At 37.2% G+C, this 139,695-nt stretch overlaps 18 protein-coding genes, 1 long non-coding RNA gene and 1 pseudogene across 23 annotated transcripts; 13 read left to right on the plus strand and 7 right to left on the minus strand.

The window, feature by feature from the left end:
* Positions 1–5,095: 5,095 nt before the first annotated feature.
* Positions 5,096–5,692, plus strand: LOC141842713 (basic leucine zipper 4-like). The gene has a single exon (XM_074730740.1). The coding sequence runs from the start codon at positions 5,096–5,098 to the stop codon at positions 5,615–5,617; it is 522 nt and encodes a 173-aa protein (XP_074586841.1). The 3' UTR covers positions 5,618–5,692.
* A 6,502-nt stretch (positions 5,693–12,194) lies between these two features.
* Positions 12,195–13,719, plus strand: LOC141843517 (peroxidase 11). Its single transcript, XM_074731569.1, has 3 exons — positions 12,195–12,439; positions 12,665–12,856; positions 12,936–13,719. The coding sequence occupies exons 1-3, from the start codon at positions 12,224–12,226 to the stop codon at positions 13,515–13,517; spliced, it is 990 nt and encodes a 329-aa protein (XP_074587670.1). The 5' UTR covers positions 12,195–12,223; the 3' UTR covers positions 13,518–13,719.
* A 1,264-nt stretch (positions 13,720–14,983) lies between these two features.
* On the plus strand, positions 14,984–23,113 carry LOC141843113 (DEAD-box ATP-dependent RNA helicase 29). The gene is made up of 11 exons (XM_074731144.1): positions 14,984–15,431; positions 16,110–17,271; positions 17,399–17,456; positions 17,775–17,876; positions 18,881–18,926; positions 19,642–19,718; positions 19,813–19,865; positions 20,797–20,878; positions 20,969–21,025; positions 22,295–22,421; positions 22,673–23,113. Exons 1-11 carry the CDS (start codon positions 14,984–14,986, stop codon positions 22,927–22,929), a joined length of 2,469 nt encoding a protein of 822 aa, XP_074587245.1. The 3' UTR covers positions 22,930–23,113.
* A 4,965-nt stretch (positions 23,114–28,078) lies between these two features.
* On the plus strand, positions 28,079–30,379 carry LOC141843159 (U-box domain-containing protein 19-like). The gene has a single exon (XM_074731192.1). The coding sequence runs from the start codon at positions 28,124–28,126 to the stop codon at positions 30,173–30,175; it is 2,052 nt and encodes a 683-aa protein (XP_074587293.1). The 5' UTR covers positions 28,079–28,123; the 3' UTR covers positions 30,176–30,379.
* A 968-nt stretch (positions 30,380–31,347) lies between these two features.
* Positions 31,348–39,254, minus strand: LOC141843040 (uncharacterized). 2 transcript variants are annotated; one of them, XM_074731052.1, is made up of 4 exons: positions 38,793–39,254; positions 36,249–36,607; positions 31,728–36,142; positions 31,348–31,614 (listed from the first exon to the last, which is right to left on the minus strand). In XM_074731052.1, the coding sequence occupies exon 3, from the start codon at positions 36,092–36,094 to the stop codon at positions 31,763–31,765; it is 4,332 nt and encodes a 1,443-aa protein (XP_074587153.1). In that variant the 5' UTR covers positions 36,095–36,142; positions 36,249–36,607; positions 38,793–39,254; the 3' UTR covers positions 31,348–31,614; positions 31,728–31,762. The 2 variants fall into 2 exon arrangements, with proteins under 2 accessions (XP_074587153.1, XP_074587152.1); XM_074731051.1 differs by having other exon boundaries at positions 31,723–36,142.
* A 2,399-nt stretch (positions 39,255–41,653) lies between these two features.
* On the plus strand, positions 41,654–73,043 carry LOC141842756 (nuclear-pore anchor-like). Of its 2 annotated transcripts, XM_074730773.1 has the most exons (50): positions 41,654–42,038; positions 42,151–42,297; positions 42,933–43,031; positions 44,251–44,379; positions 44,459–44,551; positions 44,641–44,706; positions 45,418–45,507; positions 45,604–45,681; positions 46,049–46,170; positions 47,135–47,246; positions 47,337–47,429; positions 49,153–49,201; positions 50,125–50,228; positions 50,300–50,368; positions 50,522–50,656; positions 50,782–50,886; positions 51,013–51,126; positions 51,244–51,322; positions 52,375–52,418; positions 52,510–52,583; positions 53,105–53,207; positions 54,341–54,475; positions 54,545–54,643; positions 55,835–55,876; positions 55,962–56,015; positions 57,501–57,680; positions 57,758–57,805; positions 63,980–64,030; positions 64,443–64,526; positions 64,601–64,675; positions 64,782–64,966; positions 65,055–65,157; positions 65,376–65,492; positions 66,647–66,739; positions 66,872–67,024; positions 67,098–67,151; positions 68,083–68,196; positions 68,312–68,389; positions 68,580–68,729; positions 68,804–68,875; positions 69,844–69,999; positions 70,079–70,132; positions 70,277–70,364; positions 70,436–70,500; positions 70,563–70,670; positions 70,761–70,820; positions 71,004–71,187; positions 71,268–71,489; positions 71,577–72,634; positions 72,723–73,043. In XM_074730773.1, the coding sequence occupies exons 1-50, from the start codon at positions 41,733–41,735 to the stop codon at positions 72,798–72,800; spliced, it is 6,171 nt and encodes a 2,056-aa protein (XP_074586874.1). In that variant the 5' UTR covers positions 41,654–41,732; the 3' UTR covers positions 72,801–73,043. The 2 variants fall into 2 exon arrangements, with proteins under 2 accessions (XP_074586874.1, XP_074586873.1); XM_074730772.1 differs by having other exon boundaries at positions 71,268–72,634.
* A 2,308-nt stretch (positions 73,044–75,351) lies between these two features.
* Positions 75,352–81,884, minus strand: LOC141843223 (chaperone protein dnaJ 16-like). Its single transcript, XM_074731269.1, has 11 exons — positions 81,406–81,884; positions 79,136–79,259; positions 78,858–78,940; positions 78,636–78,747; positions 78,453–78,557; positions 77,862–77,912; positions 76,506–76,592; positions 76,309–76,417; positions 76,070–76,218; positions 75,935–75,988; positions 75,352–75,846 (listed from the first exon to the last, which is right to left on the minus strand). The coding sequence occupies exons 1-11, from the start codon at positions 81,564–81,566 to the stop codon at positions 75,532–75,534; spliced, it is 1,350 nt and encodes a 449-aa protein (XP_074587370.1). The 5' UTR covers positions 81,567–81,884; the 3' UTR covers positions 75,352–75,531.
* A 2,374-nt stretch (positions 81,885–84,258) lies between these two features.
* Positions 84,259–89,678, minus strand: LOC141843368 (uncharacterized). Of its 2 annotated transcripts, XR_012603027.1 has the most exons (5): positions 89,543–89,678; positions 85,935–86,012; positions 85,149–85,843; positions 84,897–85,071; positions 84,259–84,640 (listed from the first exon to the last, which is right to left on the minus strand). It is a non-coding gene; the product is annotated as an uncharacterized LOC141843368 (long non-coding RNA). The 2 variants fall into 2 exon arrangements; XR_012603026.1 differs by having other exon boundaries at positions 84,897–85,843.
* On the plus strand, positions 85,588–89,267 carry LOC141843367 (ABC transporter G family member 22-like). Its single transcript, XM_074731446.1, has 10 exons — positions 85,588–85,964; positions 86,337–86,433; positions 86,511–86,758; positions 86,893–87,048; positions 87,244–87,427; positions 87,494–87,802; positions 87,888–88,175; positions 88,258–88,542; positions 88,781–88,888; positions 88,963–89,267. The coding sequence occupies exons 1-10, from the start codon at positions 85,588–85,590 to the stop codon at positions 89,212–89,214; spliced, it is 2,304 nt and encodes a 767-aa protein (XP_074587547.1). The 3' UTR covers positions 89,215–89,267.
* A 1,205-nt stretch (positions 89,679–90,883) lies between the features above and the next one.
* On the plus strand, positions 90,884–94,076 carry LOC141843118 (porphobilinogen deaminase, chloroplastic-like). Of its 2 annotated transcripts, none has more exons than XM_074731149.1 (5): positions 90,884–91,122; positions 92,218–92,623; positions 93,127–93,330; positions 93,490–93,667; positions 93,754–94,076. In XM_074731149.1, the coding sequence occupies exons 1-5, from the start codon at positions 90,941–90,943 to the stop codon at positions 93,864–93,866; spliced, it is 1,083 nt and encodes a 360-aa protein (XP_074587250.1). In that variant the 5' UTR covers positions 90,884–90,940; the 3' UTR covers positions 93,867–94,076. The 2 variants fall into 2 exon arrangements, with proteins under 2 accessions (XP_074587250.1, XP_074587251.1); XM_074731150.1 differs by having other exon boundaries at positions 91,061–91,122; positions 92,213–92,623.
* Positions 94,077–95,637: 1,561 nt separating this feature from the next.
* On the plus strand, positions 95,638–96,585 carry LOC141842832 (uncharacterized). The gene has a single exon (XM_074730824.1). It carries the CDS (start codon positions 95,638–95,640, stop codon positions 96,583–96,585), a length of 948 nt encoding a protein of 315 aa, XP_074586925.1.
* A 209-nt stretch (positions 96,586–96,794) lies between these two features.
* LOC141843216 (large ribosomal subunit protein uL18c) lies at positions 96,795–99,428 on the minus strand. Its single transcript, XM_074731260.1, has 3 exons — positions 99,181–99,428; positions 97,443–97,604; positions 96,795–97,232 (listed from the first exon to the last, which is right to left on the minus strand). Exons 1-3 carry the CDS (start codon positions 99,397–99,399, stop codon positions 97,083–97,085), a joined length of 531 nt encoding a protein of 176 aa, XP_074587361.1. The 5' UTR covers positions 99,400–99,428; the 3' UTR covers positions 96,795–97,082.
* A 2,365-nt stretch (positions 99,429–101,793) lies between these two features.
* Positions 101,794–104,488, plus strand: LOC141843215 (uncharacterized). The gene is made up of 4 exons (XM_074731258.1): positions 101,794–102,696; positions 103,379–103,516; positions 103,913–104,152; positions 104,262–104,488. The coding sequence occupies exons 1-4, from the start codon at positions 101,809–101,811 to the stop codon at positions 104,367–104,369; spliced, it is 1,374 nt and encodes a 457-aa protein (XP_074587359.1). The 5' UTR covers positions 101,794–101,808; the 3' UTR covers positions 104,370–104,488.
* A 1,202-nt stretch (positions 104,489–105,690) lies between these two features.
* LOC141843229 (cysteine protease XCP1-like) lies at positions 105,691–106,978 on the minus strand (annotated as a pseudogene).
* Positions 106,979–110,745: 3,767 nt separating this feature from the next.
* Positions 110,746–113,445, minus strand: LOC141843225 (fatty acid desaturase DES2-like). The gene is made up of 2 exons (XM_074731272.1): positions 113,279–113,445; positions 110,746–112,152 (listed from the first exon to the last, which is right to left on the minus strand). Exon 2 carries the CDS (start codon positions 112,129–112,131, stop codon positions 110,938–110,940), a length of 1,194 nt encoding a protein of 397 aa, XP_074587373.1. The 5' UTR covers positions 112,132–112,152; positions 113,279–113,445; the 3' UTR covers positions 110,746–110,937.
* Positions 113,446–117,987: 4,542 nt separating this feature from the next.
* Positions 117,988–120,890, plus strand: LOC141843191 (uncharacterized). Its single transcript, XM_074731232.1, has 3 exons — positions 117,988–118,360; positions 120,151–120,380; positions 120,462–120,890. The coding sequence occupies exons 1-3, from the start codon at positions 118,036–118,038 to the stop codon at positions 120,738–120,740; spliced, it is 834 nt and encodes a 277-aa protein (XP_074587333.1). The 5' UTR covers positions 117,988–118,035; the 3' UTR covers positions 120,741–120,890.
* Positions 120,891–122,108: 1,218 nt separating this feature from the next.
* On the plus strand, positions 122,109–126,327 carry LOC141843187 (outer envelope pore protein 16-3, chloroplastic/mitochondrial). The gene is made up of 3 exons (XM_074731228.1): positions 122,109–122,188; positions 122,498–122,859; positions 125,907–126,327. The coding sequence occupies exons 2-3, from the start codon at positions 122,529–122,531 to the stop codon at positions 126,050–126,052; spliced, it is 477 nt and encodes a 158-aa protein (XP_074587329.1). The 5' UTR covers positions 122,109–122,188; positions 122,498–122,528; the 3' UTR covers positions 126,053–126,327.
* Positions 126,328–127,260: 933 nt separating this feature from the next.
* On the plus strand, positions 127,261–129,821 carry LOC141842681 (heat shock protein 81-1-like). Its single transcript, XM_074730718.1, has 3 exons — positions 127,261–127,401; positions 127,500–127,922; positions 128,179–129,821. The coding sequence occupies exons 1-3, from the start codon at positions 127,276–127,278 to the stop codon at positions 129,730–129,732; spliced, it is 2,103 nt and encodes a 700-aa protein (XP_074586819.1). The 5' UTR covers positions 127,261–127,275; the 3' UTR covers positions 129,733–129,821.
* Positions 129,822–130,732: 911 nt separating this feature from the next.
* Positions 130,733–134,633, minus strand: LOC141842683 (putative CRM domain-containing protein At3g25440, chloroplastic). Its single transcript, XM_074730721.1, has 4 exons — positions 134,431–134,633; positions 132,588–132,981; positions 132,109–132,510; positions 130,733–130,923 (listed from the first exon to the last, which is right to left on the minus strand). Exons 1-4 carry the CDS (start codon positions 134,535–134,537, stop codon positions 130,756–130,758), a joined length of 1,071 nt encoding a protein of 356 aa, XP_074586822.1. The 5' UTR covers positions 134,538–134,633; the 3' UTR covers positions 130,733–130,755.
* Positions 134,634–135,969: 1,336 nt separating this feature from the next.
* LOC141842682 (WPP domain-interacting protein 2-like) lies at positions 135,970–139,537 on the plus strand. The gene is made up of 2 exons (XM_074730719.1): positions 135,970–137,462; positions 138,722–139,537. Exons 1-2 carry the CDS (start codon positions 136,316–136,318, stop codon positions 139,399–139,401), a joined length of 1,827 nt encoding a protein of 608 aa, XP_074586820.1. The 5' UTR covers positions 135,970–136,315; the 3' UTR covers positions 139,402–139,537.
* The last annotated feature ends 158 nt before the right edge of the window (positions 139,538–139,695 follow it).

The following is a 139,695-nucleotide window of genomic DNA, read 5'->3' on the forward strand; positions in this document are numbered from 1 at the left end:
TCTAACTTCTACTTCGAGTGAAATAATATGCTTGATTCGAATGTAAATCATTTTGCACACATCAAGGGTTTTAGCACGGTTCACACAACAACAAGGAGACTAACTAGGAGCAAACAAGAAGAATTTAAAAACTATAAAAGTCTAGAGATAATGTTAGACTAGTGATAAACGTGATGGTTAGTGATATGTATGTCTATTTTCTCTAAAAAAAAATATTTACATATTATAAATCATTTTCAAGCTATAATAACTATTCAGTCTCCTTTTATGTTATAATTTTTTCAATTCATATAATCGATCCCACGTAGTAGGATAAAAACTCAATTGTTATTCAAAATTTAACCTTTTATGATTTAGTGGGCCTTGTCACTTGATCATGGCCAACAACTTCATGGTATATACCTCTTGATCTGGTAAAGTGAATTTTAATAGTAATTTAAAAGAGTAAAATAAACATCTTAATATTTTAGATAAGAGGCATTTTGAAAGGGAGATGGAGATTTTAAAGAACATTTTAGCATTAATAAATTGTGAAAGAGAATTTAAAAAATTATTAAACATCGAGGCTACTTCAAAATCATCTTAAAATATAAACATAGAGATCCAAACCCCTAGGGTACAACGTAAATGGCAAGGTATGAGCGACACAAACGAATTGATTCCTAGCAAAGGAATTTGCCCCGTGATTACATGATTACTGCAAGTGTCAGACCACTTTCATTTTCCAAATTTACTCTAATAGTCAGTAGAAAACTTTTGTAGGATCGGACTGATCACCTCTAAAATTTATCGATTCAAAGAATTAGATAATTGAATTATAAAAAAAAGAATATCTTATTAACTTATTGCATCCCAAAAATGACATTTTTTTAAAGTGCAAACAAACTCCACACTATCAACTTATCAAGCATTATGTGTATTTCTACAATAACAATTAAGTCTTTATCTCACTATTTGAGATCAACTATACAAATTTTCCTATGCCATTGAGTTTGATTCCCAACTATATAATCATCTATATTTAAATAAATTTTATTTTATCTTTACTAATAAATCTTTTTTATCTCCCTCCCTCTTCCTCTATCCATTCTACACCAACAAATTGATTATATCACCTTTTGGCAATTACCAATTGTTTAGGGCAAAAGAGAATCCAAAATGGGCATTTCAAGTAGAGATGAAATAGAAGCATGTATCTCTTGTTTTCGATTCATGGAGAATAAAATAGAAATAGAATACAAATATGTATCATACTTTAATTCATAAGATAGGATGAACACTCAATTCTCCATTCATTCCATTCTCATTTTCATGTTTAATTAGTAAAAATTGTACAAATAATAATAAACAAAAAATAACAATCATTATCCCCACAATACTTAGTCTTATAAGATATATTTCTCGAGATCATTTTAGTCCTTCCGACCAATCCAACACCCTTGACTAATTTATCTCTTAAATTATTTTTCTTTCTTGACATGATCTCAAACCTTTCCAACCCACTCATCTAATCTCCTACACTTATTCACTCGACTCGCTTGATAAACACAACTTATCTAACCCAACTCAATATATATACGTATTTCATAAAGATACAAATAGATAGAGTAGGAATATACATCCCTTAGAATGTTGAAAGGAATAGATAAGGGCCACAAGGGAAAAATAATATCGATGAGAATTATCCAGTGGATTTCCATGGTTTCATTAATAGAAATTGTTTGATATAGTGAGTAATAGACTTTGGTTGTTCACCATTCAAGAATTCTTATTTAGGCAGTTCATATCATCCATACATAGTGTTTTGATCTAAGATTTCAATTCTTCTATGTTTCAACCGTAGCATATTGTTCCATAGAGCTAAGGTCCCATATATATATCGAATGAGCTTTCGAGATCGTTGTGACCCCTGTTACAGCACCTCAAATGGGCAACATGAACTGTGGCAGCACCAACTCACCCTCTCATTGGAATAGCATATGGAAAGAATGCATCAAAACCACAGTTCATCTGGGTGCAAATTGATCATGATGTCCAAAATCAATATATATATAGATATATATATTAAGAAACAGTGATAATATCCCTGTGACATCCCTTAAGTTGCTAGAACAAGAGCATAACTCACATCATTGCCTTCCACAATATACATACATATATATATTGGTCTCCCAAGAATCGAATGGGTAGGTCAGTGCCTTTAAAAAGAAGAAATGGAGTCAAAATGTGACATAAAGGTGCCCAAAGTTGGTTGTTCTGGTGTTCCAAAGAGAGCACCAAAGAATTGAAAGTTGTGGATATGTGTCAACCACAGCAGAGAGAAACGTTACCTTCCCCTCACCATGATCCTTTCAGCAGGCGCCCCGTGGGCAAGAACATGTTATGGAAAAACAAAGAACAAGAAACATTGGCAATGATCGCGAGCCAAAGGAATCACAAAGATATGTTTGCCCTCCATCCAAGCATGAAGCATTCGTTGGATAGAGACTTTTGAAATTTTGAAATTACACAATCATTTGTCCTCAAGGCCAGGAATTGGATGAGTGGCATAAATCTCTACAAATCAGACATGGATGGAGATAGTTTGACATCAGGAGAAAAGTAGATATCTGTGGTTGTGGACAAAGATATATGATTTTAGAGGATTTTTTTGTTTTCCTCAACTCTCATCCAGAAACTAATAAAAATCAAGGAATTTATGAGGACCACCAGACGAAGCATACGAGACAAAATGATGCATAGAGAGAAAGTGTAAGATACCATCAGCTGAATGCCTAATAATGCAAATGGTGACGAATACACAGTGGAGTTTCTGTTCATCTACTCGTTCAACCTCATTTGACCTCACCTTTCCAAAAAGAGGAGCATCATTAAATGGAGTCAGAAAATTACTATCAGGCTCTTGCTCAGTTTTTGCAAAGAAGTTGATACAGATACTAGTGTTTCTTCTCTTCTCTTCTAGTGGTATTTTAGGTTACTAGTCAGCTGCAAAACATTCTACATGCAAAGTCTGTAATGAGAAAAAAAAAACAAAACAAAAATCACACAAACCGTCCGAGCTTTGTGAAAGCCCAGAGAAAGTTGCAGATGGAATTTATTCTATACAAAGACCTCTATTGCAAGAATTATTGGCTGACCCTCAAAGCAATTTGACAATTATAAAATCAATGGCATTTCAAAGGCTTGCATTTTAATGGAGATCATTGTCAGATGCTAAAGCAAAAGAAGACTGGCAAAGTCACTAGGTATGTATTTTACCCACCAACACAGCAACATACGAAAACTTATAATCTATTTTCTTCTTACCATTCCATGCACTTACTTGCCAAACCTGCAGATATTTGTCAATGAAGAAAGAGCTTGCTCTTTTTGTAGCACCATTTCCAGAAGGGAGAACATTTGATCCTGCATCTAATGCGATTAATAATATACGATCTCCAATTTAATGCGCAAACCAGTTTGAATAACATGTAATTCAATTGCAAGAAAAATACAACCATGAATCCAAACTTATCCAAAGTGAATATGATGGCAAACAAAAGTCCTATTATAAATCAGGCAGTCAACAGATTCAAGAGTATGAGGATAAGAGTTGCAGTTTTTTTTTTTTTTTTTTTTGCAGGGTAATGACACTTAACATTCTCGGAAACAATCTACTTATATCAGCAAGTCATCAGATTCAGGGTGTGAGGATAAGTCGAGGAAAATTTTTAATTTACACCTGAAACAATCTACTGTAATATGTAAACCTTGGCAGTGATCCCAAGGATAAAAAATATTATGGTGGTGTCATGCATTGTCCCACATGATTAACAAATGATAGTCCTAACATAAGTTGGGTGGATTCCACCAGATCAGATTTTCGAACAATCAGTCACCAGGAATTTTAGAACTGATGCCACTAGAAATTATTTTAAAAATTTTTTTAGTGTATAGGTAATTACACAATGATTACCTGCACAAATAAATTGAACAGATGGATAAGAATGATGATATGAACATGGTATGGAAAACTTGTGAAATTAGAAGAAAGTAGGTAAACTAGATTCATGATCCATGTATCTCAAAAAAATATATACAAATAAAAAAGTCAATAATGAAAGGATTTGTGCTTTACAAGTATGCAGATGCAAATATAAAAACCATTGGGTTGCACTTTGAAGTTTGAATATTAGATGTTAAAAAATATCGATAACCTTGTCAAGCATATAAAATTAAAAAGAAAAAAGAAAAGAAGAAAATTGCATCCCCATTAGGAGAAACTCCTTTATGAAGTTTTAAATGGCTCGACATTTATTAAAGAGACTTGGCAGCACTTGTTGCATAATTGTTCGTTCTCTTCAAATTGATAGTGTCTATAATGGTGCATTTGTCATTATTTATTGTTCCTTCACTTTATAGAAAGAGACTCCCGTTGCATCATCATGCAAATAAAATCATTCTCACTAGCAAGTCTTTAAAATTTCGATCTACCTCCTCTTCAATTGTGTACTCTCTAATGCATAACCTTCTTCTTCTAGTGTTGGCATGTCTGTAAGAGAAATTCTATTTCCTAATACTAATCAATATTCTCAGATGTGATCCTTATCTCTCTCTATGGCCAGGACACAAGTTGCATGTATTAGAACTGCCATGATCCATCATTCATAATTCATAAATAAACTAAAAATGCCATGACCCCAATATCCTGGTACTCCCACTTTGTAGCCAAATGCCTGTCACTGTTAGCCAATAAGAAATTACCTTAATGGTAACAGCACCATGAAGTTGTGATGTTATGATGGTCCTGAATTTGACATCACTGTTTGATGACCATCAGACAGTTTATAATGGTGACCCCATACAGAAAAGAAAACGTAAATGCATTAGTTGAACATCTATCTGGTTGGAGAGTAATCACACCAATGCACGTACGTTTCTTCACTCATTAGTAAGGTGTGAAAGTGTTCCAGATAGAACTTCCCTTCTCTACCCATTTGCATTATAAATAAAGCCACCAACCATCAAACTTCTGTCCCCTTCCTTAAACATCCCAACATCTTCATCTTCCTTACCCTCCCTCATTTCTGCCTGTTCTATGCAAAATACCATAATCATGCATTCAGGAGAAGTTGCCAGCATTAGCTACCTTTCACCTTCAAATTCACCTTTCAGAGCCCACTACAATATGCATCAAGACAATATTACCACCTCCGACTTTAGCTGTCTGTTTGGACCTCATTTTACTGAACACTTACACACCATGCCAGTGATGCATGGCATGAGCGTTCCCATTTCTTGTCTTAGAATTGGCGGAATTTCAGATGAGCCAGGTGGTGTTGACAAACTAATCCAAGCTGAAGAAAGGAGAAAGAGGAGGATGATATCGAACAGAGAATCAGCTCGCCGATCGCGGATAAGAAAACAAAAGCATCTTAGTGAATTGTACTCACAGGTCATCCGTCTCCGATCAGCAAACCACCAGCTTCTCAATGAGCTAAACCACGTGATGAGAGAGTGCGATCAGATTATCCAAGAGAATAGCCACCTCAAAAATGAAGAAACTACGCTCCAAATGAAACTCAAGAGTCTCCCAGCAAAATTTGATTGTTCTCAAGAAGAAGCAGAGATATCTTAATTGCAAGAGATCAGCAACAAAATCTCTTTAACATCGGACATGTTGTTTTCATAATTTTTCTCATTTTCTCTTTGTGCGGCATCAACATTAGTCTGTTTTACTGAATTGCATCTAATTTAAATCCCCATCCAGTTATCTATGCAATGATATCAAATGTATCTATCAAACTTCAGTATTGACCCACCACATTAACAGATCAAGATGGAAGAACTTATTTGGTTTAACCAAAACAATACAATGCACTTACAGGAACAAGGTGGATGAGTAATTCATTCCAACAGATTGATAAACAAATCAAGAGAATATTAAAAACTATGGTTATTTTTTATCACTGGACTACAATAACAACAGATGAGTGGTAGCATCCTCATCTCCACAACCCAAAACTTGACACAATGCAATTTTGATCCATGAACGAAGCGATCTGTGGTTAACAACATCCTTCCATCAAAGAAAATCATTATTGCATAATGAAGTGAATCATTACGAAGCCAAGAGTAGTGATTGGAAAATGGTGTGATTGTTTGCATTATTGAACCAGGTGTATGAGAACAGACGAAAATTTGTCAGATGAAGTGGGTTGCTTTCGAATCAGATCATAGATCAATACCATAAAAGTAAAATGTGTTCGTACCATGTTGAGATCTCTTGCAGGTGTTAATTATTAGTATAAAGTTTCCCATAACAAGCAAGTACATGAAAGCCTGACCAAAAGCAGCCAAGCCGAATTGAATGCTTGGCCTACTTCAAGCTTAGTTTGACAGGTTTGTTTGTCTGTTTCAGGTATCATCTTGAATCATTTTTTTCAGCCATGACGACCATGTCAATTGCAAATGCTCTTTCATGTCCTAACCTGGAGATTTGAAATATTCTCAGAATTGTTAACCCTTCTAAGTTCAAATAGTTGAGATTGGCTAAGTTTTCAGTCAATCCTATTTTCTAGAAGACAACTTCTTAGCGTCACTCCTACATCCAAAAAAAAAAAAATTAGTTTGCACTAAATCTGATTTGCACATTTCAACTCTTCCATTCTTTCTTAACAAAGTTGACATATTTTCACAATGCAAGATAATAGCTCTGTGCCCCAAACCATGTAAAACACTAAAACCAAAAACAAACCTCGATGAATGCAAAAGCAAGAAGATTCAATCAAGCGACACTTGCACTACATTATCGCCCCAAAAACCCTAGAAATTCTGAGCAGTAAAAAGTAAGCGACAGATGCAGCAGAAATGGTCGATTGATAGACGCCAACGTTGCAGACCATGAACGGATTAAAAACTCTACCTAAAGCAAGCGATTGCGAATGCGTTCCAAGGAAAGAAAGCTTCTTGCGAATCCTTCGCCACTCGTCTTTGGTTCGTGGGGAGAGGCGAGCAAGAGCTGCCTCCTTCACGATGCTCCGGCACGACAGAAGGCGGTGCATTTTTTTAAATAAAAAATTTATAAAATAATAAAAAATAAAAAATGCATTTAAAAAGATATAAATATATATATTTAAGTATTCAATAAATATCTTAAACACTCACATTAATAAAAAAATTTATTAATTAAAAAAATAGGATAAAGTAAAGAATTATCATCCTAATTAATGGAATAAAAGGTTGGTGGTAATTATCATATTTTCAAAACAAAAATTATAATTTTTAGATTTTAAATAAATTTTTTATTCAATTAAAATTATTATTATTATTTATATGTTAGATTATAATATTTGTCCAGGTCGCATCCCACGTGGCCGCTTCGAGACAGCCTGGACTCTCTCCGTCGAGGTCCTCGCTTCTCCAGCGGCGCGTGATGGGAAGCAGAAGAATGGAAACAAGGAAATGGCGATCCTGCTCCGTCTGCTGCTCCTAGCGATGGATCTGACGGCCGCCGGCATCTCTCTCGCGTTTGCTCTCGTGAGCTTCTCCTTCGTCGCCGCTATTCTATGCTTCGCCGCCTTCATCCACAACGCCAAGGAGCTCTCCCTTTAGCCCGATGCCGCCTGCCTCGTCCTCTGCCCGGCACCTTTCAGTGCCTCCGTCTTCTTTGAGCGACAGGTACATCCGGTTCCCCCCTTTCGATTGATTCGTAGCTGCTTCTTGTGGGTTGACATTTTCGTGATCTTTGGTGTGTGATTATCATGATTTTTGGTGAGATTTCTTCTTTGGATCTAGATCGTTTTGATTGATTTTACTTTAGATCATCTGTTTTTGGTAGCAAACTTAGGGTCTTATCATTTTTAGTTTCTTAGTCGGCATTGATGGGTATTTGACTCAGTCTGGATAGCCCAGACGGAAAAGGATTGCAGGAACTGTACTTTCTTCATTCCATTGTGTGCATTTGTTGTAAAAACGGAATTCGGTACTCCAACGATCTTATTCTAGAGGTGAATTTAACCTGATTCTTATCTATGTCGAGTTGTTGCTCCTGAAGTGACATCTAGCTGATTCATTATACTGGTTAAAATGTTATAAGGAATGGGAGGTTTTGGTAGGTACTATAACCCAAGGAGCTAGGTTCTTTTAAGAAGTTTGACATAGTCTAAGCAATAGTGTAAAATATTTTGATTGAACCGACTCTTGTTGAAACTTTTAGACTATTCCTTCTGTTCCACACTCCAAACCCACATCATTGTTATCTCTAAGATTGATGCTGTGTCTTTGTGGTTGAACCAACCCTCTCCACATTGGTTGCAAATGATTTGTTTCGGTGATATGTGTTTAATCCGCGCAACTCAAACCACCCCTTTGAGGGTGGAGGAGCGTTCACCAACAAGATATATATCCAATTGGTCTGAATTCCCCTTCTAGAAAGGAACATATGTGCTGGGAGTTGGATATGGAAAGAAGCCAAAATAAGAGCTTTATCTTCCAAAATGCCTGAGATTTCCAAAGTTGAGTGGTTCAAGGGTCTCTATCTCCACTATATGCCTGTCACTTGTGGGGCCTAGGATGCTGCAGCTATGCTGCAGGATCTTTACCACCCAATAGAACATTATTAGAACTCCGTCACAAAATAATTTCATCGTGTGGAGTTGGTTTATCTCCCATATAAGCTGTTGATACTCCTTCAGGGAACCATGTATGCAAATCTGATACTCCAGCTCACCTATTCATTGATGCAGATCTACAATCTCAATTGAACCACTCAGTAGCGATCATTACCAAAATAGTGATCCTACATTCCACTACATGGCAGTGGTTGCCCAACAAGGTTCACCAGAAATTGGTATTGATACTGCTGCCAACAACATATTGAAGTCTTAAAATGAAGAATGATTCGGCTCTGTCTTGCCAAACCAGGAACCACCTCCCTGTGCTCTGATCCTCTTGACAATTTTTCCTACTCCAGTAGATCTGCTCACTTGGACTTGGACCTCATTTGTCAGCTAGCACTAAAACTTCATCTTTTATGAAAAGATTGATATCTAGTTTGACTCCCTCCTTGTGTCTCATTGGAATCGATTAGATTGGCTTGAGCTCAAAAACCTTGTAATCAAATATTATATCATATTAAATTGCATCAACCTATATAGCAGACACTTAAGCTATTGTGAAAGAGTTACTGTAATTTTAGTATCCTTTAAGTTCAATGCTATGCTTAAATGTGGCCTATTTTAGACGTTTTTACATTTTTGTTAAACCTGACTTTTAAACTTTCTTCTAATGTCAAAGCGGTTAACATTCTTACTCATATAGGAGTAGATTATGAACTAGGAGCATCATGAATCATCTAAGATTATTTTTTTCTTTAGGTGTATATTTCTTCTTTATTCTTTGTTTTGTTGCCATATGGAGTTGCCCCTTGCTGGGAAAAAAATGGTTTATTTGACTGACCAGTCCATCCATCTGGAAAATAAAATGAATGTGGATCTTCATCACTTTATCAGTACTATTCTCTGCTTTGTGATAATAAACCATGAGTTCCGGCTCTCTTCTTGGCCATACTAAAGTCAATCTCGGCCAGTATATCTAAATACTTCGAACTGTTCATCTTGCAGATACACTCAGAAATCCAATGTCAGAGCAACAATAAACTCCAAGCTCCTGTAGCTGTACCTGTATTCAGTTCTAAGAGCAAAAAATCACTCCAATTAGCACTTGTAACATGAAACTCATCCACATTTAGTCTTCAATAGTACATGAAATCACTGATAGTATAATAAAAAGCCAATTGAACTTCTAAGGCTGATGCTTGCCTCCTTGTTTGGTTCAACACTTTTGAGGTTAAGTAACATTCCAATATTCAAGATAATCCAAATAAAATATCCATGGTGGGTTGGTTAAGAGTTTAATAGGACAGAGGCTTCAAGTTGTTGGCCTCATCGTTACTTTGTTTCAATAGCTTCATCCTGTTGAACAAATGTGAATGGAAAAGAGTGGTGGAGGAAGCAAATATCATTGTGAATAGGATTTTAGTCTCGTATTAAGAGTTTTGTGGTAATATAGTTGATTTATAATGTATAGTAAGTATTGCAGTTGTGAATATATGCAGAGGGAGAGACTTTCTCTCACTCGTGAGCCCATAGAGATATAAATTCAAAGGTGACTCGTGTGCGAGCATGACCTACGCACGTCGAATGCGGGACTGGTCAGGATAAAATTTTTCCAAATAGAACAATCAAGAATCTGTAATCACTGACTAAAGCGGTTGACCAGCAATTGGCGTTTCATGACTGATGAGTAAAGGCAATGAATGATTTTTATTCGGTCATTTGTTGCGGCGGAGATATGGAGCTCCTATATATGAAGGTCATGACCTTGAGCAGAAGCAATAGCAAGAAATCCATCCATCCCAGTTCATCACGATCAACCAGTACTTGGTTGTGATCGTGGTATGCCATTGTATCCTAAGAAATAGGCGTCCTTCGTAACCTCAAAACACAATCGAAGGGGAACACATATATTTTAAGGAAACTATGTCAAACATATAACTTGGCTTTTGGTTTTCCGACTCGGCGCTCAAGCAACGACTTACTCGGACTCGGGAGTACTTCTCGAGCACTCGGCATTTACTTTTCCAAATCGGCATCGCTTTCCCGACTCAGTACTCAAAGTCTCACTCGGGCGACTTGGCACTTAGCAGTTAGACGATTTGGTCTTCCGACTCGACACTCAACCCATTCAAACTCAGTAGTCGAGTAGTACTGCTTCTCACTTGGGCTCGGGAAACTTTGGCCGCAGATCTCATTGTACTCGAGAGAATTCAGATTTGCTAGCAACAACCCGCTCGGGGTCAAGCAACTCCAAGAGCGATCATCTCAACTAGGTATCAATATACAACAAATCTTCCTCTTTAGTGTCAATTTTTATATAATCTAAGATTAAAATACTATAATTTTCAATTTAGTAAATTCTTTTGTAATTCCGATAAATATCTTGTGGAAGATTGTCCAACACATCCATGTCTACATCTATGATAATATTATAACTGATAACCGCCTTCTGTTGTGAGATTTGGACAGACAGGATGCAGAAGCAGATCGATGGACCCAATCAGAGGTGGTTGAGCCATGGTCCCCTCGATCAAACCTACCAATTTGACACTTGACGATTGACACAAAGCAACAGGAACCAATGGCATAACGTCATGTCTACAATTATTGTCCTTTTTTATTGCTTTGCATTTAATGCTCCGGTTGCACAAACACTTTTATTTTTTTTAATTCATTTGTTTTGAATTCATGATTTTATTTCAAAAATACTTTATATAAAAATTACTCAATAATTATTACAACTTATTTTGGATGTATTTAAGATAAGTTAAAGATCTATACTGTGTAAAAATTATCGAATAATTATTACAATATATAAAAGTTACCTAATAAATATTACAATATATTTAGGATTAGTTTAAAATTTAGACTTGTAACAATTATATAATAACTTCTATAATTATTTTAAAGTATTTTTTGATGAAGTTTAAATAATTTTGACCAAGTTGATAATAGTATTTTGATATAATATTATTTAAAATTTTTAAATCCTAAATTCTATGCCTTAAACACATTATAATAACTACTGATAATTTTTACATGTTGTAGTAGCTATTGGGTAGTTTCTATACAGTATAAATCTTAAATTTTAAACTCACTTTAAATATATTATAGCAACTACTACGGTATAAATCTTAAATCATAAACTCACTCTAAACATATTGTAGCATTTATTAAATAACTTCTATATGTTATATCAGTTATTTGATAGCTTCTACAATCATGTTGGATCAAAAAGTCTTGTCAAAATAAAATCATTGAAGGATGTCCATTTAATTTTAATTGAAAATAGGGTACTCATCTGATGATTTTGCAAACGATGAGTATCCATTTGAACTAAGATTGATTTGAATATCGCTTCTTCAACCTTCTTTCAGGAATCAGAGAAAGGTTTAGTATTTTAATAGTCACATGCATAGCTAGCGTGACTACTATGATATTGGTTATCTAGGCCACCTAACTAATCAAATTCTAGGCTTTAAGGCTTTTGTAGTTCCTACCAATCCTCATAATTAGTTGATCCTCCTTTTTACTCATGTTCAAGCAGATCACCTTCCAAGATAGTCCCTATATATATAAAGCCATGCAAACTTAGCATAATCCTCACCTCAACTAGCAAGGCAACCATGGCTTGTTTTGCCTTGTTAGCTCTAGCATTGATTGCAGGGACCTTCCTCCCCTCGCGAGCACAAGACCCTTCTCGGTTGAGCTTGAGCTACTACTCGAAGACATGTCCAACGGTGCAAGACATTGTGCGATTGGAGACGGATTGCGCGGTGAAAGCCAACCCTCGTAATGCCGCGTTTATCATCCGTCTCCATTTCCATGATTGTTTTGTTCAGGTCAATATACTAAGATATGTTTGATATATATGTCAAGCAATAGAATATCGAAATATATTGTAACAACTACGAATCATAATTGACTACTACACATGGTAGTCGATAAGATGATTACAATTTGTAACAATTATGCCTCTTAGTTGTTACAAAAGTATTGAAATTAATAAGAGTATTATTGTTAGGATAAAATATACATACTACTTGGCATTATATATCTTCCTGCAGGGGTGTGATGGATCAGTGTTGCTGGATGACACTGCGAGCTTGATAGGAGAGAAGCATGCCGATCAAAACGTGAACTCCCTTCAAGGGTTCGAGTTGGTGGACAAGTTAAAGGAGAAGGTAGAAGCCGAGTGCCCTGGCGTCGTCTCCTGCGCTGATCTCCTTGCTTTAGCAGCAAGAGACGCAACCCTTCTGGTACACCATTAATTTCAATTCTAGCTTCTGTTCGATAAGTATCGATCGACGATGAATATAATTGGAGGTATTACTGCAGGTTGGAGGACCTTATTGGGATGTGCCAGTGGGGAGGTTGGATTCGAAGACTGCGAGTGTGGATTTAGCGAACTCAGATATCCCAAGTCCTCGGCAAAACCTCGCCGCCTTGGTCGCCAAGTTCTTGGAGAAAGGCCTCTCTGTCACTGACATGGTCGCCCTCGTGGGCTCGCACACGGTGGGCATGTCCCGCTGCGTCAACTTCCGGGACCGCATCTACGGCGGCGACTTCCATCTCACCTCCAAGGGCGAGCCGGCGGCGCAGGCGCACCTCGCCAAGCTAAAGGAAGTGTGCCCGGCTGAAGGCGGCGACGACAACGTCGCCGGCATGGACTACTACTCCCCTTCCGTGTTTGACAACGCCTTCTTCGAGACCCTGCTGCAGGGCTCCGGCGTCCTGAACTCCGACCAGGAGATGTACTCCAGCTTGCTCAGCTTCCAGACCTCGCACATCGTCGACAAGTATTGGGCCGACCCCGCCGCCTTCTTCAAGGACTTCGCCGACGGCATGGTCAAGATGGGAAACATCACGAATCCTGAAGGAGGCGAAGTGAGGAAGAACTGCAGATTCATCAACATTTGAACATTATATATATTACTTAATTAATCTTTGTAATTAATATTATATATATATATATAATGTGTGAGGAATTGAAGATAAATATAAATTAAATATGAGGTTCTAGAAAATAATGTTGAGAGATTAAATATATATATTTCATAATATATGTGTGTTATAATTAATATCTTGTTAATTATATTTGCTATTTTTACTTTTAAACATATATCACTATTTGTGTATTAATAATATGATTAATATTCTACTAATTTGTTTAAGTTTCAAACATATCACTCATTTCTAAAAAAAAATAAAAATAGAATTTGTCACTCTAGCGGTCCTATACGATCGACCCAATAATTATCTGTGAAGAAGTAAATTGAGAAGTTGCATTGCTCACGACGGACTAGGGTACTCTTCTACAACTCTGCTCCATCGTAATCAACTCAATTATGTCCCGAAGGTTTTAAACATATCACTCTTAATTGATGTTGATGTATCTAAGGATCCATCTCTCCCTGTCGTACATATTAAATGGTCGGTCAATTATACGAATACAAAAAATTTATGTTGCTATAATACAGATTTATCTTGTTCAATAATATTTATATTATAACAATTAGAAAATTATAAATTATTATAATTATTACTATAACTACAATATTATAATTGTTATAATACAAATTTATTTTTATTAATATGTATGTGATAATGCCTAATTAAAAAATAAAAAAAAAGGCACTCATGTGGTCATTTAGAAAAAAAGAATAATTTTTTAATTTTTATTAGAGGTGTTAATTTAGATGGATCGAATAGATTGTTGAAACAAGAGTACTATTGGGCATATAATAATTTAAAATACACAATAATAATATTTTAATTTAAATACATAATAACAAAAAACTTAATTTAAATATGATAATTATATTTGATGGATTTAAATGTTTAAATTTATTAGTTTAATAATATAAATTAATAATTATTTAAATAAAAATAATATTTAAAAATTTAAATAAATAAATATCACATAATAAAAATTTATGATATTAATATAAAATTAAAATATTTATCACAAAATAACTTTTAAATTTTGACCTCCATTTCTTCATCATTTTACTCTAGATTTTTAATTCAGATCAACTTGAATCTACTCTAATCTAATTCAAAATAATTTTTAAATTAAATTTCATATTTAATTCGATCTAATCCTAATTCTAAAATTTTCAATCATAATTCGATATTTTTCATATCATATAATTGACATGTTGAATTCATTTTTCATGACTTTAAGATTTTTTTTTTATGTATATACATATGCGTATATATTGACAACTAACTCACCTATATTAAAAAAATAGAAAAACCAAAAATAAACCGTCCACCGGTCTGGTTAGATTTTCCCCGAACCAAAATAAACCGTGCACTGTCCCCGACATTTTGATAGGTTCCCCGCAAAACCCTACGCTTACCTCTCTAACTTTCTCTCTCTCATGGCGAAAACGCGCGGCGGGATCTCTGGGAGAGAGCCGGCGGATGGCGAAGGGGAATTCCACGCCGATGAAGCGGAGATGAAGGCGATGGTAGGTGTCAGCTCGAAGGCGGAGCTGAAACGGCGTATGAAGGAGAGCAAGAAGGCCAAATCTGGCGGCTTCGAGTCGCTGGGACTTTGCCTTGAGGTCTACCGTGGCGTCAAGCGAAAGGGATACCGCGTGCCGACCCCGATCCAGAGAAAAACGATGCCGCTCATCCTATCCGGGGCCGACGTGGTCGCGATGGCCCGAACGGGGTCCGGGAAGACTGCCGCCTTTCTCGTTCCCATGCTTCAGAAGCTCCGGCAGCACGTGCCGCAGGCCGGCGTACGCGCGCTTATCCTATCGCCCACAAGGGACCTCGCCATGCAGACGCTCAAGTTCACTAAGGAACTCGGCAGGTTCACTGGTTAGAATTCCTGCGCTTCTATCTCTTCCCTTGATATGGTTCTCTATAAGTATCACTGTTTATAACTTTTGATAACAAAATTTTTAACTAATATTTCATAGGCACAATTGTTCAATTGTTGCACACTTAAGCTTTTTTAGGTGAAGGTGAAAGAGTTGTTCTGATGCTTTGGATTGGTACTGTTGCTTCGGTATTTGTTGAAACTAGTGTAATTGTCCGAAGGGGTTAGAGGAAGGGAAGAAAGGAGACATAAGAAAATGGGCATAAACTATCACCTTTTTTAGATTGTAATTACTTTTATAATCATAGTAAAAAAATTCAGTCATTTTGAACATATATCTTATGGTCCATCATTCCCCTCCCGACCACACTTTGATGATTTGTGAAGTGTTTTATTTTCTGTTATGTTTTGTTATCTTCTGAGACATCATTTTCAGCTAAACTAATTAATCTTTAGTAAATTTTTGCCACTAATTCTTCTCACTAAGACTCGTGTCTTACAAGTAAGAAGACAACTCAATATCACCGCATCCTTTTTCTTGATATAATTGGCATTCAACTAAGCAGTACTGTTTTCAGTGCTCGTTCTCACATGTATATGTATTTCACTTCTTGCATAGTCATTTTTATCTACTGAAATTGTACATCTTTAATTTTATCAACTATAATCTTCTGCAGATCTTCGCACCAGTCTATTGGTTGGTGGTGATAGCATGGAAAATCAATTTGAAGAGCTAGCACAGAATCCTGATATTATAATTGCTACTCCTGGTCGACTTATGCACCATTTGTCAGAGGTTGAGGGCATGTCACTGCGTACCGTGGAATATGTAGTATTTGATGAAGCAGACAGTCTCTTTGGAATGGGTTTTGCGGAGCAGTTGCACAAAATTCTTTTACAGCTTAGTGAGACACGGCAAACTTTACTCTTTAGTGCTACCATGCCAAGTGTACTCGCTGAGTTTGCAAAGGCTGGTCTTCGCGATCCAGAGCTTGTGCGACTTGATCTAGATACTAAGATTAGCCCAGATCTTAAGATGGTATTCTTCACAATGCGTCATGAAGAGAAACTTGCTGCTTTGTTGTACTTAGTCAGGGAACAAATTAGTTCTGATCAACAGACATTGATATTTGTTAGTACCAAACATCATGTGGAATTCCTAAATATTCTTTTTAGAGAAGAGGGTATTGAACCTTCTGTCTCATATGGTGACATGGATCAGGATGCTCGAAAGATTCATATTTCAAGGTTCAGAGCGCGAAAGACTATGATTCTTATTGTTACTGACGTTGCTGCAAGGGGCCTTGATATTCCCTTGCTTGATAATGTTGTGAACTGGGACTTCCCTGCAAAACCTAAGCTTTTCGTACATAGAGTTGGTCGAGTTGGTCGGGCTGGTCGAACAGGTACTGCTTATTCCTTTGTTACATCAGAGGATATGCCAAACCTATTAGACTTGCATCTTTTCCTTTCTAAACCTCTTAGACCTGCCCCTACTGAGGAGGAAGTTCTCGATGACATGGAGAGAGCATACACAAAGATTGATGAAGCAATTGCAAATGGAGAGACGATATATGGTCGATTTCCTCAACCAACTTTAGATCTTACTTCTGAAAGACTTCGGGAGGTTATTGAAGCAAGTGCAGAGCTAGTTTCATTGCAGAAGGTGTCTGCTAATGCATTTCGCTTATATTCTAAGGGGAAGCCTTTACCATCGAGTGAATCCATTAGAAGAATGAAGGATTTACCTCGTGAGGGGCTGCATCCAATCTTCCGAACTTTACTTGGACCAAATGAACTAGCAGCACTAGCTTTTTCTGAACGATTAAAGGCGTTTAGGTAATGATCAATTTATGTGTTTGTTTATTCAGTTGATTTAATAAGAACTAAATGAATCAGTGAATGAGTAAGATGACAAATCAATTTCTTTGTACTCTGTTTATATTTTCCTGGCTTGACCTGCTAGGCCAAAGCAGACTATATTAGAGGCTGAAGGGGAAGCTGCAAAGGCAAAAAATGCACAAGTAAGATGACAAATCAATTTCTTTGATACCTGAGAATTGAGATAGTCCTATATCCATGTTTGGTGTTCCTAAAGGCAGTTATCTTGCTTGTCATATACATGAGTTCATTTTTCATAGTTGCTTTCATTTGGATTCTCCTATTATATTCATTTTTCCTTAGAATTTTACCATAAATCAGGCAACAATGTATCATTTTTCCCCATGTTACTTCCTTCATAGGCTGGTTAAAGATGTCCAAGTAGTTTATATATTCACCACAGTACTGTTAAGAATTCCATTTTTTTTAATAAAAAAAACATCTTTGATGACATGTTGTAGGGTTCAAATCAATGGCTTGAAGTGATGAAGAAGAAAAGAGAAGTTCATGAGGAGATAATTAAATTGGCACGCCAGAAGCATTGTATGGATCAGGCAATGAAGGTAAACAATCATTTATCTTAGTGTCAAGGCAGGTTTAATGAGATATAGTGACGCCTCTACTAGAATTGAGACATTTTCCAAAGTCTGTTGATTCTGTCTGCAGTATGTGTGTAATCTTTATAAACCTCATGCCTTCATGGCTTTCACCTCTGTTGTCATTGGCTACTAGGAACATAAAGGACTCTGATTTGGAAAAATCAATAATATCTGATTTTTAATTTGTCAATTGACCAAATTTGATCCAGATTGTTCAATCTTGATGGGAATCGGGTGCTAGAAGATTGAAGATTTATTGATTTCTTAGAGAACCTACTCAACTATATTAGCACACCATTGGATTGACTGGTGTATTTTTTAATGTTCTGCAGGATGGTCAAGAACTGTCATAGAGGTGACCACTGAAAATTTTGTAGGAAAGTCCACCAAAAGTAGTGTTTAATTGCATGGAAATGTTGTTGGAGTTAACTAATTAGAGAATGTAAATCCTACTCTGGAGTTCAGATACTTAGAATATGCCTCATTACTCTATCTTCTATTCATGACTTGTACTGCTGGTGGAATTTTTTTTTGCGTGCATGATTAGATGATTTTTTTAGAACTGCTCTACTGGTCATGATCATATTTGTAAAAACTCAATTATACAATTTTGTCAAGTATAACGACTTGGTCCCTTTTTTTGCTGCTATAATGTGGTGAAAACTCACATACTGACATACTTAAGTGGATTAAGGGCAATTAAACAATCTTCCATAATTTATGAGGCACCATCACTTTTGGAAGAAATTAGTAAGATATGGGCCAATAGTGATAGAAGATGTCGCTTCAGATATTGTTTTACTCGATCTCACATGCATTTCTTACTTGAATAATTATATTGTTTAATATCTATTGTGTATCATTAGTTGTTATGTCCAGTATGGTTATTTATAGAAATTATGACCTTTATCCACATTCAGTATCTCTGTGCTGCATATGTAGTTACTATTTCTCTTTTCTGGATGCAGGATACAGAGATGACAAGTTCTCCATTAGTTGAGTTGGAGAAAAAAGGTTTTCAGTTTTTTATTTCATTATGTTTCTTATAACCTGCCATTTTTATAATCACCTTCCTACTTGTTGCAACCTAGCTTGGCTGCTATAAACAATTTGAGTATTTGACATGACTGATCAGGATATGACAACAGTAGAATCTGAATCCTATATTGAAGGCCATAGTTTACCATGGTCAATGGCAAACACTGTCATTGTCAGTTTGACTTAAGTAGACCAGGTTTGATTTGGTATTTTGAGGGATGTACTTTCCATAGTATGATTCCTAGATTTCCCATCAAACATCGCATGATGGTGGGCGATCACTAGGACAGTACCTTCAAGGGAGAAGGGAAATTTTCTATTCTAATCACCACATTATATATGAGATCTCTTTATGATCTACTCGTGTAAAATACTTCCCTTTATGTCTCACCTTTTTTTGTTAAATATATGTATTTCTTCTCTAGCTGCTAATGACATTCTCTTGCCCTTCAAAATGACAGTGGTAAAACAAGTTTTGTACTTTCCATAATTTGTATTAGTTGGATTGTTTGTATGCCATTCTTATCACAGATTATCCATTTTCTTACCTTTTGTATAACATCTTAAAGGCTGATAATGTATTTCTTTTAATTATATTTTCTTGGTATAGGTTGTTGATGGTTTATACTGCATAATTCACAGACCTATAGTTCATCTTTGACCTGTTATCTTTGGTGTTTTATTTCATTAGAAGTACGCCGTGCTAAAAGAAAGGTTGTCAACTTTAAGGATGATGAATTTTATATAAGTGCAGTTCCAACAAATCAGGTATACTGCTCGGTCATTGTTATTGCTCTTTTTATTAACTGTGTATCCAGAACCTATTTCAAACTGATTCTGAATTTGATTCTTACTATCACAGCATTTGGAAGCTGGGCTCTCAGTCAAGAATGATGAAGGATTTGGAACAAACAGGTAGACTATCTTACATAGAATGATGATGTTATTGTTAAGATCCTTTGTATCTGAATGGTTCATTTTAGGTAGCAATCATAACTATGATTCCACTGCCCTCTCCAAAATGAGTTAATTAGAGGATTCAAGAACACAAACTATCAAAGGCTTCCCATTCTTATTCTGACATTATTCTGAGCACCACTGCAAAATATCTCAAAAAATTGACATTCTACCACATGGAAGTGTGTGGTGTACTTATTTACCATCCCCTATGTTGTACATATCTTGTGTATGGATTGGCTTGTTTCTTGCTGGCATCACTTTTTACACTATGTCAATGTGTGTTTACTTGCACGATATTTGATCAGGTATATCTATAGGCAATATTTGTTACAATAATCTGGCACTCCATGTTACTTACAGGATCATTTTATGCTATTTGTTTAACCTGTCCTTGTTGGAAAATTCTAAACATACATTTGCGAACCTTGATGCTTAGACTCTTCATTTAGCCTTTCATTATTTGCATTCAATACTAACACTAAGCCAACAGCCAACATCCTTTATGAAGTATTCAATATAAACAAGTTTTAGAAATTGTTGTGTCAAACACATAGATCCACACCCATCTACGTTACTTGACCTTGGCCCCGAGTAGCTTAGGTCATGACAATAACTTTCAATGTTATTGTCTTCAATCCTATAACTTTTAAATGTCCCATCTCAATGATGCTTACCTAGCTTTAGAATTTAATCACAAGGGAGAAATAATGTGACTTTGATAACGAATATTCTTAGTTTCAACTTGATTTTGACTCTTTGGAATCCTGTTGATCTTTTGACTTAAGAAATTCAGCCAGATCTTGATTGTATATACTAGTATTGTAGTCCACAATTTTCATAGAACTTGTTATTATTATTTTTTTAGATGATGCCATTACATATGCAGATTGGATGCTGCTGTTCTCGATCTAGTTGCTGATGATAGTAGTGGGTTACAGAAGCAAAAATCTCAATTTCATTGGGATAAGGTACTATTTTGATGACAAAAAGGAGGTGCCTCATTCTACTTTTGTTATCTTTTATGGATATTGTTTATTTTGGTTTCCTTCTGGTTGTAGAGAAGCAAAAAGTACATAAAATTGAACAATGGAGATCGAGTCACGGCTTCAGGCAAGGTAAGTGGTCCTTATTCTGCCAAGTTTCAGATGAGGCATTCTATTTATCCCTCTTCCAAATCTTTGATTATATATTGTGGATTGCCAAATGAAGTTCATTAATTTATTGAGATAAATAAATATAAGCCCAAGTGAGAGTAAGGTTTTCTGTTTGAATCTTGAGTTCAGGTCATAGGTTGACTTTTCTTTACACATCCATAATATTCAAATTTGGAATTAGTTCCATGTCCTGATCTTCATTATCAACCGTGTTTGTCCCAACTATTTAGGGTCTGCTGCATCGCTAGTAGCATATAAATCAATCAAATTGTTTTGCATTTTATGGATACATGTTTTCTTTGGTCTCCTAGTATTCCTTGCACCAATCTATTGATTCATCTGCATCAGACATGTTCAATTCAAGATCTTGAAGCTTCATTGCTAATTTATGAGAACATTTTTATGTGACTTGTTGCAACGTGATGCACAAGAGTTCAAATTGATTCTACTAGAACTTATTTCTGATCTAGAAAAGCTCTCTCGAATCAAAGATTTCCTTTTTCTTTATTGTTCATGATGCAACCCATGAAATGGAAACCAACTTTTTCAGAGGAAATTGGATGTGTCTACATTTATTACTTGGAATATCTGGTTGAATATCTAGTTTGTTAGTTCATTGTGTATCTAAAACACATTTAATTCACGTATACAATGCCAAATATAGATCTTATTCTAGGTCAGATCAGTTGATCCATTTACAAAATGTAAAAAACTACTTGTCCTTTTATCAGGTTGTTTACCTTGTTTCACACTTTCAGCTAATTATTCCCCAACATAAATACTAGTTCTCTTTGGATCCTGCTCACAGTATCGAAGACAAAATTGTTCTCACTCATAAAAGGGTAGTTCGGTGCACGAAACTCCCGTCAATACAGGTCCCGAGGAAGGATCTATTATACACAGTCTTGCTTGCTTTGCAAAAGGCAGTTTTCGAGACTCGAACCCGTGACCTCTAGGTCACACGACAGCAAAATTGTTCTCACTATATCTTAGGAAATTAAATCAACCAGTACATATTTTGAATGAAATCAATGATTACATGTCTCATTCATTCCTTGTTCTTTGATAGCACTGAACTGTGTTCAAGCAGTCTATACTCTCCACTTATGCATCTTCACCTGTTTTTTTTATTTATTTTACTTTTGAGTATGCCTCCAATTTCATTTTGTTCCCAATTTTAACCATATACCAAACCGCCTACCAATTTATTATTGATTTTTTGTTCACTAGATCAAGAACGAAAGTGGTTCCAAAATCAAGTCTGATAAAACAGGATTGTACAAAAAATGGAAGGAACGTTCCCATCGAAAGATATCTCTTGGAGGAATAGATGCAGATGAAGCCACTGGGCCAACAGGTAATGAAATACCATGGATTTGGTTATACGTTCATATTTTTCGGATTTGATATATTTATCAACTTATCGCCGAAATTTGTTATTTTCGATATCAGGGGTTAAACGATATTTTGGTGGATGAACTTGTTATGCATCCATCCATATAAGCTGTTGAATATCAATAAATAACACTAATGCTTCTATCCCTACATTGCTTGTGGAATTCTTCCACTTCTCTTTCGAAAAGTCAATTTACAATTTGTGTTTCGTAGAGAGGGGAAATAAGCTGCTGCAACAGCAGCATTTCAAGGGCGGAAGGAAACGGTGGACTGTCCCCAATGCCAACGTACCATCCGAGCTGAATGACCCCGAGCGCGTACGGAAGATGAGACAGGAGAAGACCACCAAAATCATGCGTCTGAAGAGCAAATCCTCTAAAGGGGGCAAAGGGAAAGGGAAAGCAAAGGGGAAAGGGAAAGGGAAAGCGAGTGGAAAAGGTAAGAAATTTGGGAAAAAGAAAGCCAGGTAACAGAGAAACCCGAATGAGCTATAAAAGTACTCGTTGCAATTCATCAGACAAGTTTTTTCAGTGAACTATGGCAACCATAGTCAATCTTTGAACTGCACAAACATGTTTCTAATCCATGTTTGATGAAAACTAGGCGCAGATGCAGAGAATGTAGTAAGTAACTAAACTTATAATTCAATTTTGACTGATCATTTATCTTTGTAAACTACATCATCGTATGATTTACAATTTTTTCTGATGAAGAAGTTCATGAATACTGTATTTTTGTGTAAAGACTAACATCATTATGCAAATGTGTCAACTGTTAAAGGACTTGCTAGAGCAATCACTCAAATAGGATATTTTGATATGTTTCATAGAAATATTTGAGTATTGGTGGTAAGAGGCAAGGATAATTCTCATGTAATTAGGGATGGCAATGGATCCGATTTGGATCGGATTTTACGTCACTATCTTTATTTATTATATCTATTTCCATCTGTATCAGATATTTAATTTTCATCTTCATTATCATATTTATCGGATGATCAAATGGTCATCTTCATATTTATTAGAGGATCGGTTATCCTCTATTATTATTTAATAAAAATATATTAGAATTAACATCATATATTATTGTAGTGAAATGAAAGAAAAAAATAGTTAATAGATTTATATATATATTATTTAATTGGATATTCAGGTTGGGTGTGGGTAGGAAGTTATCAACCTCATCTCTATATTTGAATTCGAAAATTATCATATTTGATTATTTAATATAGTTCAAAAAAATCTTTTCATATCCTCTTTTATTCAAGTTAAGTATTGGATCTTTCATCATTGAGTTTGAAGGAAATTGTCATTTCTATATGCAATGAGAGTTTGAATCTCACGTTGAGTATTTTTAAATGCTCACGGAGTTGGCTGTCATGTTTGGATTCATTTGTACTTTTTGGATTTATTTAGTGGTTAATCTATGGGACAAGATCATCTATTTTTTTAAATTAATCGAATTATAAGATTATATGACTGGATTTATATATATATATATTTGAGTAGCTTAAATTGTGTTTAGAAGGAAAATTTTAATAGCTTGACATTCATATATTTTATATGTCAAGTGGATCATGAATAGATCTAAAGGTGTTCGTGTTTAAATGAGATTTCTTCATTCATCGTCCTCACGGGATACTCCTTTGGCTAAAGGACGGCAGATTTATTATAATAGAGCAAAAGATCAATTTCTGTTGGACGCATATTCTTGAGAGAAAAAATCCCTCCTATTTTTAATCATTTAGCAATCATTTATAAATTGACATCACGATGAAAACGGACTGCAAAGGATATTTGGGATGAACATAATCATCTTTTACTATAATATTTGAATGAGAATATGCAGACGTATAAATTTTTTTACCTCTTTTCATATAATCCGTTTGGGGTGAACAATATCTTTTTCTACCATATTTTGAACGAGAATATGCAAAAGTATAGATTTTTTTTTTAATTGTTGAAAAGAACAAGTATGGATTTGCGTAGCCCGAGTTAGGGGTTCGTAGGAGTTCATATGTGATTTTCCCACGGGCTAAAACAACAATAAAAATTGACAATTTCCATTAATCGATTAATAACATTTTGGGCAAAAAAACCCAAAAGATTTCCCAATTTTATTATTTTATAGTAATTATGAATATTATTATATAAGGTAACTTCTACGCGCATGAATGTGTAGAGAGAAAAAACATAAAAATATTAAAAAAAATTAAAGAAGACATATTTAAAATAGTATAGATATATACTTCATCCTACTAGTGAGATAAAAATTATTATAGTTGTTATTATTATAGTATAAAAATAAAATTTATCATCCAATAATCCCATATAGCCCATGTTATTGTAGTTGCATTACAATTAAATTAAAATAGAGATATTTTATAATAAGAAATATATTAAAGTGTTATTTAAATTTTAAAAAATAACATGCGTTGATTTTTTTTCCCTATAATTTTCTAAATAACTTCAGCAACTCTAATGCCCTGTTTACTTGCATGGATGAATTTAAAAATTGAGAAAATTTTGCTGTATAAAAAGTTCTGGTATTTATTTATTTCATGAAAAATGATGAATTACTCTTCGTTTCCACTATAATGAACAAGCTGACTGATTTTGAGATTTTTTTTTTTGTCCAAATTGGATCGAAGCCAAGTTCCACCCCTCTTTATGTTTTCACATCGCCCTCAACCACACGAGCCACATCCCGCCCTGCACGACTGCGACATGGAGCGGCCGCTCACGTAGGGCGGCATTGTACGGCCACTCGTTCTTGTACTTTTTTTTTCTTTTTCCTTTTGTAAGACCAGATCGATCACCTCTAAAAATAATTAACAAGGCCAATGAAATTTATCATTTTGTCTTTACGTAGGAATTCTTTCACTTTTCTTTTCCTTCGCTTCTAAAGATTTTTTCCACGTCCTTTCCTTTCCTTTCTCAATCCGCGCCTCTAAGGAAACAGATCACAAGAGCCAGACAGTACCATCACGCAATCCAAGGCAAGCGACAAATGACCAATTGCCATCCAACGATGACGACGCACGAGTCGCCCTCATGGGCCTGGCCCACCAAAAACACATCACGGCCCTGGCCCACCAAAAACACATCATCAGTCATCACGCTAAAGAACGAAACAAATGGCAAGGAAGGCAAGCGAAGGATTAAAAGAAAGAAAGACTTGTCCGTTCTCCCCAGCCAATCAAATCCCTCCATTAAATTGCGTCCCCAACAAGTTTTCATAATAATTATTCTTTCTTTCTTTCTTTCTTTTCCCATTATATTCATTAACATCAATCACCTCTTATTCTACTGTTTTCTGGCGCCAACTCACCCACTTGACTACTAATCACCTCCACTTCTACCTTCACTAACATCAATCAATCGCCTCTTATTCTACTATTTTCTGGCGCCAACTCACCCACTTGACTATTAATCACCTCCATTTCTACCTTCACGACTAAATTTAATACTAATGTCCCCCTGAGATGTCTCATTGGTGAGAAACTGTCAAACTTGTTATGGATAAGGGATGAATTCTCGACGGATGAAATATCCGATTAGTTAGAGGAGGATACAGTGTCAAATTTATTAAAACATCCACAATGGATGTTTCAACGAGGTGTTATAACATCTTATTAGTGTTAAATATCATTATAAAGGAGTATTATAACACCTCTCTAGTTGAACGCGTTCAAATAATTGAACGCGTTAAAAGTGGGGTGGGCCAGTCAGGAGGCTGGCCCACCCCACATGTATTTTTTTAATTATATTTATTAAAATTATTAGTTTTAACAACTATTTTAAAATTGAATAAAATTTTATTAACGGTTAGTTTTAATTTTTATTAAAAAGTTATAAATTTTAAAATTAAAAATTGAATAAAACGGTTAATTTTTTAACGACTATTTTTAACGACTATTTTAAAAATAAGATTATTATTAAAAATAATAATTTTAATTTTAATATTTTAAAATATTTTTAAAATATATGTATTTAATATGATATAATTTTAAGATGATTGAGTGGACAGTGAGACTCATAAATAATGAGTGTTAATGTTAAAAGGAATACGAGTGAAAGAGATATGTTATTATAATAAGTATATAATAGTGGACCTCATACTTTTTAATGAGGTAAAAAGTGTTATAATAGGAGTGGGTTATAAATGCTCTTATAATAGAGCAAGGGATCCATTTTCGATGGATACATACTCTTCAGAAAAAAAAAAAAAATCTCTATCATCTTTTATAACCATCGTCTCTAATACATGTTATACTCATATAATTGATCATCTTCAACAACTTAAATGATATGATAGACTTTTATCACGACAAAGATTAATTAAATAAATAAACTTAAATAATCCATCAACAAACTCTTACAAAATATATATATATATATATATATATATATACTTTGCACATGAGCACTTCTGTTAATCTAAATACTAAATCTTAAATCTCAAATCCCAAATCTCAAATTATAAATTAAAAAAATATTTTATACTAAATATTCACCGGAGGTATGCAACATAAGATTTATAACATATTATTTATCTATATATATAATTTTAATCTAAATACTAAATCTTAAATCTCAAATTTTAAATTAAAAAAATATTTTATATTAAATGTTGATCGGAGGTATGCAACATAAGATTTATAACATATCATTTATATATATATATATAGTGTCCATCAATAATGCCCAATTAAAATTTCATAAATATTTTTATCAATAAAATTTTTATTAAATTTATAAATAAATAAAATTTTATAAAAATATCAAATTCATTGACCAACTAAATAAATGGACTTAAAACACGATCCGATTTAACTCGTGTTCTCTCAAAATATGTCATATGGCATTTAGTAGGATTGTAAATAAATTAAATATTCATGAATAAGATTAATATAAAAAAATAAATTAAATGAATAAACTTAATAATTTATAATAATAGTCTCTTTATTTTAGCTTAGTTTAATTTATTATGTGATAAGGTTAAAATTTGCCTTAGTACATAAGAATAATTAAAATGATCAAAAATTTGAATCACATTGAGATGAATATTATAAAGATAAACTTTTAAATATGTATAAATTATATTTTAGATTTATCTGAAATTTAAATATTAAAAACATTTTAAAATATTAATAATAATAATAATAAGCGAGTTTACCGCCCATACGTCCACCTTCAATTATTGCCCTATTGAATCGTTAATTAGATCTTCCCCTCCGTGTGGATCCCCACTCCCCGCGTGACACCTGTGCGTCCTGTTACGCTAATCCGTTTTCCTAAAGCACGCGTTATAGCGACCGTTAGCGTTGATTCAAACCCAGTTCCGTAGCAAGTGTAGCCCCCAGGACGCCGAAAGTCTCTCCAGCCACTCCTGTTTCGACACGTCGTCAGTTCCATGGATGTCATCGTGTTGCTCTGGCGTTTGCTGTTTGGCGCACAACAGAAAGAATTCAAACATATATGTCGGCTGATTCCGGTCTGCATCACCTGCCACGTGTACGGGTAACGGAAGGGACCCGCCAAGATGCCAGCTGTACATGAGTCTACGGACAGGTGTCTACTGGTGCCTCGCGTGTTATAAGTATTGGTCGGGAGTGCCCAAGCTGCCCGTTCGGATCTTTTGTACGTACTTCCGCATAGAGAGATGTCATATGCGACTGGCCGCAGGAGGTTCCTGAGCCTTCCGGCGGTGCAGCCAGGCGGCGAAGTCTCCCCGGCGGCTCTCGCGCATTCCCTCGCCTCCCTCGCCGACGAGATCCTGGCCCTCCGCGACGCCACCTTCCCCGTCCACCGAAGGAGCGCCCGCGAAGCGATCCGCCAGGTCAGCGCGATCCGCGAGTTCCTCGCCGACGTCGCGCCGGCTTCCCTCCACCGCGGCGGCGCCGCGGTGGCGCTCTCGGAGCTCCACATCGCGCTTCAGAAACTCGGCAACCTGCTCCGCGACTGCGCCCGCCCCGGCGCCCGGCTGTGGGTGCTGATGCACTCGGAGCAGGTGTCGAACGACTTCCGGGCGTTGATCAAGTCAGTGAGCACCGCGCTGGACGTCCTCCCGCTGTCCGCGACCGATGCGTCGCCGGAGGTGAAGGAGCTGGTGCGTCTGGTGGCGGAGCAAGGGTGGAAGGCGGAGGTCGGGACGGCGCCCGCCGACTCGCTAACCGCCAGAGACGTCGGGTCGGCGATCGTCCATTTCGAGAACGGCATTGCTCCGAATCCGATCGATCTCGAACGGATCATGGAGCAATTGCGCATCCGGAGCTGGAGCGATTGCAACGAGGAGATCCTCTTCCTCGAGGACTTGTCCTCGTCGAGCGCCGACGTCGACGTCGGCGAGCAAAAGGAAGCAGCTTTAGTCAGTAGTTTGACAGCGCTGATGGTCTACTGCCGGGTGACTCTGTTCGATGCCGGCGACGATGGAAAGAGCGGAGGAGCAAAGCAACAAGAGGCCACGCCGCCGCCGCGAGCCATGAATCAAGTGATGAACTTGGACGACCTCCGATGTCCAATCTCTTACGAGCTGATGCTTGACCCTGTGACGATCGCCACGGGGCACACCTACGACCGCGCCTCCATCTCGAAGTGGTTCAGGTCCGGTAGCCTCACCTGCCCCGTCACCGGCGAGAAGCTTACCGACGCCACCTTCGTCCCCAATTCCGCTGTTCGCTATTTCGTCGAACAGCTCTACCGCAGCAATAGCCTCCCCTTCCCCGAGCCTACTTCTAGGCAACGCAATTCGAGCAAGAGCGCCGCGACGCCGCCTGACTCCGTCGCCGCGGCCGAAGCGACGAAGATGGTCGCCGCTTTCCTAGTAAGCAAGCTCGCGTCCTCCGCGCGGCGGGAGCAGAGGAAGGCCGCGTCGGAGATAAGGAAGCTCACGAAATCGAACGTGTTTAACCGGGCGTGTATGGTGAACGCCGGCGCAGTGCCATGGCTCCTCCATCTCTTGTCGTCGAGGGAGGCTTCGACGCAGGACGACGCGGTGGCGGCGCTGCTGAACCTGTCGAAGCACCCGAGCGGCGGGAGGGCGATCGTCGACGCAGGCGGGCTCGGCGTCGTGGTGGACGTCATTAGGGTGGCGCTCAAGGTGGAATCGCAGCAGAACGCGGCGGCCATTCTCTTCTACCTCTCGTCGGTGGAAGATTGCCCCGCCGAGATCGGCAACATGCCCGACGCAATCCCGACATTGGTGGAGCTGGTAAGGGAAGGGACGTACCGAGGGAAGAAGAACGCCGTCGTCACTCTCTTCGGGCTTCTGCTCTGCCACAGCAACCGAGCCAAGATGTTGGAAGCTGGAGCGGTCCCGGCGCTAATCGCTCTGCTTCCGAGCCAACAACGGGGGGATCTTGCCAGCGACGCAGTGGCGGTTCTGGCGAAGATCTCCGAGCAGCCCGACGGCGCGGCGGCAATTGTCGGCTGCGCAGCGGGGATTCCCCGCCTGGTGGAGTTCTTCCGGTCGACGGGGTCGCGGTCGGGGAGGGAGAACTGCACGTCGGCTCTGCTGTCGCTGTGCGTCCACGGCGGGGCGGAGGTGGTGAGTTCGCTGAGTCAGATGCCGGCGTTGATGCCGGCGCTGTACTCGCTGGCGACGGAGGGGTCGCCACGAGCGGGAAAGAAAGCTAGGTCGCTGATCGACCGCATACAGCGTCTCGACGAGCAGGGGTGGCCGGCCATGGCGGCGTCGTCTGTGCAGATCCAGTGATGGATTGGATTTGGCGGTAGATTTATTGGGTTTGTTCTTACGGTAGATTCGATTTGGATGTCAGCTCAACTTTTTTAACACGAGCTTGGATCTGGTCGGGTGGAGATTCCGTAGGTATTCACTATACATATAATCACACAGTATGTATATAATATTATTATTTATATTTAAATAAATTTTATTATATATATATATATTTATTTATTTATCTTTCTTTTTCTCTATAATTCGGCCAATTGGGTTAATGATCAGCCAATTGGACAGGGCATTTTATTTTCTAAAAAATCCAAACAGAATTCAACCAAGAATAAATAAATAATAAAAAGAAAGTTTGACCAAAAAAAACATCTCTCGTCAATATCACTAACATCAAATCATAACATTAATCCCAACTACCCTATGTGAGTTAATTGGATAACCACTAATTTTCAAATACTAAATCTATTAGAAAGGATAAATCTAGTATATAGCTCACATTGTTATGCAGAGGCAAGATTTGTAGAATAAGCTTTTCAGATTAGTGGTAAAAGAATAACAAAAAGAAGTTCCAACTCCATATAATTTGTATTTTCATTGAAAAAGAATAACAAATGAGGGCCGGCCACAAATTCATGAAAGAAGAACAATAGAATTTTGAATCTAGAAGATAACAAGAAATGTTAGTTAGGCCTTGGTTGTTTGCTACATGAACAGATAGAACAGAGCTATGGTGTTGAATTACCCAAGCAAAACAGTATGGTATAAGCAAAGGCATTTCTGCACAAAAATAAACAAACAATCCTAAAATGTGATTTACCAAAAAGAAATACCATAAGGGGAAATGATACTTAGCATGAAAAATTCCAATATGAATGTAAGCATGACACTCACATTGGCAATGGATCCCACTGGACCCACTGCATGCAGTTGTGAATGTCATGTTTCATTTATGTTGAATTTTTCATGCTAAATATCATTTCCCTACCATAAGATGTCCCAAATTGTCAGGTAATATGATCAACTGAAGCACTTCGGCTATCCACATCTGCCATGCAGTGTACAAAGATTCAACGGGAGGATTCAGTGGGATCATACAAAGATTCTATCGACTAAATAAAGAAAATTGTAGCGCCTGCATGAGCGAAACGAACCAGTGACATCTCTCATAGATGATAGATCGAATGCACTTACAGTGGCATCGGCACATATGAGGAATAATAATAAACTTAAAGAGTGTATTAATTCTATTGGATACATTCTATAAAAAGCCTGCTTTATTATCTTTCAAATAAAAAACAGCAAACTTACCTGAAACCCCTAAAAAATGTTAAAGGAAACATCCTCAGAGGAGATGAAAAATGGTGAGTGAAATTTACAGGAATTACAGCAAGTTCTGGATCACCCAGAAAGATCCCCAAGTCATTCACAATAGGATGTGAGCTTCTGTTTGTGTGTATAACCTAGAAAAGAAATAGAAAGATGAATTCCACAAAGTTCATATAATGTGCATCATAAACACAACATTTTAGGCAACATAATGAAAGGAACGCAATAGATTGATAGTTCACCAGACATCAAGGTACAGATGAAGCTGCTGCTTTCATCCTTTTACTTCCAGGATAATTGCTTAGAAGAAGATCTTTCAGAGTGTCTTTCAGCATCCCAACTACCTTCAGGCTCTTTCCTCTTCGAACCGACACCAGGAACACCATACATTCTGGTCTGATCCTCCATGAAAACCTGAGAAGTAGCAGGTAAAAGATATCTTGAGGATGAAGGCAGATTCTCCTCCTTTCCTTCCAGATACGCACTTGCCGGACCAGTGTTCAAATCAAAGCCTTGTCTACTCAAAGTACTAGTACCACTTTCGGGAAAACTTATCATGTAAGGCCTTGGATAATGAGATGATGAAACAGCACCAGTAGGACCAACAAGTAATGAAGGATAAGCAGGGAAACACGAACCACCTCCGCTAGCAGAATCAACATAAGGTGTTGAACCACCAGAGAAAGATGCTGGAGCAAGTGAAAAAGTGGAAGGAAAGGACAAGTTTGCATAAGGAAAAGGTGCAACTGGAGAAATCACCATGGCTGGAGATGATGAAAATGCAGGAGCCCGATAAATATCAAGGTTATTGCCACTAAATGATCCCGGGATCCTCTGCGATCCTGCCACTGCAACTACTGGATTAGATTGCTCTCCTCTATCAGGATAAAAAGATGGTATGACAACTGGAAAAGGGTTAGGACAGAAAGAAGATGAGGCATACTCAGATTCCAGGTTATTTGTTCTATGACTGGTAACTGGAGCTAAACTTGGTAAGATATTTGCATAATTTGCTTGTTGGCTCCTGGGTTGTATTTCTATACCAGCTTCATCAATACCTGGTCTGTCATTCAGATCAAAGTTCCGAAGTACATTTGCTTTGCCAACATGGAGTCCTCCAGTTGCAGATTGCATGGGCAAAAGTGGCACCTCCAATCTACAACTAGTGCTTGCCAAGAACTGGCCATTCTCCACACTATCATCAACTCTGTTTAAATCAAGATCTACTCCGCCAGCAATTTTTGTAGGTAAATCATTAGTAGTAGTTGTACCCGTCATCTGGATAGAACTCTGAGAAGCCATGTCCTCAACATCCTCATCAGCTATGTTAAGGTCAATATCTAGTAGAGGATGGATCTTCTTTCCAGCGCCATCAGGTGACGGGATATCAAGAATATTAGAAATCCTCCGTGGCTCAGCTGGCCGGAATGCACTAGTAGCTGCTGAACCTTTCCATCCACGCTCACCCTTGTTCTTCAACAAAATTTCACATGGAACAAAGGGCCCTTTTGCTGGAGCAGCTACAGTAACTGAAGCTGATAAATCAGTTGAAATGGTATTTGAAAAAGGAGATTGGCAAGGCGGTACATGAACTGAAGAGGAACATATTGTCGAAGAGATAATTGGTTGCCCTTGATTTCCTTCATCCACAGGAATGCCTTCATTCAAATCAAGTTTGGGTCTAATGGCAACAATTTGTTCAGCAAGAACAACTGATGGGCAGTGATCTGCAGATGATGCATGGCCCTCCTCTCCCACTTCCTCAAATCCAGATGACTTAGAAGACTTTGCAGAATTCTCAATTTCCCTGATTTTAGAAGATAGCACTTCTTGAATTCCTGATGATTCAACTGAGCCACTCTTATTAGGCTCCTTTAGATTTCCAACAATCTCAGCAGCATCATGAGAAATAGCAGCTGATACTACAAGCTCATCAGTGCTAGGAGGGGGAGGAGTACACACCTCCTTTGCTTCACTGGACAATTCCGGCAGAGTGATTTTTGTGGTATTGGATTTCATGACCTTAGACTCATCAATAACTGTAGGAGTAATACTGACAGCAGGCAATGAGATTCCAGAATCTGATGATGAAGATTTTGGCAGGTTTTTAGTTGAGCTAGAACTACTTAATGATTTTTTCACTGCTTTATTTGTCATATGATCTTCAACACCCATTGCCTCTAATTTCCTACCAGAATCAGTGACTTCTATGTTGCATTTATCACCTGCTTTAACATCAGAAATACACATATTGTTGTTATCTTCAATCTTACAATTCTGTTCAAAAGATGTGGTATCATCCTTCATTGGGCTTGTGAAGTTAGGCTTGCTATCTGTACAAATGTTGGAAACTTGAACCTCGGTAGTTTGTTTGTCTTCAATTGGATCAACTCCAATGGTAGCACCACCCTCCACTTCTGGTTTATCAATTTTTTCTTCCCCAGGTTTTACCTCTATGTTTTTAGAATCTAAATTATCAAGAGAGCTGATACAGGTGATAGTAGATTGTGTTGTCTGCAATTGAGTAGAAAGCTTGTTATCAGTCTGCAAAAGCTTGCTATCATTCTGCAATATGTCATTAACTAACACATAATTGACTTTCTTCCCTTCCTCAGAGCTAGCATTAGCAGATTTTTCATGTAGAGCATTTCTCTCGGCCATATCAACATCACAAGATAATCCCAACTTAGAGTCATCATTACGAGAGCATTGTTCCTCTACTGCAAATGGCGTTCCAACTGAATCAGCTGGTGTAATTATGTTAGACCTGGAAATGGAAATTTCCCCAGCGGCCACAGTAGCTAGTAGATTCATGCCCATATCATCTCCAACAGCCAAGGGACTGACAGCTTCAGAATACTTGGCACAACTTTCTACCAAGGCAAGCATAGAATTGTAAGAACTTGTCCTTGGTTCAGTCAAGCAAGCTCCATTTTCATTCCCAGACAACAAGGCAGTTTTAGCAGGATCTGCAAGTTTTTCAGTTACCTCAACATTTCTTCTATGTTCTGTAATTCCACCTAATCCTTCTTTTACATCATTGCCCTGGCATGACACTGTATCAGTAGCATCTATGGCATGAGACAAAGGAACATCATTCTTCAGTTTCATTCTGCCATCATTCAAATCTTTTTTGTCTGACATACCTATAGATGACGATTGGCCACCCATAATCAATTCATCCTCAAGAAAGCCTCCGCTGTCACTCTTCCCTGGGCTTTGGCTAGCATTGGGAAGCCTAACAATCAACCTACAGCTACTTCCATGATCACCAACAGGGAAATCAGGTGTCTTTTCGCATTGTGATGTTTTTTCTGCTGTCATAACCTTGTTGACAGATCCAGACCTACCAGAATGAGTTTCCTTATGATTTCCAGATACATTAGCTACATGAAGCCCATTGCTTGACCTATGACTGCGGTTTGTAGAACTAGCTAACTTGTTAGTGTTCCCTGATCCAGATACTGAACTCATTACTTCTTCCTTCCATGAAGAAGCAATTGGTTTCACTTGATCACCAGAACAGGACTGGCTATTGCTCTGAGGTTGACTGGAAGTACTGGGCCTCTCCTCTTTAACTGCTGGAGGTGGCACTACTGAACCCCCACTGCCCATAGCTGCTTTGCAATGTGGATCCTTTGAGCTAGCCGCAAGAGGTGCAGGTGCAATTGGCTTCTTATTAGAATCAGTAGTCCCATGTTTACTAGGTAAAACCTTAGCAGCTGATGGCCGAGTGAGAGAAATTTTGGCAGCGGCATCAGTTGATCCAGTGCGCTTATGTCCTGCTTGACTAACATCAGAATGCCCTGGCTTCACTGGAAATGAAGCTGGTTGGCCAGATCCAACAACTTTTCCATCACTTATTTTAGACATTTCTGCATCAACTCGTTTCTTCCAAGTGTCAACAAGACCCCTAGCTCTCTTCTGGATTTCCATGTTTTTATGACTGCGTAAATTGTTTACTGACTTACCAATATTACAAATCTGCAGAGCATTTAGGTTTATAGGCAATTTTTCAAGTGCGCGAAGCAAAGACAAGAGGAAGTCCTCAACTAATTTTTCACTCTCATGAGGACTACTTCCACTATCAGTCTTTCCTTTGTGCACCGCCTGGAGCCAATCATCCAGCACAGGCACTCCCCTGAGCTGAACAAACTTATTAAGGCAATCAGATTTTTCTGTGGCTGCAATGACATCAGCAAGCATTATCCGACTGGCTAAATCAATTTTCTTCTCCACTACATCTGGTTGCATTAAGCTGACCAAACTCTCAACCCCTTCAGTGCTTACAAGCCCACCTTTATCAGTTATTTTGTTAATTTCTGCCCTAATGTTTTCAAACTTAAAGGTAACAACACCACCATCACTGACTTTAGACAAATGCTCCCGCTTGTTTGCCTCCATATTGTGGTCTCTTTTGACAAGTTCAATGCCCTGGTCACCCTTGATTGGTTCCACTCCTTGATCATTCCTAGATCTCTTCTTTCCCTTGACCTGAGAAGAAGAGTTGCCGCTACTTTGTACATTATCTGAACCAGATTTTAACTGTTGGCTGCTTGCCGTAGCATTCAGAGCCTTTTGTGAATGCCCACCTGATTGAATTGCTCCATGCATTTCTACCTGAGCTGTGTTTAAAGGTTCAACAACTTCTTCCTGATGATGCTGAGAAAGAACAACCGACAGTCAATAAGTGCACACGCAGAAGCAAAGGAGGGAAAAGCATGTCCAGTTCAATGGAATATAGAAATGGATGGATGAAAAAACTCACATTATAATAATCTTGAACAGTTGACCACCACAAACATTTGTTGAAAATATCATACTCTCCTACACACAAATGTTTGTGTCCTCAATAGAAGTTCAACATTCTAAGAAAAATGAAAGCTTACACGATGAAGCAACAAGGGAGAAGTAATCATATCCATGTGCAAGGATCAAAATACTTCATTTACGGCAGTGTTCAAGAAAAATACTTTTGAAAAGTCTAATCACAAGGTCAAGCCAGTTAACACACAAATTGAGAGAATCTTATTTCCCTCTTGTTAAACCCTGAATGATTCCATTGAAAGGTGGAACAATTCCAGCCAGAAATAAAGCACATTCACCAACATATGTTTTCCGTCAATCCTGCAGTGAAAGTGATTTTGTTCAATATTTATTAGCCTGATATAAGAAATAGGAACCAATATTCAAAACCAAATACCACAGAAATTTCAGATGTGTAGTAAATCAGTATCCAGATTTTCATGTATAATTTTTAAAAGATGGAAAAGGAGAAAATGTAAGATTTTTTACTTCAATACAACAAAATGATACTAAGAATTTTTAGCAGATAAATAAATAAAAGATTTTTAGAGCAACTACCAAATCCATGTAGAAATTGGTGGCTTGTACACTTACGAGTCAAGAAAACCAAAAATAAAATCTAAAGAAAAAGGCATGAGTTCCGTGAACAAATTTGGTGGTGTAAGGAAGTTCAAAAGTGTACTACTGTGACAAAAATCTGCTTTTCAAAGCTGGTGAAATCATACACATGCAGACAGTTTCGAAATGTATATAGTAACCAAATAAGAAACGAATATATATGGAAAAAATAAGTAGTTTATAATTCTCTTAGATACCAAGAATAGGGAAAGCCGGAGTATCTATTGGATCACTAAAGTTGACAAACAAGACTAGAGATATGGATAACAATATGTAATACACATAAAGGATGAATACAGAAGGTACTCATCTGTCATACGTATAGCATGAAAAGATTGAGAAACTCGTATAGATTGCTTATTAAATACCAATCATAAGAAATAGTTGGTAGTTTCCATAGTTACCAAGGAGTGAAGGAAGAGAACCTAGTACCAGATTATAAGTAGAAAATTTATTCAAAAGCTACTATTTTCTAAAAGGTATAAAAACTTTCGAAGTGGATGATTAAAGGAGGTATTGACATACCAACAATAGACGCTCTAAAAGCTAACTATGTAATGTTGATTGAATGAATTGCACATGAGAAGAGAATTCTTTCATGAGCTTTACAAACATCTGATCCATTATGAATTAGGAAAAACATACTATATGTAAGCAAAATAGAAGGACAAATGAGTTAAAATCATTTTCTGGACCAAGTAGAGATAAACAAAATTTGCAATTTAAATATTAAACCAATTTATTTTAGCAGGTTGGTTTATCGAATTGATAGTTAAAACCATATTTCAAACCGTGTAGAAATAAAATAACATTTTAAACGGACAGTTTATTTTGGTGGATTGGTTTATTTAAATTGATCTGATCAAATTCTGTTTGCATCATGTATGAGAAGTGAAAAACAAAAGCATTGAGTTAGTTTAATGTTTGGAACAAAATCTTCAAGGAAGGATGACATAACGAGAAGAAAATAGAATTTTAGAGATGGTTTCATGTTAGCTGAGAAAAAGCATGTGTTATATTTCCTAGATACTTATTAAGGTAGGTATGTTTTACCAATGCACATGTTCTAATAATTACTAAAAAAATACTAATAGTACAAAAGATATAAATCAGAGGATACAGATGTCATGTGAGTTACAGGTCTATAGGGTTATGTACAAATGAACTTTAAAAGGTCTTTCATAAATAAACGAACTTGCCGTTAACAAAATATTGTCCCCTAACAGACTGCAAAGTGAGTACAGTGTTAACTCCTGGTGTGGAAGAGTAAGTTGTTGCCAAAAAATACGCATCTTCTGTTGCCATCCCTTTTTGCATGGATTAACTTCTAATAAAGTAAACTTATCCCAATTCAGGTAACAATTTTACTTCCTCATGTGGTACCAACGACCTTCAAAATCAAAAAGGCTTCAATCATGAGATTAATCAATTGTCTACGAGAGATGACTATGAGAAATTCATTTCTAGGGCACTGGATTGGCAGAAGCCTTGTCTTTCTCCATTTGTTCATATGCATAAGAACGCAGTTTTTTTCCAATAAAAAAATAAAGGGCGTGCATTATAAGTGTGACATAACCACTTAGGTTTAAAAGGAAAATGCAAAACACCACACAACCTCCTGAAATATTCCAAGTGAAGTTTGCGAGCTTTTCTAAATTCTACAGAGCATGAGAAATTTTGCAAACGTAGAACAAAGATTCACGTGCCCATGGTCAACTATCGAAATCATAACATAATTCAGCAATTCACCCTTAAAAATTTCCAACCGATTATCAATACAGACATCATATAATAAATCAATAAGATTTCAGCCAACCCAAATCATACTCCAGAAAAAGTTGTCCAAATACTCCTCTTTTCCCAAGCTCATAACCAATTAAGGGAGTACCTTTAGGAACGAACCCAATGCGTCTGCGACCGGAGACAACATCTTCCACAGCATATCTATAACACCAGACGATGAATACGACCGCACGAGCCGCCGAACTCTCATCTCATCTTCCCGCCCCTGCATGGCCTTGCATCTTCTCCGATTCGGATGCCTCCGATCCCTCCGCCGTCACGGACCGTCAATTTACGCTCGCTTGAGAATCACAGATCAATCAACCCTTAAATCGAAAGACGCCAGGGGAGGAGCTCCCTGGTGGACAAACGGGAGGAAACCCTAGCTCCGGCAACCACGTCAGCGGCGGACGACGGAGGGCAGGCGGAACGATCGATCGGAGGCGAGAGGGATCGATGGGCTAGGGAGGATTTGGATCGCAAGGAGGAGCAAAACTGTGGACGGATTTGGGCGGATGCTATCCTTCGCGACGGTTTGGAGAGGAGAAGAGGAGAGAAACAATAGGAGAGGATGGCGAACGGGACGACAGGAGCTGTTCTTGGTTTGTTTTGGTTCGGTGAGACAGGTAAGGAAATTGAACCGGAGACCATCCTGTGTCTGTTCTAATACACCAAACAGGATCCTAGTTCCATTGAAGGATTCCCAGCGGATCCACGATTCCTTCCTAGCGCCTCCTTTCTATGTTCCGTGCCTCGTGAAAAACATGGCATCCTCATTACAGACTCGAAGCGGACGGACAGCGAACCGGTTGGGTCAGCGCTATTCGGGTCGCTATGTGCAGCTGAGCACGTGTCCTAAGTTAGGAGAGAGAATTGACCGGCTCGATCCAAATTGAACCGGGGAGAACCACAAATGTATTATTTGTCCGGTTTATTGAAATAAATTATATAAACATGTTGGTAAGTAAATATAGATGTATTTTCTTTCAAAATATTGTTTTTTAATATTATTTAATAATCCAGACTTCCAAATTTTAGATAATCTTTCATTTGGTCACGCCAAATAAATTTCTATAATTTATGCAAGTCCTAAAATCTATATTTAAAATATTGTCTCATTTGAAATTTAAAATTTATTTTTTTATTATTTCTATGAGTATTTTACATAAATATCCTCTAATATTAATATATGTCAATCTTGTATGTGTGAGTTGCCTTAACAAATCATTATTAAAATGTATTAACTCGTTGACAATCTCCTTTTATCCTTCTCATCTATTCCTTGAGTTTCTTAATTATAATTAAAGATAAATCTATTATTCCTCGAGTTTCTCAAGTAGTTAGTCTTAGATAGTCAACAATCTCCAACTCCAAGTAGTCGACAGTCTTGGTTACGCCTTGTTTAAATCTATAGGAACTAGAGCACTTACTCATACTCGACTAACTGACAAGCATGAGGAGCACCTATCAACATGATACATGACGCTACTTGCCAAGCTTGTATGCTTCCCTATGCTTGCCTAACAAGGGCCCTTACCATTGGGCAAATGATGCAGAGTGGAGCCATGTCTCCGTTCCTCTTCCCTTACGGAGACTAGAGGATGTGGCGGGCGCAGATGAGAGATGATATGCCGATGGAGATATGAGGAGGAGGCTCAGATAATAATAACGCAAAATGCTAGATGGTTGAAGGAGACCACAAGCAAACGCGAGGCTACTAGCCGCCAAGTCATTCGTGTATGACTGACAAAGACTAGAAGATACAATGACTACAGTTAGTTAATCATATATCAATTAGGCTTGGGGACGCGGAGACAATTACATATAGACAACCAAAAGCGATAGAGTACATGATTAAGGAATAGTGACACAGGATGTTAGAGGCAACTGGAGGAGACCATAGGCAGATGCGAGGCCAACACCCTACCATGTCACCCATGTATGATTGGCAAAGACTCATAGCATGTTTTGATAGGGATCATCTAGCTACAATGTTGGTACTTGCGATAGCACATGATATCATACTCAGATCAAATTTATACTTCATCATATTGACATAAGTATTTTTGATCTCTTGTATGTTATATTATTTATGATGATATATTAATGAGTTTTTTTAGATATAAAAAAATACATAAAAAATTTAAAAAATACAAATAATTTTCAAAGACATTAAATGTACATTTGAAAGTTGAGGATAATATTTTGTAATTAAATATTTTTACTATTAAATTGACTAGGTAATAAATGAATCAAATGCTCATGAGTAAATCTAGTGTTACTTGATAAAAGTTTATTTATATTCGTTCAATATATAAAAAATTAAATAAATAAATAAATTTGAACAACTCGTTAAATTAAATAAATAAACTTGAACATATATGTATTTAACTTGTTAATATTCATGAATAATATTCACAACAAAATTGGTGAATAATATTCATGAATAAAATGTGTAAATCATATTTATCAATATAATTCTTATTGATATGATAAATAAATAAAAAATTTTCAAGATGAATAAATAAACTTATATTATAAAACTTAATAATCAATCAAAACAAACTTAAAACTATAAAAATTTTAAATAAATAAAACAATCTTGAACTGAAAGTTTGATAAAGTCTAAATAAATCAAACTCAAGTCAAATTGGAATCAAATTCAAGCTTATAAAAAAATCAAATCGAATATGAACAACTAATTCAATGATTTAATTTATTTTAGATTCAGCTCAACTCAATTTGATTATCTTATCGTTTATAATAATGGCGTTTAAATAAATTTCAAGTTATATTTGCCACACTAAAATTTGGATTGTTAAAAATTCTAAAAATGATATTTTTGTAAAGATATTAGAGCTCGATGCAATTTTGCTAAAGCATAAATGGGCGTCTTGCTCCTCTATTGGGCCACTGCTTCTGGTTCCTTCCATTCTGCCCCCGTTGCCCGATCTCGCTCGTCGTCGAACCCTCTCGTTTCTCGAACTCCCAAGCGCTCCGCTAGGGTTTCAAGATACCATCTCCCACTGCTCGGCGGCCGACTCCGATGCGGTTCTTCCTCTCAGAGGAGGAGTTCCGGCTCCTCTCAGATGATGCTGCAGCGGTGGCGGAGCGCGCTGAGTCTGCCCTCCGCGATCTCCACCGCCAAGTCGACACCGTACGGGCGGAGTCCGACGCCGCCTCCATCGCGGCGGAGCAGAACTGCGCTCTCCTCGAGCAGCGCTACGAGGCGCTTTCGTCTGACTTGGCGCGGGTTCAGGCCGAGAACGCTCAGCTCTCTGCGTCCCTCGAGCAGAGGCTCTCGGAGATCTCTGCGGCGCTAGCCGAGAAGCACCAGCTTCATATTAAGGCCGTAAGCTCCCTTTCACCAGTATTTATTATAATCACTTTATTTTTCCTTCCATTCATATAACACATCCAATGTTTAATTTTAACCATCTGTCTACTTTACTTATACTACTTAGATTGCTAAGGACGGAGATATTGAGAGACTGTCATTAGAAGCTCAGGAACTTGGCAAGTCTAAACGGCATTTGCTGGATTTGCTGGAGCAGAAGGATGCAGAAATCAGAGAGAAAAATGCTACAGTGCAGAGTTACTTGGACAAGATTGTAAGCCCTTTATTGTCCATTACTCTTGATATGTGACGGCGAGAAAGTTGAATTTGGATATAAAATACTAAAGCTTACGTTGTTTCCAAACCATTGTCAGTGGATGGAGGCTTCATTTTTACTAAAGATTTTACAAATTTTCTCTATGACTTGTTGGTTTATGAACACATGCAGCATGTCTTGTCAGTGTGTTTACCTGACATTATTCTATATGATTAACATTTTAGAATATTAAAACGGTGTCAAATGCAGTCCTTGTTAGCAAAATAGATCTGTTACTGTCTCACTGTGTTATTGTCAATAAGTGTTGCATGATCTAGCTGATGATTGAATTGTTAGACAATACAACAACAATAAACAAACCATGAGTCCTAACTACTTAGTCTAATCTGACCATTGAATTTTATGCAAGGCTCTCCTTGTTAGTCTATATTGCCTCATATTTAGATCTTTTAACTTTAAATTTCCATATGAGTGCTGCCATGTACTCCTGTTTGCTCTGCTAACTTTTTCATCATGATCATGCCAATCATGTTCCAGCTGGACAATAGATGATTTAGTATGTTCACATGTTGGAGCAGATTATATATATATTTGGAAATGTTGTCGTCATTTTTTTCTTTTTTTTTTGATAGATTAATATGACGGATAGTGCTACTGAGAAGGAGGCTAGACTATTAGATCTAGAAGCAGAATGTTCACGTTGCAAGGCTATATGCATTCGTGTTAACCAGGTTAGTCTTCTACGCTACATTTTGTATTTGTTGAACACACTTTTGGGTATTTTGTTGTTTTTATAAGTCTATATATATATATATTTTTCACATATGGTATTTTGTTGTACTATATTCCCCCTATGAATCAATCTTGATGTCACAGTTTTTGGTAGGACATACTTCAACTTTTGATTTATGACATGCATAGGCAAAGACTTGTTTGCATCTTATGTTTATCTTCTCTCTCTCTCTCTCTCTCTCCTCTCTCTCTCTCTCTCTCTCACACACACACACACACACACACAAAATTATCCATGCAACAATATGGCCACATCATTTATCCCTTGTCTAGATAATTCAATTTGTCTTGGAACTATGCTTGGTGGAAGTTTTTTTGCATCAAATGTGAGCTGTTGCTACTTGGGAATAATTGTAAATTGTGAATTGAGATTAGTTTTTGGGTTCCTTCACTTTGCTTCTCATTGATGCCATTATTGTTCATTTTCACATGTATTTTCTAAACATGAGAACTTCATGATTAACCATAGTTTTCCATTTGTTGAGATACATTTATTTATTCATAATTATTAAAGGCATTCGCCTGGCTGTGCCTAGGCGCAAGGCACAGCCAGGCAAGCCTCTTGCGCCTAAAGCGTGTGCCTTGTGAGAGGAGGAAGAAATTAGTCTTGAGGAAACTGATGAAGATTCAACTATACAAATCTGAAACATCAGGTGATGATGATAATGATATGATCGAGGAAGATGATGAAAATTTTGATGATTTAGATATTTGAAGTTTTTTTTTAAATTTGAATTATGCGCATAACGTATTGATTTGCTAGTGAATTTTATATTTACATTATTGTTTAATATTTTATGGACTATAGTTTGTTAGTGAACTAATTTGATAGAAATTTCTTATATATGTTTGAATTGTAAAAATTTATACCCAGAGTGCTTTACTTCGGTAAGGCGTGCGCCTCACCTTGTGCCATGCGCCTCAGATCCCATAGCACCTATGCATTTTTGGGCGCCTCACACCTTAAATAACTATGTATTTATTTATTTTTATCTTGCTTCTATAGATGTTGACACTTGACAGCATTATAGGAACTCCTTAATGATTGTGGCTTGTGAAATGTTTTCTCTTAGTTTTGTTGATGCTGATAAATGGTTTCCTGATTGTTTCATCATTGTTGTACATACTTATTCTATTTTCTTATGCAATTTTGTGTAGGAGAAAGAACTTATTGAAAAGCACAATGCATGGCTTAATGAGGAATTGAGTGCAAAAGTTAACAGTCTTATTGAAGAGCGAAAAACACATCTTGAAGTTGTGGCAGATATGTCTGCCAAAATTTCCGATGTAAATGTTCTTATCTCGAATATTATTGCTTGGCCTTTGAGTTCAGAAAATTGAGTAATTTTTTCTCCATTATGTTCAGTATGAGAGACAGATTAATGAATGTTCTAGTTCATTGAAGCACAGTACTGAAAGGGTAGGCGAATTAGAGCTCAGAAATGCCTCTATCGAGAAGGTGATGTGATTTTATTGCTAAGTTTTGTTATTTTTTGGTTACATCTTATGCCTTGGCTGGTCATTGTTTAAAGAAATGGTCAAATGCAGGAACTTTACTCATCTAAGGATGCTGCGGCTACCAAGGAAGAACAACTTATTTCTGAACTGGCAACTGTTAGTATCTTGTTATATCAATTTCCTATGGTGTTCTGGATTCTATTCGTACATTTAGTGCCCAAAGAAAATAATACACACAAAATTGATGTATGACCTGGGGAAAATCATGGGATTGACAAGATCAATGGTTCCCCAAACCCATTAATACCTGACTTAGTTATGTGCTTATTCTTGATCAGACTGTTGAAATAATACTGGGCTGCAAAACCAACTGAAACCAGTCAATATTTGGGAATTCTAGATTTATAGTAAATTTGTTTAGACAATTTTAAGAGTTTTATAAAATTAAAGTTAGATAAAAATTTACATATGCTTGGTGTCTTTTTTATAGTTATTAAACACAAGTTCTACAATTTAAAAGTTCTTGATGCATTGTGAAAATCAGTTTTTTGACAAATTTATTTGACAAATTGGATATACAAAGTTCCTGTAAATATAATGGGATCAAGATCATGAGATACATTGAAAGTTATGGAAATGTTGATTGAAAATAATTTTTGCTCTTTTGGATTAGAAGACTAACCACATATGTAATGGAGAAATACTTCATAAAGAAGGATTGTGCCTTTTTTGTCAACTAAGAAAACTGATTATAGAATTTATGAAAATGTGTATTCTATGCAGAAAATGTGTTTTTTTTGTCAACCATTATATCCCTTTTATTTGTTTTACAAATCCTGAAATATTTCACTTTTCATTCAAAAAAAGGTTAGAAAACTTGCTGAGCTACACAAAGAACGATCTGAGGAATGGTCCAAAAAATCTGGAGAGCTTGAGGGTGTTATTAAAGCATTGGAGGTTAACATATTCTTACCATATTGGGCTTTTTCCATTCTGTTGTTTTGTAGTTTCATCTCAGTTTGTTGTGAAGCTTGACATGTGTATTCAATGCAGTCACACCTGTGTCAACTTGAAAATGAATACAAAGATAAACTTGAAAAGGAATCTTCACTAAGGAAAAATATTGAGAAGGTTTGGTTTCCATACTGATGCTGATTTTGTTATAATTTATATATCTTGATTTATATTGTCTAATGTATGAGTTATGCCTTTGGCTTGTTGCCTCTTTTGATGTATTTGGTGCCCGTCTTTTTAAGATTGTGCATGCCAGAAGTAAATATTTGACCATCACCATTGTCCATTATGGTTTACCTGTGGGTGCTGTAACAGATTCTCCTAGTTACTCTGTATGTTTACATTCATTTTACTGACTGCACTCGGTGCATTGTTTTGTGATTTGCACGGTATAATTGGTGTCTTAGATTTTTTTTTTTCAAGTGCTAACTTCTCTTTGTGGTTCTGCATTGCAATATGGCAGTGACTTTTTGTTGGTATGCAGGATGCTGCTGACATGAAAGAAAAATTAGAGAAGTATGAAGCTGAACTTGATAGGATGAGAAAATCTAATGAATTAAGTCTTGTTCCATCCAGTTTTCATTCAGATTCAAGCTTAGAAGTTCAGTATGTTCTTTGCCCATTTGTTTTTTTTACTTTTTTTACATTACTTTGTCATTTCTATTACATTTATCTTTGTCATGTTCTATTACATTCAACTCAATGTTTTTTCTTTTTTTCTTTCTTACCGAGCCATCTTTTAAATATTTGGTCCATGGTTCTCTAGTTAGGAAAAATTAGATTTGGGCCTCTGTTGACCAGTGTGGCATAAGATGTACGCATAGTTGTACTCATATAAACTATCTAAATGTTTGATGCGTAGACATGTAATCCTTTTGACCACTGCGTATGTCTAACATTTGGTCTTAAGGATTCAAAGAACAATTGTTTTGCTTCTGCTAGAAGAAAATAAAATAAAATGATTCAAACTTATAAAACTAGTTTTTTTAGAGTGCATGGAGTGTCAGTATGATATGAATAAACATACCTTTTTCATGGACCACTTAAATTGGGCACTATGCCTGCTGGTCCATACGGTGACCTGAAATTTTGGCCCTATTTGTTGGTAATGTTAACTGTGTTTGGACCACTAGTAAGGTTCTTCCTATTTTTATTTTGAAAGTTCATTGAGATTATTATTATAGTTTTGAAGAGGGTAAGATGAAGAAACATAATGAGAAAAAGTTTGTATACACGTTTGAAGAATATATTTAAATGTTGTGGTTGCACTATGAATTGATTAGTGATTATTGGTTTAAGAAGCTGAGAAAGATTATTGGGGAGTCTTAAGCGTATTTTAATGGAAACTGTGAAACCAAATTTGAATGCTCTATTTCATTAGAGAAGTTGCTTTGCTTGGAATTAAATGTAAGAAAAGCTCCATGCAGCCAATAAAAATATGGTGTGATTATTTCTTATTGCCTTTTCCCCTTAAATGCCATTTGAAGTATGTGATTATTCTGCTAGTAATGAGCAGGGTGGTTTATGTTCTTGTAATGACCTATCAGTTTCAATTTCATTTATCTTGCAGACCAGTTGCACAAACAACCACTAGTGAGAACAACCATATTCTTGTCCCTAAGATACCTTTTGGTATTTCTGGGACAGCGTTAGCAGCTTCTCTTCTACGAGATGGCTGGAGTGTAAGGCTATGATACTATGTCATTTCTTTTCTGTTTTTTTTTCTTTTTAATTTACTTTGTTGTTTTTTTTTTTTTTTTTTTGGTTTGTAGCTTGCTAAGATGTATGAGAAATACCAAGAATCTGCTGATGCTCTGCAGCATGAGAAATGGGGCCGGAAAAATGCAGAAGCTGCTTTGGAACGGGTACCTGGTCTGACTACTATTATATGTTAGATGACTTGCAATTTTGGTATATTGACAAATTTTCTTTGTTTACAATTTGAGTTAATCCTTCTTTTTGTTAATAGATTTCAATTCTATCAGAGTGGAATGTGTAAAGGGTAGATGGAGACTGAAAACAAATCAATTTAATGTTTTGGCCCTTCAAATTACATAATCCATTTAATCTGCGGGCATGCCCTTCTGATCTTAAGATTAGAATGGTGGTGACCGTGGCAGTTCTTCCCACTGTAGTTCGAGTCAAAAAGTTCCTAGATCCCTACCAGGCAGGTTCGGCATCTAGTCAATCATGCTCTAGTTCAGAAGCTATTACAGTCAGCAACCATACCACATATGAGGTGGTTCCCTAGCTGAGAAATTCAGCCAAATAAGTGAATGACAATGACTTCGAATATTTCTTCAACATTTGATAGTTTGAATTGCTGCTAGTGATATGGAGTTGCATAAAGCTCAAAGAAGGGAGAAAATTCAAATTGCCAGCCCCAAATAGTTTTGACAAATTCGTCTTGATGATGATTGATTTTGATTGTTGGTTATGGAAATTGTTCGATTGTTCAAAAATACCTACAACCTGCCCTGAAAAAAGCTGTAGAAATTGAAAAAGGGAAATATTTTAATTTAAGGTTGCTAGGATATTGATATTAAACTTTTTGAGTGAATAATTCATTAACTACTGAAATACATGAGAATCAAAGTAAATTAAGAATGAAATAGATTTTTGCTATATCTATGTTCTGCACTTTTGCCATTTGCTTCGATTTGTTTGTTGGAGTCCCACTTCAGTAACTTTGCTTCGATGAGGTTGGCTGACACTGCCAAGATTTGTCTATCATCCAAAGTACTCCATTATAATATTGCTGTCAGGAGTGATGTGGAAAAGTACTACATTATAATATTGCTGTCAGGAGTGATGTGGAAAAGTACTCCATTATAATATTGCTGTCAAGAGTGATGTGTATGTCCCAACTCTCAAACAACGTACCAACACTTGACATATCATGTTATGCTTGGTTTCTGGTCGAACATTATGTTTTTTTTTGTCAAATCCGTTAAAAGTGCACGTTCCACATTTTAGTTAGAACACAACATTATAATTTCTGAATACAATGGAAAAGGTTGGAAAAGCAGAACCTACATGCTTCAATTTGGATAAGTGGTTCTAGAAGTTTGTCGGAGAATATACAAAAAACAATAACTGAGCTCATGATCCAACTCAAGAATACCTAGATTGTTCTTTCCTTGCTTGCATGTAGGTTTCTCTAGGGCCTAACTTTTTATCCCTTCACTTCTATTAAAAACAATGATTTTCTCTGGTCTGTAACGGTTCCCTAACTTCTGACTTTTAGGAGCATTAGCACTTAATATTTTGATCAGTCTAGCATGCTACTGGTGTGGCCTGTATCATTTGATCATGAACTTGGAATTTCCCTTGTCGAGATTGTATAACTGTAGCCATATTCTCAGGTGAATTTTATTTTATTTTTGTTTGAATTCTTGGATATATTTTTTAATGCATTTTGACTATTCTTTTTAAAGTTTGTAGGTAATTCTTTCAACTATAATATTGTTAATCATTTAATTGTTTATGACATTCCATGTTTTTTGAAGATGGCTGCATTCCTATTTTTCCTTATCCTTTCGGATTAGGACCATAGACTCATATTCTGTTTTTTTCCTGATCTTGCAGGTTCTACATGAAATAGAAGCAAAGGCTGAAATGATTTTAGATGAACGGGGTAGGTGTCTATGTTGCAAAGTTTAGATATATATTTTTTGAAATTTCTATTTGGTATATTTTCTTTTCTACATTTGCAATCAGCTTTGACACATCTGATCCATTTTGTTTATTGTGGTTTTTTTTGGTTGCATTTGTATGTGGTGGAACTTTCTATAAACTGATTGTTTGAAACTTTGCATGTAAAGGTGTTTTTTTTCCCTTCTCCTCTGTTTATATGGTGTGTCTCTATAATATTCCACCCAGGATTAGATTACATATAGGGGTTACATCATTTTGTTTGTTTTCCAATGGATATGCAATGAACTTGAACAATTTTTCATCAGGACCTTATCCCATTTCAGTCCTAGTAGTATATTATATTGTTTCTTCCATTATGAACGCGAGAAAGAGTGTTGAAGGTGTGTTAAGTGTTGTTCTTGAGTTAAAATAAGTAAATGAAAGAAGAATATTTCTGGTTTTCCTGCCTCACAACCATGCTTTGATTTGGAAAGTTTCTGATGGTGAAGTTTTTCACTTGATAATCTTTTATTTTATAGAATATTAGTTGACTGTTTTTTGATTAATCACAGGACTCACATTAGGTTGCGTCCATCTTAACTCTTCTACCAGCTTTTACATATTTCCAAGTATATTAGTGCGTTTACCTTCTATTTAGGTAGGTAGTATTACATGACAATAGAATCACTGCACAGTGTACACACTGTAGTAGGGTGGTTCTTGTACAGCAAGCCATACGTCAGCATCACAGTTCTGTATATTCTTGTTGTTTTCTGAAGCACTCTTGATATACGTAAGCTTTAAAATGCATGGTATATTAGTGCCAGTTTGAGTTATATGCTTCATAGCCATGCTGCCTGTGTATCTTTAATTTATGGTTGTTGCACATATCACTTACGAGAGAAAATATATGGCTTGTGGCAGCTGAACACGGGAGGATGATTGAAGCCTACAATTTGATGAATCAAAAGCTGCAGCAGTCATTGATAGACCATGATAACTTTGAGAATACAATTAGGAATTTGAAGGTGTGCTGTCCTTTTATTATGAAACTGTATATGATACTGTGTTTGTTTTAATATTCTATTCTTTTCTTTAGGCTGAGTTGAGAAAGCATGAGCGTGATAATTTAATTGCACAGAAGCAAATAACTGATTTTGAGAAGCAGGTTTCTTCATCTCTCATCTTTCATAATTTAATTATAAGGTTTCTTCATGGTTCTTAATCTTAATGTTCTCTGTTTATAAAGATGTTAGCAAATATAATTATTTCCTTAGGAGAAATTTTATAGCTATTTTTTGGCATTCAATGATTGTTTTAGGTAACAATACTCTTGAAAGAATGCCAAGATATACAAGTTCGCTGTGGTGTTGCTTCGTTTTATGCTGACAATACTCTTATAAGCTCAGTTAACATTGACAATCTTGATGTTGGAAGGTCAACTTCTGAATACCCAGTATGTCAGCTTTCCAACAGCCTTAAGTCTTGTGGTTTTTTTCTTTATCTTTTGCAAAGATATAACATCTTTTTGGATAATGAGGTCTTTCGATTTAACATATTTGTATCGACAAATTGAAACAGGTTTCTTTTAAGGACATACATGAATTAGTAGAGCAAAATGTCCAACTTCGTGGTCATGTGCTTAGCCTTTCCACTGAGATAGAAAATAAGGAAGTAGATCTAAAGGTAAACTTAAATTTACAGTTCAGCAGATGCTTTCTGGTTCTTTTATTTGTATTGAGGAGCTTGTTTATTTCCTCAACTTGTTCAGTTACAGTATTTTATTTACTTAATTCATCTTTTCTTTTTAAGGATACATTCGAATTCCAGCTCCAAAGGATCACTGCTGAGGCAACAAGTAAGGTTGAAGCGGTTCTTAAAAGGTCTGAAGAACAGAATCAGATGATTGAATCTCTTCATGGTTCTGTAAGTCTTTCCCATGTTACTTTGTTCATACTTACACAAGGAAAAGAATATATAACAAATTGCTCAACATTCAACATTAAGACATCTATGGTAAAGTCCTTCCTGTTGCTTGTGTAGGTTGCTATGTATAGAAGATTGTATGAAGAAGAGCGGAAGATGCGCACATCTACTAATGCAAGCACTGGAAAACTTGAAGGTTGTTCTTTATTCATATTGAATTTACTAGAACTGTCTTTAATAGTGAACTCTTGATTTCCATTACTCTCTTGTCTCCTTGATGGCTTTGGTTATTTACATGGGAAAAATTCTTTGCCTATTAGTGGGGTAGATGTGTGAACTCTGATTGTCCTTGTGCATTAAATCTGCTGCTTAGTTTCTGTTAGGATGATCCTTGGAAGTGTTTTATTAAATCATGATTTAAGTTTTTTGACACTTGTCAACTTAATTTTTCCTATTTGCTCATCTTGATTATCTTATTTTTTTTTTTGCCAAAATAATAGTTAGTTATTTGTGTGCTAAAGTTTACTTCAGGAGTTCATCAGAGCCCTTAGCTACTCTGTTAGGATCATCCTTGGAAGTGTTTCATCAAATCATGTTTTTGAATCTTTTGGTAACTTGTTACCTTACATTCTTTAGAGTTGCTCATCTTGATTACCTTTTTTTGGCCAAAAATAATAACTGTATGAGTGCTAAAATTCACTTTCAGAGATCATCAGAGCTCTTATCTGCTCTGTTCATACTTCAAAGCTGTTGAGGCTTGTTGGCAGCACTATTGTGTGTCTTGTATATCATTATATGTTTTACCATGGACCAGTAAGTGAGTTCATATTTGCATGACATACACTTTATATGAATAGTTGAAGAAGCACAGTCTTTTTCTTTGGTATATATTCACAATGAAACTTGGCTATGCAGTATAATCTATTATATTGGCCAATCCATGGATTATGGATTGACCTGAACCATGTTTTTGGGCTCATAATCTATTGGCCAACTATATTAAGAGATTTTTTTAATATGATGTCACGGCCTAAGGTTAGTACCCTGTGTAACAATGGCAGCCACTTTGTGTGGTGGGAACCAACCTATGATTATTGTGGTTGTTTCATCTAGTAATACTTCGTCATTTTGTCATGTGAATCTTGTGAGCTCCTAGATATTGTTTTGCCTGGAGATAATATCATTAGCCTGCCTTCATGAAAGTTACCATATCAAACATTCTGACAATTTTGTATACATATTTTGCAGAAGATGGAAAGAAGGATCTTATGCTTCTATTTGAGGGTTCTCAGGTAATATTTTATGGATCTATTCTCTGACAAATCATCCTCTTCATTTATGTTGCTTGCCATTGATTCATTCATGTTCTTCCTATCTGAGCAGGATGTTTCGAAAAAGGCATATGAGCAACTTGCAGAACGTGCTAAGAATCTTGAGGAGGACTTGGCAAAGTTCAGGTATTGTTGATTAACTTGGATGCACTATCTCTAGCTGAAGCAGAATACGTTTTAGTCTCTGATACCCTAATACTTCTAAATGTATGCTTTTCCATTCTTTAAATTACCATAAAATACCCTAGTACATAAAACACACTGCTTGAGCTGTTGTAATTCCATATTCATAAGATATTTTTGTGAAGATGTTTCATTTATGTATAACCTTGTATTAAGTTAAACTCAACAAGTGTCACTTCATAATTTTCCTCTTCATTTGATATATGCTTGCAAACTTCAGGCTTTCCAACATTGCAAGGGTTTGAGTTACGTCCACACCATCTGCTATTTGGGTTTCTCTAACTGGTCATTTCCACCTCGGAAAATAATGTTTCTATTGCAGTACTGTCAAAACAATGAACATTTTATTCTCATAAATAAAGACTGTAAACACACTGTTTGGTGTTGACTAATTGCTATGCTTTCTTTCTTATGTCTGTGGCTTTTCTAAATCTTGTTATGCTTGTTTTCCTTATTCCATAAAGGAGTGAAGTTGCACTATTGCGATCAGAACGCGATAAGATGGCCCTGGAAGCCATCTTTGCTAAAGATCAGCTCGATGATTTGAAAAAAGAAATTGAACGCCAGGTATCTTTTTCCTAAAACCAGTGTCATAAAATATCTGCCTCATGAACCATTCATTGTATTCCTTGTCACACATTCACATTGACTACCTATGACCTACTTCAATTTAGTGTTGTCTCTAATGCTAATAATGCTAAAGCATTGATTATTTAACTTCTCTTCATATGCTCAACTCATTGTGGTTTTCACTGTCCTCAACCACATACTCGCAACATTTGCAAAGAATGGGAAATTGCCATTCTCTACCATGTCAATCTTCTGTGTCATTTTCTGATTGTAAATACAGTGAAACTGGTAATTTTTTAGAATCCGCTTGATCATGTTAGGTCTTTCAAACTAAAGGCGCTAACTTCCATTGTGTACCCAAGTGCAAGGCACTAATGTATTGACTTGGCATGCAGTAAAAATTAACCCATTAACATGTTAGGCCCAACAAATGGTCCAAAATCCTTAAGTCTAAATTAATAATAGTTTACTCATCTAATCTTATAAAGGCACTTCATTAGCCTAAGAGTTACATGCCTGCTTGTGAGACTAAATTTGGGTGTTAAAATCTCTCCCAATTAAGGTTGAACATGCTTGCCAAAACTCAAAGCTCCATTTCTTGGTGAGATTGCACCATGCTGTTTATGTATTTACAACGAGAAGGTGAACAGAGTAGCCATTTGAAGAAATGCAATTTCTTGTTGACACCATCATTATCATTGAGCCATGTTTGTCCCAACTATCTGGATTTTGGGGTAAGCTATAGGTTTAGACAATCTTAACACTGGTTATCTAGGTCTAACTCAATCCTAAACCTTTTTCTTCTTGGGATCTTAGATTGAAGGTTTTACATATAACTTCTTGAAAATGTTTTGCTATATTACATATGAATCATATGAATGAAAATTACTTGTCTAAAGGAAAATATCTTCCAGTATTTAGATTAATATGAAGTTAGGATATACTATAGATTTATGAACACTAGTTTCGTGATATACTTGATTGTACTAAATAGGAATTACCATCCTTTTTGTGTGTTGTTTTGGCTAACATTTCTCTTTTTCCTTGATATCATTTTGGTTTTGGAAGTTGTTTCTATACTTCGCTCCATCCATATATTTCCAATCGATTTGACTGCCAAATCTATGCAGAGGAATGAGGCTAATGTTGGTTCAGCTAGAAATTTGGAATTAACTCAGCTAGTGGTTGATTTCCAAAAGAGGCTTCGAGAATCTTCTAATTCTGTACAAGAAGCTGAGGAGAATGCAAGAAAACTATCCATGGAGGTTGGATTGGTTGCTTATGATTTATTTGTTTGGGTCTGATTGCATTAATTCAGTGTACCTTATGTTCAGGTGTCCATTCTCAAGCATGAAAAAGAGATAATTAGTAACTCGGAGAAGAGAGCATTAGATGAAATTCACAATTTATCAGAGAGAGTGCATCGTCTTCAGGTGACTTCTATTCTCTAATCACAATTGCTAGGCTTTCATCGGAATACGCATGTTCACTGGACCTGTAGCACCTCAAGTAAAAGCTTTCTGATTCTCAAATTGCATGAGCAATCGATCTTACATGTAAAGGGTCTTGTATCCATGGCTCAAAAATTTTCTGAACGTCCACAGAAAAATTATTTGTAACTGTCTAAAGTGAGAAGCAAAAACATTGCTCAGTAATATCATCATGAATCTCAAAGTTATGTGCGGTAGCAATACAAACCAAATACAACTAGTAGCAGGGTCCTCAGCTAAGCCTTGGAAATCTTAATGCCATAATGCCTTTCAAATCCTTTTAGCCATTATCCTACTACAATAATTCTTGCTAGGAATAATGCCCATGCTGTGGCAATTACACCCAGAAGGGTTACTCCTATAGCACATCCTTAAATAATGCTCAAAGCTCTTGGCTCTGAGTAGTAGGAGCAACATTTAATTTATTATGAGACCAAATGATGGATTCAATGAGTTCTTGCTAATAACCACGACCTCTAAATAGAAACATTAAACTGAAGGCCCATAACAAAATGAGCACCCAAGAAAAAAAGACCATATGTAGACAATGAAGAACCATAAAAACTAAATTACCTGATATGCTTGGGCCCATAAAAAATTTCGGAATTGTATATCTAGAATATACCTAAGAAAACATGATCTCAGGTAGTTACACGACATGCCCCCCCTTCCAGGTCCATCACAAGGGAAATGATAACCAAGATTTACTTTATCAGGGATAAAATGGGAACTGAGAGCAACAAATAGTATCAGTAAAGTTAAGAGGAATCCTTCCAGTAGTATCAGCCATTCTTCTACTTTCCTCCACATTTTTTCAAATGGTCATGCTATAGACAAAAACTGCCATGGATAATTATGAGGATGATATCTTTCTGAATGGGATAAGAAAATTCCTACTATTCTCTCTCTCAATTGAAGAAATATTTGGAAAATAAAACAGCAAGTACAAAAATGAGTAATAATTCCCTGTATAGGACTTGTATGATTGTTGTTTTACCTGGCTTTCTTGGCTGGGCATTTCCTTTTGTGCTTGCATTTTCTTTCATGGGAGATTTTACTCAAACTATTGTAACACAAGTTTGATACCTGGCAGTTTATTCTGTGAACTTTGACATATTCATTTTTTTTATGCAGGCTAGCCTTGACACAATTCAAAGTTCAGAAGAGGTTCGGGAGGTATAAGTCCCTTGAGCAGTTTCTTTGACCTTGTTTTTTAGGACTTCACTTTGTTACATATGGTAACCATTTCCTTATAATTCAGAATTCAAGAGCTGTTGAAATTAAAAAGCTGGAGGAATACTCAAAACGGGTAGAGGTATGATGAATTGCATTCTCTTAGCTTATCGCTTAATTTGGTAATATGTAACATTACTAGTCGTATAATATGTTTCTTGTCTATTATTTTCCCTTTTGTTTTTTTCTCTCTCTCTCTCTCTCTCTCTATTTAAGTTTGTTGCATGGAAGGTGGGTTGTGCTTTCTATAAATGCTATCTTAATTTTGATATGCTCCGAAAACCATCATGAGTGTATATTTCAAAGTTTTGTTATACTTTACCTCAGTTTTTATATTGTTTGGATTCAAGATGTTGGAGCATGCCAATCTCATTTATGATAGTATATGTTATCTTATTTTTTGAATGCAATGTCTCATTTGCAGTTGTTCAAAGCTCATTGGTGGTAATTGTGTATTGTTGGATCTATTTCCCATTGAATTCTCTTTTGATGGTCTTTTCCTTCGTTTACATTTCACAAGCCTATAGTTTGAATATAAATCTTTTCTTTACAAATTACAATACCATGTTCCAGGTTTATACCAACCTATGTTTTTTTTGTAATAATTTCCTTTGTGGATGAGGATATATTTGCATGCTTACTTAATCTTATTTTCTTTTCCCCCACTATACTATATTTTTTAAAAACTTTTTACCATTATTTATATCCTGTTTTCTGCCCGTTGGCATAGGTGAAATATATCCTTCTTCCAGTGAACTGAATCTATGTAACTGAAGCTAGGTAGACATAAAGAAAATAGACTATTCGACTTATATCACTAGACACCAACTATGTATCGTCTGACTTGGGTGATATATGCTTTCATCCATGTGGGTAAGAGTGGAGTAGATCAATGGCAAATACATGCTATGAATCTTATATGAGGGTTCATGACAAGCCTAATGGTAGATAAATGTTGAGTCTTTGCATGAGACTTTCAATGATATTTGGGTAGATTATATAGCAGCCCAATACAGTTTGCATGTATGCTTAATCTGGATTCAACAAAAATCAAATCCAAGTCATGCCATACATCACACAGTCATAATTCAGTGTTACATTTAGGCATTAATTGAAGTCACTTAGGTCCATATTTAGTCCAAATTCGTTCAATTAGACATTTAGACTTAATATTTGGTCAGGATGATCTGAACCATGTTTAGTGTTGACTTTTCTCCTCAGCAAGACAATACTGTTCTAGGTTGGTATCAAAACCAGTACTCTAATTAATAATGTAATCCTTTCTATTTTGCTAGTGGAAGTTGGATGCACTGCTTTGCACGACCATGTTAGTTTGAGATTTTGGTCTTCTGATTCAGCTAGATGACTAGTTGACTCTATTAATTGCTGACTAAAGATACCTTTGTTATGTGGTTTATCTCTGCCGATCAAATTAATCATGTCTGCAGCGTGCACATTTTCTTGCTTAAACATTTTCCTTGGCATTGAATTTTGGATTTCATGCTTTTTGTTGTGCCTTGTGTAGTAGTTATTCTTATCTTGTTGACGTCAAATTCCATCTGGTCAGAGAGAGTGGGCAGAAGCTAAGAGAGAACTTCAAGAAGAACGGGATCGTCTTCGTGTATTAACAAATGACAAGGAAAATATACTGGAGACTTCAATAAAACAGTTTCAAGAAATGAAGAAGGAATTAGCTGATGCTTGGGGGGCTGTTGCTTCTGCTGAATCTAGAGCTGCAGTAGCTGAGGTTTTCTTTTTAAATAGTTTAGATATTTTTACATTTTTTTTGCTCCATTACCTAAATGAATTTTCATGCCATCATAGGCTCGATGCTCCGAGTTTGAATCAAGGATGAAGACTGCTGAAGAAAAGGTACATGTCTTTGTGTCCTATTTATGCAGTAAGTTAAATTTACTTGGTCACACAGGAGCATCAGTTATATTATTTTATCTTGTTGCATTTCAATTTTAGAGATGATGATCTGATACACTTTGGTATGCAAAAGCTAAATGTCTGATATTATCATTTGTGGGTGACTTCACTATTGTTTTTTTAATCAAATGGATGGATTAGTAAACCATAAATTCAAAACCTACTACTTAATGTGGGACTGCCAAGTGTCAGCATCTAACTGATAAATGTGAGACTGCCAAGCTGCCAAATACCAACAAAAGCATATTTTTTCCAACTATGGCAGTGCCTTCTCCACCTGTTGCAGCCTATTCAGTGACTCATCATTGTCAATACTCACTCGCTCACCAGTGCCACTATTCCCACCACTAGCCCACCTCACCATTCATGTCTTTGTTTGAGAAGAAGCCAAGCTTAAAGAGAGCTACCCAACATCACCTGCTATTCACACAATTGCCTCATCTCCATACAAAGCCACCCTCTCCTTGCAATCTTAATCCTACTTCTACTTCCAATCATGTTTGCTTTCCGCCTTCACCACCCCACAACAGCACCCAAATGCGCAAGCCATCCAATCCCATTGAAGAAGAACAACAACAAGAATAAAGTGTTGCAAACCACAATAAAGTTGTGACCTCTATGTGAAACCACAAGAGAAGAGAGAAAAAAGTGATAAGAGACATGAGTCAAAAGTTGAGAGCTCTACATGAGTTCCAATCTAAGAATTTAGAATCTAACTTATTGCAACAAGAATAAGAGAATTTAATTGCAACAACTAAATTACAGAATCTTGATCGAACCTTAGTAGTTTAAGATCAGAGTAAACTTGTACCATCTGTAAAAACACACCTTTTTCAATATCCTCTGTTTATTTAGTTGTAGTTTGAATTATTTGCATTTAATTAATTTTTCTAATAAATTTTTGAATATCACTCTTCGATAGAAAACCAATTAAAATATTATCATGTCACTAATTTATAAGCACACTGAAAGTAAGGATTTAGAGGTTTAGTAAAGACATAATATAATGAATTTGAGTTTAGAAGTAATAGGCTTAGCAAGACGTAAGATAAATTTAAATTATGCATGACACGAATATTGATTATTATAAAGTACCACGTGATATTGCTAAATTATCAACTTCTATTCATGAATTTAAATTATCTAATGTCTACTAGTTTAATTACATGGTGAAGAAATTTGATTTTTAATGTTTGTTTGTTCAAGTTATCGACTTGTTTAAGCACTAGTTTAATTTTCAAATGGGAGAATACACTAATTTGCTAAGAAAATTTCATAATCTGTCTTTGTTATTGACTATCATACAGGTTGGCTTTGCTTTTTGCAGATTCATCACAACATTACCACTTTTAATCCTTGCTATTGTGAACATAGACATTGTCAATGCCTTACAACAGGCAAGATGTTTCCTTGTTAATTTGAAAGGGCGACCAAAATGAGGAAAACAAAGTCAAAGCCCAAAAGAAAAAATAAACTAAAAATACTTTTACCCACTGGAAGAAACATTCAAAGATTAAGATGATGAATGCTTTCTATTACAAGAAGGAGAAGACTTAGAAGTGCCATTATTGTTGTTTACCCATTGGAAAGGAAAACTAAATCGAAAATGATCACAACACCTCTAGAGTATTTCTTTAATTTGGCAGGAATGTCTTTAATTTGGAAAGAATTTTACGAATTTAAATTATTTTTCGAGTTTAATAGGATTTTATATTTTCATAATCTATTTCCTAAGTTCTTCAAGTCCTTTTAAGCAAGCGGATAGTTTTTACCCCATTGTTTATTATTTTTCCAGCATTAGATGGATTTAAGCCTTTAAAAAGACTTCAACTCACCTTTTAATTTATTTTTGAATCAATAATATTTTTTTATAAATTTATGATTGTGAAAGTCTAGTGCTTCAGTTCATATCTTTCCTCATACTAGCGCTGCATCATTATCATTTATAAAAAATCCTCAAAAAATTAGTTAATTTGATCAGATATTTCAGTTCAGTGCACTTATGACTAAAGAACGACACTGCTATTTGTAGTAGAACAGTGAACGGAGTTTCAAGTTTGTTCAGGCAGGCAATCTATAGTGTGGACATAAAAACAGGGCTATGCTATGGCCTGGTTGAACATGTTAATCTGAAACACTTACTGAAGGAGGTTTTGCTACAGCTTGTAGCTTCAAGCCTTCACTCCAAATCAAGATATACAAAATTTTGTCCCCATTTAATTTCCCCCATGTTTAGAGTATGTTTACAGCAATAATCATTCAAACATTTATCAGTTAGATGCTGACACTTGGCAGTCCCACATTAAGTAGTAGGTTTTGAATTTATGGTTTACTAATCCATCCATTTGATTAAAAAAACAATAGTGAAGTCACCCACAAATGATAATGTCAGACCTTTAGCTTTTGCATACCAAAGTGTACCAGATCATCATCTCTAAAATTGAAATGCAACAAGATAAAATAATATAACTGATGCTCCTGTGTGACCAAGTAAATGAATTTTCATGCCATCATAGGCTCGATGCTCCGAGTTTGAATCAAGGATGAAGACTGCTGAAGAAAAGGTACATGTCTTTGTGTCCTATTTATGCAGTAAGTTAAATTTACTTGGTCACACAGGAGCATCAGTTATATTATTTTATCTTGTTGCATTTCAATTTTAGAGATGATGATCTGGTACACTTTGGTATGCAAAAGCTAAAGGTCTGACATTATCATTTGTGGGTGACTTCACTATTGTTTTTTTAATCAAATGGATGGATTAGTAAACCATAAATTCAAAACCTACTACTTAATGTGGGACTGCCAAGTGTCAGCATCTAACTGATAAATGTTTGAATGATTATTGCTGTAAACATACTCTAAACATGGGGGAAATTAAATGGGGACAAAATTTTGTATATCTTGATTTGGAGTGAAGGCTTGAAGCTACAAGCTGTAGCAAAACCTCCTTCAGTAAGTGTTTCAGATTAACATGTTCAACCAGGCCATAGCATAGCCCTGTTTTTATGTCCACACTATAGATTGCCTGCCTGAACAAACTTGAAACTCCGTTCACTGTTCTACTACAAATAGCAGTGTTGTTCTTTAGTCATAAGTGCACTGAACTGAAATATCTGATCAAATTAACTAATTTTTTGAGGATTTTTTATAAATGATAATGATGCAGCGCTAGTATGAGGAAAGATATGAACTGAAGCACTAGACTTTCACAATCATAAATTTATAAAAAAATATCATTGATTCAAAAATAAATTAAAAGGTGAGTTGAAGTCTTTTTAAAGGCTTAAATCCATCTAATGCTGGAAAAATAATAAACAATGGGGTAAAAACTATCCGCTTGCTTAAAAGGACTTGAAGAACTTAGGAAATAGATTATGAAAATATAAAATCCTATTAAACTCGAAAAATAATTTAAATTCGTAAAATTCTTTCCAAATTAAAGACATTCCTGCCAAATTAAAGAAATACTCTAGAGGTGTTGTGATCATTTTCGATTTAGTTTTCCTTTCCAATGGGTAAACAACAATAATGGCACTTCTAAGTCTTCTCCTTCTTGTAATAGAAAGCATTCATCATCTTAATCTTTGAATGTTTCTTCCAGTGGGTAAAAGTATTTTTAGTTTATTTTTTCTTTTGGGCTTTGACTTTGTTTTCCTCATTTTGGTCGCCCTTTCAAATTAACAAGGAAACATCTTGCCTGTTGTAAGGCATTGACAATGCCTATGTTCACAATAGCAAGGATTAAAAGTGGTAATGTTGTGATGAATCTGCAAAAAGCAAAGCCAACCTGTATGATAGTCAATAACAAAGACAGATTATGAAATTTTCTTAGCAAATTAGTGTATTCTCCCATTTGAAAATTAAACTAGTGCTTAAACAAGTCGATAACTTGAATAAACAAACATTAAAAATCAAATTTCTTCACCATGTAATTAAACTAGTAGACATTAGATAATTTAAATTCATGAATAGAAGTTGATAATTTAGCAATATCACGTGGTACTTTATAATAATCAATATTCGTGTCATGCATAATTTAAATTTATCTTACGTCTTGCTAAGCCTATTACTTCTAAACTCAAATTCATTATATTATGTCTTTACTAAACCTCTAAATCCTTACTTTCAGTGTGCTTATAAATTAGTGACATGATAATATTTTAATTGGTTTTCTATCGAAGAGTGATATTCAAAAATTTATTAGAAAAATTAATTAAATGCAAATAATTCAAACTACAACTAAATAAACAGAGGATATTGAAAAAGGTGTGTTTTTACAGATGGTACAAGTTTACTCTGATCTTAAACTACTAAGGTTCGATCAAGATTCTGTAATTTAGTTGTTGCAATTAAATTCTCTTATTCTTGTTGCAATAAGTTAGATTCTAAATTCTTAGATTGGAACTCATGTAGAGCTCTCAACTTTTGACTCATGTCTCTTATCACTTTTTTCTCTCTTCTCTTGTGGTTTCACATAGAGGTCACAACTTTATTGTGGTTTGCAACACTTTATTCTTGTTGTTGTTCTTCTTCAATGGGATTGGATGGCTTGCGCATTTGGGTGCTGTTGTGGGGTGGTGAAGGCGGAAAGCAAACATGATTGGAAGTAGAAGTAGGATTAAGATTGCAAGGAGAGGGTGGCTTTGTATGGAGATGAGGCAATTGTGTGAATAGCAGGTGATGTTGGGTAGCTCTCTTTAAGCTTGGCTTCTTCTCAAACAAAGACATGAATGGTGAGGTGGGCTAGTGGTGGGAATAGTGGCACTGGTGAGCGAGTGAGTACTGACAATGATGAGTCACTGAATAGGCTGCAACAGGTGGAGAAGGCACTGCCATAGTTGGAAAAAATATGCTTTTGTTGGTATTTGGCAGCTTGGCAACAGGAGGGAGCAAGTGCAGCCGTGGTCATCTATTTTGTTGGATCAATGTCCAAATATGGGTGTTGGTATGTAGGATGGTGGAGCAAGAATTTATCGTTCAAGAGGATAAACAACAACCAAGCCTTTATCTCACTAAGTTGGATTAACTATATGAATTCTCTTACGTCATTGAGCTCGATCCTCTACTATATCATCCACTATATTTGAATAAATTTTATCTTATTTTATCGTTATTAAACAAGTTTTCTTTGGTCTCCCTATTCCTTGATTAATGTATATATTTATCATAGTTTCACATCTCCTAATTAAGACATTTATTGGTCGACTAAGTACGTATTCGTATCATCTTAAACACATCTCTCGGAGTTTTTCTTCAATAGGTGCAACTCTAATTTTCTCTTTAATTTCTCATTTCTTATCCTATATATCCTTGTATATCCGCACACACATCTTAACATCCCCATCTCTGTGACACTTATCTTTTGCTTGTGTGGTCGTTTCATATCCCAACATCTAGTTCCATATAACATGGTAAGTTTAATTGTTGTTTTGTAAAATTTATCTTTTAGCTTTAGAGATAATCACAAAGAACATTTAACGCTCTCCTTCATTTCAACCAATAGAGTTGGTTTGCCAATGGTCGGGAGTAGATTAGATGCTAAAGAATTGAATGCATAGTAGAACAGGGAAGTAGAGGAAGTAGTTAACTGAACCATTAGGTTACAACTCTGATACCAATCTATGCAGTACTATAGATTGCGGAAAGATGAACACAAACTTTCACAACTATAAATTTATCAATTAAAATATTATTTACTCTAAAATAAATTATAAAGAGGGAGTTTAGGTCTTTTTGAAAGTTCAAACCCACTTAAAATTGGAAACAAAATTAGACAAATATAATATATGCCCACTTATCTAAAAAGACTCATATTACTAACAAATAAATTAACTACAACTTGGAAACATAAAATCCTATCAAACTAAAAAAACATTCCAGATTCCTAATGTTCTTTCTAAATTAAAAGATATTCGAACCAAATCAAATTACAGAAAACTATTTGACACTTAAAATAGGATGGTTATTGAAATCGACTACAATTTTAAAATTTATAAGATGAATAAATTCGTTATTTGCATCAGATAGTTTTAATTAATTCTATATTTTTCTGATTTTTTATTTCCTTTGAAATATGTATGTTCTATTTATGTCATACATGCAATTCTACAGGTTGGCAAGGGGGATAACATATATGACCATAGAGTGTTCTCTCAAAATGAGGTATGCTGCTTGTTGGTGCTTTAGCTCTGTACATCTTTTTTTGTTGTTTATTTCTTGCTACTATAGATGATTAATTTATTTTTTAAAAAACGTTGTTGACTACTATGTGATAAATTGGTACTCATGATAGAGTACTGCAACTTTGTTAGAATTCTTGTTTTGTTTCCCCTTTGTAATTCTTTGACAGCTTCATAGAATCTGATGTGTATCTTCAAGTTGTCATTCTTCCATGTTTTATGTTAACACAGGATTCTTAGTGTTTGCAAGTTGATACAAATAGTATATTATTTTTATCACCTGAAATTCAGGTGTTTGTTAAACATATTTTTTGCTCTCAAGCTATGTTAATGCATAGAACTTTTGGGCTAACGATTACTTATGTCAATGCCATTTCTATTGATGATTCTAATAGGATACTGGAGACTTTGGGAGAGTCAGAGAGGAATTAGAAAGGCTGAAGGAGGAGGCACGTGCAAACAAGGATTATATGATTCAGGTACTTGGCACAGTATTCATTATCATGGTAGTTTCTCTTAATCTTCAAATTCTTAGGCTTGTCTTTGTGAACAGTACAAAGAAATAGCACACACAAACGAAATCGCTTTGAAGCAAATTGAATCTGCATATGAGGCATACAAAATAGAGGTGGTTTAGTGTTTTTTAAGCTGATTGATAAGGACCCTGAGCTTTCAAATTAAGTTACGAGATTATTTAACATTAAGAGTTTTCTGCTTTGGTTTTATGGCTATAGGCAGAAAGTCTGAAAAAGGCATTAGATGATGAAGTTTCTTCTCTCAAGGATAAGGTATCCGAGCTTGAGAAAAAATATGTATTGAAGTGTGACGAGATTCTCTCTCTTACTGAAGTTAAAGATAGGGAAATCTCAGCTCTTTTTGCTGAAACTTCTGATCTTAGGGTGGAAATTGCTCAAAAAGTGTATGCTGTCGTTTTTGCCTACTTCATTGTATATACTTCCTATCCAGTTTCCATTAATGCTCATATTGTTTATCCAATATCTTTGTAGGGCTCAAATAGATGCACTGGAAACACAGCTATCTTCTTTAAAAGGAGATCTAGACAAGGAACATGAACGTTGGCGAACTGCCCAGCACAACTATGAAAGACAGGTAAAAGGACAACTATGAGAATCACCTAAACTTTTATTTATTTCATTTTTTTTCTGATTTTCTTTTTCTATCTTGAATTGTTCTAAAAAACATTCCAGTTAAACTTTGTTATTCTTTTGAATTTCAAAATTTTTACTTACGACTGCTGCCACTGTTCTTTTCCCCCTTGCTATATAACCCGTAGGTTTTTTTGACTTTTTTTTTTGTGATGCATACAGGTTATTCTTCAATCTGAGACAATTCAGGAGTTGACTAAAACATCTAATGAGTTGTCTTTGATGCAATGTGAAATCGCAAAATTGAAAGAGGTTTCAGATATGCAGAAAAGTGAAAATGTATACATTTTTGCTCTTCAATATTTGCCAGTGATTTTTATTTCATTGCTTTTAATATTTCAAAAACTTGTTTGTTTTCATATTTTTTTTATCTGCAGGTCATATCTTTTATAGTTTTCTGCATTCTTCATCTCTTGTTGGGTGTCAAAGAGAACAGTTTGCTTGATTTGTGTTAGATTCATATATGCTTTTCACGTCATTAGATTTTAAAAAATTTAGGTTGATGCTAATTAATGATGTGGGCGTGTACTGAATGTAGGTGAAATTTCTTAGGAAAGCACGAGGAAAAATATTGAAATTTTGTCAGTATATGTTTGTACTGTACACATTTATTGTGTCTCTTGATATCCTGATGTATTTTTTTCACCACTGTTACAAACTCGAATGTCATGTACTGGATCCAGTACAAAGTCATAGATGAGAGCTTATGGTGGACCCATTACATATCAGCCAATTTCTCTGTTAGTTTAACTGACTTGCCTAAAGTTTTTGAATTTGAACCAACTCAATGTTTACAATAGCAGACTGTGTGCATGTAAAGGAATCATGAACATATGGATATGATGAATATTATGGACTATGCTCTCTAGTGCTTGTTGAGATTCACTTAGTTACCAAATGATGACACAATTAGAATGGATTTGATGGTTAGAACAAAAGAGGTGCTTCTTTACTTGGGATGTTGCACCAGAATCCTTGGTAGCTGTTAAAGATCGTTGGTGATTTGCTTTTCCTACAAGCTTCATGTGGAGTTTGAGTGGTTATCCCATCTCAGTTGAAATATTGTTTGGCCTGGCCGATCCTAGTTTCCCTTGGACAAGTTGAATCATGACCAGCCAATTTTGAAGAACTATTCATACATGCTTTCTGATGGGTCACAATATGATGGATATTCATTGCATATGCTTTTTTTGTCCTACTCATCAGACATGCAATTTCATCATGACAGCTAGAGGAATCTGATGATTTTCTTGATAAATCCAATCAGTTGAATGCACGAAAATCTAGTGTACTTGTTCCTGTATTATCTGGTAGCATAGTGGTTGCTATACCCATATTACCTTGCTGTGCTTAGATTACAAGAGATTTAATATTTTACTGGTTGCCCACATAGGCCATGAATGTACATATGTCAACCCTTTTTGTGTTTTCAGGAGATCCTAAAGTCATCTTGGGAAAATGATAAGACAACATTAAATGCTTTGAAGGATGAAGCTGAAAAGAAATACAATGAATTGAATGAACAAGTATGTTTTTGTTATTTAAAATACTTTTTGGAGAAAATAAAAAAAGAATTGTTACTGATTTTTGGCTTGGCAGGCCTTCATCTTGTAGTAAATTGCTGTTGGTTTTAATGTGGTTACTCTCCTGTGTTTTAGAATAAAATATTGCATAGTCAGCTGGAGTCTCTCCACATCAGATTTGCTGAGAAAGAGCGCAATTCTGCTGGACTTTCCTCCCAATCTGTGGATTTGAAAGCTGAGAGTGACTTGCATAATGTTATTACGTATCTTCGCCGCTCAAAAGAAATAGTAAGTGGATTTTTCTAAAACTTGGCTGGCAATATTATGTGCTTCAAGTGTCATTACTGACAGAAATATGCAGGCGGAGACAGAGATAACTTTGTTAAAGCAGGAAAAGTCAAGACTTCAAGCTCAAGTAAGTTACTTTTTGTAGTTTGGTTCAACTTTCAAGTAATGTCTTCTTATTGCAGTTTTCTTCTAAAGATGAATTCTTTGAAATATAATGTGGTATCTCATATCTATTGAAGATGGAACATTTTTTTCAAGTTTGTGTGGACCACCAAACATTCTTTGAAAGAGTAGAATATCCAGTAACTATATTGATGTGATGAAAGAAATATATGATATTGTATTTATTAGTATGAAAACTATTAGGAGTATGACATGATTTTCCTTCAATTATAGACTTTCTCCAAGGTTCTATTCTAAGTTCCTATGCTTGTATGAAATTTGCACTTTCTGCTCCATGTGGGTTAAAATAATTTGAGCCTAAACTAGGAAAATATTTCCTATTGTTTTCTTCACGCCCTTTCATTTCTTCCCAAGGAAACTAGGGAAAAAGTGGGTCCCTTACACAGTTTGCTTCTTCTAGGAAACATGCTATAAGTTACTTTATCCTTGTACTAGATGAACTCGTCAATTGAAGATAGTCCTTTATGCATGTTATTTGTAGATAATAATGTGCTAATTGATGAGAATGTAATTAGATTAAACTAATAAAAAAAGATTTATTTGTGGGGAAACGCTTTAGGAATTAAAAGCTTTAAATAGAATGGATTAAATAGTTATGATGGAAAAGCATGCAGTTCCCATGAGAGATTTGCATATCAAGGAGGTACTGATGAAGATTTTACATGCCACTAGTTAAGTTTCCAATAGGAAATCTCTCTGTCGAGACTCGATAGCATTCACTTTATCATTTAACAAATAACTACTCTGAGACATGATTTTTCATGTCATCAACCTGTATGATATATTACTTCTAAATTAAATCCTTTATCTAAGCCTGTGTGTGTGTGTGAGCATCAATTTTATTGAACTAAATTGCCATATTATTTTCCTTTTAGCTTGATTCTGCTCTTAAGGCTTCTGAAGCAGCTAAAGAGCTTCTCCACTCTAGACGTGAGAATGATAGAGCACTTCTGTTTAATGATGAAGAGTTTAAGGCTCTGCAGATTCAGGTGACAATTTTAGACTTGAAATTATTTGTTCCCTTATTTTGTTTGTGGATGCATCAACAACATTGGTTTCTCAGTCTTCAATCTCAATTTCACTGGTATTATTAACTCCATGCAGATAAGAGAAATAAATTTGCTTCGTGAAAGTAATGTGCAACTTCGTGAGGAGAATAAGCACAATTTTGAGGAATGCCAGGTTCAAAAAAACTTTTGTTACCATTAATTATATGCTTGCATTCTGCATATGATTTCTTTATTTCAAACCTCTATTGTTTTCAGCATCTAATCCTTAGATTCATGATTATTCAAAAAAAAAGCAATTCTGGTAATTAAAAATATTTAACTTAAAAGATAATGATTATTCTATTTTGCTCTATTTTGCACAGAGATACCGTGATGAAGCTCAAAAAGCCAGAATAGATGCTGAAAAATTTGAAAACCTTCTAAGAGAGAAGCAGTTGCACTATGAATCTTCCCAGCAAGATGTTAACCTACTGAGAATTAAAATAGACCACTTAAATAATAGAAATGCTGAGGTTCTTTATTTCCCTGGCCATCAGTTATGAGAAAACAACTAAATATGTTCTAAATTCTTCTCTTCATGCTGCAGTTGGTTGAATATTCTAAAAATATTGATCCTGAGGAGTATAAGAAGATGAAAAGTGAAGTTGAGCAAACAAAGGCAAGTTCATCTTATCTACATTTGCATACAATAATTCGACAAATATCAATAGATGAGATTTTAAGGCCTTTTTATCTCAGTTCATGTTTGTATGTGCATACTTTTTGAGAAGGAACTTTGGAGTAAAAGATGGCAGTGCGAATGCATGGTCATTTGACATGATGTTTGCATTTGCCGCACTTTGCATTTATTTTGTAGTCAGTCTATTGCACATCCATGATGAAGGACTTGTTTACGAACTGGCAGATTCTAACCCTCATGCTCTGAGTACCTTTTAATAGCACTCACAATATGAGTAGGAGAGTATATCAGATGGCCAATAGCTACTCAATTAACACCTAATTCATGGCTACAAATGTTTCATTCAAGTGAAGACTTTAATGCGTTGATGTGCATTGATGACTGGTCTTTTTTTTGATACGATTCTAATCTGCACAGATTTTCCACCAGGACGTGATCAAATTGATCACATCTGCACAGATTTTTGATACGATATATGGTTTTTCTCATCTTTATGATATCAGATGATCTGCTTATGGTTCAAAATACCAGTCCATAACACCTAGTATAGTGGTATTTACTTGTCTGACATGGAGTGTACAGTTTGGGGTGGTATCAAGTGTCATTAAATTTGATGTTTATCTGGCACAAACCATACAGACACTCAGCATGGTTTGTTGTTGCTGATTGTTTTTAATCATTGTAACCTTTCTTATTACTTGGTGGTGATGGTATGCAAGCATCGGTAGAGATCTCCTAGATCAGTTTTCTCGACTCTTTTTTCCTTTGTTCTGTATCTTTATTGTTTTTATAGCTGCAGTTTCCATTTAATGGTGGTTCTTGATGTTTCCTGTTTGTAACATTCTCATTTCCAATCACGACTATCTTGATAACTGTAGATATGTTCACACTGAATTTTATTGTTTATAGCCCATCAGTATTATCTTCTATTATTTTTTTTTATCTAGGCGCTTCTGAAGAAATCTGAGATGGATATTGAACCGATAAAGAAAATTGTTTCAGACAAACAAGAAACTATATCCAAATTGACGGAAAGGCTTGCGAAAAGCGAGCTTGATTTAGCTGAAAAGGAGAGAAGAATTAGTGATGCTGTTCAACTCGAAGTAATTTCATTTAGTGTCCATCATCATACATGTCCGCACCTGGCTGTATACTGATCCTATGTTATTATGTAAACTTCAGGGAACTATCAAGCTGGAAAGTGAAAGACAAAAGAAATTTATCTCTGTTCTGAAGGTTGTTACAGTTCGTCCTGAACTTCACATACTGTGTAATCTGTATCTTGATTGTTGGTGATGGGTTTTGATTTTTTTAATGTTATTATCTATGGTATCTTTATTCTTTAATAAGTCATGCTTTTGTAAAATCCTTATTTTTCAGAAGAAAAATGAAAATATAACAAAAGAGAAGGAGGAGCTGAACCAGGAAAAAGAAACACTCCTAAAAGAGATAGAAGAGTTTAAATCTGGTACTGATTCTACATGTCCAATATTTTTTCTTGATTGCTTCGGTATACTAATTTGCTCAAACTTTTGATAGCCCGGAAAACCCCAGGTGAAACATCAATTGAACAGGCTACAAAAGAAAAGGACACAAGGATACAGGTTTGTATTATGTTGTAAAAATTGGGACTTCATGTTGTTATTCTCTAACTTTCAGTAATCAGATGTTAGAAAAAATATTGGAAAGAGAGAGGGAGGAAAACAAGAAAGAGAAACAAAAACGGCACAACACAGAGAAGAAAATATTTGAAGTTATTCAGAGAGTTAGTAAGGTGCTTTCTCACTTTTTTTTTTTACATTTTCCAAAACCTCATTCCTTTTATTCGATTTCATCTCTGAATACTTTATATGATGAATTACAGGAAAAGAAGTCCTTAACCGAGGAACTTTCAAGGCACAAAGATGCTGTTGAGGTGTTGAAGGTACACAATTTTCATACTTTTTTTTTTTCCATTCAGCATTCAACTAGATAACCACGGCTTTGTCTCATTTCATGTACACAAGATATATCATTTTCTGCCTAGATCATAAAGATCCATATATCTACTAAATTTTGAATTCATATATTACGCCCTGAATTTCTGAATTGAGCGTCCCAATTCCAGTCTGGTGCAGTAACTGCTTCTCAACTCCCTTCCGAGTCCACATTGAATGAACAATATGATCAGTACATTCAGGCTGCTACTCAACTCGAAAATGCTTTAGGTTCCGTGGCTGACGATGGGCTGGGAAATCTTCCTGTCCCAGTTACAGAGACATCTGCTTCTGAGGCATCTGTCTCTGCTTCTGGTACTCTCTACTAGTAGCTGTTGGTTCTGTTTTCTCTCTCTTGAAGACCTGCTCATGATCTGTTATATTTGCTTGTATAGTGCGGCAAGTTCCTGTTCAGGTGGCCAGGCCCTCGACTTCTCCAGTTAAATCTGCTGAGGAAAGGGAGAAAGGGCCTGTCATTGGGAGACCGACATCTGCAGCTCGAAAGATACCTGGGAGGAGGATAGTCCGTCCCCGTCTTGAGCCACTTGAAGAGCCTCAAGGTGATAACAGTGCATCTGGAATGGAAGGTTTGGCACCGACAGAAGATGACAAAGCTGGTACATCTCATGAACCTGAACCTTCTGGTGACATTTTGGTGGGGCATTCCATATCTTCTACCCGCAAAAGTTTGTCCTCAATGTCAGAGCAAAAAGATGACGTTCCCTCAAGAGATGAAGCTGGTTCTGATGTTGTGCCCCTGCCAACAACAAAAGATTCTGATGTAATACAAGATTTGACTTCATTGGCACAGCCAGTGCCGCCAAATCACAAACGCCCGGTCTCAACAACAGAAGATGAAATTGATGCTGATGCTGCTGCTCCACCTCTAAAGAAGTCAAAAGACACTGATATGCTGCAAGATGTCTCTCAAGATATTATTGATGAGAAAACCATCTTGCCATCTGCTGAGGATATTGAACCAGCAGAAACTTTGTTGCCATCTTCTAATGTGTCTGATTTACAGGCACCTTTGGAGGATATGGAAACCGATCAGGTTCCTGCATTACCTAACGAAGAGATTGACGATACCATGGAGGAAGATGATTCTTTTGCCAGGGAAGAACAAGTGGAGCAGCAAAACACCAACTTGGATGAATCAACTCACAAAGTTGAAATTCAAGGTGAAGATGAGACAGTTCCAGAAGACTTTCTTGACAATTCAAAAGAAACATATGAGTTATTGGATGACAGCGTAAAGAATGAGGGTGCAAAAGAAATGTCACAGCCACCCCCTACAGATGAGGATGACAGGGAAGAGGGGGAGCTTCCTGATGAACCTGAAGAGCAGCAAGAGGGTGGCAGATTGGGGGAAGGCCAGCGTGAGTCAACTCCCAGTGACGGTGCTGGTTTGGGTGATGAAGCTGGATTTTCTATTGATATCGTGTCACATGAGAAAAGTGGCATTGGCGAAGCTACGGATGAGGTTCCAAGCCACACCAATGATGATCAGTTAGCTCCGGATGGTTCACAGAATACTCTTGCATCATCTTCTGCTCCACGTGAGGGTTCGCCTAGTTCCTCCTTGGTTTCTGCAGTGGCACAGCAGCAAATTGCTACTAGCACTCCAGACACAGATGAGTCAAGAGTAGGAAGGACGATAACCATAGCTCAGAGAGCCAAGGAGAATGCTCAACTGCGACAAGCGGGAATTGCCGCCCAAACGTCAGCTAGAGGCCGAGGCTGGCCTGCTGTTGGCCACAGAGTTTGTTTCCCATTCTTCTCACGACTCGTTCATATATCTATTCACGGAGAAAAACTCTTTTATTTACTAACTATGCTATTTTTAATAGGGCACTCGAGCAATGCCGCCGCGTGGTAGTAGACGAGGTCGGCCAGGTGGTCGTGGCCAGGGATTTGGTGAACAGTGAGGACATCAATTGGAATTCTTTTGGAATGTCTCTGTAGCGGTACAAAAGTCATTGTCATAAACTAATCACGTTTTTTGCCCCCTAGACCTTGACCTTCCAGGAGTCAGATGATGAAAGTTCATTCAAATCACAAAGAGCGGTTTGCTGTATATGCTTCATATTTTGGGATGTATCTGGCTATTATTTTAGATGTTTTTATGTATTTTGACTATCTTACTAGTATTTCACATGGGTTTTGAGTTCTGACTATGTATTACTATTATTTTACATGTCTCAAGTGCAGGTGAAGTTTGATTTGACAACAAACTAAACACGACCTGGTCAAATATCATCATCGTAGGAGAAATTTTTATTTTAGCTTTTAGCCTTTTATTAGTTGCCCATGATGGTATCTACTTGGTGAGTCAAGCTTATTCCCTCTGGTGTGTTTAATCGTAAAGGATGGCAATTGGCTAAACTCATTAGAAGTGTTGGATATATATTTTATTGCTTTTACCAAATGTTTTATTTTGCTTTTACCAAATTTATCCGTTAAGACGGTATAAATTTGCTGTCGATGTGTCTCCTCGGTGAGTCAAGTTTATCCCCTCTGATGTGTTTAATTTAATAGTGTGGAGGATGTCGTTCGATTGTTTGGTTGGTATCGTTTGTTTTATTTGTGTGTTCGTTTGTTGCCTTCTGAAAGTAATCTTTATTCTACCTTCTTTTGGCAAATAGTGCTCATGAATTAAATTGTAAGAGACTATTTCTACCATAATTCATATCATAATCATTAATTGATCAAAATGAAAAAAAAAGTAAAGAGGAAAAAACTAATATAGTCGAATTAATTTTTATATTTTAAAATTTTAAATAAAAAACATAAATAAAATTGAACTAAATAGCTATTCGTATTTAAAAATAAAAAAATGGCTTCCGCTAACTTCAATAATATTTAGTTTAATTATTTTGCCAACTAGATTCCCTCACTTCGACAAAAAAAAATAAAACTTTAACATTATACGATGTAGCAATGCATTATTACAAGTAATTAATCTTAATTATCATGTTTCAAAACTCATGAATAATTTTTTACAAAATAGAGTAAGAAACTATGAGATTTTATATTGATGGAAGTTTCGTATATTGAACTGTCCTTTTAACAATTCAGATATTTAATATTAACAATTTACTTAATTTTGAAGATGATTAATCTGACTTGAAAAAAATTTTCTATCGACTATTAAAATAGATCTGAAAATGCACATAGATCCACATCCAACAATTAACATTTCAAATTTTACATCCCACCAAAAGAAAATGCTTTATAATTAGGGGTGAGCAAAAATTCGGTTAAACCAAATAAATCGATCAAATCGAACCGAATTTTTAATTCGGTTCGGTTATTTCGGAAGTTCGGTTATTTTTTTTAAAAAAAATCGGTTAATTCGGTTCGGTTTCGATTTTAAATTTTTTTATTCGGTTAAACCGAATAAACTGAATTAACCGAATTAATTAAATTAAAAAAATAATTTATAAATTTTAAGTAAATAAATATATAAATCTCTAATTTATTAGTAAATTTTTTATAATATTTAAAAAAATTCGGTTAATTCGGTTCGAAAACCGAATTAACCGATAAAATATCGGTTCGGTTTGTTCGGTTTTTATTTAGAAATTCGGTCGGTTCGGTTGGTTCGAAAAAAATCGATTTATTCGGTTTTCGATTTATTCGGTTCGGTTCGGTTTTAAATCTTGCATTACAAGTAGGTGTCATATGTTTACGAATTCGATGTCAATTGACTAATGCCTTCAACATCTTTTCTTCTGTTTGCACTTACTATTTATTAAGATTTGAATTAGACGGATTTAAACTCTGTTTCAACAAAATTAGTGAATTCGATGTGAATTTAAACTCTGTCATATGCTGAACAACTTCACTAATTTTGTCTGTTTGCACTTATCTATGGTCTTGAAAGGTAGGGGTGAGTATTCGGTTAAAATCGAATCGAATTAACCAAAAATCGAATAAACCGATTTTTTTCGAACCAACCGAACCGACCGAATTTCCCAATAAAAACCGAACAAACCGAATCGATATTTTATCAGTTAATTCAGTTTTCGACCGAATTAACCGAATTTTTTTAAATATTATAAAAATTTTACTAATAAATTAGAGATTTATAAATTTATTTATTTAAAATTTATAAATCATTTTTTTAATTTAATTAATTCGGTTTATTCGGTTTAACCGAATAAGAAAATTTAAAACCGAAACCGAACCGAATTAACCGAATTAATTTTTTTTAAAAAAAATAACCGAACTTCCGAAATAACCGAACCGAATTAAAAATTCGGTTCGATTTGATCGGTTGATCGATTTATTCGATTTAACCGAATTTTTGCTCACCCCTAGTTTGATTGACTTACAATCTTTTCTCCTATTTATAATACATCATTATTAAGATTTGAATTATAAATGATTAGATAAGTCACTGAACACTTTATCAGCATATAATATTATTATTTGGCTAGACGGATGCATAACCATTGATATCGATACATATGGTAATTATAATGAGAGAATTGGCAATCTCATTATGAGAAAAATAAGAATTCATGATACATTGTGCCATCTAATATATACACATAGCATTGAAGAAGAAGAGTAGTAACTCCAAAGGTACTGCACAATCAAATGAATGACGAGGGGAAAAAAAGGAGACGAAGGGGATGAAAAGTTCTTGAAGAATTAGAACGGATCCTTGGGAACATTGTTGATGCATTGATGAACCGAACGATGGCGCAAATTGTGATCCGACTTGGAGATCACACACAATGCAATCAGCAAGGCTTTCTTCTGTCCACCTTCAAGTGAAGTTTGAACCATTTTTTCTTTCGCGTTTGATCCTTCGACTTTCTCCTCTTTCGTTTGGGGCTCTTCGTCGTCGCTTTCGGACGCCTTGAACGAACTGCTCATCTTGAGGCTACTCGAGTGTCGCTTCAGAGGTGGGGTGGTGGTGTAGGAGGCATGAACAACATTTCTTTCCTTGAGAAGCTCGTCTATCTGGATCATGTATTGCATTTAGAATAATGATAAGCATTAAGAACTTTGCAGTGGCTGGAGCAAGGATATATCGAACGATAGAACTTACTTCTTGCATTTCCTGAGTATATCGGTTGGTCATCTCAGTGAATCGTGCCAAAACCTGTTCATCTTGCCGTAATTAAATGAATCAATGTCCGACACAAACATGTACGAAATAGAACCACGGAAAGACACGGCAAACCTCTCTATACTCCGTCTCAAACTTAGACAGTTCGGCTCGTTTCGCTAATATCCTTGCCTCAACATCACGGAGTTTTATCTTTTCTGCTGAGAACTCTTCCGTGCACAGAACTTCTAGCGTGTAGTTTACACTTTTAAAGAAATTATCACCTTCAGATTTTCATGCGACCGAAACAAAGTTAGATAACATTTGCCAAGGTCATTCAATTCAAAAAATAGAACAATTATGCAACGACTTACCGTAGACGGCAAATACATGGGTGCCTGCTTTCAGTTCATTTACTTCGCAAGCTTGAAACCCATCAAGTTTCTTGAAGAATGCAGCATTTGGATCTTTAGCAGATGCTAGCTGGAGGTGAGAAACACAATAGTGTTAGCAAAACAATATTTGGTTTTGGAAATGCTTCTTCCAATGAGTTTAGAATAGTTAAGCTTACCGAATTAACTTGATCAAACCGATATACAGGAAAATTAAGGAAGAACATTCCAGCAGAAGTAACCTTTCCAGTTTTGGTGCTGTCTTCCTGCATCAGTCTGGAAGTCAGATGGATACATCACAAGCTAAATAGATTTGGTGACACTGTAAAACATATAATCGAAGGCTATAATATGCAAACAACGGAAATTTCACATAAACAATTCAAATGTCAAGTAAGTCGTACGATACCTACTTGGCGCTAGAGGATGCCAACTAGTTCAGTTGGTAAGTACCTTGGAAGATGTCGCCGAGCTATTAGGTTCATAACTTGCCTTTCAACCAAAAGTGAGTGTTTGAGGACTCCATAGCTATCTTTTTCAACAAAATCAACTAGACGCTAAATCGAACATTCTCTACATGGGAAACTCAAAAATTGACACACTCAAACTTGAGAATGTTGGAATAGAATCGTCATTAAGGAATGTGGATGGCATAATTAGGTTATAATGAAAATGTTATGATGGATGCCATATATTAATAGAAAAAAATAAGATAACTAATCATATTACTGTTGATAGATGACAAAATGAAGGAAACCAAGATAAGATAATTGATATTATTTTATCTTACATGAACCATATGACCAGAGAGTTCCATCTGTCTGATCTGAAGAGTTGGCAATTTTTGCATTTTATCTTTGAGAATTTCAGGAGGAATCCCAACCAATAAAATTATTGCTAAGCGATACATATATAAGAGACATACTTTGTTGTGTCGGTTTTATATATTAAAGTTGAGGCTCATCTTCTTAGCGTTGTTAAGAAATGGATTGAACCACCATTTTACTATCTCAACTTAACTGGAGACATATTATGGAAGCAAATGTAATTACAACCCAAAAACTCCTTTGCCGCCATGGTAAAGTTGACTGGCTGACTATTAATTCCAAAAGTTGAAATTGTTAGAAAGTCAACATCTATCTGTTATTTGCTGCTAATTTATAAATTAATTGTCAAACTAAAATTGAGTGTGTATGCAACAATTTTTGAGACAAATGATACCTTTTACAAGCAGATTAATATTACAACAAAACTAAAAGAATAAATAAAATGAGCAAAGGGGAATATAAGGTGCAATAGGCTTATTTAGTGTTTAACCAAAGTGCCATATGAAACCATCAAAAGAGAAGTAGCATTTTGAACAATGTCAATTCATTACACATTACACAATGTCAAATCTAAATTCCATGTTAAACTTTTGCAGATGTACCAACATGAAAATTTCTTGGCTTAACAAAATAGTAAGTGCAAACAGAAGAAAAGATGTTGAAGGCATTAGTCAATTGACATCGAATTCGTAAACATATGATACCTACTTGTAATGCAAGACTTAGTCCACCATTCTCTTCTTGCTCAAAGTACAACAACTGCACGTCAAAAACAAAATTAGTGAAGTTGTTCAGACCATGTACCTAATGCTAACAAGGAATTGATGAAGATATAAAAGATTATCATTGCAGTTATGTAGTTGGAGATGGGTGAATCTAGAGCTGCAACAATTATGCAGCAAGCTGTACTGTCGAGACAGTACTTTTCAATCAATGTTATGTTAAACACTCCAAGTGCTAGAATTCATGAAAGGCTCTTGATAACTAGTTCAGATGACGACTTGCTAATTGGTAGGCCAGGCTGTTCAATTAGGAAAATAATATAACATACTGCTAGCTAGCTAAGAATAAACTTTTTTTTCAAAGGAATTAGACGGTTGAATAGTGTCCAGTTGTAGAAGCCTTAGTTCAATTAGCATGTTAATTGGTGATATCCACTCTAATAAATATTTAGTAATATACAGGAAGGAACTATATATACTGAAAGAGTCCAATAAATATTTATATAAACACAACAAATGGGTAGTAAATAATATATTAAACATTCTATCATAATGCAGTTTAAGAATTTGAAACAACCTTGAATTTGCTCTTTGCAGATGAATGAACTCGACAAACAATTCCCATCCTAGCTTCCCTCTCTGTTATTTCCACTGAATAAAAGTGAGCTGCCTGTTTTTCTACCTGTGCAATTACAGAGAACAACTTCTCAAAAGATTTGCAGCAAAAACTATGTGTAAAAGCAAGAGAAAATGCCATTACCTTTCTTGAAATTGACTGCCCCAATGGAAGTGGAAGGACAGTTACCAAGCCATTAAGTGCTTCCTCCAATACAGTTGCAGATACAGTTGTCTTGATTGGAACTCCAAGTTTACTAACATGCAGTATAACAAATAAGAAGTAACAATGAAATCTTTTGATATTTGATTCAGAAACATGGCCACAGGATATAAATTAGTACTAAGTTCCATTAGCTCGTTTTACCTAAAAAGTGCAGCAAACATTGTGTTCACAGTACCAAGACTTGAAAGATCAAGCTCCAATTCCTGACTATCTGATTCAATAGCCTGGGAAAACAATTATACCTTTTTAATGTCTTTTAGCTAAAATAAAATAGTCAAATTAACTGAATAGAAGAAAAGAATATACAACATTATAGAAACAGCCAACTTATTAATGATAATGATGTCTTTAGATGAAGTTAATAAATGAACTTAAACAAAGATGACAGGCAAAAAGACCATAAAATTTGTATCACTAACCTCAAAACCGGAAGTGTCATATTGATGTCTTCTATCTGCATCAGACAATACATTGTACGAGAATGTAACTTCCTTGAAAACCTCAGCTGCTGTAGGATCGTTTGCATTTTTGTCAGGATGATATCTATAAATAAACAGAAGACACATAATCAGAAATTTTTTATGCTGCGAATTTTGCAATATGAAGCAAAAAAAAAAAAAAAAAAAAGAGTCTACACTAGAGTGCTAACAGCATTAGCATCAAAGAATAAATAAACTAGCATGTCAAAAAGGATAAGAATTATATTTATCACATGGATGAGTTCGTTAATATAGCAAAGGTGAAAAATGCTAAGATGAGTGTGAAGAATTCTTGAAAGAATAAACCAAAAAATATATTAATGTTCAAGAGAAGTTAAGTATAGGTCCAATAGATCACAAAATGAGAGAAAATATGTTGAAAAAATATGTATTTTTCAAGAAGACTACTAAATTCGATAGATTGAAGAGTTAAATCTATTAAAGTAAAAGGTGTAAGGATAGAAAAAACCCAAAAAAATGGCATTCAATCTAATAAAAAATAATTGAATTAAATTGAATACTATTAATGATATATTAATGCATAAAGAAGATAAGATTCATGTAGCCGATACAAAATAGTTGGGGTCAATATGGCTTGAAGACGATGATAGGGGCAACTTTTGTAGCCCACTCCAAATAGTTGGGACAAACAAGGCTTGATATGCGATAAAAACAGCTCATATGATGACATAATATGATTTTGATTTTCAATTAAATTAGGTAAAACAACATTTTCACTGCTTTAAATGAGATGAAGATGTCATTTAGCCTCCATCACATCACCAACAAGCTGTGTTTGTCCTGAGCATTCAACCTCTAGCAGATGTTTAAATTAATCTTCGGATCAAACTTCAGCATTATTCTATTTTGAATAGACTTCAAGCAAGGGAATTAAATAGATGGGAGTGAACCACAGCCTTCTGATATTAGACTTACCATAGTTCTAGTTAAAGCAATAAACTTACTAGTTTGAGTTATATTTACCTCAAGTTGGAAAGATCTAATTCCGCACCAGACTAGTGAACAAGAGGAACAGGCTGTGAAAGTCAGTTATTCGACTTAAAAGAAAACTTGCTCAGAGTTTTATGCTAGTGCAAGACCACCAAGCTATGAAAGTGGACATAATGCAGCAGAGAGTGCTGAAAGGAAAGCATAAACCAGAAAATAGATACATTTTGGCTAAGTTTCTGATGCCATAATCAGGGATAATCAAGACTGATTAATGCAATATTGCATTGAAGATATTGATGTCAGCTTTAATGATCCTCCTACACTTCCAACTGATATATTGAAATCTCAAAAAATTCTGCAGTTTTTCAATGATAAAAAACAAAGACATCTGGTATAGAGCCAGAAACTTAGAAGACTGTAACAATTTTGAATGCACTTGCCAATGAACGATTATCTTATATTTAGCACAGTGTTATTGTAACCAAAACTATCCTTGGCACAGTGTTTAATGCTTCAAGGATGGGTTTAGAGGGTTGAAACTCAATTCCAAATCTATAAAGGATGAAGCTCATCTATCAGTCAGGAATACGCTCATTGGTATCCTGCTGACACCAAACTAGGTGCTTGCAGAAATTGATTGTTCAAAATAGAGGTAATGCAAACAATAGTACTTGCATCTGTTATGTATACTTCTCATCATGAACATTAAGATTCCAGATTTAGGGGGAAAGGAATGATCGTATACCACACAATCAATACAAGATGGGGTGTGCCACCATTACTGCAGATAGGCACTATTGAGGCCATCATATTGCCAAGACAAGCAATGCGAGGTTAGTGTAACCAGACAATTCCCTCATTTGGAACTAGACAACTCGTGTTGATCATCATATTCAATCGACATCTGATGGAGGATGAAACTCACTTGGAGCAAAAATAGTCAACAAATTCATGCCCTTCACATATGATACACAAAGGCAATTCCGCTAAAATTGTTTGAAATTTCTATTAGAAACCTACACTTTTCGAATCACATGACATACCCATGTCACGATTACTAGTCTGAATATAGTAAAAAGGACACAGGCATCAAGAACTCTTACAATTGTGTGTAATTTATGTGTGAAACACAATTACAATAAGGCCTGGATAGAAACAAATCGATCAAAAGCCAAAATTATTAGAGTCGTTTCCAATAATTATGTTGCATGACGAAAATCAAGGGGAAAAAAAAAAGAATAACAAATAAGAGATCTTACTTCAGAGCCATCTTTCGATACGCACTCTTGATTTCCTGCTCCGTTGCATTACGGGGGACGCCAAGCACTTCGTACGGATCCCTCCTCTGCTGCTGAAGCTGCTGCTTATTAGCATCCCTTTTCTTCTCCGACTTGGCGGAGGAAAATCTCGGACCCGGCATCTCTCTCGCCCTCAAAACCAACCTAACCTAACCTAACCTCTCCACCCTGATCTCACTCCCACACGAGATGCAAGCAAAACATTTTCTCCATCCGAATCGAGAATCTCGCGCGAAGAACGCAGATCTACACGCCGATCCTCCACCTCTCTCCCGCCCCGAAACCGGCCACCGAGACGAAGGAGATGCCGAAGCAAACGCAGCCGCCGCGAACCCCTCCGTGCCCCTCCGCCGGAGACCGAGAGAAGGAGGAGAGAAGAGGCGGAGAGCGATCGATCGAGAGGAAATCGGCGAGGGAGACGGGGAGGAAGAGAGGTCGCGTTCAAGTGTTCCCCATGAACAGTGGAGCTGTTAACCTATCCCTCTCCGCACACGACATCCGAGGCTGCTGCTAGCTCACGTAAAGATCGATGTCCGCACAAATCATGAGCATACGACACATTACCCTTCGTTCATTATTAGATCAACGGTCCTAAAGTAACGCTGCGGTGCGACAACTCCCATACAAAAAACATACTATTTAAAAAAATTTGAAACATGGTTCGACCGACGAAGTGGGTCCTCAGCCGCTGCTTATCCCCACTCGCCGGGTCCCGCGGGGTTGACGCTACACATTGTTTTACCTTCTTCGGTAGTAGTTAGAACGACTGGGTCCACTTCGAAGGAAAAGGAAAAGGCTGACAGCAGATGGATATGCAGTTGGGTAGACCGTTTTGCGGGTAATAGAATATTTTGAGAAGGTGATTAAGAGGTGTTTAGTGGTGTCGGCGCCTTGATAGCCCACCAAACCGGGATTAAGTGGCTCTTTCAATTGGTGATTAATTAGTTAAATATAAATTTTTGGGGATTATTTAGAGAAAGGGATTGTTTAATAAGTATGACGTGGCATGATGATGAAGAAATGATAAAATGATAGTAACATTCATTTGGCAGGAAAAGCGATCTCACACGATCGATCCCACAATCATATATGAGGAAATAAATTAGAAAACTGTAATTGGCTACCATGAGAGAGAGGATATTATTTCATTTTCGTCGAAATTCAACTTTTGCCCACTTCAATAAATCCGTCCGTAGTAACTAACTCAACTATGCCTGAGACTATAATTTGATACTCAAAATACTCTTTTTATACATGATGTTTAATATATTAAAAAAATGATAAACTTTGGGGAAGTTTTCTACCGGCCATCAGGGTAAATCGGGAAGTGCACGTAGCGGCCAGCCCAGACGCCCAGCATTCTTTGATTACATTCCTCATTTGGAGGAAAATTCCTATAAATACGCCGTAGTTAGGGACCGCAGGTGCCTGAGTGACAACCTGAATATCCTACCGTGGTACCATTGCTCCGGGGACTTTAATATATTTAAAAAAATGATAAATCCCAGTTAGCCCCATTAACTATATGGGGGTGACCAGCTCGGCCCTACGAAAGTTTCCCACTGACCACCAAGGTAAATCGGGAAGTACACGCAGCGACCAGCCCAGACGTCCAGCATCCTTTGATTACGCTCCCTATTTGGAGAAAAATTCTTATAAATACGCCATAGCTAGGGATCGAACCGCAGGTACCTGGGTGACAACCTAGATATCCTACTGCGACACTATTGTCCCGGGGACGACTTTAATATATTAAAACAACTAGTCAAAGCTGCTCTAAAGTGATATTTTAGATATTAATTATAGTTAGAATATTGTTTTAATAATTTTTGAAAGAGATTTAATTTTATTGTAACAATATCAATAATTACAGATGATCCTTTTAATTTTGTTATTTAAAATCCTTCTTTATGTTCTATCTTAGTATAATTTTGATTTGCTCCGGGGCTTGATTGAGTTGTTATTATGAGAAAACTTATTATAATGAAAAAGGATCGAATCTCTTCTTTTACAAAAGGTGGAATCTGTCATCCCAATGTTTCCGTACGATTGGCCCCACAACTATTTGTGAGGAGATAAATCGAGAAATTACAGTTGACCACGACGGAGGAGGGTATTATCTCGGCTTCGCCAAAATTCAAACCCCTTGCCCTCTTCTACAACTCTGTTCCATCGTAATCAACTCAACTATGTCCCAGGGGCAAAAAGGTTAAATCTCGATAAAACTAAGGTAATGTCCTCTCTTGTATTGATCAACTGCAACTTTCTGATTTATCTTTTAACATATGATCGTGGGACTGATTATGTGGGACCACTGGGATAGCGAATTCTATATTTTATTACAGTATTAATATAATTTTAACCTATTTAAAGTTGTTTCAAGGTAGTACAATTTTGATCTAAGTTAGATCTAAGGTGGTGTAAGTCAAAGTTATTCTAAGGCGGTGTAAGTCAAAGTTGCTCAAGATGGAACACAAAGAAATATTTCAAATATAGTGAGATATTATTTTAATAATTTTTGAAAGAGGAATGTCATTTTGACAATATGAATAATTAAAAATATCCTTTTTAAAAGCTATTTCAAAGTGATGCAAGTTTGATCAAAATTTCTTCAAGATGCAGCTTTAGTCAAAGCTACTAGTCTAGAGGAAAACTAATCCAAGATGATGTATATCAAAATGACTTTAATGTTTTGAGATGAATTCAACGTAGTCGCTCCGCTCCGATGCTCAAGTTAGCTCAGAGATAGATGATCAAAACAATAGGGAAGAAGAAACTTAGGTGTCGAGTGCATCAAAACCTCTAGAAGCTTAGTCATACATAGTGTTCAAAAATCAATTTATGTGAACAACAAAGAAAAGTTAATCCAAAACCCAACTCAATCAATTTATTCACAAAAAAGGAGAAAAATAAATGATTCAGGTCTAGCCCAACCATCCATTCATTCATTTTCCTAAGCGTCAGAGTCGTGTTTGATCTCGAATATCAGCCATAGAAACTTGATGTCGAAATGCCCAAACACCTCCATGATTGTACAAGCTTGCATCACATGCATTCATTGATGATCCTTTAGCCTTTTGTATAGATTTCCACTCCAACTTTGTGGGAAGAACACAGTGCCATAGATCTGCTCCCCCACCACTCTACAGTAACACAATTATCGCAACTTGTATTCCATCGCTATCGATAGCCTTTCCTGCATGATATCTTGAGAATCAAATCGAGAAATAGTACTCAAGTCATCAGACTAGGAAGTTCTATGACTCCAAACTAAGCTACATAATTGCATGAAAGATGTGGGTGGGTGGCCTTAGTTTCAATGGGTAATTTTTACCTCGATCGGTCTGATATTCCAATGGTGTGATCATATCTCAAGAATTGAATTGAGAAATAGTATACAAGTTGTCACACTAGAAAGTTCTATGGATCCAAACTAAGCTACATCATTGTACCTTGAGGATAAGAGGCACAGATGAAGGCGCATGAAAGATGTGGGCAGCCTTAGTTCCCCACCGAATAGGGCATTGCTTCCTTCTCCACAAACTTATCATTTATTCAGCTGGCTTTGAGGTACGATGGCAATCTTCGATTCAGTTTGACAGTTCATGTATCCTTTATGTCTCAATCCTGCAAATTATGACCAAACTGTAGCAGTTAGCTCAACTTATCCATCCATTATGTATACATTTACCAGCATTCATTACCTGCATCGCCATCATTTGATAGACAGGCTTTGTATCCTGAAGAATTACAGAACTAAACGAAACATTCAAATCTGATTTTTCATAAGAAGATGCAGCAATTGAATGTAATAGTGGCTCATCCTTTTCTACTTTTCATAGATGTGATATAAATGACTAATGTATCTGAGTAGTTTCATTTCACTCGACTGACTAGTTATCGACCAACTTTACTAGTTATGGAGGAATGTTTCCTTCCCATGCCAATGTCTATAAAGGGCACACTACTCCAGCTTGATCAGAAAACATCTCCTCCGCGAACCACTCACTTCGACAATGGGTGATTTTACAGGTAATAACTCTGTTTACAGATCCTTATGTAGTTCATGCTATCGTAATAACATTTCGTGAGCAGATTGAATTTATTGAGTCATATCCACTCTTGCAAAATACAGGTGTACTAATGGAGGCTAAAGTGCTTATGCCACCAAAAATTCAACAAACCTTCCAAAGTATGGATGAAGTATATGATCTGGTTTCGAGATCAAGGCCAGTGCAGGAACATATCTACGGCATACGAAAAGCAAGGAGTGCTGATTCAATCATGGATCAGTTGCCAAATGATGGGCATTTTCCCTGGTTCAGTTCAAGGTTGAACGGAAGCTTGGGGAGGAAGGTGAGTTCAGAGAGATCAGATTTGACTGCTGATGGTGGAAATACTGCACAGAACTTGTTAGCCACTGTCGCAACTATAGATAACAGCACAACAAGCACAGGAAAAAAAGAGCATGTGGTTAACTATAGGACTACCTTGTCATCACCTGATAAACCGGAGAATATGCCCTCGCCGAGACACCAGAGAATGCAACACATGGTAAAATTTGCTTGCTGAAGTAATATTATGATTATGAAGCTCTATAACCATATTTGTCAACAATGCTATCTAGTACCACTTGATTCTAACAATAGCAGCAGAAACAGCAGACTTGTCTCTGTTGGTGATCATCGATCACAATCACAGTCAAGAGTGTAGAGTCAATTCAACTAACCAAACGGCACTGTTAGTTTCTTCATGCTCAACTTTTGAAGTAGGAAGAATTTCAAATGCATGTATTATTTCAATTGATGATAGAATGATGCAAGTTTCAAGCAAGCTTTGATTAATCTATTAAAAATTTCATCTACTGACAAACATTTCTGCTAAAGATGGAGCAGTGGCATGACAGGGTTCATGGATGACAACAAAGACAGAGAATCAGCATTGTGGATGAAAATGAAGAAAGAGCCTAGCTTCCCTATATATCTCAAGGTACTGTAACAATCAGTCATATTCCCAAATTGATTGACCATCTCATGCTATTAGGTTTGACCACCCACTTCATACAGTTTTCAGATGTGGGATACAAGGTCAGAAGAGCTAATGAAAGGCCTAGTCCAGTTTCGAATTCGACGGAGTATGTTCTTCAAGGAGTTACAGGGTCAGTGGCACCTGGTGAGATTTTAGCTCTTATGGGACCATCAGGAAGTGGTAAAACAACTCTGCTTAATCTCCTGAGTGGAAGAATGAAAATTAAGAATGACAGCGGAAGTATAACTTATAACGACCAACCATACAGTAAAGCGCTCAAGCAAAGGTATCAAACCCCATGCATAAACTATCCAATCTCTGTTATAGACTAGATATTTCATTCAGCTATTTCTAAGACAGCGATTTAATCTTCTTCCCCACTACTTGGCGCACTTAAAGAGAATACTTGGTGGTGAGCAGGATAGGATTCGTGCTGCAAGATGACGTAGTCTTTCCCCACCTAACAGTGAGAGAGACCTTGACTTATGCTGCTCTTCTTAGACTTCCCAAAACATTAACTAAACAGCAGAAGGAAGAAAGGATCATGAATGTCATCTTTGATCTAGGACTTGATAGGTAAACACTTGAGCCTCAACACATGATCATGATCACTAAAATGAAAATTTTGAGGTTTACCTAAAATTTTCCTTTTGGATGAGGGCTCATTGACGAGCATATAAGATTTATGTTTCCAGAACTAACAGTTTTGATATATGCCTAGCCATCCCTCATCATGTTAGCTGCTATTAACAGCTATATGATCCACTATAGGTGCCGAGATACTATAATAGGCGGAGCAAGTGCAAGAGGAATTTCGGGTGGCGAAAGGAAGAGAGTTTGTATCGGGAATGAAATCCTGCTTGACCCATCACTACTTTTTCTAGATGAACCAACATCTGGTCTTGATTCAACTACAGCAATTAGGATAATTCAGATGCTGCTCAACATTGCTCATGTATGTTATATACTTATATTAACAACTACCCTTTGTACTTACAAATTGTAATTGTGATTCATGCAGGCAGGAAAGTCTGTGGTTATTACTATACACCAGCCTTCTAGTAGAATGTTCAATATGTTTGATAAGTTAATTCTCTTGGGCAAAGGCAGTTCCTTGTATTTTGGAAAAGCATCAGAAGCAATGTTATATTTCTCCTCAATTGGTTGTAGCCCTCTCATACCAATGAACCCAGCCGAGTTTCTGATAGATCTAGCCAATGGGAACATCAATGACAAATCAATACCTATGGAACTGGAACTTAAGACCTTAAATGGGAGTCAAGAAATCAAATGCCATGAAGGCAGCCCTTTTCCCTTAGACATTCATGAAGTATGTAGAAAAGCAAAGTATGAGCTCACTTTTAAACTTTTTACTCTCATGCTATTAATTATTTCTTTCCACTATGCTTTGGTAGTATCTGCTGGGAGTATATGAAACCAGAGTTGCTGGTATAGAAAAACAGAAGCTTCTTGCACCAGCTCCATTTGACAGGAGGTGGATTGTGCAAGGAGGATCCAGCTCAAATGACTTAAGGGTTAATTGGTTGGACCAGTGCCACATTCTTTTCTGCAGGGGTCTAAAAGAAAGACGCCGTGAATACTTGAACTGCATCCAGGTCACTCAAATTATAGCAACCGCAACAATTATTGGGTTACTGTGGTGGGATTCTGATGCTTCTTCACCAAAAAAACTACAAGATCAGGTGGGTGTTTGCACAAAATTTTCTGTCTTTGATAAACAAAGATCAGTTTGGAGTTTCTAACTTTTGACAGTAAAACCCACAGGTAGGATTGCTGTTCTTCATGTCTGTATTTTGGGGTCACTTCCCAGTTTTTGCTGCTATTTTCACATTTCCTAAAGAACGAGCTATGCTATCTAAAGAGAGATCAGTGGACATGTACAAACTCAGTGCATACTTCATTGCTAGAACCATGAGTGATCTACCTTTGGATCTCATCCTACCAACAGTCTTCTTGGTCATTGTCTATTTCATGGCAGGATTGCGATCAGACTTTGTGGCATTTCTAAATAGTTTGCTAACTATATTTTTGACCATTGTGGCTGCCCAGGTAACTCATTCACTACTGTTATATTACAAAATATTGTTGTATAATAGAGAACTCTGACACCATACAAATAGAACAATCTTGATCAGGGCAGATAAATCATGAATCTTAATAACATAATAGCTTGTGTATATGCGACTAGATAATGCATCTAGAATATTCACTCACCGAGCGGTAGCAATGGCTTTAGGGTACCATAAGAATGGAGTATAATGACTCATGGCTAAATTTTATTTGACAGGGTTTGGGACTGGCCATAGGTGCATATCTGATGGATGTCAAGAAAGCTACGACATTAGCTTCTGTTATCATTATTACATTCATATTAGTTGGAGGTTACTTCATAGAGGTAACTCATTTGTAGAACCTCCTAACTGATCATATAACATAAATTTATTAAATAAACTTTGCTTGTGCCTGCAGAAGGTCCCATTCTTCATGGAATGGATCCGCTATTTGTCTCTCAACTACCATGCCTATCGTTTGCTCGTTAAGGCACAGTATCGATGCATGAACGAGAGCCACAACAGCTACAATCCTTGTGAATCACCTTACATAAAAGGATTCAGACTTGACAATGGAGGGATGGAAGTGGGAGCTTTGATAGCTATGGCATTTGGGTACAGAATATTAGCTCATCTTTTCCTAAAGAAGGCAATAGTCCAAAGTTCTTAAGGCTCTTTGCAAAACATGAACAAGAATTGAGCTTCATCAGAACTTCAGCTACTTTATGCTTTCTACATAATATTCTAGTAAGTAACGAGAAGTTTGCTCATCACGTATCAGACTTAGAACTGTATGATGATGCAAAGAATAAAGTAAAAAATAATCATAATACATCACATATGAATTCTGTCGAACTCGATGATTCTATTTCTCACAGTGGATCGCGAAGAAATATGCAAAAGATTCCTTTTTCCTCAATTATGCAAAAATTTAAACACAGATATTAAACCCTAAATCTCCAAATCTTCTACTTCTTAAGGAAATCGAAAATCCAAACCTTTGGGCACCACTGACACCACAGCGTCGCGTCGCCTTTCTTTTGCCTCTTTATCAATTGAAGCTCGAGCAGTCCATTCCGTTACTCGTGAAAATCCTTCAATATCAAATTCAAAAGGTTGAATCAGAAAGAGGCGATCCGATGCGGAGATTCATCGAGACGAATCGGGCGGAGGTCGCCATGGCGAAGAGAGATTGATGGGCTACGAATTGGACCGGCCCAATTCCGGCCCATTTGTGGTCGAAGATAAATTCACTTACTTAATTGAACCGGCCCACACTGTGTATCTGGGCTCGGTTCAAGGCCCTTTTCACTATTACTAGTCGTCTAGTCGAATCACAACTACGAGCTCGTGACCTGACTACGAATCAATGTTCTTTCCTTATTTTTGTTTCCTTACTCGTCCTCTAGCAGTAAATTGAGTGTTCGATAACATCTAAACAAACTAAGCTTAAGCTCATAAAAAATAACTAAATTAAATTTGATCAATCATTTCAAGAACTTAATTCATTTTAAACTAGACTCGATTATCTTATCAAATAAGTTTAAACACCCTCCGTGAATTTCTCGATTTACCTCTTCACAGATTATCGTGGGGCCGCTAAAATGACGAATTCCACTTTTACAGAAAAGTTTGAACACTAAAAAACTTGACTTAGCTCATTTACCGCTAGGGGTGCAAATGAGTCAAATCGAATCGAATAATATAAAAATATTGATATTCGAATTTGAGCTCGAAACATATATATAATATTTATTCGAATTCGATTCGAAACTCGAAAATATCAATATTTTTGGCTCGTGTTTGATTTGAATGATTCGAGCTCGAGTTTGATTCGAATTATTCGAACTTTAATTCGAGAAGAATCCAATTTTAGTTCAAAATGCCTTAAATTATTCGAGTTTAATTCAAATTATTTGAACTTTAATTCGAGCAGAATCAAACTTTAGTTCGAAATGTCTTAATTTGAGCGACTCACGAATAGTCGAACACAATATTATTAATTCGAATTCGACTCGAAAAATTATTGAGCATGTTCGAACTCGGCTCGAATTCGATAATTTTGAATACGAATCAAATATTATTCGAACTAATTCGAAAAGCTCGCGAGCCGGCTCGATTCGTTTGCACCCCTAATCCTGACATTTACCGCCCTAAAGGTTGGTACGGGCTCATATTCAATAGGGCCCAAATTAAGGGGTTTATTGGGCCGGCCCAATTTAAAGCTTGTAGCAGGCTTTTCTTTAACAATCTTTTTTCCTTTCCTTTCCTCCCTAGTAAACGTAGCCAAACATCCATCGATCCACCTCATCATCTTCTCCTCGTGCTCCAACTCTATCCAATCCTACTCCCATTCCTTCCCTCTCGGATTGCGGCGTTCGAAGGCGGCCGCCGACATGAGTGCCACCGCGTTTCGCCCTTTCGCCGCTGCCCCTTCCGTCTTCTGCCCTGGAAGACCCCCGGCTTCCTCCTTCGCCTCTAGACTTGGGAGGCGGGCCTTAGTCGTTAGGGCAGCCGTGGTGGTGGAGGAGGAGGCCAAGGCTCAGGTCGCCCTTCTGAGGATTGGCACCCGCGGAAGGTAAAGCCTTTTTTCCCCAATGATTTTAGCTCGTGCGGAAGTTGTAATCTTCCGGACGCAAGATCTTAGTTCTGTGTGGCTGTTTGTTCAAGGCCTTAGCTTTCTCGTTAAAAATAGGGTTTTTTTTAGCGTTTTGTTTTGAAATCACATTGCATACTTCCGCTTCCTTCATTTGCACGTCTTAGCTCCCCAATGATTTCTCTTGGTCCAGATGAAAATGTTTGGCTGATGACATTTGCTTCCCTCAGTAACATTGGTCTTCAAGCATCTTGATAACTGATATTTGTGCTTCTGAACAAAGGGTCAAGCCCCAAAAGTTTCATTTCAGTGGGATTCAAACAATGCAAGTTTGAATTAGTGGAGCAAAAGGAGAGAATGAGATTTACAGATAGATTATTGGTAGCTCGTCTTATCGAATGGAATGTCACTCGTGGATTCGAGTGGTTTGGGTTCTAATCTTGATGCTACTTTGATTTTCTCTTGTTCTCTGAGGCTGACGGTGCTTGGCATCTCTAGTTTTACTTTAAGCTGAATCATAGATCTATTACCTAACAAAGGCCTGATCGACTTGCAGTTTTGTTCTTTGTTGCATAGTTAATTAAAACATTTTAGTGGATTTGGTGACTTGATTTTGTGGATAAACTTGGTTGAGATGTATTTTAGATGACATGCATGTTTGTTCCTACAAAAGCTTGATTCTGTATCATGTTTAAAAGGTTTGATCATGTGTCTACAATTATGCTTATGTAAAATGATTATGATAGCCATTTAATGGTTGTATTAGACGGTAAAGTGAGGTTTGACCAAAATTGTTTGAATTATCATAGGTTGGCTTTGTGATGTTTGAAAGATGGGGAACAAATTGTAAGTTGGAATACAGTTGGTTCCATTTAGGTAACTATGCCTGTAAAATATGCAAACATCTGGTGCATTGTCTCTTTTCGATCGTTTCTCAGTTGTAGTTCTTCAACTTCCTGATTTCTCAATGATCCTATATTGCTTCTCTAAATGTTGCAAGTGGGTATATCTCTGAAGGTGGAAATATTTTTGTTTTTTGAGCTGTTTTTTATCAGTTGTCATTGGCATGTAGGACAGTCCATTGGCACTTGCCCAGGCGTACGAGACACGGGATAAACTGATGTCGACACACTCAGAGCTTGCTGAGGAAGGAGCTATTGACATAGTCATTATTAAGACGACTGGAGACAAAATACTCAATCAGCCTCTTGCCGACATTGGTGGCAAGGGTCTATTTACCAAAGAGATAGATGAGGCACTGTTGGAAGGTAGAATTGATATCGCAGTTCATTCAATGAAGGATGTTCCTACCTATCTTCCAACAGGCACAATCCTTCCCTGCAACCTTCCCCGAGAAGACGTAAGGGATGCATTCATTTCCTTATCTGCAAGTTCTCTCTCGGAATTACCTGCTGGAAGTGTTGTTGGAACAGCTTCCCTCAGGCGACAGTCTCAAATCTTATACAGATATCCATCACTTAAGGTATTGTAAGGATCCCATTTTGCTCCAGATAAAAGCTTTTTTCTAATATCTGCTTCACAATTGTAGAGCTCGGTAAATTCTTATTAGTATGAGTTATGTTTTCTTGGTACTTTATTAACATTATCCAGTCAACATGACAATGGTATATGTTTTCGTCGTCTAAATTGCAGGGATATGAGTGCTTTCATTTGTTCTCTTTATGGCTTCACTTCGTCTAATATTATTCAGATATCTTCCTAACACTGATCTCTGTATAAGTGCCCTAGATCGACATGTAACCATAATCGTCCAAATATTCGACTAAAAACAAGTAGAAGTATGACATAGATATATTTGTGGTTACCTGACAATCCAGCATATGTACATGTTCATTATGTGAGTGTAAGTCTTGCTTTCAACATGCATGTTCATATAAATGCATGAGTCTCTCTATGGCTTCGTGCGATGCTAGAACATGTATGTGATTGATCACAGAGATTTACGCGATCGCTAAAAAATGGCAGGTAGTTAACTTCAGAGGGAACGTCCAGACCCGATTGAAAAAACTTAATGAAGGTGAAGTTCAAGCGACATTGTTAGCATTGGCAGGGCTGAAACGACTGAATATGACTGACGAGGTCACGACTATACTCTCTATCGAAGATATGCTTCCAGCAATTGCTCAAGGTGCTATTGGAATTGCTTGCAGAAGCAATGATGATACAATGGTGAGTTGTATCATAAACAATAGAACTTTCTCTTGATCTTGCTTAATCGACATTTTGGAACTGGTTGATATTCCACAAATACTCATAATTCTAGTACCGGAGATGCGGTTTTTCTTTCCTATGAACATGCTTTATACAATGCATTTGTCTATGAATCAGGCTAATTACATAGCTTCACTGAACCATGACGATACTCGGTTAGCTGTTGTTTGCGAAAGGGCATTTCTTGAGACGCTTGATGGGTCTTGCCGTACGCCAATTGCTGGCTATGCTCATCGCGATGCCGACGGATATTGTGTTCTACAGTGTTTGGTGGCTTCGCCTGATGGGAAAAGGGGTAACTTTTCGAATTCAAGATGTATCAGTTCATCTGTTTTATTACTTGTGAATCGATCATAATTGCCTGTTTTCATTAACCATCAGTACTAGAGACATCAAGAAGAGGACTATATGCTCTTGACGACATGGTGGCAATGGGGAAGGATGCCGGGAAAGAGTTACTTTCGAAAGCCGGCCCTGGTTTCTTCGATTGGTAATCTCGCAAACTTATAAGAGCAGTTTAGATACGAGATCATTGCTTTTGATTCGAGTTTGTATCTTGTATTCTCAACTTTTGTATCATCTATGTGACATCACATTGACATTCTACTTTGCTTAGGGAGAAACTATGGCCATTCCTATAAGTTCTTGTATCGATAATTGCGATTATATTGAGGATAAAATAAAAGTATTATCGTTTGGGAGTAGTTACATGTATCGCGATACATTCAACTCTTGTCGCACATGAAATTTACTTATGTAGATGAGTTAGCTAAATTGGCTAGTACAATCGATAAGGTGTCGATAGTGTTTTTACCTTCATTTTGGAACTTTTTTTTCTTGCATTGTAGTGAATAGAATGATATAAATAGGAGGCTAACAAATAGTTTTAAGAAGTACAAATATTATCAGCTAATTACTCACAATTAAGTATTATCCTACTCGTTAACAATAGTTATAGAACAAAGTTAACTAATATTCTCAATTTGTGTTTTTGAGATTTGTATAATTTATTTTTTTATTCGTGTGGAAATAAAAAAAATATTTGTGGAAATAAATAAAAGGATTCATATATAGCTCAGCTCGAGTTGAATAATATAAAAAATATTGATATTTGAGTTTGAGTTTGAAGTATATATACACTAGATTGATATTTTGCGTTTTTATAGTTCATGATAAAATATTTCAGGCTCTTGGAATTGTATACAATGTTATTTTTTAATTTTTTTTTAATTAATTTTTTAATTTACGATTAAGTCATTTAAAATTTTTTTGTTTAGGATTTAGAGATTATGTTATAGTATTAAGCACAAAAAATTTTAAAATAAAAAAAAAATTATTGCTCATGAGGTGTATCAGATTATTATTTTACACTTTTTATCTAGCATTTTGTGAGTAATTAATTTTTTTTCATTTTAAATTTTTTTATGCTTAATACTATGATCTAATTCTAAATTAAAAATTCTTAAATAATTTAATCGTAAATCAAAAAAATTAAAAATTAAAAAATGTCACTGTACTATTCTGGGCGCTTGAAATTTTCTATCGTGAGCAAATCGTGCAAACACAAGACGCACAGAGTATCAATTATATATTCTAATTCGATTCGAAATTCGAAAATATAAATGATTATGGTTGAAGCTCGATTTGTAATTGAATTCGAACTCAAGTTCAGTTCGAGTTGTTTAAGCCTTAAATCAAGCAAATTATAATTCGAGATGATTTAAATTGAAATTCATTTCCAGTTATTCATATTTATGTAAAAATTAGGAAGAAAAAAAAAAAATTCGATTTGAGTTTATCGACAAAATATGAGTTCGAATTCGATTTGAACAAAAAAATGATAAATCCCAGTCAGTCTCATGGACTCAATCCCTGGGGATGACTAATCCGGTCCCACAAAAATTTTTCACCGACCACCAGGGTAAATCGGGAATTCGATTTGAACAAATTAATTGAGACGGTTGGAATTGGCCGTTGGCTTAACGCCCCAATTAAAATGGAAGCGGCTTCTCCTCCGCCCCTCCCATTTCCTCCTTCTCGCCGAGAAAACAGGAAGCATCACAAAGCCCACCACGACGGAGGAGGAGGAGGAAGAGGAGGAAGAGGAAGAGGAAGAGGAAGAGAAGCAGGGCGATCACGATGGCAACGGCAAGGGCAAGGGAGAAAGCATCGTGATCATAATTGGCCGTGTACCACCGCCAGCTGGTCTCTGCAACACTGAAATCGCCGGAGGAGGAGGTGGCGCCGGCGAGAGGGGTAAAGGAGATGCCTTTGGATTTGGTGGACCCCTCCGACTCCTCTGAAGACCTTATCTCCGTCGCCCTCGCCTCGTTCCTCCTCCTCCTCTCCGCTGCCTCCTTCGCCTCCGTGCTCCTCCGCTTCCGCTGCCGCCGGCGCCACCGGGTCCACGACCTCCTCAGCCCGCTCTGGCCCGTCCGCCTCCTCCTTCCTCTCTTCGCCTGCCTCTGGTCCTTCTCCCAGCTCCTCCGCTCCCCCTTCCTCCGCCGCCGCCTCCCCGTGCTCCGCCGCCACCCCGACCTCATCTGCCACGCCTACCTCGTCTCCTCTCAACACCTCGCCGAGCCGGCCTTCCTTGTCATCTTACTCCTCCTCGTCCGAGCCTCCACGCGCCTCAAACGCGCTTCCTCCTCCGCCGTCTCCGCATTCGCCGCCGCCATCGCCACTGCGCTTCTCGCCGTCCTCCCCTTCCTCCTCCTCCATTCCCTCTATCTCTTCCTCGCCCTAAGCGTCCCCCGCCTCGGTCTGTCCCACTACAACTTCGCCTCCTCCTCCGCCTCCGCCCGCTGCGCCTACCCCCTCTTCGGCACAGTCCTCATCGCCGCCTTCTCTGCGGTCTACGTCCCCGTCTTCGTCTCCGCCTCGTGGGCTGCCGTCTCCGTGGTGATCAATCGACGCCTCCGGCGGCGCCTCTACGTGCTCTGCGCCGCGGTGGTCGCTGGCCTCTCCGTCCAGGTGGCGGCCCTCGCGCTCTCCATTCTCTGGAATCCAGACGACCACGCCTTCCAATGGCTGTCCGTCGTCGAAACCTCAGCCGTCGTGGCTGTGGTGGCCGTCGGCGAGGCCATCCTCGTCTTCCGCCCCGTCATCGACGCGCTCTCCGTTGGCGAAATTGTGGAGGCGGCGCGGAGGGAGGAGATCGCCGGGAGCACGTGCGTAGTGCGTGCCCCCCAACTGATTTTCTCCCCCGTTTGATTAAGATAGCAGCAATCTGGTGATTTCATTTTATTTATTTATTTTTAAATCTAATTAATTTTAAAAAATAATAATCATTATTATTTAAAATTCGTTTTTTTCCTCCTCTTAGGAGAACAACTCCCATGGAAAGGGGCAAGGCTAAGAACTTCTTACTATCGACAAGGAGGAAGATATAACGATCATTGCCAAAGAAAGGACTAGGTCGAAACGAGACCGCACACGCGAGCTACAATTCTGATTTATCGACCAAATTCTTACGTCCTTCATATCGACAAGGACTATGATGCATCAAGATGATCCCCTCCACAACAAAGGCTAGAGATTTGTCGGAATGAAGTATCCTTGATTGCCATGTTCTTCAAGGGTACCATCATCTCACGACGACAATTTTGTATCTACTTGACATCGGATGACTTGGAAATCATGCTATAGTTCGCAAGGAAACTTTCCATACATATTTGTTCTTCACTTTTGTTTTAGAGGGCTTGTAGCATTTAGAACTCAAGGCCATGTTCTCTCGCGGCATTAGCCAAAGCTTCTATGCGTCCATGATAAAGATAGCCACCGCGGTCGAAAGCCACCTTGGCGATTCCCTTCTCCAAGCAAGCCTTTGCGATGGTTTCGCCCACCTTCTTCGCCACTTCCTGATAACAACATTACGACACTAAAATTAGCACAAGTCGAGTGATGCATTTACTGTTTTATTAGCATTTCGATGTACTACCATCACTTGAATATAACTTAGAGAACGGAGTCCCCCAAAATATACAAAGTAACTCACAAGAAAGACGACTTTGGTGTCGAGAGATATCGAATGCTAATACTAGGTTATTAATGAGATTTAGAAGGCTTACAAGGGTTGGACCAGAAGAGTAATCATGCTCTTCTGAAATAGGTTTCTGCATTGTAGAAGCTGAAGCTAGTGTGTGCATCTTGGAATCGTCGATGACTTGGACATATAAATGCTTGTTCGAGCGGAAAATAGACATCCTTGGTCTCTCCGGGGTACCATTCACCTGACAAAGACGAAATGCTTTCGGTAACAAAAGCACAAATCGAATGGAAAGATGTTTGTTCCAGGAATGATCCATTAGGCAGCCGTGGATAACCATCGGCTATATGCATTAGAGCGAATGATCATTCCTATTCGAAGCACACTGATGATGGTCATAAAACTTAAATCTTCAAATAACTTTCCACCGAATGAATAAAGCATGAATGTACAGTCATCTTCAAGAAAGAAAATTAAATTTAAAAGTGAGGAGGGTCATGCAATCAGTTTAACTGATAAGAACACATTTTCTCATCTCATCATATATGATCACTGAAATGATGATTTTTCGGTTTGTGAAAGGTATAGGGTAATATGCACAAACTGCTTTGAAGCTTAAACTTCATTCAGCATAAGAAACCTTAACTAGAATAGTTAAATACTTTCGAACTATTAGAGTAGAATGTATCTAAACACAAATAGCTGTGGCAAATAAGACTTGATGGGGGAGATGTTGATGATCATGGCAAACATGATCAGTTCAATTGACACAAGGAACGTCAAATGCGTTTACAAAATACTTCCGCAAAATAATAAACTGCACAAGTATATGGCAAAGTAATATGCTTAATGAAACCTCAATCCACGCAAGGAACTGCGAACTTTTTCGAAAATAAGGACAGTATTTCTGCAAACTAATGCTCTGTCATAGAAAAAAATAAGCAAGAGGAATTATCGCCAACAACATACAAATTCCGTCTGCATATACGGCAACAATACTTGGCAAAATAGCAAAATTGATTCTATCTTTTGGTTAAGTTTAAGTCAAAGGTATGCTCCATTTTTAGGTACAAGTATCTGCTAAAGACTACAAGTTCTATAGCTAGAAAGTCTACGATTAACATCTTCCAAGACAACCCTAGTGCTAAGAAGCTCATGGTTGGAGTTTAAATGTAACATTTACCAGGCTATTTTTGTTCCATCAAAAGTTCCAGAGGCACACATGAGCAAGCTACATAACATCAAAAAATGATAAATATACTATATTCTACAGTATCAAAGTCCTGATAAATCAGATTGTGATACACAAACACCTTAAGATAGCAAAAAGTAACAATCAAAATGTGCATAGATTTAACTATTCAGCATGAACTCTAGCTGGCAAAAGTATAATTCAGATTACAATTCACAATGTTGCACAGGTAGTTTCTTCAAATCCATGTGAAAATACAGAACCGCATGAGTATGCAAGAATGCCTACACAAACACATGTAATGAAGGCGTGTGAGAGCTGAGGTAGACTGAGAACGAGTAGTTCCAACAGCCACGACTGTGATTGCTGATGGGAACAAGAGCACTCGGAGAAAGAATGTAGCAACAAAAATTGCTCCTTGTCTCGTTCAGGCATTTTACCGAACATGTAGAGGGCATTCTAGCTGTTCGATCCCTAATTACTTAGTTTTGACATCACAGAATGATGAAAATTGAAGAATGGTAAGATTGATCCAACCAGGAAAAGCAAAGAGTCCACTTTGATACGAGAGGAAGAAGCAAAAAATCATCAAATCTCGGCGGCGCCAGGGAAGCGAGAGTGTGTGTACCTTCTTACGGATGCGTTCATGTCGGGCGGTACGGTTCTGTCTCCGGGTGGCGGCCTTGGCCACGATAGAGATGGCGGTCGCGGGATGGGTACTAGTGAGGGGATTCTTGTTCGGACGGAAGAAGAGAAGCTGCCCGCCGAGGAAGGTGCTGCTTCCCGCCATTGCCGGAAAACTGAGAGCGGAAGCTGCCGCCGGCGAAGAGGACGAGGACAGAAGCATCGAAGAAGAAGAAGAAATCGCTGTTTGAATTCTACTCGATGAAGACGATTAGCAACGAAGGAGACCTTATCTCTCTATCCATGGAGAAAATATTTCATTTTGCCCCCTAACTTTTACATTTTAACACAACCTTTCCTTAACGATTAAATCTTTTTTCCTATTATATAATTTGATCTGTCAAAATTTAAAAGGTTTTTTTTAATAATAAAATTATATTTTTCAATCTTGAAAATATCATTATTAATTTTTTTTGGATCAGATAAATATACTTAATCATGAATATATATATATATATATATATATATATATATATATATATATATATATATATATATATATATATATATATATATATATATATATATATATGAGTAATATCCTACACCCGAAAAAATTTCGGACGCTACGAAGAATAAATAGTATCATTTTATATATTTTTTATATTTAATATTATAATTTAATTTAGAAAAAAATTTTAAATGGTTTAATCATAAATAAATAATAAAAAATATTTTTTAATTTAATAATATAATTCAATTTCTAAATGAAAATCTTAAATAATTTAATCATAATTCTAAAAAATAAAATGATACTATTTACTATTCCAAACGTTCTAAATTTTTTCAGATTCTCTACACGATGTCCCACAACCATTTGTGAGGAGGTAAATCGGAAAACTACAGTTGATCACGACAGGGCCGGTCCTGGGCATGCAGGTGCCCTGGGCGAAATGATAAAATGTGCCCCATCTTATCAATTAATTTATAAGGTAACTAAATTATATAGACTCAAAAAGGAACAACAATAACAATCGATTAAGTTATATTTCAATCATCTAAAAACAAGTACAACTAATAAACACATTAGCCTATTCCTACGAGGTCATACTAGGATCAGGTATTCATACCTGATCATTTAGTATATATACATAACAAAACAATGTAATAACTTCCATCTTAGATAGTTGCCTGGTGAGCAAAGATAATAAAATAAAATGAACTAGAAAAGAACAATAAAACCTAATTTGATGATTCAGATCAGAATGAGTGAAGGGACTGAAGGCTGCCGAACTTGAGTCTTGAAGGAGCCGGACGCAGTGTGACTGTGTGAGCAACAAGCCAACACTGCAACAGTAGCACTGCAGGCAGCCAAGCCTGCAGACGCCAGACAGCAGACAGCAGACGCTTCTTCAATGAACGCCGCTGGACGCGGAGCCCAGAGGCGGCGCCGGACGCGGAGCCCGGAGGCGGCGCCGGACGCAGTGTGAGCAGCACTGCAGCAGTAGCACTGCAGGCCTGCCGCCTGCAGACAGCAGACGGCAGACGCTTCAATGAACGCCGCTAGACGCGGAGCCCAGAGGCGGCGCCGGACGCGGAGCCCAGAGGCGGCGCGGGACCCGGAGGCGGCGCCGGAAGCGGAGGCCGACTCGCAGTCGCCGGACGCGGAGGCCGACTCGCGGACGGCGGACGCGGGATGCGGAGGCTGACTCGCGGGACGGCGGACGCCGGGACGCGAACGCCGGACGGCCGGAGAAGATTGAGGCGGAGCAGCGCGGACGCCGGACGCCGGAGGCGGTGCTGTGTGCGGACAGAAGACTAGAAGAGGGGGCGGCGTGAAGGGGGAGCTGGCGGCGTGAAGGGGAGCGGATCGTTTAGGGTTTGGGCAGAAAATGCCCTAAATATTTTAGCACGGCATCCCTGGGCCAGGGCCCCTGATCGGGCTGGGCCCTGGGCGGCCGCCCTGGTTGCCCTGGGCCAGGGCCGGCCCTGGATCACGATGCAAGAGAGTATTGTCTGACTCAGATTTTGATATCACAAATGATCACGTATTTTAAGACGCATAGGATATTATTTCTATATATATATATATATATTAGTTGTTTAAAGATTGAAACATATTTGGATAGTAATGAACATCCTATTCACATCCCTATCAAAATTACATCGATTTATCGCTTGTCAGATATTATTAAATTATTTAAATTTAATTAAAATCTTTTAAATATAGTCATAATTATTTTAAAATAATTGTAAGAGTTACTTAACTGCTATAAATATTAGTAGAGCTTTTTTAAAGTGATTTTAATTAAGTTAAAATTATTTTAATAAAATTTAAATAATTTTAATTAAAAATAAAAGATTTCTTATATAAAAATAATTTATGTATACTATTTTTAATCAAATTAATTATTTTTTTTTAAAAATCACATGTTATAATTACTACTATGCAATTTATAATATTATTAAAATAAGGATCATTAAATACTACTTTATATATAATTAATGCATTTTAAACTAATAAAAATTATTAATTTTGATTAAAAATAATATTTAGATTCCATATAATTATTAGGTCATCATGGGAATCATATTCGATAAAAAGGTTTGAATTTGAGGTTGGAGCAAATCCATGGCGAAGCCAAGCAGCGAGGTCATCGCCTTGGCTTGTCCCCTCTTCCTCCTGCTACTCTTCGCTCCGCCGCTGCCGGCGGCGGCGGAGGTGGCGAAGGGAGCCACCTTTACTTCCGAGGAGGCCGACGGAGCGATCTCCCGCTTCCAGGAGTACCTCCGCATCGACACCGCCCACCCCACGCCGGACTACGCAGCCGCCGCCGCCTTCCTTCGCGAGCAGGCCGACTCCCTCTCCCTTCACCACGAGACGCTGGAGTTCGTTCCGGGAAAGCCCCTCCTCGTCCTCAAGTGGCCCGGTCGCCGCCCCTCGCTCCCTTCCGTCCTCCTCAATTCCCACACCGACGTCGTCCCCGCCGAGCCCCACAAGTGGGCCCACCCGCCCTTCTCCGCCGCCCTCATTCCCGGCGGAAACATCTACGCCCGCGGCTCCCAGGACATGAAGTGCGTCGGGATCCAGTACCTGGAGGCCGTGCGCCGCCTCAAGGCCGCTGGGTTCGCCCCCGACCGCACCGTTTACCTGTCCTTCGTCCCCGACGAGGAGATCGGCGGCACGGGCGGCGCGGAGGCTTTCGTAGCCTCGGACGCCTTTAAGAAATTGGGCGTCGGAGTGGTGCTCGACGAGGGTCTCGCGTCGCCGCACCCGGAGTATAGGGTTTTCTACGGGGAGCGTTCCCCGTGGTGGCTCGTGATCAGATCCCGGGGAGCTCCAGGCCACGGAGCGAAGCTCTACGACGGCAGCGCCATGGAGAACGCCATGAAGAGCGTGGAGGCGATCAGAAGGTTCAGGGCGGCGCAGTTCGACCTGGTTAAGGCCGGAGTCAAAGCGGAGGGCGAGGTTGTGTCGGTGAACCTGGTTTACCTCAAGGCCGGAACTCCATCTCCTACTGTAAGTTCGATCACCTTCCTCCTTCCTCTGCAATCCCTCTTCTTTCTTTCTTCCAGGAATCATGATTTCTAGCATTCTTTCTGCTTCTTGATGCTCAAGTTCAGATTTTTCTTGCACAATTCAATTTCCATCAGGTCAATTTTCATTTTGGGGAGCTTGAATAATTCTGATCTAGATAAACTAGAGGATCTTGGATTGGAACAGAACAAGAAGAACAAGGCTCACAAAATTCATGATAATCTTATGCATAATTCAATTCAGTTGCTACCAAAACATCTACAAAATGCTTCAACCTGTAAAAGGTCAAAATTGAAGATCTTTCTCCACATACACGACTGCCTTAAGACATTTGCTTGTAGGCGTTCCCATCCATCCTTCCAAAACTGAAATTATATGGATTGTGTAGCTTGATTGACATGTATATCTTTGTATGTGGAACTATGGATTGGATAGGTTGATTGAAACACTTATCACATACTTCACTCACCGATTAAAGCATACGATCCGTTTACTGATTGTAATATCTTCTTATCGCTTGAATGACATACTATACAATCAGTTTATTGATTTTGGTTATGCTTCTATCGATTTGTTCTCAAGATATTTTCATTGATTTATGTGTGCCGGTTTTTAGTGAATTATTGCTCCTTTTGATGTATGTACATCGATCCTTTTCTATCAGGGCTTTGTCATGAACCTTCAGCCATCTGAAGCAGAGGTAGGTTTAGATGTTCGGGTTCCTCCGAATGCCGATCCCCGAGCTTTAGAGAAGCGGATTGCTGAGGAATGGGCACCATCATCTCGCAACATGACATATGAGGTATTTGCTTACTTTTCTTCTCGATCGAATTCATACTGAAAATGTTATCCATATGCATCATTTTCTTTTGCTAGAATGGTTCCAAATCTAAGGAAACTTGTGTGATAATAAAGCTTTTCATTAGTGAAGTCGTGGAAGACTCTAATTACTTCGAGATTTATAATATATCAAATCGAAATTCATTCAAAGATCTATATTTGTTACTAGATGTAACTCATAACGGTCTAGTTTTAGACCCAAAAAATGCCATTTGAAGTCTTTTCAAAGGCTTGGAAGAACATTCGTATTCAAATCAATAGAATCAATAATTTTGCTGATCTTATCATTTTTACATCATCTAAATACAATAGCTTTAGCTCTTCTATGCTTGATTATTCTCCTTGATTTCTCGAGCAGTTTAAGCAGAAGGTCTCTGTGTACGACAAGTTCGGAAAACCAGTTGTAACCGTTGCTGACAGTTCTAATCCTTGGTGGACATTGTTAGAAGAAGCTGTGAAGAAAGCTGGTGGAAAACTCAGCAAGCCGGAAATCTTCCCGGCATCAACAGATGCCCGGTTTTTCCGAGATGTAGGACTATCAGCATTTGGTTTTTCGCCGATGGCAAACACTCCTATATTGCTCCATGATCATAACGAGGTTCGATTTTAGGACATGTTTTGTTTTTCAAGATCTTAATTATCTTTAAACTCGTAATATTTATTTTCTCTACATGTTTGTTTGTCTGTAATTTTCTGGCCTGCTGCAGTTCTTGAACAAAGATGAGTATCTGAAGGGAATCACGATATATGAATCCATCATCAAAGCGTTTGCCTCCTACAACGATAAGGATGCTGAGTCGAAAGCAGAGCTGTAAGTACTATACCACTGCTATTAAGCTTAATTCAAAGATGCTGAAACATAATAATAGATAACAGTCTTGTTTTCTTGATAAGATCTTTTGATGCATTAGCTTTTACTTCGTAAAAGTTCATGATTTCATATAGTTTATGGAGTGATTCTGACTAGAACTGTCAATTTCGGATTGGTCCACTTCGTCAAATAATTTAAATAGGTTGGATTGAAGTTCTATAAACTAATTTTAAGATGGATCTGAGTTGGCCGACCAGTATAGGCCTATGATCCACGCAGATTGGCACGTGTAATCTACTTTTTAATGATTTTTTAAAATGTTTTTAATTGCTTTATGGGACTATTTGGTTAGGTAAATGATACATTAACTATTTTGTGGTGTGAAATCTTTGAAGAAGTTTTCTTGAAAAATATAGGCCTTTTTGTGATGATTGGTGAAGGATGATTCTATATTTCTATTTTAGTGGATCTAGTGGAGTGGTGATTGATTTTTATTTATTTGTTATAAATTTATTAATAAATGATAATAACTATCATTCATTAGTGATTCCTATCCTTATTTTTTATCTTTTTCTTCTGTATCACATTCTTTATTATCTGCCTAGCTCGTACCATCTTGAATTAGGTTGGAGATTTTGTAATCCGTTATGGTATCCACCCACCCTATTAGATGTTGAGTTTTTAATGGGTTGGTCTATCCTGTCATGGATCGAACTCGAGCATTTTTTATATTATTTTTTTATAGTATTGATTCTATCAAATATGTTATTGAATGAGGTAATAAGAGTGATTTTAGTTGGCCCACTTCACAACCTATCTTAGGTTGAATTGGGGATTTCGTAATCCACCGAGATAATGGGTTGGCCCATCCCACCCCACCTTTCCAGATGTTGAATTTTTTGTAGGTTGACCCACCTATCGGTCCGTTTGATAATTCTAATTCTGGTATAGAAAGAGTGATTTAAGATATCAAACTTGAACATTTCTGATATTATTATTTTTATAGTATCGATTCTACCGAATATGTCGATGAATGAGGTAGAAAGAGTGATTTGGGTTGGCCCATCCTGTAATGTTGGAATTGGGTTCAAGATTTTGCGATCCACCTAGATAGTGGGTCAGCCCGCGCCACCCCACCCCATCCCACTCTGTTAGATGTTGAATTTTTAATAGGTTGGCTCACCTCATCACGGGTCGGTCCGTTTGACCATTTTAATTCTGATGTAGAAAAAATATTTTTGATGTTTTTTTTATAGTATATTGATTCTACCGAATATGTCAATAAATAAATGAGATAGATGTATGTATTTCTTTATTATGATGGCTTAATTATTCTTAGTAGGATAAGAAGCCATCTTGTACATGCCACAAAGTCCTTCCACCTTCCCTGTGTTCCTTCTCATCCTGATGAACCCTCCCTCCCCCCACTCCACCCCCCACGAATTCTTCACCAAGATATACTCCTCCTCCTCCTCTCCATGGAACCTCCCGTCGTCGTCCCGTATCCAACCGCTGTCACTCCATGATCGAGCTCCGTCCCACAGGGCCCCTCAAACACTCCCCCCTTGTAGAACTGCAAGTCCCGATCCGAGCCTTCGATGGCGATGCTCACCGGCTGATGTGCCAACGCCTTCAACAAGCTCTCCTCGCTGTTCCTCGGCACATCTTCGTACCCACTGATGCTCACTCTCTTCACTTCACTTCCCTATCCATCAATCAATCGATCGTTAATTCTGTCGTTAATTACAAATCCTAATCAATCATATATAGTATCAAAGATGATCATGGAGTTGACCGTGTGGGCGAATTCCACTTTTTACAGAAAAAATAACTAACTAACCATAGTTTGTCGACATGAGCTTCCTTCCTCCATGGTGTAAGGGTAGTCTTGCTCGGAGCGGAGCCCTCCAATGGCGGCTATGAAGGCAAAAGCATAGTCCATGGTTCCTCCGCCGCACCCTTCGTTGAATATGATATCGCAATCTATCAGTTCTTGCTCCGAAAGTGACGATAAGTTTCCTGTCACAATCTGATTTATGCCTTCAATCGCTGCCACCGCCGAAAAAGCCCAACAACTTCCTGTAAATCATCATCATCATCATCATTCGTTAGTTCATTCTTTCATTAGTTAGTTAGTTAGTTAGTTAGTTAGTTACCACAACTGCCTTGGTTCTTCACTGGTGTGACAGCCCCCTTCTTACTCCAGTCGATTGATTTCGGCAGGTTTGTTGCATTCTCATACATGAAGCTCGTCGCATTGGCCCGGTCATTCGAGTACATTTGAGGATTGAGTCCCAAGTAGCTCTGCTTGAACTCGTCGTGGGTCATGTCGGCAAATGGGTTGAGGCCGAGCCAGTGGCTCTTTCTCTTCTTGTTTGCTAAGACAATGTGGTTCAGGTTGTCCTTGAAGACTCTGAACTTGATGGCCTTGGTCTCCGGGGACTCTAAGTATGGTTTGTTGTGGTTAGCCGCCCAGGAGTGGAAGAGGTTGAGCAATGTCTCCTCGGTCGCAAGGTCGGTTGGTGAGTAGCCGAAGTCTTTGGCCCTTAGCGGAGAAGCTCGAGTGACGGTAATGGCGCAAATGAGGAAGAGGAGAATGAAGGAGAGCTCCATGGCTTAGTAATTTGGAACCTTAGGATCCTACACTTTATATAAGGAAGATGCTCCTTGTTAATTAATTGTAGGACACTCCAATGAATGAAGTTGGCTAATGGTAAAACTTGTTCCTCTACTAGGTGATGCCTAAACTTGTGTACATGAGATTACTTGGAAGTTATAAGATGGAAGTATTTTCCTTTACTCGTTGTTTTACGGCTAATTTCTCGTAGAGTAGCGGTAGTAGATGAACGATGAGAATTCGAAAACGAGCGAGAATTTTTAAGTCGTAAAGCTTCAACTTCTCTTGTTTTTTTTCTTCCACTATTAGTTTGTATGATGTTGATGAATATGTCAAGCATTTGCACCTTGTTGTTAACCTTCTTAATGAAAATGGACCTTCAAAGTTACAAAATGAAAGTTTTACCCGTAATTTCTCGTAGAGTAGTGTTAGTAGATGAACGACGAGAGTTTGAAAATGAGACTTAGATTGAGTTAGTGAACAAAAACTCCAAGAGAAGCTCGATGGAGTCAAAAGATGAAAGCTTGGATCGAATGTTGGTATTGGAGCTCATTGCCTCATAGTTAGCTCAAATCGAGTTGGTGATTTAGAGATCGGGGAAGAGTTCAGTGGACACGAAAGCTTCAAGCTCGTTGTCTCGAAGCTAGCTTGAATCACGTCGTTGTGCTAGAGCTAGGAAAGAGTTTGATCGATTCACGATTCAATTGATTGATCGCATATCAATCAACTAGCTAGACATAGAGCCATTAACATCTACCCATGTTTATTTGGAGGGAATGAAAAGTAAAACTAGACAAAGTTTTCCTTTGTGAAGAGTTTTTCCTTATTTCCTTATTAATTTTTTAAATAATAATTATGATCTTTTTTAGGGGTTTAGAGATTTTCCAAGTTCTATTTCTCAATGATAAAATATAGAAAGCAAACCCTAAAACACACCTCTTTTTATCTTTCTCACCTTCCTCGATTAAGATAAATAACCAAAATAGATAAACAATTCCTTTCTTTTTCTTATGATTCTTTCTCACTTTAAATAGCTTTCCTTCTTCTTCAATCCACATTCTTCATTTAATGCTAAACATGTATTTACTATAAGGAATAGATAATTATAATTGGGTCTCCGCTCACAACTCAAATGGTAAGAAATGAATGACGTAAATAATTCCCGGGACATAGCTGAGTTGGTGACAACAGAGCAAATTTATATAAGAGGGTAAGGGTTTGAATCTCGACAAAGTCAAGCAATACTCTTCTATGACCAACTGTAGTTTTTCGATTTACTTTCTCACAGATTGTCGTTCACAGATGATTGTGGAATCAACTGTGTGGGGCCATTGGGGTGATGATTTACCTTTACAATTTGATTGAGTATCGATGAGTTGGATATTTAAATTATCAAAAAAATAATTATAATTACAAAATTATTGTTGAAAATTTGATAAGTTTTGGTTGGGTGCAAGCATCTTCAGCATCAACTAGAATTTTGTATTTCAACCAATTTTATTTTCTATTGCCACATGCACCTTCTCATTATTATTTTATTTCAATTTATAAATCCCAAGCATAAATTATTTTAATTCCTCGTGCACTTACCAAAGAATCAAAGTTTCCTTTCTCCTCGTAGCTGTCTCGTAGCTGTTGCACTTCCATCCGTCCTCTCGTTTTTTAAAATAATAATAATAATTTAAAATAGAAAAGGGAATCCAAGGTTTATGGCAGAGGTATCAAAGCAAAAAAATATCTTAAATTTAAAAACAAAGAATTTTAAAAAACAAAAGTAGGATGTCTTTTTTTTTATTAGAAATTTCAAAAAGGACATTTTCCCCCATTTATTATCAATATTATAATAATTATAATTTATAAATATTATAATATAGTATTGTTCCGTATCTATTATAATATAATATTAATTAATATTAATAAAAATTAAACTATCTATCTATGTTAAATATTTTATATTATAAATGTTATAAATTTTAACTATTATAATGTAATTTATTAGAGCATCAGTAACACTCCGTTAAGAGCATCTGCAACGCAGAAGAATTATAACACCTAAAAAAATATAAAAAAAGTATATGGGACATATCTCTGCCACATTAACGCGTTCAGAACTTTGAACGCATTCATGTCATCACTCCTCCACGTCAAATGGGTTCATGTGATCACTCCTCCATGTCAGATGGTGAGAGAATAAAAAGGTATTTATTAACACGCTATTAACTAGCGTTGGAGATGCTCTAATATGGTTAATAACATCCACATCCTTTGGGTGTTAATGAACAATGTAGAGGAGTATTATAACACCTCACAACATCCCACATGTATTTTTTTTTTTTTATAGAGTGTTATAATGGATGAGTATTGCAGATGCTTCCAATAAAATATAAAAAAGGAATGTTCTTTTTATTTTTATCCTATTTTTTATTGTTAAATTTTAATTGTGATTGTAGCAGGTAAGAAATGTTGATCAGCATGCAATAAAATAAAAAACAAAAAATGTCCTTTTTTTAATTTTTATCCTATTTTTTATTGTTAAATTTTAATTGTGATGGTAGCATGTAAGAAATGTTGAATTGGCATGCAATAAACAAATTAAAATGGATTTATATAAAAAAAAACAAAGGGACTTATGGCTAAGAGTGCAAATGAATCAAATCAAATAATATAAAAATATTGATATTCGAATTCGAGCTCGAAACATATAATATTTGAATTCGATTCAAAATTCAAAAATATCAATAATTTTGGCTCGAGTTTAATTTGAAATATGGTTCAAGCTCGAGTTTAATTCGAATTATTCAAATTTTATTCGAGCAAAATCAAACTTTAGTTCGAAATATTTTAAATTATTCGAGCGATTCAAATTATTCGAAACAAAATCAAATTTTAGTTCGAAATGCCTTAATTCGAGTGGTTCGCAAATAATATTATAAATTCAAATTCGACTCAAAAAATTATCGAACATGTTCAAATTCAACTCGAATTCGATAATTTCAAATACAAATCAAATATTATTTAAAATGGCTCGAAAAACTTGCGAACCGGCTTGCACCCCTACTTACGGCCCTCTGAAGTGAATTTTTGTGTGGTTGCTCTTCCTTCTAATCGAACAAAATATAAAGAAGACAGCAAAAAAGTAAAGAACACGACAACAAAGAGAGCATGGTTCCGTTTTGATAACCAAACACCGCCAAATTAACTAACACCGCCAAATTAACCAAACATCGCGAGGAGTCTATTGAGGATTCAACCTGAAGAGTCTATTGAGGACTCGAATTCGACCTGAAGAGTCTGCTGAGGACTCGAATTCGGCCTAAGGAGTCTGTTGAAGACTCAGATTCGACCTGAGGAGTCTGCTGAGGACTCGGATTCGACCTGAGAAGTCTGCTGAGGATTTGGATTCAGCCTGGGGAGTCTGAATCCTTCCTAACTTGACTGACTCCTCGCGATGTTTGGCCAAGTTGATCGGCATCAAAATATGAGTTTTAACCAAGTGGATAGGATTCAAGCGGTGTGGCTTGATTCGGTTATAACACTCATAACAATAATATTGTTAGGGTGGATCAGAATTAAAATAAATGTTAAATAATTTATATTATAAATGTTATAAATTTTAATTATTATAATGTAATTTATTAGTACGGACCAAAATGACGATTCCAACAAAATTAAAAAAATTGTCCTTTTTATTTTTATCCTATTTTTTATTGTTAGATTTTAATTGTGTTGATCAGCATGCAATAAACAAACTAAAATGGCCCTCTGAAGTGAATTTTTGTGTGGTGGCTCTTCCTTCTAATCGAACAATATAAAGAAGACAGCAAAAACAGTAAAGAACACGACAACAAAGAGAGCATGGGTCCGTTTGATAACCAAACACCGCCAAATTAACTAACACCGCAAAATTAAAAGAAAATTAAACTAGACCTTGATTTTATGAAGAATTTATTACTTACTAAAATTCGTTTCGGTACCAGAAGACGCCCTTCTGCTTGCCGGCGCCGGCGCCGGCGTCGGGGTCGGCCTCGACGTAAATGCACTCCCGCGCCTCCCTCCACACCGCCTTCAGCAGCGGCGTGCCGTCGAACTGGTAGTACTCGCCCAGCACCGGCTTGATGGCCTTGGTCGCCTCCATCGCGTGGTAGTGGGGCATCGTGGAGAAGAGGTGGTGGGCGACGTGGGTGTTGGTGATGCCGTGGAAAACTCGGTTGAGGATTCCGTAGTCGCGGTCGACGGTGGCGAGGGCGCCGCGGAGCCAGTCCCACTCGGTGCCGTCGTAGTGAGGGAGCGCCGGGTGGGTGTGCTGAAGGTAGGTGATGACGACGAGCCAGGCGTTGACGATGAGAAGCGGCACGCCGTAGATGCGGATGAGCCACCAGAAACCGCCGTAGGCGGCGGCGAGGCGGAAGAGGCTAAAGACCGCGACGAGGAGGCCGGCGTCGGAGACGAAGATCTGCGCTCGCTCGCGGTCGGAGTAGATGGGGCCGTAGGGGTCGAAGTGGCAGGCGAAGCGGGGGTAGGCTCGGCCGGAGACGTTGAAGGCGAGGTAGAGCGGCCAGCCGAGGGTGAGGGTGACAGCCAGGCTGAGGAGGCGGCCGGGCGGGTTGTTGATGTACTTGGCGTACGAGGGGAGGGCCGTCTTCTGCTTAGGGACGAACACCTCGTCACGCTCGATGGAGCCAGTGTTGGAATGATGGCGGCGGTGGCTGTACTTCCAGGAGAAGTAGGGGACCAGGAGGGCGGAGTGGAGGACGAGGCCGACGACGTCGTCGAGGAGGGAGTAGTCGGAGAAGGCATGGTGGCCGCACTCGTGGGCGATGACCCAGACGCCCGTCAGCACGCAGCCCTGGGCGGCCCAGTACAACGGCCACGAGAGGGCAGCGAGCGCCGTCGGGAGCTTGGGAATGACGGCGAGGGCGAAGTAGAGAAAGGCTCCCGAGAGGATCAGGTCGTGCACGACGTAGGAGAAGGAGCGGAGGACGGAGCGCTGGAAGCAGTGCGGCGGAATGGTCTTTTTGATTTGGCTAAGAGTGAAGGGTGGCTTCTCGGTGGGGGCGCGGTGGAGGGGCTTGTCGCCGCCACCGGAGCGGAGGGCTGCCTCCTTGGCCTCCTCCTGCTCCTGGATCGTCATGCGTCCGCCTGCGCCCATGACGGCGTCGTCACGAACAGTCTGCAAAACCATCAACATCAGCAACAAGTGCAATTGGGCCAAATCTCGTGGAAAATGAACAGGGAAGGAAGCTCATTGGATCAACAAACGCAAATGGGGGAAAAAAAACAATTTTGATCTTGAGCGTGCCAACATTGACCGCGTGTTTCTTTCCCAGTAAGTTGAAACCAACGAGTAAAGGGATCGAAAAAGCGAGCAGAAACCAACAAACAAGCTCGGACGCATGTGAAGGCTGGCAATTGAATGATGGGCGACTTGGACCACAAAACGACAGGCGTGCCAAAGGAAAAGCTTCCGCCCACCGCGGGCCAATCGAATCGGACAAAGCCAACGAGTCCCACGAGTTTGGATTCGCACGTCGCGCTTCGTTGGCTCGCAGGTGGCCAATCTTAAGCTGTCTCTGAAATCGAAGTTTTAGTGACTAAAAAAACCAAATCAGGACGACGAAAAATTTCGGAAGGCAACAACTTTATCGATCGATTCAGTGGCAGGCAGTGCATGAGCATCTTAAGCTTTTTGGGATTCCAAAGCTCAACAAGTGGTCGAAAGGATGCCGCATCACCGCTCTGAATCATCCCATCGTGTCGTTTCTGATCTAAATATCATTCAAAACCGACAAAAAATATTTCATAAATTGTTTCATCGTCATGAAACAAGCGTCTCCGACCGTCCGTGACTCTGTCAACATAAACTATATTACTTTACAAAATAACTTGTATTAAAAATTAATTCAAGCAAAAAAAAGAGGGGCGTCCGCATCATCCAAGATGTGCAAATGAAGAAATGATAAACATTCAAGGTCAATATCTTAGTTTCGTGATCAGTCGCACGGCGTCAAATTTCAAATTCCAAGACACAACAGAACAAAATACCGCTTACGCTTCACCTACTGCGTTCATCTGAATGCCAGCGCAGGGTATTTCATCAAGCGAGACATATGATTCCAGATCTAGGGTTCAAGATTTCCAGATCTGAACGAGCGAGATGCGAGACGGCAGAAACAATACGTAGGGAGAGATCAAGAACACATTATAGAAGATTCAAATATATGGAATCACAAAAACGATCAAAACATCAAAAAAAAAAAGGGAAATAGATAGCTAGCGATGGGGGAGAGACGGCGCACCTGAGAAAGATGAGGCGTGGATGAAGAAGAGGAGGAGGAGATGGAGATTGGAAGAAGGAAGAGAGATCTCCTTCTTCTTCCTCCTCTTCGTGGACTACTCGATCTCCTTCCCACCTCGCTCTTCTCCTCCGCCTTCTTCTTCTTCTTTGATCGCCGCTTTAACTGGTGGACTCCTTCAGATCTCTCTTGTCTCCTATTTATAGCCGGCGCCGGGGGAGCCCCTTCCTGGGGCCCATCCCGCTTCAGCAATCAGCCCGCCAATGGTACGAAGCCATCGTCCCCCATTTCAATCCACCGATGCCCACGTGGCGACTGGCCATTGGGCCTCTACGATGATGCTGGTCGCTTGTGCTTCAAACTACTCATGATTTTTCTATTTTTTTTTATTAAAGTTCTCTATTTTTTCTTTCTTTTTCTTTTTATATTATAATTAATTATTTAAAAATAAAAAATATATATTAATATTTTATTCCCCCCTCCTTTTTTTACTCTTATTTCTTATTTATCTTCTATTAAAAAATAAAATAAACAATATCTGAGACGTTCTTTGGACTTCCCTCTCACGGTCGGTTCTATGATGATTTGTGAGGAGATAAATCAAAAAGTTGTAGTTGGCTATTGTGGGGAAGATATTTTTCTTGATTTCATCGAGATTTGATTCTTGTCCATTGTAGCAATATCTACTTCGCACTAACCAACTCAACTTAGTCTCTGGGCAAAACTTCACTCTCTATATAAGAGAAAGAGATATCATCTAATTTCATCGATTATGGACTTGTATATGTGAGATGTGTTTTTTCAACTTCCCTCTCTATATTGTTGCAAAAGGTAAAATTCATTATCTCAATGACCTAATAAGGTCGGTCCCACAACTATGGGGGAAGATATTTTTCTTGACTTCGTCGAGATTTGATCCTTATTCATTATAGCAATATCTACTCCGTAGTAACTAACTCAATCCTATTCGGGGCAAAACTTCCCTCTCTATATAAGAGAGGAAGATATCATCTAATTTCATCTATTATGAGCTTCTAAATGTGAGATGTGTTTTTTGAACTTCCCTCTTTATATTATTGCAAAAGGTAAAATTCATTACCTTAATGTCCTAATAAGGTCAGTCTCACAACTATCTGTGAGAAAATAAATCGAAAAATTATAATTGACTATTGTGGGGGAAGTTATTTTTCTTGACTTCGTCAAGATTTGATCTCGGTCCAAAGACAAAACTTCCCTCTCTATAAGAGAGAGATATCATCTAATTTCATTTATTATCATCTATGATTATTAATTTCATCTTTTAATATACATTTTTTTGGACTCCATAATAATTTAGATATTGGAGGGATCTCGCTAAGATAACTTTTAGTAAACCCTTTGATGCGTGTCCTTCGCAAAATCTACTACGTCCCAAGAAGATCCTCCACTGGACGAGAGTGTGCCAACTCATTAACTCATTACAAGCCGATCCGTCTGAGAAAAGCAAATTCAATAATAGTTGATGCGATCAAAATCAACAAAAAAATTATTTAAAATTGAATGGGTCCTCTTCTTCGTGAAAGAGTGTGACCCTAAATTATTCAAAATAAATAAGAAAAATAATTACAACGTGTTTTTGTTTACTTCTTGTAGTTGGTCTCCTTTCTATTCAACTACACGCCTTGCACATTATCCCGACAAGGATTAATAATTAACTAATTAATTAATGCCATTTTCTTTGTCATAATTAAAATATTTTAAAAATAAAGAACGTGGATGGCGTTTGGTCGTAGCCGCTGGCTGCTCCAATATGTGATTTTTATTTTTATTTTATTTTATTTTATTTTATTTTGTCGTGGAATATTCCAATTCATTTCGACTGGTTAATGCGTTGTCGTGGGCGTGGCCGCCGTTCATTTTATCATATTTTAAAAAATATTTTTTTATATGAAAAATATCTTTACTGATTTATATATTTTTTATAAACTACAATGCAACGGTAAAACAGTTCATTAAATATTTACTAATCGATTTATAATTATGTTGTATTATGAATTAATTTTAAAAAATAATTTTGAAATGTTAATTGTGGAACGACGTGAATATATTAGTTAATTAATATTATTCTTTATTATTATTTTTAATAGTCGAAAGATTAATAAGAAAGTAAATAATCATTTTCAAACTATGTTAATTTTGAAATCTCCATAATTTTCAAATTTAATTTTTTAATTATAATAGAAAAAAAGATTTATCAATTTTAATCTCGATAAGGATCATGATATTCAATTTATCAATGATAAATCAGAGCAAATTTAGACCTTCGAGATATATAAGACTACTTTGACGATACAATTAAATTTTAGGATATTCTTTTAAAATCATAGAAGATGCATGAACAACTTAAATAAATATAAAATTGATATCTTACACGTCTTAAAATATGCGATTATACACGACATCAGAATCAAGATGTTTGGAATAGTAAATAATATTATTTTATATATATATATTTTATTTTTGATTTACTATTAAGTCATTTTATTTTTAACATTCAATTCAATGATTGGGTTATAATATTAAAATTTAGCAGTTAAATTATAATATTAAAAAAATAAATTAAAATTATTTATATTTATTTATTTATAGTTAAACTATTTAAGATTTTTATTTTAAAATTTAAGTGTTAAGTTATAATATTAAATATAAAAAATTTTAAAATAAAAATAAAAAATATATATTTATAGTTCCAGATGTCCATATTTCTTTGAGACGTTCTGATTGATATCGTGGATAATCACATATTAATAATGTTAAACTGTAAATTGAATTAAGAATCATAATCATTAAAGTTAAAAAGTCGATCTATCAAAAATAATTGAATCGATAATGATCGAATCTAGCCAGATCGAGTCGACACTCTTTCACAGTTTCACTTGCACTTGGACAGACTATCGATGACTCGGTAGTTGGTCAGTTAACGGGCCAGGCCATAAAGCGGAGTGGCCCGGCACGTTGCTGATGTGGCATACTTTTTGGGAATCATTTATGTTGATTTTTTTTAATAAATTATTTGATCGTACTCCTTTAATTAACTCATTGTTTTGGTCACTTTAATCAATGGACTAATTAGAATTTATCATTTTTTTTAATTAACGCATTGTTAAGCGGTTCATTTATAATTTTAATTAAAAATTATTTTATTTTATTCAATATCAAAACACTATTATTTTATGGATCCCGCACCCTCTTAAATATAATATATATATATATATATATATATATATATATATATATATATATAGCTCTGATATCTTGTCCGACGCCCCCGTGCGACCCCGCTGCGCGATAAGTCGACCTTTCACCGTTCATCGGTGTCGTTCGTCGCCGTCCGGTCACCGCCGGATGCCATCCCGGGCTCGTTGGAAGCGCAACTCGATGGCGCACAAACCGGCATCGGATTCCGGCCGGATTGGGTCGGAATCCAACCGGAATTACGGCCGAAATAGAGCAGACGATTCTGGCGGCGATTTCACCGGAATCCGGTCGGATTCCGGTCGAATCGGGGCCGGACTCCGGCCGCGGTCGACGCGCCGACGCTGGGCGCTTTGACCGCGGCCGGAGTCCGGCCCCGATTCGGCCGGATTCCGACCGAAATCGTCGCCAGACACTGGCGGTCGGTTTCGGCCAGAATTCAACCGGATTCCGGCCGAATCGGGGCTGGACTCCGGCCACCTCCGGACCGCCGTCGAGTTGCAGTTCCAACGGGCCCGATCCGGCGGCCGGAGGTGGCCGGACGGCGGTGAACAGTGGCGGAGAAGCGGCGAAGGTTCGAAGAGAAACACTGTGCAATCGCGATTTTTGGACGGCTGTTGTTGATCGCGATCGGGCGTGGACGGCGTGGATCGATCGCGTACGGGATCGTGTTTTTTTCGCCGCGCAGTATATCAAATATATATATATATCAGTTTAGGCTTAGCAAATAGACACTTAAAAATTAAGAATCACGTGGAGCATGAGTCAAAATAAGTTATATGAGTTATGTCAACTTCATAAAAAAAATCAACCACCACTCAACTATTACTTATTTTTTGAATGTCATAAGGTTTGTGAGGTATGAGACAAGGTTAAACATTGGCTCAGTATTGGACAAAATTTTATTTCTTTTAGAGAGATGCAGGATGTTCTTGGGCGGCATTATATGAATGGACGACGAAAAATCAAGGCGTGCTACATCGGCATCTCTAATTTGATATACTATATATGAGAGATACGAAATCGAAGGCGTTATCAAGACATGCATTATCTCGGATTTTAATTGGATTTGTTACAAGATGTAGGTCTATGTGTATCAATTTATAGATCTCAAGCCACGGTAAGTCGGTGGTTCTGTTTCTGAGATGAAGCCGTCCACTTGTGTGGACATGTGGGGTTATAGTGTCTTGGTATTGGTGGTGTCATGAGTTTAATATAATTTATTGTGTGATCGATTATATGTGTGTGTTTTTGGATTATGATGTTGATCTTTTGATAGGGATCTAATCTCTTTTATTTTATTATATATGAACTATTATATATATATTATTTTTATCATATTTATTTATTTATTGTTCTACCGAACACATCACCACTACCGCACATACATTTTCTTTAATTTATTTTTTGGTAAATTATAATTTATACAAAAAAAAGAGGTACGTTGCCTTAAAAGGCACGCTCGCCCACTCACCAAAACGAAAGCTGCAGTGTCTTTTTTCTTTTCAGCTCTGTCAGCAGCTGCGATGGCGGTGGAGGGGGGCGATCGGCGGCCGTGGGCGAGGCTGGACGGCAAGGTCGTGATGGTCACTGGCGCCTCCTCCGGAATTGGGCGCGATATCTGCCTGGACCTCGCCAAGGCTGGCTGCCGCGTCGTCGCGGCCGCGCGTCGGGCCGACCGCCTCAAGACCCTTTGCGACGAGATCTGCGCGTCCCGTCCGGACGATCCGGCAGCAGTGGCGGTCGTGCTTGACGTCGGCGCGGAGGAGGCTGCGGTCGCGGCCGCCGTGCGGAGGGCCTGGGATGCTTTCGGACGGATCGATGGGTTGGTCAACAACGCCGGAGTTCGTGGTAATCAATCAATCAATCACTTCTGTTGTCCTCCTGTTGATTTTCTTGTTCGTAGATCAAATTGATGCACATTTTTGCTGATTTTATTGTCCGATGCGTGATTTTTTTAGGGTTTGTCTTTTACCGCTAGATCAAAAATCTATTTGACATATAATGATGAAATCACTAGGTTTTTGAAGCTCCCCTCTTGTAGTTGGATCCAAATCATGTAGTTGTTCTAGCAATATCAAAATATAAAAAGCTTGTTTCAACAACTTTATCCCAAAAATACTATATTAGAGCAAAATTATTCAAAATACCTTGTTTCAACTTACTCAAAAATTGCTCTAACTCGGTCAAAATTATTTGAAGAAGTTTTATCAATGTGAAGCAAGTTAACTAAAATTATCATGCTTTGTGACAATTTTGAGTAAAATTGCTACACATTATAGTAGTTTAGTCCAAAACTAATATGATAGTGTTGCGATAACGGTGTATTCGAGACAAAAAATAGGATGAGGTGCAATTTTGATTCTCTTTTTCAAAATGGGATACCCTTTTGATGATAATGAAAATAAATGACACCTTTTTTTTTTTGCCAAAAAGAAATATATATTATTAATATGAGTTGAATGAGTCGGGTGGGTCGAGTAGGTGTCAATTAGATTGATGAGGCCAATTGATCTGAGTGGTTCCAATGACCTTGATGGGCGCATAATGGGTTGAATGGTTTGGTTCATCTTAGAGGGCTTGATGGTCTTATGAGCCAAGTGAGCCAAACTTACGGACCATGATAGATGATGGGTCACTCGAGATGCTCAGTCTTGGCAATTGGTCGAGATGGCCTAATTGTTATGTCGATTTAGGTTGGTCAAAGGTTAGTTAGTCTGGGTAAATTGGACAGGCTAATTGGGTCAGTCGAACAAGTTTGGCCAAGTGAATAGATTAGTTAGGCTAATGGGTTAGTTCGACCGAGCAAATATATTGATCGTGTAGAATTGCTTAGTGCCATAGCACGCTAGTTAGTGAGACATGGTGACTTAGTCAAATGAGTTGAGACAGCTTAAGAATAAGGCTACTTATTAATAGCTGAAGGAAAACCATGAACAACAAGCATTCACGACTCCTTTTAGTCGTGCCTTCTACTCCAAAACTAACTAAGCCAAGGGAATGAAAGGTGCTAGTAGCCTTCCTAATTGAACCAAACATCCGCTGTCGCTGAATATCCTTAGCGTTAGGGTCTTGCCTGAGAAAGTAGCTGCTTTTTCCTGCTGCACCTAGGACCTTGTTAGGGCAAATGACCGATCAAACTGACAGAGCAGACCAACGATCAATAGCAGAGTGCAACTAAGTCAACTTATATCATCTAGAACACAGTTGCAAAAGTCGAAAAATAGATCAACAGGTGAACTGAAACTAACTTCTTTTACACATCAAAGCAGAATAATATCCTAATGAAATTCGTCTGAGAGAACAAATGAAGGCAATTTATCATCGAGTAGTCCCTCTGAATGTATGATGTAGTATGATACAGATTCTGAGCAAGAAAATTTTATCGTTCATCAACTAAGTCAACTTATAGTCTCCAAATCACAGATGCAAAAGTCAAAAATAGATCAACAGATGTACCGAAACTAACTTCTTTTACACAGAAAATAAGAATAATATCGTAATGAAATTCTTCTGAGAGAACAAATGGGAGCATTTATCACCAAGTAGTCCCTCTGAATCTATGATGTTGTATGATACAGATTCTGAGAAAGAATTTTTTAGTCTTCATTTCTCCTAAATGCAATCTCTTAATTTCTCAGGAGGTGTGCATTCATCACTAAATTGGCCCCAAGAGGAATGGGACAGCATCATCAAAACCAATCTGACTGGCTTATGGTTAGTTTCCAAACATGTCTGCAGACTCATGCACGAAGCCAAGCTCAAAGGATCCGTGATCAATGTTTCATCCATTGCCGGTCTTCGTCGCGGCTATAAACCCGGAGCCATCGCCTATAATGCTTCAAAAACAGCTGTTCATACGGTCACCGAGGTACACAATTTGTAACTGAGACATGGCATAACATTCACTTTCTTCCATATCGAACATGTTACTGTTTCATATCTTAAACAGGTGATGTCTTTGGATTTGGGCGCTTACAATATTCGGGTGAATGCGATCGCCCCTGGCTTGTTCAACTCAGAGATAACAGCTTCTTTAATGAAGAAGAAATGGCTGAGTAGAGTGGCCGAGAAAACTGTTCCACTAAGAACATTTGGCACGACAGATCCTGCAATCACAACCCTCGTCCGGTACCTGCTTCATGACTCGTCCGAGTACATTTCCGGCAATGTTTTCGTTGCCGATGCAGGTCTTACCCTTACAGGGATCCCTATTTTCTCCTCACTCTGATAAGCCAACTTGTTCATCCTCTTCTCATATATTGTTGAATTATTCCATGTCAAATTGATTCGATGCTTTCGATATTTACATCTCTGAGACTTCATCTGCCTTTGTATTTGCAATCACTAGTGCAAGATTTCGAATGCTTTGATCAATCAATTCACCATCCATCTATAATGTTGTTTGTAAAAAGTTTCATATCTTTTTTTCTATAAAAAGGTGGAATTTGTCACCCAAACAGTTTTACACGATCGGTTTTATGATCATCTGTGAAGAGATAAATTGAGAAACTGTAGTAGATCTAGATGGAGAAAAAAAAAGTTTCATATCAATGACTTTTTAAGTTGAGATGATAACTGTGTTTAAACTTATTTGTTTATTAACAATCTTATTGAGTTCAAGTTGAGTTGAAACTTTTTAGTGAGGTCCACTAATCATCTTAATCTAATATATGAAATATGTATTTAGTATTTAAATAAAAAATTTATAATTAAATTTTACACAAGTTAATAAATAAATTTTATTTATAAATTGTTGATAAACTTTGTTTATAATTATACATGAACCAATTTTTTAAGTTTTTTACTTTACGTACTTTTTACTATTTGAATAAAAAGTTGGAATTCATCATTTTAGCAGTCTCATATTGTTAGTTTTATGATAATTTATGAGGAGGTAAATTAAGAAATTGTAATTGGTCAATATGGGGAGGGTATTATATGGTTTCATTGAAATTCGACTGTTGTCCACTTCAACAAATTTAAATTTTTTACTATTGAACAAATATAATCGAGTTTAATCAAATTGTTTTGTAACGTATTATTCATTTAACAAGGGCATTATATTTTAAAAAATTATTAAAATAATATACTACGCATAATTTGATATTTAAAATATCCTTTCAAGGTGGGAGTAATTTTGATTAAAATTATTTTCCCAAATAAATATAAAAATATTTTAGACATATATTTACTACAGTGAACTCCTCCAACAGATAATCAAACATCTTATAGTTGAGTTTCAATTGCTAGTTATATTGTAAGATGTTTTCTTTCTAGTGAGAAATGGGTCTTAGAATGCTCATTGTTTTATTCATGAATATTTTTTAATTTATCTCGATGGAAAATTTCTATAAATTCAGATTAATCATTTTCAAGATTAATCGGTTCTAATTAAGCTCTAAAAATCAAATTATATAGGTTGGTGCTATTTTTATATATTTGTTTTAAAAAAATGTCTTTTACAGTGTATATATATATATATATATATATATATATTTATTTATTTATTGATTTATCGTGATTTCTTGATCGAAAGACAACCGTCAGATCGAGATGTTATAGATCGAGGGGCGTTCTCGTAATTACACACGGTTCATCCCTCTCCCCCTATAGAACTCTGTAGGGTTATCGATCTCTCTCACCCTCGCGCAGCGCCGGTGAACTCCAAAATCCAAGGTAACTCCCTTTGATTTTCCCGCGAAATGATTCTTATTTCCATGTTGATCTCGGTTTCCCTCTTTCCGTCCCTGTTAATTAGTCACGGTTTTGTCTTCTTCAATCGGATCGAGCAACCGCCGTGTCTACGTTTCAGATTTTTTTTTTAGGGCATAACTTTTCTTCCTGGTTATCGTTACTAATTTTTTGCTCGAACTTGAATTTTGATCTCGATCATCCTTACTATGATCTTATTCTTCTTTGTGACGCTCAAAAATCTTCCATTGTTCTTCCGTGTGTTTAACCTGGATCTCCTGTTTTTCCGTTTAGGGATTTCTACTATATTGGCCGAAGGAGAAGGATGGATCTGACTGACAAGCTATACCTGGATGATGAGGATTCCCCGCTCCTGAAGACAATCAAGGGCGCGACAACGGGTTTAGCAGCAGGGGTCATCTGGGGCACCGTTCTTGCTACTTGGCACGATGTCCCTCGCGTCGAGAGGCATGTTGCTCTCCCCGGGCTGATTAGAACATTGAAGATCTGCCGGAGCCATGGGCTTACTTTTGCTGCTGTCGGAGGGCTGTACATTGGTGTGGAACAGTTGGTGCAGCATCAGAGGAAAAAGATGGATTTCGTTAATGGCGCTGTGGGTGCCTTTGTTGCTGGAGCAGCTGTTTATGGTTTCAAAGGTATTCTCCCTCTCTATATATACATCATATGTGTTATTTGCCACTGTAACATAAACTTCAAGCTTGCATCATTTCATCTTTTATGTGAGAAAGTGGTCATTTACTGCTCTGTCTTCCAAAATTCTTGCCAATTAAATTAATTTTTTTTTAAATCTAATTGGGTCTATATGTGTTATTAGTCACTATAACCTAAACTTCAAGTTTGCACTATTTCATCTATTATTGTGAGAAAGTGGTCATTCACTGCTCTGTCTTCCAACGTTCTTGTTAATTAAATTCATTTTTTTTTATCTAATTGGGTCTATATGTGTTATTAGCCACTATAACATAAACTTCAAGTTTGCATTATTTCATCTTTTATTGTGAGAAAGTGGTCATTTACTGCCTTGTCTTCCAAAGTTCTTGCTAATTAAATTCATTTCTTTTATCTAATTGGGCCTATATGCATTTCACTCAAATACTAGATTGTTCTCTAGTTAGAATGAAGATGAACATCTTATCATGTGGATGTTTTCTGATTCCTTGATCACACTTTTTTAGTTTTTATTTTAAACAACTTTAACTAGAGATGAACATCTTACCATGTGGATGTTTTGTGGTTCCTTGATCAGTCTTGTTTTAGTTTTTATTTTGAACAACTTTAACTAGTGATGAACATCTTACCATGTGGATGTTTTGTTGTTCCCTGATCACTCTTTGTTTAGTTTTTATTTTAAACAACTTTAACTAGAGATGAACATCTTACCATGTTGATGTTTTGTGGTTCCTTTATCACCTTTTTTATCTTTTATTTTATTTTCTTAAATTACAATGTTTGCTTGGCTTTTTCGGTAGCTTGGACAATGTAAGGATTCAACTTGCGTCAACATAACCCCTTGCTTCAATATAAACCTTTGAATAATTGAGTTTTTCAATTTAACTTATAGCTGAAAGTAGTTAGAGAAAAATTGTACTAAATTTTCCATTTGTTAGACAGAAAAATACTGATCGTTTGTAGTTCATGGATGTTCTAGATGATGCTTTTCCCATCATACATGTCCAAACACTAGTGTACATATGGACAAGTTTTTAAATGTATATAATGTTTGGCTTCGCAGTCAATGCCAACATTGTGTGCACAATTTCAGTTATGAAAATTTGGTGAAGTCCTATGAGTAATCTAAGAACAACTTTCTTGTGTTGTACAAATTTAGAGCTCTAATAACATTTAAAGTTACTTATCTATTATTTATAGGAAATAGGAATAACTAGCAAATTAAGCATTGATATTCATTAATTGATTGTACCAGTGCTTTGTCATCTTCAGTCTAAAGCTCTAAAAAATGGACCAGGATATGGAGCGAAACTAGTTGAAATCAATTGGAATTTTAAAGTTTATTTATTTATTTTTCTAGAATGATCTAGATTTATAACTACACAAGTTTTATACATAGGGTACAACTGTAGTGATAAAGGGGGACAAACAAAAGTACTTTATTTAATCAAAAGAAACAATGTGATCTCTACATGAGATCATTGGAGGGTAAGAACTATGTGGCTAAGCTGAAAGTTGATACACAATTTCTTGTCCTATTATGAATTTTCTAGTAATTGTTGAAGATAAAAAAATTAGTAAAATCGGAGGTGGATACAACAATACTAGGGTGAAAGGGATTAACTATGACATTATAATCATTACAATATAAAATATTTAGTAATATATTTAATACACGGGATCACACATGAGACCAGTTAGTCATAAGTCTAACAACAATTCCATATTAAAGCTTGCACCAACAAGCAACTAGTAAGCTTAAACCATCTCAACACTTTATACAAAAAGCTATACCGAGTGTGGTGCAGTGGTAAAACACTTGAGGTTCAAATCTTAAATGGGATGAATATCCTAGAGGTTGACTTCTGAGTGTGCATAAGTTGCATTTTGAATTTACCTAGTAGGTGAATGGGGGACACCTAGTTTACCACAAAAAAACTACAAAAATTAGGGGGAGTATTACCTATAAAATATCACACACCTGCCTATATTAAACATGAAGTGCATTCTACCATGGACCAGAATAAAATAGCTTGGAAGGCAAAGTGGCTGAAGTTGTTGCCGGAATAAGTTGGGAACATAATTTGCAAAAAATGTTGGAAAATGAAATACAATATGGATTTGATGAATGTGTACTATAAAACTAAATAGCTTGTATAATGACATATACAACCTTGAACAATAGACCACTGTCATATGTTATGGTGAATTCACAGACGAAACTTCATTTTAGTGTCTTTCTTGCCAGGATCAGGTTTTGCTTGAGTTCCAACCTCAGGTTTTTTTTACGCTGTCGTTCACTGCCTTTGTAATTCTTTGTTCAATTTCAATATGTGATTCAACTTTTCCATTTTCATTTCTAGACCCTTATGCTCTGTTTACTTGGTGGCGCAGAAGAGAGAAAGGATGGTATCACATATCCTTTTTTTTTCTCATTACGTATTTTAAAATAATGGGTACATGGTTCATTTTTTGGGGGGCATTTTTCATTTGAATCTCTCCCACAGTGCTGCGACGTCACTCACGGCTGTGAGAGAGGCAGCTCGCAGCCTTGCTCGCGGCCGCAAGGTTCTGTGAGTCTGCTGTTTTTTCCCCTTCCCTTTCTCTGTTCTTTTCCCTACAGATTGTTCCTGTTCAAATACCATAGTGTTTTTCTCCCTTTGGAGATTTTGAAGTTGGGTCTGATGTTCTAATCATGAAACAACTGCTTCTCCCTGGTAGAGAAAACTCCCTCTGATTGAGATGATCTATTTAGTTCAAATCTCGAGGACTATCGAGAAAACAAACCGATAAAAGTGACGATCGCCTAGCCACATTTGCAGTGTATATTATGTGTCCATGATAAAAGATTTGATTATAACCATGCATATTGTTTAATGACAAAACAATTTCATGTAGGTGGACTCGAAGAATTTACTAGATCAAGTTCGATAAATTGGGTTCTCTGTTATGTTACTTTGCCTGAGATCATATTGTCAACTAACACCACCCTTCTTTCTTGTACTGGTGTAAGGTCGGAGCATTCAAAGCGCAGTCACTGCAGGATCAATTCTTGGATTCACTTCCGCTGTGCTGGACATTGGCGGCCGGACAACCAAAGTCGATACCGGGAAGGTGTACGATCCGGTGACTACCATCAAAAGGCCTAATGTTCGATAGCTTCTTTTAAGGCGCCCGGCGACTTATAACCACCTCAACTCAGTGAGGAGGATATGCATTTCAAATGTGCACAAAAGACATCAAAGTAGATGAAAGTGCCTAAATAAGGTGTTTGTTTTGCTTTGGGTGGTTCTTTCTTGTTATTAGCTCATGTGGCTTCCATTTGCTCATGTTTCTTTCTTCCGGCCATCGGCTCGGTCCTTTTGTATTTCATCTTTGCCTCGTCGCCTACCCAAACTATGGATCGAATAAAAACATTTCGAAAAACTTTGTAAGTCTTCATGTTGTAACTCTGGATCAACCCTTCCCTTTGCTTTGTTTTGACATGTTGAAAATTGTTCATGAATTGAACCCTTTGTCTTGCCTTTGATAATCAAGAAAGCTGCTTGTCACAATAGACTCTCGTCACAAATTTATGATGGGAATTTGTACCGTTCGATTTTAAAGGTAAGATTAAATTTAGGCTGTAGATTGAATGGGTGATTGCGATGGTCTGGATTTAATCTTCTATTTTAAAATTGAACAGTCCAGATTTCTGTCACAAATTTGTGACAGGAATCTGTTGCGATAAGGATCCCAACTGTTTGATAATAGACTGTGATTCTGCATCCGATCGGATCAGTTCGGGATACCAAATCCGATCCAATAACTATTTCATCTAATCCGATTAGAAATTTGGATTACTCTCTCAATATTTTATATATATATTTTTATTATTCATACGATTGTAACAAAATCTAACGTCAGTTAATAAATTTGATATTCGATTTAATAAAAATTTATGCGATTTAAAAAAAAAATCTGTCCAATAATCCAGGTCATCGCAATCATCCATTCAATCTACGGTCTGAATTTAATCTTAACTTTAAAATCGAATGGTCCATATTCCCGTCATAAAATTTGTGACGGGAATCTATTGTGACAAGTAATTTTATTATTAGAAATAATAAATACTTAAAATATAATCATCATTTTGATTTTCCATTTTGAGTAACAATAAAAAATAAACGTGTGAGACTTCCACGAACCGTCGACTAAGATCTAGAACCCTTATCGGATCCGGATCCGGATCCTGCCTCTCCCCCATTGGTCCATTCCACCATTTTCGTGGACCTTCCAGAAGGATCTAGAACCTGCCATGGCTTCCCCTGTTCTATATATTTCGCCTCTCTTCGTGCCCTAACGTCTCTCACATTTGCTCGCAGATCTCTCCGGATTCAACCATGGCGGCCGAGACGGAGACCTTCTCCTTCCAGGCGGAGATCAACCAGCTTCTCAGCCTGATCATCAACACTTTCTACTCCAACAAGGAGATCTTCCTTCGCGAGCTCATCAGCAACTCCTCCGATGTGAGATCTCGATCCCGGTGTTCATGTTTATTCATTTTGTAAAAAATTTTCTCATCTCTAAGCATGGGCTTTTGTTGCTGTAATGGGACGCAATACAGGCGTTGGACAAGATCCGGTTTGAGAGCCTGACGGATAAGAGCAAGCTCGACGCTCAGCCGGAGCTCTTCGTCCACATTGTGCCCGACAAGGCCACGAACACCTTGTCCATCATCGACAGCGGTATCGGCATGACGAAGTCCGATCTCGTCAACAATCTCGGTACCATTGCTCGGTCTGGCACCAAGGAGTTCATGGAGGCTCTCACGGCTGGGGCTGACGTCAGCATGATCGGCCAATTCGGTGTGGGGTTCTATTCGGCGTATCTGGTGGCTGAGCGGGTCGTGGTCACCACCAAGCACAACGACGACGATCAGTACGTTTGGGAGTCGCAGGCTGGGGGTTCCTTCACGGTTACACGGGATACCTCAGGGGAGAATCTCGGAAGAGGGACAAAGATCACTCTTTTCCTCAAGGAGGACCAGGTAAGCACTATTCATTGCGTGCTGCAATTTCTTTTCATGTTCTTAATGAATTAGTTTGTTTGAAATCATGAAACGGATGAATAGGGCTTATGAATCTCAAAGCTCCCTTTTTTTTCATGATATGTAAAGCATTAAATTCTACGCTTTCAATTCTTCTCGACAAGTTTAAGATTTGCAGGCCTGGTATCAATTGCAGAATTAGAATTCGCTGATTTCAAAAATGACTATCAGCAATTGTTTGAATGTATGCTTGCAGTCGGAGTATCTCGAGGAACGCCGCCTGAAAGATTTGATCAAGAAGCACTCTGAGTTCATCAGCTACCCCATCTCCCTCTGGACGGAGAAGACCACCGAGAAGGAAATCTCAGACGAGGAGGATGAAGAAGACAAGAAAGACACCGAGGAAGGTAAGGTGGAGGAAGTCGACGAGAAGGAAGAGCAAGAGAAGAAGAAAAAGAAGAAGATCAAGGAGGTCTCCCATGAATGGTCCTTGGTCAACAAGCAGAAGCCGATCTGGATGAGGAAGCCCGAAGAGATCACAAAGGAAGAATACGCTGCCTTCTACAAGAGTCTCACCAACGACTGGGAAGAGCATCTCGCCGTGAAACACTTCTCCGTGGAAGGCCAGCTCGAGTTCAAGGCCGTCCTTTTCCTGCCAAAGAAGGCTCCTTTCGATCTGTTCGACACGAAGAAGAAGCACAACAACATCAAGCTCTACGTCCGCCGCGTCTTCATCATGGACAACTGCGAAGAACTGATCCCCGACTACCTGAGCTTCGTCAAGGGGATCGTGGATTCCGAAGACCTCCCGCTCAACATCTCCAGAGAGACGCTCCAGCAGAACAAGATCCTCAAGGTCATCCGCAAGAACCTGGTCAAGAAATGCATCGAGCTCTTCTTCGAGATCGCCGAGAACAAGGACGACTACGCCAAGTTCTACGAGGCATTCTCGAAGAACCTCAAGCTCGGAATCCACGAAGACTCCCAAAACAGGTCCAAGATCGCCGAACTATTAAGGTTCCACTCCACCAAGAGCGGCGACGAGACGACGAGCCTCAAGGACTACGTTACGAGAATGAAGGAGGGCCAGAACGAGATCTACTACATCACCGGCGAGAGCAAGAAGGCAGTAGAGAACTCTCCCTTCCTCGAGAAGCTGAAGAAGAAGGGCTACGAGGTGCTCTTCATGGTCGACGCGATCGACGAGTACGCCGTCGGCCAGCTGAAGGAATTCGAGGGGAAGAAGCTGGCGTCCGCCACCAAGGAGGGGCTGAAGCTGGACGAGAGCGAGGATGAGAAGAAGAAGAAGGAGACCCTGAAGGAGAAGTTCGAGGGGCTCTGCAAGGCCATCAAGGAGGTGCTGGGCGACAAGGTGGAGAAGGTGGTCGTGTCGGAGCGAGTGGTCGACTCGCCCTGCTGCTTGGTCACCGGCGAGTACGGGTGGACGGCGAACATGGAGAGGATCATGAAAGCTCAGGCCCTCAAAGACTCGAGCATGTCGGGCTACATGGCGAGCAAGAAGACGATGGAGATCAACCCGGAGAACCCGATCATGGAGGAGCTGCGGAGGAGGGCGGACGCCGACGGCGACGACAAGTCGGTGAAGGATCTGACGCTGTTGCTGTACGAGACGGCGCTCCTCACCTCGGGCTTCAGCCTCGACGACCCTAACACGTTCGGCAGCCGGATCCACCGCATGTTGAAGCTGGGCCTGAGCATCGACGAGGATGACAGGGGGGAAGACGCGGACATGCCTGCGCTTGAGGAAGGTGGTGGCGCTGACGAGAGCAAGATGGAGGAGGTCGACTAAGGTTTGTGTTTGTTTGTTAAGTTTCTGTTCGAAGTGCTTTCAAACTTTGATGGCTTTATTTACTCATTAGAAGATTAGAAGACAACAATGAGGGGATTATCGATGCCCCATTTTTATTATTATTATTATTGAAATGATCATTTAAATTTTGGTTCATTCAAATTTATTAAATTTGATAAAAAATTTTATTAATGAATATGATATATAAATATTATTTATGAATGTTATAATATTAATGAATTAAATATATATATTTAAATTTATTTATTTAATTAATTTTATATATAATATAAATATTAAATATTAAATTTATTCATGAACTAATATAAATACTTTTTATTAAATTAAATACCAAATTTGTTCACATGAGGTTAAAATTTGATTGTTGTTAAAAATTTAATTTGATTAATTTAAAGTTTTAATATATTGTTAAAAAATATCGATTATTTCTATCAAATCATTTTATTTTTGATTTTAAAATTTAAATTTAATTAAATTTATTAAATCAAATTCAATGATATCCAAAACGGAATACGTTTAAAATCTCTAAAACATTTTATTGGTTGGATATGATTCGTTAGGTCAGAAAAAATTAGCGGTTTTGATTTTAAAACCTCAGGCTTGTGATGCCGCAGCTTCGTCATCTTTAGGAATAAATAGATCAATAATTTTAATATGATTTGTCCATATTAAATAACATATTTAAATACTTTTATCCAAATTATTTTTTAAAAAATAATATAAAAAAATTTTATATATAATATCTTTACTAAATTAAATTAATTTTGTTGACAGTTTTCTAACTTACTATAACAATGTAAAATAAAATATATAAAAAATGTAAAATATATATTATATATATAAAGCATTACTCACATATATAACGTAAAATATAAATAAAAAATAAGACCCATACAAAAGTTATTGAGAGATTTTTTTTATAGTAAAGAGATGAGGAAGATTTTTTACCACAAAAATTTCTATCATAGGAGATGATAATTAAATAATTAATTTGCAAAAGTACTAATCAGCACTACACTCTTCATTGGCTGTTGTTCTTTCAGTTGCCATGTCTTTATTCTTCTTGTACAATTCAACATACTTGTGGTACTCTTCTAGCTGCCTCTCCAACTTTTCGATAAACTGACTAGTGTGCTCAAGAGATTGCTCAAATTTATATTTCTCCAATGCCTGCACAACAAACAAACAAACATACATACATATGAGGAACAGATGTATTTTTGATAACGAAAGAGTACACACCGAAAGGATGTTCATCAAAATCCAAATTCATGTTTAGGGTATCAAACACTTTGTAGATGTACATCCTTTTTTTACTATCAATACTTACATTATCTATAAAAAAAAAACAAGCATGTGTGAGGAATAGCTGTATTTTTGATAATGAAAGAGAACACACCAAGAGGATGTTCATCAAGATCCAAATTCATGTTTAGGGTATCAAACACTTTGTAGTTGTACATCCTTTTTTTACAATCAATACTTACATTTATCTATAAAAAAAACAAGCATGTGTGAGTAATAGATGTATTTTTGATAACGAAAGAGAACACACCAAGAGGATGTTCATCAAGATCCAAATTCATGTTTAGGGTATCAAACACTTTGTAGTTGTACATACTTTTTTTTACGATCAATACTTACATTTATCTACAAAAAAAACAAGCATGTGTGAGGAATAGATGTATGCTTGATAACGAAAGAGTACACACTGAGAAGATGTTCATCAAAATTCAAATTCATATTTAGAGTATCAAACACTTTGTAGTTGTACATCCTTTTTTACTATCAATACTTACATTTATCTACAAAAAAAACAAGCATGTGTGAGGAATAGATGTATGTTTGATAACGAAAGAGTACACACCGAGAGGATGTTCATCAAAATCCAAATTCATGTTTAGGGTATCAAACACTTTGTAGTTGTACATCCTTTTTTTATGATCAATACTTACATTTATCTATAAAAAAAAACAAGCATGTGTGAGGAATAGATGTATTTTTGATAACGAAAGAGAACACACCAAGAGGATGTTCATCAAGATCCAAATTCATGTTTAGGGTATCAAACACAGTTGTACATCCTTTTTTTACGATCAATACTTACATTTATCTATAAAAAAAAACAAGCATGTGTGAGGAATAACTAGTTAAACAATCTGTGTGTGAGGAATTTTAATATGTAGCATGTAGGTTCAGCAACAACTACTAGTTCTCGATTCACATGGTTTTACTCTTTTAATCTTTATCGAGTAAGAAAGAAGAGCTTCAAGGTTTTCTCACTTAGATTGGATAATCGATGCAAACAAAAGAAGAGGATCGCTTGCGGTAATAAAGTGAATATGAGATTGATACCTTATGTTTAGAAAGTGTATCGGGAGGCGACATTATGTCAGGCTGGACATAGTTCTTCCCCCTGTAAAAGATGATGGTGTTCTTTGCCTTTATATCGATCACAGTCCCTTTGCTGAGCCTTTCTAGTTCTTCGGCGTATTCATGAATCTGGCCGGGCTTACAAGGTTTGCAAACTACTTTTACTGTTTCATGTTTCTTCCAATGCATATGCATATTTAGAACCACGCCACCGAATAGGCCTCGCCGCCCGACAGGCACATAGTTCTTCTTCTTTTCGCCTGTGCGTTTTAGATAGAATTTCTCTTCTTCAGTGAGGATTTCAGGATCATGAACCGGCAATGGAGCTTTTGGAATCTCATATTTCCTCAGCTTCTCAATCAACCACACTTCTTTTCTCTTTGCCTGGAACATAACACAAATCGGTTTAGACAACAAAAAACAAGAGGAAACAAAAAACAAGGACCATAAAGCATTCGAACCTTCTCGAGCTTGTACCTAATCCTAACTTCAGGATTTGGTGATTTCATCTTCTTTTTTGCCTTCAAGCGGAACCACTTCAGCTCATTCAATTTTGCTTTTCTCGACATCTTCTTCTTCTGTGGCTTTTTCATTGCCTTTGAGTTAGCTTCATTTTTGACATTTGGTCTGCCAATGGAAAATCTAGCCACATGGTTGTCGGTATTAAGAGTCACCAGCGAATCGCTCCTAAATCTGACTGATTGCCACCTAATTGTGTTATGATAAACCAAAGAAGTTACTGACCACCGAGACGAAAATGCACATGAAGAAAAATGTGAAATACATATGTCGTTCCATATATATGATGTCCCAGCTTTCAAGTAATTTCCATTACCAAATCTCTTCAACGAATAACTGCAAGATAAAAGAAATATATAAGACAGTTAGAAATGCCATCCGAAGAATCATCATGCTAGAACATAATAGAAGAGATCACACACTAATGCGCTTCAATTTTCAGATGTAAATCGATAGAAATAGATACTCGAGCAAATTTGAAAGTTGAATATTGAAACATCAAAAATAGACTGCTAATGTATCCAAATAGTAAGAACCTCCACTTCTACTGTTTTACATTTGCTAATTTGGAAGATGCATCCAGCCAAATTTTAAAAATATATTCGCACTTACATTGTCAAGTCATTCCTTGAAATTCATCATTTAATACTAGCCTCCATTTTCGATGTGTTAATCAAGTAGCGGAGTGACAAAAGGTGACGGGAAGAGTCTTCAGACTGATCTGAATGTTTTTTTTTATTTCTTTCTTCTTTTGAGCATAGTAGTTCATAAACACATATCTAGACAACAGGCAACAATACGAAGATGGTAATGAGGTTTCATTAGTGATGAACGAAGGAAGCATCAATCTTCAAGGATTCTTAGAGTAACAACCAACATAGAGCTTAGGCAATTCTGACATATGACTTCATGACAATTAAGGCTGGTGGAAGTTCCTTAGCCATCAAAAGCTTGAAACATTTGCCCCTACTACTATCTCATCAAATGCAAAGACGATGATCTTGGCAGCAAGTTTGCGTCTACTTGGGTGGAAAGATATAGGGGAAGAGAGAGTGAGAAGTTCACATAATTGCACACTGATTCCCGCATATAAATGGTTACTGAAAGGATGGATATATAGAAAAGATAGAAGGTCGACTGGAGGGAAGACAAAGAACTTACCATTGAATGAACATAAATGAAGAGGACGGATCTCAGTTTTATGATCATCAAGTGCTCATTAGCTTCCCATCCGATTTCAGACAGATGATTAATGAAGAATAGATACTTCAATTCCATCCTAGTGTTGAAAAGTGAAACTCTAATGTGAACAACAATTCGATAGGATCCTTGAAAAGGTGACTAATAGAAGGAAAAAAAACTTCAAACTAGAATTATTAGCTATATCCTTTGTTTCATCTTGAATTTATTCTTAGAATGAGTCACTTTATTGTAGACAAGCACCTTTTGAATGCCTATAAATGAACACCCTAAAACTCTCTTGAATCTATCAAAATTATGATATTATGGAGGTCTGATCATCTTCCCTTTTCTCTAGTACTCCAGTACATAAAGACTTGCATTCCTATCAAAATTCAACTATAGTGCAAGCATTATACAAGAATTGCGATAAACACCAGATACATGCTCGCAAAATTCTACCTTTCTCAGTAGAAATCAATGGCAAAGCACAACTTGACGGCAGATAACATATCGCATGAGGAATTCAGTAAAGACACTTCGAGTAGGAAATCAATCGCCTAGGAGAAAAGATAAGCATGCAAAGCAAAGGCAGAAAGTCGACACCTTGTCCGATCGAAAAGAGGAATCCTTGAACGCCCGCATGGAGAAATCAGCCCATGGAACCACCCGATCCTCTCGCTCTTTGCGAGACGACGAAACGCGGAAATCATGGGAATACGTCGCCCCGTCGTCTAGCGATCGCGGCCGCTGAACGAGACGAGCGGAGGTGGGGACGGACACGCCCAACGTCTCCGGCGACAACCAAAGCAGGTTTGTTAGGGTTTGCTGGTCTAGCTAGACGCGCATCCGCACGGGACTTAAAACGTCTGTCCGTTGAACTCACCAATCACAGATGAGGTACAGTTCGGGTTAGTTGGTTATGGGTGTCGATTAATCAACACTATAAATATAAATTATTTGATAAAGTAATCTTCCGCAAAAAGTGTAATCCGCTACCCTAGCGGTCCGACACGGTCGATCTCATGATTCTCTGTGAGAAGGTAAATCAAGAAATTATAATTGTTTACGACGAAGGAGGGTATTGTCTCGATAAATTCTTCTGTAAGTCTATTCCGTCGTAACTATCTTAGTTATGCCCCGAGAATTTGATAAAGTAATCAAATCATGGTTAAGTAATGTGGTCAAACGGATGAATGAGTGAATTAATCTATTAAAAATTTATCAAATAGGGATGGGATAGGCTGACCTATCATCTTGATGGATTAAAAAATTTTCAATCTAATCTAATTCAAAATGAGATGTGAGTTAAGCAGATCAATTCACGAGTCTAAAAAAAACTTTAAAAGGTTGAAATTTTTATATTTAAATTATAGATTAAGTAGATTAAGTTCACCCATCTAAAAAAAATAATATATATATATATATAAAATAATAAAAATTTTAAGTTTGATCGTGAATCTACAAACTTATAAAATTCTTCATTTTTATTTTAAATTTTAAAAAAAATCTCAACTTGTGAACAATCTACGTGGATCATAAATCTAGACGAGCCACCCTACTTGGATCCCATATTAAATGACTTGATAAAATATCAACTAATCCATTTAAATGGTTTGCCGAGTGGATAATTCAACAAACCTAATCCAAATTAATGATTTTATATACTTTCAAATTTATTCTAGTAGCCAATGAAAAATATTGATCACCCCTAAAAAAAATCAAACCATTCAAATGGGTATTGAAGCTTAATTTATTTTTTCATCCCTAATAATTTATTTATATAATCAAAACCACACTCATAATTTAATATTTAAAATACTTCTATGTACACTCTGTTTACTTGAGAGGATCGAGAGGATGACAATAAAAATTATGAAAAGTTCACAGAAAAACTTTTCCTTATTTATTTCATAAAATAAAAAAGAATAAATTATTCTTCTGTCGTGGATGTTGCGCGTGCACATACTATTTTGTATTTTAAATTTATTTATTAGATAAATTAAATATAAGAATGAATTTAATTAAAATTAATTATGCACGATGGGATCCAAAGCGGCGGGCCCGGCCCGCACCGGCATCGATCTGTCTTCTTCAGATTTAAGCAAACCAATCTTTGTTCAGTTCGTATTAGCCCTAATTTTATCCCCTTCTCACGTCGCAGGCAGCAGCAGGAGCGCACGGATCTGGAGGCCTTGGCCTTTTTGTTCCTCCTCGTCCGGATCCCACTCGCCTGATCAATCATCTTGCAACCACCCCTAGTTTCGATTCGGCAGCTCTCGCAAAGGTTTAATTTTTCCGCTCGCTGGATGCTGTACTTCTTCTTGCAGTTCGAGTTTCTGTTTCGGCGGAATTGCCCGCCCTCTTCGTACCGAGGAGGGATTTTTGCGTTTTGTTGAACCTCCTCTTGGTTGTTTCTTCCGGTTTCCGCACGACCTGGTGAGTTATCCTTGCCGCGGTTGTGGTTGCGGGTTGAGGTTCTTGTGTCGGTATGAATTTGGGGGAAGATTCGGGTGCTGGCCTGCGGGGAGAGAAGGAACATGAAAACGCAGAAAAGGTGCCTCCTTTGGGCGAAATCGAAGTGAAATTCAATGGAGTATTGGACCTTGAGGAGGTTTCTCATGTTGGTTGTTCAGGTGGTGGAGATCTAGGTCAGGAGGAGAGGATTGCTTATCCAGCTGAAGCGCTGGTGGATGTGAAGGAAAATGGCAATGCCGTAGGGAGAGAACTTTCAGCCGAATCACCCTCTAATCTGATGGGATCTCCTTCTGTTGAAGCAGACCCTGTATCGGGGTCAAAGTCGGCACCTTCTAAGGGCTATGGTCTGAGGAAATGGAGGAGAATTAGGAGGGATTTGAGCAACGATGTGGCCAGCATCGCTGATTCTGCTCAGATTCACAAACGCAGGTTTCTGGTCACTGAGCCATCAGAAGCAAATGACAACAGGCAGAAGAACGATAACCAGAATGAGGATGAAGATTCAGTTGCCTCATTGGTGTCCATGAACATAGGCGACACTCCCCTTCCAATGACCCCAACCACATTAGATCCAGAGTTTGGCTTATCAGTCGCAGCTGCTGGTTTCAATATCGGAATAGACTCTGAGAATAGCGATGACCAAAGTAGTAAATCATCAACAGCAGCAAGTGCCCCAAAGTACAGATATGAAACAATTGGTTTTGGGAAAGATAGAAGCAGGGCAAAGGCTATTGGTGGAAAAGGATCAGGGCATGTTGTGCCCCAACGAGGACAACGAGCCAAAGGAGGCAGATCTGATGGGAATAGGAAGCTTAAAGAAAATTCGGTTAAAATTGAGATGGAGAATTCCTATTCCAGCATTGAATCTGACTTGAGAAGTTCTAATGCTGCTTTTGTGCACATGGGCAGTGTGGCTAGCAATAGTAAGCAGAGTGAGAAATCTATCAATAACAACAGCGAGCCTAGTGTTTCTTCTCGGCGAAATGAGGAAGTTAGATTGAGTCAAGTCAGAGATCTATCAAAGGAATATTTGGATGCTGATCTGTCCAGGGAGGTGAATGATACTAAAAATTCGAGTGGCCAACAAGGGCCAGAGCTTGATCCCATTTTTCTTGAGTCAATTGATTCTCTTCAAACAACAAAAGAAGCACTAGAAAAGGGTATGCCTTTTATACAACTTTGCGCTTATGATCAGTACTGCTTATTTTATTTTATTTTATGTTATGTTTGCTTATCTCTGTTCCGATCTTTAAGATGTGAGCCGGCATCCCTCGAAAACTTAGCTTGACCTAAGAATAATTGGGTTTCAGCCATTGTTGCCATATTTAGAGATTTGGATTTATTTATGATACTTTGCAAATGCAACTATTAACAAAGTCATACTTATAATTCAATTGCTATATGTTTTACTACCTAAGTCTCATTTAATTCACTGACATTCTTTGACATTTTACTCTTTAACTACTATTTCTATTACTGTGTCAAACACCGACACTCCATTACTGGCACTTCAAGTAGACACCTAGAAATCCATATTGCATGTAAAATTTTTTAGAAATATTCACACTTGTGAAAGATATTTATTCCATAGTCATAGTAAGGTAGATGGCATTCATCTTATTCATATGTAAAACAACAAAGTTTTGTTCTCCTTTTAAACTTGCAGTCAATCATTTGCCGAAGAACTAAATGCTTAAAATGTTTCTTCTCATCCTATATTTACCTATAGATGACTTTGATCCTTGCACTAGGCTTTTGCAGTGTTGACAGTAAATTTTACACGGGAAGACTACTTTTATGTTTCTGTTGCTTAATTGAGTAAATTTCTTTAATATAACCAGGGATTGTGCTCCAGCGTGTCAATCATCCATCTAGTTACAGATTTCAAAAGGAGTTTGATGATTATTTATTATGCGTGTACTTCGTGTCTGGATTTTCATGTTGCTTGTATGTATATGCAATATTGTTTGAAGTTTGATATTTTCTTATGCTTGATCCCGTCTAATATTCTTGATATGGACTCTGCATGCATTTGTGGTTCTTATTATCAATTTTAAAAAATGGGGGAAGAAATCGATCATACGGCCAAGATTAAACATTTTCTTAGCTTCAGGATACCCCTGGATTTATCTGGTAAAAGCAGTAAACTCATTTGGATTCTTATAATATCGTCCATCTTCTAAATGTGACACAACCTATCCGACATCGTGACATCTCAATTCTTTATCACAATGGCCTTTAAGTCACCCTTATCAGAACACACACATTTTGCGGCTTATCCACACGACAAAAAAAAAAAGCTTGTTTTGAAGATCTGTTATTTCTTGCCTTTATTGATGTATGCGGCAATATTACTTTGTCTTTTTTTCTAGCAAATCTTGTCACCAACCAAATGATTTGTTTTGTGATATTTGCACAGAAATCCAAAAAATTGAGGAACTGAGGAAAGGCAACACATTTGATGATTACGATAGTCAATACGAAGACGGAGAAGGGGTTAGTCCCACAAATGTTGAAGCCAATTCTGTCGAACTAAATCAGAAGATAGAGCATCTGAAATGGAAATTAGGAGAAGCAATAGCTGATGCTAAGGCCAAAGAATTAAAGCTAAACGAGCTTGAAGCTGCCCTGAAGAGCACAGGAGTTCCGAACAAGGACGTAAGTAGCTCCGAGTTCTCAATCCTCCAAGAGAAGTGGAAGGAAATGGAGATGGATTTCGAAAACCTTCTTGAAAAGAAGATTGAGGCAGAAATCCAATATCTGATGATGAAAAGAACTACTGAAAGTTGGAGAGTCCTAACAGAAGATCACATTGCTCTTTGCGAGGAGAAGAACATCCAATCCGAAGAACAATCAAAGGCGATGCTTACGCAGAAGAATTTCAAGAACAAGATTGTCATGCTCAGCAAACAAGTTGAAGAGTTACAGGAAGACCTGTCTATGACCAAAGAGGCCTTGAGGCTGCAGAGACGAGTCGCCAAGTACTCTTTATGCCTTTTTGTCCAGATGATGATACTTTGTATCGCATTAGGATTGTTCATCACGTACGTGCTACCACCACTATCATCGTCGTCGTCGGATGGGGTACCACCGACATGATCTCCAAGGAAAAGCCTCTGTATTTTTCGCCTTGTTAGAACTTACCTGTATGTTGTTGCTCCCAGGATCACATGGATTTTGCTAATGTCCTGGCGTTCCTTTTTGAACAAGTAGTATTCTTGTTCTTTTTTGTTAAGTTTTCGATATCGAAACTAAAATCTCTGCATTGCATCAGATGTTTTACTCTTAGATTCTGAAAGTTCTTTCTTTAAGACTTACTGTCTTGCTTACATTAGGAGAATGAGTAAAGAGGAATGAGAAAATAAATGGAATTATTGGTTATTCATTTTGAAT

Source organism: Curcuma longa, chromosome 12 (assembly GCF_044706935.1).
Source record: "Curcuma longa cultivar G26 ecotype Majalengka, Jawa Barat chromosome 12, ITB_CL_G26_1.1, whole genome shotgun sequence".
NCBI lineage: Eukaryota > Viridiplantae > Streptophyta > Magnoliopsida > Zingiberales > Zingiberaceae > Curcuma > Curcuma longa.

Bases quoted from the DNA above. Each gene is read 5' to 3' on its own strand.
- LOC141843367 (XM_074731446.1), top strand. From the start codon at position 85,588: ATGGAGGCTAAAGTGCTTATGCCACCAAAAATTCAACAAACCTTCCAA. The intron at 87,049-87,243 runs GTAAACACTTGA...GATCCACTATAG, and splicing joins TTTGATCTAGGACTTGATAG to GTGCCGAGATACTATAATAG. The intron at 87,803-87,887 runs GTATGTAGAAAA...ATGCTTTGGTAG, and splicing joins TTCCCTTAGACATTCATGAA to TATCTGCTGGGAGTATATGA.
- LOC141843118 (XM_074731149.1), top strand. From the start codon at position 90,941: ATGAGTGCCACCGCGTTTCGCCCTTTCGCCGCTGCCCCTTCCGTCTTC. The intron at 92,624-93,126 runs GTATTGTAAGGA...AAAAAATGGCAG, and splicing joins ACAGATATCCATCACTTAAG to GTAGTTAACTTCAGAGGGAA. The intron at 93,331-93,489 runs GTGAGTTGTATC...TCTATGAATCAG, and splicing joins GAAGCAATGATGATACAATG to GCTAATTACATAGCTTCACT.
- LOC141843215 (XM_074731258.1), top strand. From the start codon at position 101,809: ATGGCGAAGCCAAGCAGCGAGGTCATCGCCTTGGCTTGTCCCCTCTTC. The intron at 102,697-103,378 runs GTAAGTTCGATC...CTTTTCTATCAG, and splicing joins CCGGAACTCCATCTCCTACT to GGCTTTGTCATGAACCTTCA. The intron at 103,517-103,912 runs GTATTTGCTTAC...TTTCTCGAGCAG, and splicing joins CTCGCAACATGACATATGAG to TTTAAGCAGAAGGTCTCTGT.
- LOC141842682 (XM_074730719.1), top strand. From the start codon at position 136,316: ATGAATTTGGGGGAAGATTCGGGTGCTGGCCTGCGGGGAGAGAAGGAA. The intron at 137,463-138,721 runs GTATGCCTTTTA...ATATTTGCACAG, and splicing joins AAAAGAAGCACTAGAAAAGG to AAATCCAAAAAATTGAGGAA.
- LOC141843216 (XM_074731260.1), bottom strand. From the start codon at position 99,399: ATGCTTCTGTCCTCGTCCTCTTCGCCGGCGGCAGCTTCCGCTCTCAGT. The intron at 97,605-99,180 runs GTACACACACTC...CGTCTTTGTCAG, and splicing joins ATGAACGCATCCGTAAGAAG to GTGAATGGTACCCCGGAGAG. The intron at 97,233-97,442 runs GTAAGCCTTCTA...TGTTGTTATCAG, and splicing joins ACTCTTCTGGTCCAACCCTT to GAAGTGGCGAAGAAGGTGGG.
- LOC141843040 (XM_074731052.1), bottom strand. From the start codon at position 36,094: ATGCATGGAGCAATTCAATCAGGTGGGCATTCACAAAAGGCTCTGAAT.
- LOC141843113 (XM_074731144.1), top strand. From the start codon at position 14,984: ATGGCGAAAACGCGCGGCGGGATCTCTGGGAGAGAGCCGGCGGATGGC. The intron at 17,877-18,880 runs GTAAACAATCAT...TTCTGGATGCAG, and splicing joins GTATGGATCAGGCAATGAAG to GATACAGAGATGACAAGTTC. The intron at 19,866-20,796 runs GTAGACTATCTT...TTACATATGCAG, and splicing joins GAAGGATTTGGAACAAACAG to ATTGGATGCTGCTGTTCTCG.
- LOC141843191 (XM_074731232.1), top strand. From the start codon at position 118,036: ATGGCGGTGGAGGGGGGCGATCGGCGGCCGTGGGCGAGGCTGGACGGC. The intron at 118,361-120,150 runs GTAATCAATCAA...TTAATTTCTCAG, and splicing joins CAACAACGCCGGAGTTCGTG to GAGGTGTGCATTCATCACTA. The intron at 120,381-120,461 runs GTACACAATTTG...TATCTTAAACAG, and splicing joins CTGTTCATACGGTCACCGAG to GTGATGTCTTTGGATTTGGG.
- LOC141842832 (XM_074730824.1), top strand. From the start codon at position 95,638: ATGCCTTTGGATTTGGTGGACCCCTCCGACTCCTCTGAAGACCTTATC.
- LOC141843517 (XM_074731569.1), top strand. From the start codon at position 12,224: ATGGCTTGTTTTGCCTTGTTAGCTCTAGCATTGATTGCAGGGACCTTC. The intron at 12,440-12,664 runs GTCAATATACTA...ATCTTCCTGCAG, and splicing joins TCCATGATTGTTTTGTTCAG to GGGTGTGATGGATCAGTGTT. The intron at 12,857-12,935 runs GTACACCATTAA...GTATTACTGCAG, and splicing joins CAAGAGACGCAACCCTTCTG to GTTGGAGGACCTTATTGGGA.
- LOC141842756 (XM_074730772.1), top strand. From the start codon at position 41,733: ATGCGGTTCTTCCTCTCAGAGGAGGAGTTCCGGCTCCTCTCAGATGAT. The intron at 47,430-49,152 runs GTACCTGGTCTG...CTGATCTTGCAG, and splicing joins CAGAAGCTGCTTTGGAACGG to GTTCTACATGAAATAGAAGC. The intron at 64,527-64,600 runs GTACTTGGCACA...CTTTGTGAACAG, and splicing joins ACAAGGATTATATGATTCAG to TACAAAGAAATAGCACACAC.
- LOC141842683 (XM_074730721.1), bottom strand. From the start codon at position 134,537: ATGATTTCCGCGTTTCGTCGTCTCGCAAAGAGCGAGAGGATCGGGTGG. The intron at 132,982-134,430 runs GTGTCGACTTTC...TTTATCTTGCAG, and splicing joins CCTCTTTTCGATCGGACAAG to TTATTCGTTGAAGAGATTTG. The intron at 130,924-132,108 runs GTATCAATCTCA...TTTGTTGTGCAG, and splicing joins ATACACTTTCTAAACATAAG to GCATTGGAGAAATATAAATT.
- LOC141843187 (XM_074731228.1), top strand. From the start codon at position 122,529: ATGGATCTGACTGACAAGCTATACCTGGATGATGAGGATTCCCCGCTC. The intron at 122,860-125,906 runs GTATTCTCCCTC...TACTGGTGTAAG, and splicing joins AGCTGTTTATGGTTTCAAAG to GTCGGAGCATTCAAAGCGCA.
- LOC141842713 (XM_074730740.1), top strand. From the start codon at position 5,096: ATGCATTCAGGAGAAGTTGCCAGCATTAGCTACCTTTCACCTTCAAAT.
- LOC141843159 (XM_074731192.1), top strand. From the start codon at position 28,124: ATGTCATATGCGACTGGCCGCAGGAGGTTCCTGAGCCTTCCGGCGGTG.
- LOC141842681 (XM_074730718.1), top strand. From the start codon at position 127,276: ATGGCGGCCGAGACGGAGACCTTCTCCTTCCAGGCGGAGATCAACCAG. The intron at 127,402-127,499 runs GTGAGATCTCGA...GACGCAATACAG, and splicing joins TCATCAGCAACTCCTCCGAT to GCGTTGGACAAGATCCGGTT. The intron at 127,923-128,178 runs GTAAGCACTATT...GTATGCTTGCAG, and splicing joins TTTTCCTCAAGGAGGACCAG to TCGGAGTATCTCGAGGAACG.
- LOC141843225 (XM_074731272.1), bottom strand. From the start codon at position 112,131: ATGGGCGCAGGCGGACGCATGACGATCCAGGAGCAGGAGGAGGCCAAG.
- LOC141843223 (XM_074731269.1), bottom strand. From the start codon at position 81,566: ATGCCGGGTCCGAGATTTTCCTCCGCCAAGTCGGAGAAGAAAAGGGAT. The intron at 77,913-78,452 runs GTTGTTTCAAAT...TTTGACGTGCAG, and splicing joins CTGCAAAGAGCAAATTCAAG to TTGTTGTACTTTGAGCAAGA. The intron at 76,219-76,308 runs GTAAGTCGTTGC...GAAAATCTGAAG, and splicing joins CCATGTATTTGCCGTCTACG to GTGATAATTTCTTTAAAAGT.